The sequence below is a fragment of the Xenopus laevis genome, chromosome 5L (assembly GCF_017654675.1).
Source record: "Xenopus laevis strain J_2021 chromosome 5L, Xenopus_laevis_v10.1, whole genome shotgun sequence".
Taxonomy (NCBI): Eukaryota; Metazoa; Chordata; class Amphibia; order Anura; family Pipidae; genus Xenopus; species Xenopus laevis.
Window position 1 is genome coordinate 142116216 of NC_054379.1, and position 144179 is coordinate 142260394.

Here is a 144179-nt window from a genome sequence, read left to right on the forward strand (position 1 = left end):
CCACCTGTGTGTGAAGCCTTTGTTTGCTCAAGATAAGAACATTCCTAAAATATTTTGGACCTGTTTGCAGGTTCGATATGGATGGGATTCCAGGGAAAAATCTGGACATGTGTGATTGAAGGATATTTATTTGGACTCACTGATATCCAAGAGAATCCTGGGAACCTGCAGCATATGAACATTCTCACTGTGCAAGAACTTTTGAAAAGGTCTCTGATGGCTGTATTGTGGCCTCCCACCTACTGCCATAAAACTACAACTCCCACCATCCTCCTGTGGAGTGGAGTCACAGGCTACTACTAAATTCTCCTTCAGACCCTGTTGTTCTCCACCTACCAGTGTGCCCCCCATTTGCGCACATACCTCTGCTGCATGCCCTTTGAGCAACTCTAAGGGGGTTATTTGCTAAACTCCTGTCAGGCTTTTTGGGGCAAAACTCAAATTATTTAAAAAAAAAACTTGAATTTCTCAAGATTTATTAAAGCTCTATTCACTAAAAAGCCAGAAAATTGCCATCTCAGACCTGCCGAGGTTGTGTTTAAGTCAATGGCAGAGGTCCCTTTCCTATTTTGAAGCTTCTGATGTCTGTGCTGGAATTAGCCCAAAAATCTGACCTTTTTAGACAAAAAATCTAAATTGATGGCTTTTTGGGAAAAAGCCCAAATAAATTGAGTGATTCTGGCAAAAACTATCGTACAATTTTGATTTTCACTAAATTTTATTGAACTTTTAACCAAACCCATTAAATCAAGCTATTTTTTAAAAATAAATAAGGTCAAATCATGGATTCTAGTTTCTGGAATTCGTTCTAGTTTCTATTCTTTTTTTATTTAAAAAATCAGAAAAATTTGGATTTTGAGAATAACCCCCATATTTCAGTCCCATGTAAAAGCGAGTAGGGGCCCTTTCCAATAGTCAGGTAAAGCATTTGGGAAGGGTGACCCATAAGAGGGCCCTCTTTGGTAAAATAGAATTGATTGTAGTTTAAAGCAGTATTTGTGTAAACCTTTCTTCACTGCTGGTTCTGACGCCTGAACCAATGTATCAGAAAGCAGCTCTCTTCTGGGCAAGATTTAATTTCCCACAATGCTTTGCCTGCTTCTTCTTCTTCGGTCTGTTAATCAGCTGATTTCTGCAACAACCCCTTTATAAATAATAATAAGAATCATTTTAGCCATCATTTTATCCACTTTCCCATCTGTGCCCATTCTGGGGTCTCCAATAAAGCTGCACTGCAGGGGCCCAGGCAGAGAGACTTTATGTGGCACGAGGTGGAACTGGCAGGTAAAGGGTACCACGTGCAGGGTGACAGCTGACTTACATCTGGTTACTGAGCAACATTAATAGATTAACTGAAGAACGTAACTGGGTGTTTATTTCACAGGTGGCTGCACTCAGGAAGGCTGCGGCTTGGATTTCACTGTTGTTGACACTGGGTCACATAAAAGGAACAGTTCCCTGTATTATGCGAGGCCTGCGTCTGGTACAGGAAGAGCAGTGCAGTATGTGATAACCCCTGCTTATTATATACAGCCAGGAATAATAATAAAAAAAGTATTAACATTTTTTTAAATTGGTTTGCATTAAATATAGCAGATTGTCGCTGTATTCTGGGGCCCTCCAGCTTTTGTTGCCTTTTGCTGCACTAGAGCTCTCCTCCCACACCCCTGACAGCCAGGTGGGTTGCTGGGTAATGTAGTGCAGCAAAAGCTGGAGGGCTCTGATAGGTTGATCATTCCTGATTGGATTGGCTCCCGTATTGGATGTGAATACTGCTGGGCATTTTCTCACCACATATGAACTACAGGAAATTGCAATGCAAATGACATTTAAACTGAACTCTGTATGTTTAAAGGGGAAATCCATCCAGAAACTGCTTTTGGCATAATGAAAGAAAATGTAATTTTAAGCAACTTTAATTTTGATATGGTGAATAGTTGTAATGTCAGGGGGCTGAGCCTTAGGCCAATGGCACACTCAGTATTTTCTCTGCCAGGTGAACAAGACCTTCTCCACCTCAGTCTTTTCTCCACCTGTGTTTTATGCAAATGGATGAAATGCAGAGTGTGCCCAGCATTGGACTGGAGGGTCAGAGACCCACTGGGGCTTCATCACAGGGGCCCCCTATGGGCTCCCTACCCCAGTCTCAACTCCCTTACGTCGGCCCCCACATGCCTGTTTTCTTGCTTCGGTTTCAATCGGGGCCAGGGGGTAGTCATGGGTCTCAGGTGGGTCTGGGACATTGGGGCCCACCAAGTTTTTTCCCAATGTCCCCCTGACCCAGTCATTCTATTTAAACCTGCAGTTAAGGCACCTTCTTCTCCTAGTTCCCCTATTAATCATGGTATCATAACATTACCCAACTCCACTGGATCTACATAGGGGACAAACCAGTTTACGGCAGGGGGTCTGGCAGAATCTTCCCCCCCCCCCATGCTGACATTCAGAGAAACAGAGGTAGGAACTTATCCCTCCGAAATGCAGCTCTGGGGGCAATTTAGCCATTAGGTCCTGTCCCATATCAATACTGGGCAACTGTTGGCAATTTCCATTACCTTTAAATATGGGGGAGCTACTGTGTATAGATGTGATTCTGTAGATGTCCACAAGGGGACGCTGCACTGCTGACGTATGGAAGGCTTTGTGGGGCTGTGTGCTTCTGTACATGGGGCTGGCACACCACCCTGACATAATATATATATAATCCCTGTTTAAACCCTGTTAACAGCAAAGTAACTAGCCGGGCCCGGGTGTGCAGTCGCCCCCCCTCCAGAAGTGATGTTCTTGCCGCTACGCGGGCACATGAACCCCCGGCGAGCCCTTACAGGGGTGCGGACCCTGGTGCAATTGCACCCTTTACTCCCCTGGTAGTTCTGCCACTGCCTGTTAATAAAACATGGCATTTCTCTGTTTTGTGCCCATTTCTGGCATGCCGTTTATATTATTACACTTTGTCCCGGAGCCAATGTGCCTCTAGTTACCCCCTTGCTATAAAGGGAAATCAGATTTGAGTAAACTTGAAGCTGATGGTAAACTACATTTCCCAGCATCCCCCAAGAGTCTTCTGAAGTAAACGAATCAATCAAAAGCTGCAGAAAATTACTACACGCTAACCCCTGGGGGGTATGATTCAAGCAAGGCTGTTAGAGACACCTGATTCTTGGTACTGACAGACAGTAGAAAAGTTTACCCTTTACCTGATCATTCATAGTAACATAGTAAGTTAGGTAAAAAAAAAAAAAAGACTCACGTCCAAGGTCAACCTTGAGTCTATATATATAACCTGCCTAACTGCCAGTTGATGCAGAGGAAGACAAACAAAATCCATTTGAAGACTCTTCAATTTGCCTTAGAGGGGGAAAAATTCCTTCCTGACTCCAAGACGGTAATCGGACCATTTCCTGGATCAACTTGTACTATGAGCTATCTTCCATAACCCTGTATTCCCTTGCTTGCTAAAAAGCCATCCAAGCCCTTCTTAAAGCTATCTAATGTATCAGCCAACCCCTTCTTAAAGCTATCTAATGCATCAGCCAACCCCTTCTTATAGTTATCTAATGTATCAGCCAACCCCTTCTTAAAGCTATCTAATGTATTAGCCAACCCCTTCTTAAAGCTATCTAATGTATCAGCCAACCCCTTCTTAAAGCTATCTAATGTATCAGCCAACCCCTTCTTAAAGCTATCTAATGTATTAGCCAACCCCTTCTTAAAGCTATCTAATGTATCAGCCAACCCCTTCTTAAAGTTATCTAATGTATTAGCCAACCCCTTCTTAAAGCTATCTAATGTATTAGCCAACCCCTTCTTAAAGCTATCTAATGTATCAGCCAACCCCTTCTTAAAGTTATCTAATGTATTAGCCAACCCCTTCTTAAAGCTATCTAATGTATCAGCCAACCCCTTCTTAAAGCTATCTTATGTATTAGCCAACCCCTTCTTAAAGCTATATAATGTATCAGCCAACCCCTTCTTAAAGTTATCTAATGTATCAGCCAACCACTTCTTAAAGCTATCTAATGTATCAGCCAACCACTTCTTAAAGCTATCTAATGTATCAGCCTGTACCACTGATTCAGGGAGAGAATTGCACATCTTCACAGCTCTCACTGTAAAAAAAAACCCTTCTGAATTCTATTCTACTCCATTCTAATGGAAATGCTGCTGAACACAGCTAAGGAGCAGGCATATTTGGAGAATAATGAAGGTTCGGGGACTCACAAAGAGACCAACTGCAATATAGTATATAGTTTCAAGTTAGCCTCTCCAAACCACATGCCACCTTCCTCTCCTGCTGACAGGTGTGAGTCCTGACTCCTGAGCAAGTACAATACAATAAGATCCGGTGGGGCCCCTCCCACATAAAGCAGCAGTGATGTTATTAGGTAACTATGGCAGGGAACCTGCTCGGCTTCATCTCCCAGGGGTCAGGCTTCCCTGGTTACCAACGGTACAGCCACTTCCTGCTGTGTTCCAGAAGGCAGGTGGGACTGTCACTCAAACTAGGACACTGACACTGACACAGAGCTTACATTCAGGTGGGATTCCCCAGGGAAGAGAGAGACAGGGAGTAGCCGGCCGACACTGAGGGTTCTTTTGCTCTGTTGTACAGGGGGAGAGGCTGCACAGGACCCCAGAGGCTGCAAAGCCACAGCAAAAGCTCCAGGTATATTTATGTATATATGTCTGTATACTCAGCCTATTTATTTTTCTGTCCATATGTTGAACTGCAACTCTCAGCCAGTTACTTATTACAGCTTACCCTGAGTCAGTTATTAACTATACTGCTGGCGAGCCAAGAAGTGACATTTTTCAGTGTATTAGTTTAAATAAACCGGCATCTGTTAATAAGAGCGTTATGCAGCCTGCAGCTCCACGGCTATTGTTGAACTATAACTTTCTTTCACACAATAAGAAAAAGAAACAGTTGAGTGCAAGTGGAATATCTGGTACCTTTCATCCAATATCCAGTGAATAACTACAAAAGAAGCTTTCATCCACTTGCAAGCAAAATTATGTGTTTATTTCATGAGATCCTGGTTGGACACCAGTTCTGGGGATGTCCATTCATAGTATTGATGTCAAACCAGGATCTCGTGAAATAAACACATAATTTGGCTTGCAAGTGGGTAAAAGCTTTTTTTGTAGTTATTCACTGAACTATAACTTTCCTCGTCCTCTAACTGCAAAGGCTGCCTGGGGATACTAGGAGCTGTGATTCAGCAGCAAATTGGGCATGACCAGTCTGATCTTTATATTAATGGGCACTGGGATTTGTGCAGAGCTGAATGTTAACCCATCCAGTTCCAAACAGTAGGCTCCATCACTAATATCTTCATATTTACTTTTTCAGTAAATGTCAATCTACACTGCTGTTCAGCTAACATGAAAGCATATATGCAGTGATAAAGGATCTGTCTGTCATTATATTTAAACAATATTATGTACCGTGTGTGTGTGATTGCATATATAAATAAATGGGGCTCAGTGTGTCATTAGTGTATAAAAATAAATAAAAAAATATGTAATATAAAAAATATCGAAAATATTAGGTTATTAGAAGTCCCCTAGGACCCCCTCATGCCTTCATATAGTCATGGAACTCCTCTAAAGACTTCTAATATCCTTATATTTTACAATAGAGGCATTATATTATATTAGACATTATATTAGAATGCAGGGGCGGGAAAAGGTATTTTGGCACCCTTGGCAAGGGCTTCAATCAGTACCCCCCACCCGGTATTGCATTACCATTTTCCACCTTTCCATTCATATTGCCCACTATACCTGTGCCAGCAGCCATCGTGTTGCCCCATGTACCTGTGCCAACGGCAGTCAATGCCACAGATTGCTCCCAAGCCCCAAATCTGTACCTTTGCCAGCATAAGACAAAACATCCATCATATTGTTACCCCCAATCTGTACCTATGCCAGCAGCAGCCAAAAAAATCCATTATATTGCCCCTAATTTGTACCTGTGCCAGCAGGAGCCAAAAATCCATTATATTCCCCCAAACATCTGTGTACCTGTGCCAGCAGACACCATATTGCCCCTAATCTGAGCCTGTGTCAGCAGCAGCCAAAAAAGACACAATATTTAACCTATGCCAGCAGCAGTCAAAATCCATCATATTGCCCCAATCATCTGTTTACCTGTGCAAGCAGCAGCCAAGATATTGCCCCAAATATGTACCTCTGCCAGCATCTGCCAAGAGGGAGGGGGCAGCGTCGGACTGGCCCGGCGGGACACCGGGAAAAAACCCGGTGGGTCCCGACCCTCATGGGCCCCCGCCGGGCCAGACCCCTTTCCCGATGTTCGGCTTTTCGAAAAAAAAAAATCTTTCGGCGTCGCGCAGTAACATCTGTGCACCGAGGGGGCCGCTGTCTGCGCATGCATGCTGAGGGGGCACCGTTCACATATCCGCAGAGCGGCACCTTCAGCATTTCACAGTAGCGGGGCGGGAGGGGGCTCCTGGACAGCAGTCCCGGTGGACCCCAGGCCCCCCAGTCCGACCCTGGGAGGTGGGAAGTGCTTCTGCCCACAGTATGAATCACAGGCAAGAGGGGGTTGGAACAAAATTAAAAAAACTATTAAAGGCCAAGCAAACCAAGGTTTAAAAAAAAAGAAAAAAATTCCCCTTAAAAGTGTGCACCCCCCCATGATTGCACCCTAGACGGGCACCTACTCCCAGCCCTACCCCTAGTTCCAGCCCTGAGTGAATGGGTCCTAAGGGCACTGGTAAGTATCAGGCTCCCCTACACCTTGCACCTGACGGCACTCCCTAGTTTATGTATTTGAATGATGTACAAGGTAGGGGGAATCCAAGATGATGCTCTGTGCCACTCACTGCTTGCCCCTTGCCCAGCCCTGCAGAATGAAGTCAATGCTGTATTCATAGGAGTGCGTCTCCTTGCACAACAAGTTGCCCCTTCGGGTGCAGACCACTGGGCAGAGCAATGTTATTCTCACACTTTGCAACTGGTTTCTGTGTTTTGTGGTTTTGGAATTATTTAGTAGCTCTTCAGTCTGAAATGTCAGCATCCAGTTGCTATGGTCCAATTTAGCCTAGCAACCTGGCAGTGGTTTGAATGAGAGGCTGGAAGATGAGAGCCTGAATAGAAAGATAAGCATTACAAAGTAACAATACAATTGTAGTCTTATATAGCAATTGATTTTTACTGGATATCAGTCAAATATGGATCAGACAGGTTTAAAAAATCACAATCGGCGAGGACCTCGTTGTTCCACTAAAAAGGTCCTCTCCTAACAGGTCTCTACACAATTAAGAATACAGTATGGTGGCCAAATCAGTCTGAAAAATCTGCTCATTTGGCAAACTCGCATTTATACTCAGCTTTAAAGAGTTTAGTTATAGAATGACTAATTCTAACAGCTTTAATTTTGCCTTTATTTTTTTTAATAGTTTTTGAATTATTTGCTTTCTTCTTCTGACTCTTTCTAGCTTTCAAATGGGGTCACTGACCCCATCTACAAAACAAATGCTCTGTAAGGCTACACATTTATTGTTATTGCTACTTTTTATTACTCATCTTTCTATTCAGGCCTCTCCTATTCATATTCCAGGCTCTTATTCAAATCAAAGCATGGTTGCTAGGGTAATTTGGACCCTAGCAACCAGATTGCTGCAATTGCAAACTGGAGAGCTGCTGAATAAAAAGCTGAATAACTCAAAAACCACAAATGATAAAAAATGAAAACCAACTGCAAATTGTCTCAGAATATCACTTTCTACATTGTACTAAAAGAACAACCTCTTTAACAGTCCTTGTCTTGGAATGTTACTGCTGGTTTTATTCGGGTTTTCTCGCAGATCACAGAAACTTCCAAATAGGATAGGGACTTCTTCCATTGACTTATATACAACGCAGATTTTCAGATTCTGACTTTTTGCAGCCTCGTGGTATAATAAACCCCGAAAAGTTTGAGTATTTTTCCCCCCCCCCAAAAAAATTGGATTTTATAGTAAAAAAACTCACTCTAAACCTCAACATAACTGATCTTCTAGCTGGAGTTTTCAGGAGGTATCTAGTACAGCAATAAGATGGTGATGGGTGAATAAATTAGGCAGGCGTGAATTTGCGGCGAATCTCCACATGTCGTCAATGGTGAATAAACCCCTGCAGAAATTCACTGGCAAAAAATCGCCGGTGTCATAAAAATTTGGACAAAAGTTGCTCGCGTCAAAACCGTAGAGCGTTAATGATATTCAAAAACCCATTAACTTTAACGTTGGTGTAAAAATTTACATGAGCATCAAAATTTACACTAGTTGACGCAGGGTGAATTTTTCACCGTTTCGCAAATTGCGCGGGAATTTTCCGGCAAATCCAAACGGAAGAAATTCACCCATCATTACAATTAGCCATTAGCCAATAAAATACTCGATGTGCCATTACAACAACTGCCCTTCATGCTGACCCCCCTGCCACTGCTCCAGGCCCCCGAAGAAGGGCCGACCCCATGGCCATTGCTTAAAGGCAACATAAGGGTAGTTAACTCTATAACTGCTTTCCTGGGAAGGAAGTGGCATTAAGGAAGGAGAGGATTCCAGCCTGAAGCCAAAGTAAATGCACTTGCTGCTCAACTTCTGTAGGCTGGTCATAGACTCAGGTTACGGCTGCACACACCTAGAAACCATGTATCAAACAAAAGGCTAAATGAGCTTTAAACCGAGCAGCCATGGTATGTACTTCTTTAATAAGGGTTTATATAGTAGTTGCTTTATAGGAGCCACAGGGCAGAGAATAGGCCACTATGCACTGGGTGTACAAGGGGATCTATTGACTGATAATGAATGGATAGATTGATAGTAAACCTATAGGTGTTCACAGAATAAACAAGCACAGTAAGTAAATAGAAGGTGCAAATACATCTGATATTTTCATTGCACACAAGGCGAGGTTTCCCTGCCATACAGACATGTCATTATGTATAAAGTGTGTATATAAATATATATAAAGCAGTAATGATAAGAGTTGTGCTCTTTATCTGTTGTCATCTTGAGCTTTATTTCTCTTATCAGCTTTTTATCGACGCTGTTATATTAAAGCCTTGTGGGCATTTCCCAGATTTGGTGGTGATACAGCAGCTGATATTGTTTTACCCATTGTTGTTAAATTGTAGCTGTTATAACGTTCTGCTTACAGAGCTCTAATACACAGATGGGCTGGGAAATCAATTATATGGAGTGACATATACTGTAGCCATATTCATATTTACACCTGAGTCAAAATGGAGGGGGTTCACATCATGCAAAACAAAACTCCCAATTTCCTGAAGGTTTGGTCTGTTTGGGTGCTCAGAGGCTTCACAGCATAAGCGTGAAATAAAACAAAATGTATGCAGAACAGAAATGTATCCAAACAGAAGCACAAATGCATAACAAATGTACATCCTTACTACTGCTATTTTTCTTCTTATCCTCAATGCTATGTTATTTTTCCTTTGTTTTGTATTTTCACTTTGTTTTCTGACCCTATCTTTTACTCTGCCCCCCCCCCCCAATAACGTTGCATTGCCAAATACTTGTAAAGTTCTTTTATGCTTCAAAATAAAAATAATAAGCTACAAAAAAAAATGGTGGGCGTTCAGCTGAATGATTAGGGCTGGTGCTAAACATTCCTTGTGCCAGTTGTTTTAATTTAATATTTCTGATTTCTGTTATTTCTGACACTGATCATCGATATGAAGCCAGTTTCACTTTAGCTTTTCCTGTCACTTGCTGATCCCGAAGAACTTAAAACTAATTACCAGCCCATTGAGAAGCCCCTGATAATAAGCTGCTCAAAGGCTGCTGCTTAAAGAAGGAATAGGTCTGTTTGTTCACAGGTAGATAGGGGCACTGAACGAATTGCCCTACTTATAAAAGAGTTCATTGAAATTATCCCAGCTTTAAAATTAATGCTTTATAATAATAATTAGGAAAATTTGGATTTTTTTAAAAAGATTAAAACAATAGACAGATTGTAATTAAGTTCTGTTTATTGTGTTCATTTTTAGCAAAAGTGTTTTGAGGTGCATATTTCCCATTTAAGGGCAGAGACACGTGGTCAGATTCGGGGGGATTAGTCGCCCGGCGACAAATTTCCTCTTCTTCCGGCGACTAATCTCCCCGAACTGTGTGTCTCTGCCCTAAGTAGTACAGAGCTCTGAACTTCCAGGCCTGACTAGCTTAGGGGGCTTAGGCTAGCCGTACATGCTAATATTTGGTTGATTTGGCTGATTTGGATCACAGTGCGCAAACATCTAGGTATGTTTGCACAGGAGCAGTAATTCATAGCAACCAATCAGCAGAAAGCATTTATTGCTCACCTCTTTAATAGCAAAAAGCTTATTAGTTGCTTAAAGTTAGTGATTTTTATTATTGGGCATAATGAGATTTCAGTGCAGCCTGTGAGACATTAGCAGATTTGTGTAGCCATGCATTAGAGATAATAAAGATTAGCTAGGCACAGCGAATAACAACATAACATATCACATACTGCCTGTCTTGATGTTTTCCATATCTTTCATTTATTTGATCTTTAATTTATTTGCTTGCGTATTGCTTCCTTTACCCAACGTTTTGCTCTACACTGTACTATATAAAATAGAATATCTGTAGCTGCTGCATTTTGGCTGCATTTTATTTATTAGTTCCAACAAATGTAAATTTGATATGACAGTGACACCTCATGGCCATCTATCATATAACATTTAAAAAAATCGACATTGTCATTGCAGTGAAAAGAAGAAAATCTAAAGCCATGTTTCCCATTAAAAAATACAATTCTTTCCACTGTATGCTAATTAAAAATGGTGCACCATTCTTATTTTTTTTAAAAAAAGACAAAAGAGAGATATCAGAAAAGCCCCATGCATCTTTATATATAAGTAGGATTCTCTAAAACAGACATCTATGATGCTTTTCTGCAATCTGGAACTCTGGGAAACTGTGGGGGAAGAAAGCAACCATAAATTTAACCTGATCTTTATAAAACAGGACTTAGGGCTTTTCTTATAAAAGTGTTACACAATTTTAATTGAGAATATATTAGAAAGAGGATTATTTTTTAATGAGGAACATAATTTACATTTTATATTTTTTATGACGGGGGAAATAAATGCTTCTTCGTTTAAGAGGTGGATCACATTTAAATGTACTGTTTCTAGGTTTTAGAATGTCCTTTTCCCAGCAACTGTGCTATTGGTCTTTATTAGTTACTTTGCAAATTTTTTTTAAATGATTAACCTTCCTATTCTTCATCTGTCCAACTTTCAAATGGGGGTCACTGGCTCAGACTGCCAAAAAAACTGTTCCTCTGTTGTCTTACAATGTTAATGTTATATTACTTTTCAATTCTGTTCATTCCCTGTCCTATTCATATTCCAGTCTCTCGTTCAAACATCTGCCTGGTTACTAAGGTAAAGAAACCCTTAGCAAGCAGATAGCAGTTGAACTACCAAACTGGAGAGCTGCAGAACAAATAGCTAAACAACTGAAAAAACACAAATGAATAAATACATACAATAAAAAACCAACTGTAGATTGTCTGAGCAAGGCAATGTCTATATCATACGAAAGATTAGTTAATGCAGTTCAATTAAGACATTTAACGAAGGGACTATAAGGCAAAGTAATGGTGTCGGCAACATGAAGTAAAATTATTGTTTTGTTTTTATTTAGTCCAAGAGTTACAAATATAGGTTGAGTTTTAATCCCCATGCACAGTGTATTTCCATATATGAAAATAAAGTCAATGCTCAGCAACAGCAACTTCATTTCTTGTTTAAAAGGCAATCTGTAACAACCTATTCTGATATATCTCTTGCAGCCGTTGTTCCAGAACGTATACTATCCATTGCCATCTCTACCATTCAGCACATGTTCACTGAAGATGCCAGGATACCACTCTTCCCCTGTTCAGTATTCATCCCTTCCCTATGTCGTTGCAACTTTGCAAAGCACGGCTATACCGACCTTTAGATTTCAGCCGCGCAGAGATGGCATTGACTGGAGGCGTTTCAGTGCCATTGACATTGAAAGGATCACTCGAGAGATAGACATAAATACTCTTCAGGAGAGCATCAATTCTATTACCTTCTGCAACCTAGATGGGGAGAAGTGTCCTTATTGTCAGCAGCCAGTCGACCCTGTGCTCCTGAAGGTTCTTAAGATGGCACAAATGATCATTGAATATCTACTGTATTGCCAAGAGCACCTACGCAGCAGAGAGGTCCAGCTAGAGGAGCGCTTGGCTGAGGCAGAGGCTGAACATGAGCGCACTAAGGATGAGCTGGCCAAACAGGCTGAGGAGATGAAAAAAGTCAAAGAGGAAAGCAAGAGAAGAAAAAAGCTTATAGCTACTCAACAACTGCTATTACAGGCCGGAGCTAACAATTATCATAAGGTGAGTCTATGCACTGAATCTGATATAAGTATCTTTTTTATTTTTTTAACAAATCATATGATTTTTCCTACAACAATGATTAAGTTACAATGAGTGGGACGTCTTTAGATATCATCTAATGGTTTTTCCTCTGACCAATTAAGACAATGCGGATGTTTAAAAAAGATGTTAATCTTGCACCTCCTTATATGAGTCAGTGCTCAACACAACCTTATCTGGACCAACTTGGCAGGGGTCTAGAAGCCTATGCCATAGGGTCCCCAACCAGTGGCTTGTCGGCAAAATGTTGCTCACCAAACCCTTGGATGTTGCTCCCAGTGGCCTCAAAGCAGGTGCTTATATTTATATTAAAGGCTTGGAGGCAAGTTTTTGTTGAATAAAAAACAGATTTATGGCCAAAAAGAGCCTCTTACAGGCTGTCAATCCACATAGGGGTTACCAAATAGGCAATAATATCCTTTATTTTGCACCCCAGGAACTTTTTTCATACTTGTGTTTCTCCCCAACTCTTTTAACATTCGAATGTGGCTCATGCATGGGTAAAAAATGTTAGTAACCCCTGTCACTGGGTGAAAAAATGGCATTGTGGCTTTATCTCTCTTTGGGTTAAATGTTGTGTATGAGTTTCAAGAAAGTTTACTTTCACTTCTGTTTGTAGTGCCAGCTGTGTGATAAAGCCTTCATGAACTATTCCTACCTTCAGGGACACGTTCAGCGCAGACACCCTGAAATAACAGAAACCGGTATGTTGAAGTTACTCTGCAACACCATTTGTTAAAGGGGGTTCTAACTTATAAGCAGAGATATCTGAATGAGCTGTTGTCTGTTTATCATTTTACAGTAGATATATGGAGTAGAATACTAAGGGCCTCACTTGCCCCCAGCTGAAAAGAATAGTGGGCCATTTCGAAAAAAAAATTACTTTTTTTTTTAATGCAATAAAGTCAGTGTCAACAAAATAAATAAATAAAACACAAGTAACACTTTTTTGGGGGGCATAAACACAAGTATTTATACTGCACATTATACATTGAACTCTTCAATAAAGTTCTTATACATTCCTTTACAATGCTGTATGCCAGGTGCGATCATACCGTTCTCATAACATCACATTACCTGCAAAATGAGAGTGGCGATCTTCAGAGAATACTTACTTACCAGCGCTGCGAAATACTGTATGTTGGCGCTACATAAATGCATGTTAATAATAATAATTACTGTAGAATCCCACATTTCAATGAATGTATCGTCTAGTTAATGTTCCTAATGCATTAAGAACCGTCATCATTAGCTTGATCGCTAATCCAACCTAGAAGAAAAAAATCTGTATAAATACACGTGCCATGGTCTTTATAAGGGTAGAACTCCACAAGCCTTTTTGTACACGGGCATCGATTCAACAAAAAACGCTTGTGGAGTTCTGCCCTAAATGTGTTGGGTTTCTGGATCTTTGTTTAGAGAGACAAAAGAAGAAGCAGGTGGAGCAAATGGAAGATGGCATTGAGGAACTGAAATCGAAACTACTGAAAACTCAGGCTCTTCTTGAGGAAGAACGGGAGAGGGAGCATAAAAGAAGGCTACAGGTGCATATCATGGGTGTCAAACATAAAAGCATCTTTTAATGTATCTTCTACTGTTAGCAAACAAAACCTGGTATCCAAAATCGCCTTATAAATTCTCACCTACTACTATGCTTGGAGCTGACCTTAAGAGCCCATCTTTGGTTGGCTACATTTGTGTAACAACTTTTTTTTTGCCAAATAACTCACTTAATTACAAATCCTTCAGCAAAGTTACTACCATTGCACCCTGGAGTTGCAGTGTGAAGAGCTATGATTGTAGGTGCAGCTTTGTAGCGTCACCTTGCTGTCTAAAAAAATTGCCCCCCATAAAACAGTTAACAACTAACAATGAAACAATACATGTCACTGGCACTCATAGCTTAGTCTGAATTTATTTTTGCATGGTAAAGGCCTACTGTACTTTTTATTTATTTCTCCAAGCTTCTATGTATTACTGGCTCAGCTTACAGTTTTATCCTTGCCTTAACAGTCATTGTGAAACAGCCAGGCTACCAATCTTCTTCTAACCTTCTTCAAGGAACTTTATGTGTCTATGATCATTACAAGAAGCTAGACATGGATGGGCCTAGCAGTCCAGGGGCTATGGTATGATGGTGCTAGGGACTTGGTTAGCCAAATAGGTTACTCTCCACATCAGCAACAGTTCTCTATGTTTTCTAATAACCTGTAATGAGAGATACCATAAATCTATACCACAATAATGAATCTTCTGAAGTATTATTTTGCAGGACAATTTAAGATTATTTTGACCCTTAAGTCATCACTTTTGTGCTTACTATAGGAGGCAGAGGAAACACGGCATCGGGAAGAAAATACAAAGAGAGACGTTGAGCGATGGAAAGAGGAGGAGAGATCCAAACGCCAAGATGAGATGGATAAAATCATGCAGCAATTCCATTCTCAGCTTCAGGAGGTCACCTTGAAAAACTCCATTTATGAAAGTGTGAGTCACACCTTTGTGAAATTTCCCTTTTCCATTACTAATATAATCAATATGTTATGAACATAATGTAGTAATTGTGTGTGTTTGTGTTGCAAAATTGTGGTAAAAGCTGAGTTTCAGGGGTAAGTTATGTCCATTCTTAAATCCTTTATCATATCAATTAAAACTAGGAAATAAAATTATTTTACATATATAAATGTTAAAGGACCGATAACATTAAAAAAATTTAAGATTCATCTTCATTCACATTCTTTTTTCTTTTTTCTCAAGCGTGTGTATATATATATATATATATATATATATATATATATATATATATATATATATATATATATATATATATATATTAGGGATGCACCGAATCCACTATTTGGGATTCGCCCGAATCCCCAAATCCTTGGTGAAAGATTCGGCCGAATACCGAACCAAACCTAATTTCCATATACAAATTAGGGGCAGAAAAGGAAAATGTGAAAAATTCTTCTTTTGTGACGAAAAATCACGTGATTTCCCTACTCGCCCCGAATTTACATATGCAAATTATGAGTCGGATGCGGTTTGGCCAGGCACAAGGATTCGGCCGAATCCAAAGCCTGCTGAAAAAGGCTGAATCCTGTCCGAATCCCGAATCCTGGATTCGATGCTTCCCTAATATATATATATATATATATATGTATGTATATATATATATAAATCTTATCTTTTGGTAAAATTCCTAATTTTATTGTATTGTGTTTGGTCAGGCAACAAACTAGAGTTTCTACCAAATAGAAGCAGGAATTGTAGTGCTAACTTAGCATCATGCTTTCAGACTACATACATTGATTGGCCCATTCCTTGAAGCGGATGGTCCCTGGCAGAATTAGTTACACTTTATAGGAAAGACTCATTTATAGCAGTGCTAGCTGGAAATTGATCTTTTCACAAGGCAAGTGGTTGAGATAGGAAAGCCAAACAAAGCAACTTAATTAATAAATGTACAGTATATGCAGACTCAGCTATTACTGCAAATAAGACAGTACTATTTAAAAACAATAAATTGGATGAAAACAATAGGAAGTGAGTATGAGATGATTGAATCTTATAGAGCTCATTGTTTCATTTATTGTTCATAGATGAATAGTAATAGCATGGCAACTTCTGGTGACTTTAGAAAGCCAAAGCGACTTGTATGTTTGCCCACCTGCCATTTGCATTATTCTCGGTGTGAAAGCACTTTCTAGAGATTTGTTGCCCATGGTAACACAGATTTTACCATGGGTTACAGATCTCCTTGTTAGTCATTGTTTTTAGGTTTCACAAATGGTAGATGAGGCTGCAGATGATTCCATTGTAGTTGTACTCATAAAAACGATTCCTTCTCTTCTTTCTGGAACTTTAGAGATTTCACAACCTGGAGAGTAAGAATTCCATGATGTCCAGTCTTGTGGATGCAGAAGAGCGACTTGAGCAGAAAAGGCTGCAGGAAGAAATGAGGAACCTGAAGGAAGAGATTGATCACCAGGTGAACATTGCTTTCATTCTCTTCCATCTACTGCTCCAGCCCAGTCTGTGTTCCCATCATCCTGTTTATTGAGATCCCTGTCCTAATATTTCATTTCCTTTCAGCAATCAGGGTGGAAAAAGAAGTTGAAGGAGATCCAGAGGGAGCATGATGCTGAAAAGCAAGAGGTAAACAATGTAGGGCTTACTTACACACATTTTACTGTTTTAAGGTGGCCATACATGGGCCGATAAAAGCTGCCGACAGACCGAGTCGGCAGCTTATTGGCCCGTGTATGGGGCACCCCATACCGAAAGTTGGCCAGATCTCGATTGGATGGGACTGAAAATCCCATCGGATCACGGCCGCATCTGTTCGTTGATGCGATCCCACGATCTGACCGCCCGTTACCATTCATTAGGATCCTATCATTGGGCCCTAGGGCCCACGATCGGATCACCCCGATATTGCCCACCTCAAGGTGGGCATATTGGGGAGAGATCCGCTCGTTTGGCGACATCGCCATATGAGCGGATCACTCCGTGTATGGCCACCTTAACTTTTGGATGCAAATTTGGCTTGTTTGTTTACCCATAATGCACAACAAATGATCTTCCTTTGCGGCAAATCACATGCAATGCAAGTTCTTATTAATGTATTTTATGTGCATCTGCGATATGTCTCTGTAAAGAACTTCAGAATATGTTTGCACTATATAAATATTAATAAAATTCTATATAATAAATATTAATAAAATTATATATATCAAGAGCACTGAGGGGTGCAAAATTGCTTGCAGTTTGGCCCTTTACTGGAACTCTAAAGAACAAGCAACCAGCACTAGCATGCCTTGTGTCATTGATTAAAAGTTAGGCTTGACCATATTTGACTACAGGTTCGTATCTACCGGCCATATTATGTATTAATTACAAATATCTCGATTACTTCTCCTCTTCAGCTTCAATATGAGAATGAAAGACTGAAAGCATCAATGACAAGAGACCAACAAGCAGTAGATGAACAGGTCACTAAACAAATGCAGTCTCTCAAATCTCAAATTAAGGAGAAGAGCAAGCTGATCAAGAACTATGAACAAACTGTAAGTATCCATCACAGATACGCTCAGGCTGCTTTCTAGCCAAAGAAACTGTTAAAAAAGCATTTTTGCTGTCACCCTGCAGATTAACATTAGAAATATAATGATTCTTTTTTCAATGGCAATTGGTTTTATACATTCTTCAGGTATCTTGGTCTTCCGAAGAGTACCAGTGGTGTGCCACTATATGTCTTGACCTTCTGAGACACATGGCATGATTCATTACTCTATGAATGATCATTTTATTTCTGCTCTGTTTCACAGATTGAGGATCTATCAAGAAGCAGAGAAGGTGAGAAGGTTTTGTGATGCTTTAGATCAGTGGTCCCCAACCAGTAGCTTGTGAGCAACATGTTGCTCACCAACCTCCTGGATGTTGCTCCCAGTGGGAGCAGCTGCTTATTTTTGAATTCCTGGCTTGAAGGCAAATTTCGGTTGCATAAAAAACAGGTGTATTGTCAAACAGAGCCTCCTGTAGGCTGGCAGTCCACAGCCCCTATTTGTCACCGCAAAGAGAATTTTTCGTTGCTCCCAAACTCTTTTTACATCTGAATGTTGCTCAAGGGTAAAATAGGTTGGGGATCCCTGCTCTAGAGTATAGAATATAGTGGAGCATTGTGATGGTGCAAATGATTATCTGTTTAGTCTCATTGTTCACTGTAAGCTAATGGTCCCCAACCAGTGCAACCATCTGCCAAACAACATCTAAACTGCACCGTGTCTTTATACTTTTGTTACAAATCCATTTTAAAGTAACTGTTTTTTCATGTATCTTTCTAATACAGTTCCACAAGTGGCGCAAGTGGTTTTACCTGTTGCAGCAACAAAAGATGAAACATCTGAAGATGGTATGTTTCAAATGGTTCTCTAAAGCTGGCCACAGACGCAAAGATCCGATCTTACCAATCAACGTACAATTGGACTTCCCCATCTCCCGACCTGCCACTAACCATTCTGATCAAATAAAGTAGAAAAGAATAGACCAGCCGACGTTCTGGCCCCTGACAGCAATCGTACAAAGTTAAGTCCGACAAAAGCTAGTGACAGTCTCCCACTGAAAATCGTACGATCGGCAATACACGCAGAGATATTACCCACAGCCGACAGAAATCTTTGAACCTGTCCGATTGACCAAACTACTGATCTCCGCCGGACGACAAATGTCGGGACTCTCCACACTCGATTCGCACAATCAGATCTTTGCGTCTATGGCCAGCTTTAATAAATCCTTTGGTTTTTACTACATGAGTGACAAAGCTGCTTGTTAATTTCACAATTACTGTTCCCCCGTCATTTGTAAGATTATTCTGGTGGGTTTCCTGCTGAACTAAAGGCATGGTCTTTTCACTTGCATGTTTGTCTGAATAATTATCTGAATAGGGAAACTTGTATTTTAAACAACAGTCTTTCCCTTTCCTGATCTGTGTTCTACAGAGCTTGACTACTCTCATAGCCAAAATCTGAAGTACCTGGAGGATTTGCGAAGGAACCCAGACTTCATCAAACAGTTTCGCCCTGTGTTGGAGCAGACTTTGATTGAGAAGCTTGAGAGCCTTGGAGTCAAAAAGGTGAGGAGCGCAAGGTGTTCATAGGGACAAGAATCCCTAAAATTATTAGCAAATAGATTCTTCCCCAATTCATTTCTTTTGGTGTCAAAAGTCATAATAAGTGATAGGCGAATAAATTTGCCAGGCGCAAATTCACGACGAACTTCCGAATTTCGCCACCGGCGAATAAATTTGCAAAACTGCAGCAAAAATTTGAACATTATTCGGACACCCATTGACTTGAACGCCGGCGTCAAAGTTGACATGAGGGTCAGAATTGACGCCCATCATTGTCATAATAATAACAGTGTGTGTTTTATTCTGAATGTGGGAGGAACCCCATTCCTGAAGTGTACAGAGCTAAGCCTCTATTTACCATAGCATTTTAAGATTAAACAAACTTGAAAAAAAAACCATAAGGTCAATACCAGCACAACAGGTGAACATAAATGTTGCTCAAAATACAGATAACCTTGGTAACTATATTGATAAATAAGTCTTTGAGGTGACAACAATAATGCTTGGGGCTTCAGCAGAAAGAATCAACGAAATGTAACTCACATATCACACTCACCACAGTATAGTAGGACATGTTGATCAGCTTTGTCCAATGGTTTCAACACTTTAAATAAGGGCACAATTGTTTTAACATTACCAGCAACAAGTAGTGACCTCTGGTTGGAGAGATGGGTTGGACAGATCAGGATAGTAGCTAAAAAATCTAACTGTATCCCTGTTCATTCATAAATCATAAAGTATGTAGTGTACCCAATTTTACACAGGGCAATGTAGAGCAGAAATGATTCACCCATTGACTGAGTGCACTCAGTCTTTTGGTCGGGAACCTCAGTTTATAATGCTTGTAGTGACCAAGCAAATAGCTAATGCATTATCATTAAAATTTGTTTAATTTTTTGCATGTTACACTTTTTTTGCCCTTTTTCCCCTTCCGAACCTATCCGCTGCCCCCTTGACCCATACTTGGGCTGAGAATGCAAAGTAACGCAGCATTGCTGATGACCTTCATATCTGGCTCTAATGGGCCGGTTTATGAAAGTTCATATTTTGTCGTTTGCAAACAAACAAATTTTTCATTTAGTTACTTAATCCACTATTATGCCATACTTTATCAAGTGTAAAAAACATAAAATCTACGAATACAACAGTATGGCACGTAAGGGCAGAGACACACTGGCAGATTCGGGGAGATTAGTCACCCAGTGACAAATCTCCTCTTCTTTGGGGCGACTAATCTAACACCCTGCATCCCCTGCCTTCCCGCCAGCTAGAATGAAAATCGCCAGCGTGAAGGCAATCAGAATGCTTTGTTTTCCAAAGCCCCCCGAAGTTTTCTCGTGAGGCAACTTTGAGCGACTTTGGAAAACGAAGCGTTCTGAGGGCCATCCCACTGATTTTCATTCTAGATGGCGGGAAGACAGGGGAGGCAGTTCGGGGAGATTAGTCGCCCCGAAGAAGAGGAGATTTGTCGCCGGGTGACTAATCTTCCCAAATTGCTGCGTGTGTCTCTGTCATAAAAGATGTCAAAGTCATGTAGAAGTCAATGGAAGTTCCTTTTCTTTTGTTGCAAAAATCAGCCTTTCATTCGTGATTTTAGAGGTTTTCAGAGATAAAAACGTTCATTGTTGTACACATTTTGGGCTTGTTCACAAAAAAATTGGGGTTTATGAATTTTTTTGACAGCTACTTTCGTTCATACTCTTTTCAATCAGATCTGTTAATAACTTTCATGGCATTTGTGATAAAGAAATAGAGGTGGGTTAAAAAAGCTCAGGGGATATATTGATCGTTGCACAGATACATCTTTCTTAACTGCAGCATAAGCCCTTGTGTTTTTTGAGACATTTCTGTTAAGTGTACCTTTTTGCTTTAGGGCTCCAAGGGAATAAATTCATCTACACACAAGAATTTGATAGCACTCCTGCAGACCCAACTTGAGCAGAAAATCCGCAAACATCCAGAAATCCAAAAAATAAGAGCCAAGATGGTTAAAAAATTAACACAGAAAGTGAAGCAATGGCAGAAGAATGAGGAGACTCATCAATACAAGTTTTCCCCTTTATCAAGTATGAAGAACTCTTTTTGGGTATTAAGGGGCTGGATAATAAAAACAAAGAAGGGAATTTTCATTTATCTATTGTGATTTTCATCACAGTTACATTTTTTTGAAAAAAAATTGACCTTCATAATTTTTTTCTCATTATTTTTTTTTTAAATAAAATTCATAAAATGCATAAAAAATAAAAAAGCTTGCCATTGGTTAGCTTTTTATTTCTTATGTTTTTTATGACTTTTATTAAAAAAAGAATTGAGAGAAAAACCATCATGGAAAATAGTTAGTTTTTTTTCTTTTAAAGGGGAACTATTGCGAAATTGTAGATGTAATATAAGCTTCAGCATACTAAAATAAGAAGTTTTTTTTAAATATAATCAATTAAAAATGATGTACCCTCAATAATCAAGTTTATCTTCACTATCCCTCTCTCGGCATCTGTTTCTCTTCATTCTGTCTTCATGCAGCAGTTGGGTGTCATTGACAGTTAGATCCAATATATCTTATAGTTGGGCTCCTTTTGCCTAGAAGATGTGTTAGAGCTCCTGCAAGAAGACAGAATGAAGAGAAACAGATGCTGAGAAAGGAATAGTGAAGATAAACTTGATTATTTCAGAAACAATGCAGAATACTGTATTTAATTGATTCTATTTAGAAAGTTTCTTATTTCAGTATGATGAAGATTATATATGAAGTTTATATTATATTTTCGTTTTCGTTATAGTTCCCCTTTAAACACATTTTGCTTTTAAAAATAAATTACAGCATAATTGTAATGAAGTGTAAAAAAATGGACAATTGCAAAAATCATGTGAGAAAGAAGGCAGAGGAAAATAAAAATTGTAACAATAATTCTATCCAAGTTTATATACCATTTCAAATAGAAGGCATGCGTTTAACTCATAACAAATACTAAGATGTTTGCTTTTATACAGGTGACCAGTAAATGCTACCTGCTGATTGGTTGCTATAGGTAGCTAGACCTTGCATCTTGTAATGAAATGTAGTAAGGTGTAACAGGTTTAACTTTCTAAATACGTGTCAGCAGAGATGCTCATGACTCTAGCCAAGAGTGTTTCTCAATAGCATTAGCGCTGCAAATGCTTAATCTCCATGTTGCAAGAATTGCAGAGGCCAGTAATGGCAATGACTGATAAATGCCTATATCCACCCAAATCACTACATATAATCAAGATGAAGGATGTTCCATGGGCCTAGACCATAATTGGCTCCAAAGCAAATCATATAAACCTAAAAAAAAGGGGTTCCCAATATTGGTTCAAATGAAATAAAATACATATGTTCATTCATATTTTAATAAAAAAACACACCAAAAACACAGATTTGTAAATAAAACCTCAATTTTAGAAGAACAGTGAAACGTAATGTATTCAGGGTACATGGACATCACTGCACATCCATGCACATTTACCATTGTATTGTCATCTAACTGCTCCAGATCTTGGCCCTTGATATTAGGTTCTCTAGTGGGCCTTAGAATCCAGTTTGGCACTGCAGCCAAATTCTCTGTGGTTCTCTTGCCTATAGGACAAGGAGTAACACTTATTTGTAAATATTATTATAAGGGTTCTCCAGCAATGTTACTAAGGGTCTGAGGGTTGGGTTAGTCTGCCAATCTTTCATTGTGCCAGTTTCTGAATGGAAATCCCACAGTAGGTGTAGGAGACTGATCAGATCAAATGAAGAATAATTTAGTATAGAACCAAGACTACTCTGTACCAAGGAGTTCCAATGGATGCTCACAAGATATTCTCTTTTCTATTCTACAGGTCAGAAAGCAAGTAATAAGCGCACTGCTCCTCCATCTGATGAAGGGACATCACACGCTAGAAGCAGAAATGTGCTAATGGTTGGTGCTCAGCAGAGTGCTAACCAGGCACCAGTTCCATTTCCAAGGAGCAAAGCAACAGGCCGACAGAATGCAGCTGCAGGGACTAATGTTGTGGTAACTGCAAGGTGAGATATTATTTACTGAATTTGAGTTCTGTCACTTTGTTGCTTGATATCCAACTCTCAAAGCTTCCCATTGCCTTTATCTTTGTTTATCTAGAGAACATCTTATATATAGAAGGAAATGGATGTCATTTAAGTCACAGGCAAAGTAGCAACTGTTACTGGCAAGTTTCACCTATTATTCCACTCATTCTGTATATAAGTACAGCTTTCCATTGATGGCTGAAATATAACATCCTTGTCAGCAGATATGGAGCCTGCCGGCTGTGATGTAACTGAAAATAAAAGGGATGCTGATAAATGCTGCTGTTAACTTTACTATGTGGCTACCCATGCAAAGCACAAACAAACACCCAATTCCTAGTTCATCCATGCTCCTGTAGTTTTAGAGCCTAAGTCTAATACAGGATACTTGTTCTCTGAATGGCAACGGTTTTCTTAGGTCCTCTGGACAACTCATCATTCCTTCTCTCTTCACTTACTTCCTCTTGTCTTGTCTTCTCTTCTTTTTTATCACTTATCAATGCACCAATCTCCATAATAATTGGTGATTATCATGCCTTCTCTCTTCTCTTCTTTTCTCTTGTCTTCTTTTCTTTTTTATCCTTCATCAATGCACCAACCTCCATAATAATTGATGATTAGACCTCATCTATCATTCCTTCTCTATCAGTTCTTGACCTTCCTCCTTACCTTAACCCTAGCCGTACCCTAACTCTAGGACTGCTGAAAATGGGTTATGCTTAGGGTGAAGAGGGAGAAGGCTGAGAAACAATACATTATGGAGGATGGATGAGGGCTGAGCATAGAGACTGAAGAGTGGATTGCTGAAGATGTATTGGAGGAGAAGAAAGAAAGGATAATAAGATTCACAGATTGTCAAATTGTTGTCATGACTATGAACAGTCTGATATGCTTATGGAAGTATTTTATAAGGAGAAATCCCTAAATAGGACACCATATATCATGAACCAGAGATGTCTGTAATCTCCTGTCTACATTTTACATATATGAATACTAACTGCTTCAAACTACTTCAACTGCACTAACCAAGTAATGGGGTAATAGTGGACAGATTAAGGTAATAGAGGGAATGTAGTTCCTCTAATTTTTAAGTTTAACACACAAATTAAAATGTGTGCTACCTTTTTAAATACATGTACATACAGATAGATTGACAAGAGCAACTACTGGATAGTATGTGTTCATTCTAAATTTCCTGTTAATTTCACAAGTTATATATGTACTGTACACATATTTTGTACATGTATACAACTGGGCAACACAGAGGGAGCACTGGTTGCAGGTCTGCATGTTTGATAAAATCTGAAAGAGTAAAAGTGTCATTTTTATTTTTCCCAAATGTGCCTTTCTTTTAGAAAAAAAGAGCACAAATGCTTGACCAGGGTGGTCCAAGACATTAATAATGATATTTGGATAGTTTGAAGCATTAGGTGCATGTGTGTTTTTGGTGAAATATGTATCTAACTCACTGCGATATAACTTTGATTGACTCGTTTAAATCATCAATGAATTTATGGCTGTACCCAGACTAACCAACGTTATCGCTTGCAACAACTCCAGTGAGCCATAGAACATTATTAGACATGGTGCCAAATTGTGTTCTTTTGACTTACAGGGAAATCTCCTCAAAATGCTCATGTGCATAAAAGTCCTCGTGTGCATGTGTGTTTTTGGTGAAATATGTATCCAAGTCACTGTGATATAACTTGGTTGACTCGCCGTACTCATTAAGGCATTTATTTATATAGTTGCATCCAGACAGACCAACATTATAGCATAAGACAACTACTCTAGTAAGCTGGATATGTGACATAGACTTGCAGGGAAATCTCACCCAAAATGCCTTACAGGTTATCTTTCCCATTTCTAGCCAACCCTTATATGGAAATCAATAGACCAAAGTACCAAAGATAATATATTTTATGTCATGCAGTTGTATGCTGCAGAATGCAATTAGAAACAAATGGAGCACAAGATATTACACAAATATATGCAGGAATGGGAAGGCCATCTTCCATACACTCCATTTTATCCAAATAATCCACATTTTTGAAAATGATTTCCCTTTTGTCTGTAATAATAAAACAGTAACTTGTACTTGATCCAAACTAAGATATAATTAATCCTTATTGGAAGCAAAACCAGCATACTGTGCTTATTTAATGTTTAAATGATTTTCTAGTAGACTTAAGGTATGAAGATCCAAATTACAGAAAGATCTGTTATCCAGAAAACCCCAGGCCCCCAGCAGTCTGGATAACAGGTCACATACCTGTTATAGCTCCAATAAGGCTAATATATTAGAATAATTGTTTCCCCTATAAAGGATCATCATTTTATAGAATGCTCTATAAAGAATTTTAAGGCAAAGGTAATTAAAATTCATAAACACGTTGGGGCAGATTTATTAAAGGTCAAGTTGTATTTAACCTGAAAAATATGAGTATTCTCTGGTATTTTTCATTCAAAACTCGAATTTTCAGTTTTTTATAAAAAAAAAATAATAATAATTTTTTGAGATTTGTTACATCCTGAAGCTGGAAATAGCTTGAATCGGAAAATATTCCAGCTAAAACCTGCCGATGTTATGTAGTAGTCAATGGCAGAGGTCACTTGAACCATCTGAAGATGTTAATAGGCTTCATGATGTTCAATCGATTAGAGCGATTTGAGTTTTTTTATTTAAGAAAATAAAACATCACACAGAATGTTACTAAAAGAATATTCTCTAATGCCGCTGCTGTCTTCTGTAATATAGTGTTGTCTATATTTCACTGACAGGGCAGCACAAGTAGCACAAATTACTTCATTTAACCTATAATTTTGCTTATGTCTGCCTTTTCCCAGCAGGACTCCTCCTTTTACTTCAGAAGAAGACTCCATGATGGGCCATGGTTCATTTCACACCCCGTCACACAAACCCTCCAAGGAAACACAGCAGAGTTCCAGACCTAAGAGGCAGACAGAATCAGACAGTGATGAGTGGTCTGATTCAGACTTATCCCCTGGCAAACCAAGCCCTCGATCTGTGAAATTTTCCACGGGGATGACTAACCAAGGTAGAAGTTGGCAATGATGCTGCAGTTTTGTTGTGTGCAATTTGAACTGCATCTTCAAACCAGTTCTGCTAGAAAGATATTTATTCAATAGACTGTAGCAGTGCCATGGGCCATAATGATCTTAGAAGCTATAAGCTACAAAAAGAATAATTGGGGTTTTAAACATGCCTCACTTAGCGAAGTTCAAAGCATTAAAATTGACAAATAATTGAGCGTCCAACTTATGGCAGTTTCTCTAGAACTTTATCCAAACTTTTGCCCTTCTAACTGCTCCTGTATGTGTTCCACCCACTTTGATTACAAGCTCTATAGACATGTATAAAACTATACAGGTATGGGATCTCCTTTCCAGAAACCCGTTATCAAGAAAACTCCAAATTACTAGAAGGCTGTCTCTCATAGACTCCATTTTAATCAAATAATTCAAATTTTAAAAAAGGATTTCCTTTTTCTCTGTAAAAAAGAAACAATATCTTGTACTTGAACCAAACTTACATGCAAAATAATACTGTTGGGTTTATTTAATGTTTAAATTAATTTTCAGAAGACTTGCATAGAAATCTAAATTACAGAAATATCCCCTATTTGGAAAACCCCAGGTCCCAAGCATTCTGGATAATAGGCCCCATACCTGTATAAACAAACATACATGTTACATGTAGACCCCAAAATAAAAAAAATAAAAAAGAAGTTGACCTTAGAAAGCCATATATTTTTGTAAAGTACATTTGACAACTGATTAATTTAAATTTTAAAAAAAGTAAATATCTCTCTACTCCAAACTACCAAAACGTTTTATTAAATTTATGAAATTTTCCCCACTGCATCTTATTTCTTACATGCCCTTATATAAAAATAATAAATATAAATGCCAGGGGTCTTTAAGGGGCAGATTTATCAAGGTTTGAATTTCGAGGGTTAAAAAACCCTCGAATTTGACCCTGAAAGTAAAATCCTTCGAATTTGAATATCGAATTTGAAGGATTTTAGCGAAAAAGCTTCGATCGAACGATTCGAAAGATTTTAAGCGATTGATCAAAGGATTTTTATTCAACCAAAAAAAACTTTAGAAAAGTGCTGGGGAAGGTCCCCATAGGATAACATTGGACTTCGGTAGCTTTAATCTGGCGAAGTATGAAGTAGAAGTTTTTTTTAAAGAGACAGTACTTTGATTATCGAATGGTCGAACAATTTTTACATTGAATCATTCGATTCGATCGAATTCGATCTAATTTGACCAATTCGATGGTCGAAGTACCCAAAAAATACTTCGAAATTCAAATATTTTTTTATTTGAACTATTCACTCGAGCTTAGTAAATCTGCCCCTGAACACTGTGATACCCATTATACCTAGGGTTACAATCCTCTGTGGTGTTTAAAGAACCAAACTAAAAATATTGCACAATTTTAGGGCCAAAACAAGTAATCAAGAAGATTAACATAATCAAGAAATACATTCATAAACATAATCAAGAAATACATTCATTGAACAAGTCATTGAAAATCCAATAAATCAGAACACTAAAATAATTGCACATTGAAATCAGAGTTCATAAGCCCCATTCTACAAGTCTCACTGTGCAGTGAATGCTTTGTTGGCATAAGCAACCAAATATCCACACAGAACTGAAAATGCAATAAAATAGCTAAAAATGCTATAAAATCACAGAAATAAAATAAAAAAATAATGATGCAGAGCAGGTAGCATTGATACTAATCACACAGAGCAGTAAAGCACATAAAAAGTAGTTCTTCCTATCATGTTAGGTTGTTTGTTACATGTTACCTCTTTAATTCCCCAACTGGTGGGATTCCCCAACAGTCTATCATTTTGCATATTATGCCTTATGTATTAGTATGTCTTATTTATTATTTCACTTTAATTCATGTATAGGCTCCAAGGTCCATTCATTGGCACAAAGCTTAGAGAGGCAGCAGACCAGACCGAGGGGAAAGCCAGTGGGAGGGGTGGATATCATGAAATCTCCACCCATCAAATCACCAAATAAATCCAAAGCAGCAGAGAAAATGCAGGTAATTTGTTTTTTTTTCAGATCCTAATCCAGAAATGAGGGCTTTATGGTACAACATGCACTAACAACATGGCGTCCTTCACAGGTATCGGACGAGAGTGAATCTGAGTTCTCCTCTTTGGAAGAAATCACGGAGCACTTAAGTACCAATGAGGGAAAACCCCAACCTGCTGTGCGCCTGAGTGCAGAGTCCATGGGATCCCAAGGCACCAGCATTTGGAGCTTAAGCAGCATGAAGGGTGGAGGATGGTGACATGTAAGGAGTCTTGTACAGCAAGTTTATAGCGAAATGCCAAAATACATTAACACATACCCTAAGAAAGTGAAGACCTTCTGCTGGACCCAGAAAACTCCCTACCACAAGGATCTCACACTATTTGAAGACTTGTATCCTATGCTTCTGGGTTTACACTGGTATTTTTGCCTTGTGGGGTTTTTTTGTTTCTTTGTTTGTATTTTTTACTCTTACTTTCTAAATTTCACATGTCATTTTGCAACAGTTTTTTTATATAAAGAGTCTTGTCACCCAGTGTGACCCAGTATGTATGCAGCAATATACCCTCATTTTCAATACTAGTGCAGTAAATAGGGCTGAACTTACTTATCACCTATTGTTTTAATTGAGATATGAGGTAGGGAGGGAACTGTTTATACAGAACTCATTAGGGTGCTACTAAATTGTCACAGGTCTCTGTGCCCTGTCCTTCCTTTCTGAGCACAGAAACATGTGGTTCTGCCATGAACCAATTATCTGTTAGTGTTTTATAAGAGAAACATAAAGTAAAAGAATAGATAGACTTAATTTTCAACAGTCTTATTTATTGTGCTCATATTGACCAGGGGTATATAAGTGTATACTGTCCCTCGGAATCATGTGATCAGCACCAATGTCAAGGCTCTTTCACTAAAACCTGAATAATTAATACCAATAAGCAAAACATTTATTTCTCATTCCATAGTCCATTATTTCATTTTCATTATACTTATATTCTTATATTCTTTAATTCTTTATTTCATGTGTATTTCATCCATTGATTCTTAACATGAGATGCAATGCTCAGAATAGCAAATGCAGAAAATTGAGATTATGAGTGAGGATTATGGGAATGTTACTTGTTTACAGACAGCGGGAGGGCCATATATATATATATATATATATATATATATATATATATATATATATATATATATATATATATATATATATGAAAAATGATCCCCATTTATTAATCTGTACAGGTATAGGACCTGTTAGCGAGAATGCTCGGGCCCTGGGGTTTCCCGGATTATGAATCTTTGGACCTATTGGATCTTCATACCTCAAGTCTACTAAAAAAAATCATATAAGCATTAATTAAACCCAATAGGCTGGTTTTGCTTCCAATAAAGATTAAGTACTGTCTATATTAGTTTGGATCAAGTACAAGGTACTGTTTTATTATTACAGACAAAAAGGAAATTATTTTTAGAAATTTGGATAAAATGGAGTCTATGGGAGGTGGCCTTCCAGTAATTAAGAGCTTTCTGGATAATGGGCTTCCAGATAACAGATACCATACCTGTGTCAGCCAATCAGACAGTTGTCTCTTATAACCTATGCTGTGGGTTACTACACTAATCCCATTTTGACACTTAAAACATTTTTATGATTTGGCTCATTCTTCCAGAAAATTTGCTCCTGGTTATTCAGGTTAGTCTTCAGTATTTTGCAAAACTGTTGACTTCGTTGGCCTATAACTACTGGGAAGTGTTGTACAGGGACTGGAAACAAGAGCGGCCAGTTGGACTGCTGTAAAATATCATAGACTGGAGTTTCATACTGGGTATGTGTTGGGCTATTGGGTCTGTGTGTACTTTTGAGTCTCAGTCCAGACATAGGGGGTTATTTATCAAGCTCCAAATATCTGAACCTCGAATAATTCGTAGTTTTTGGAGCAAAGTAAAAAAAGAAGAATTATTCGATATTTATTAAAGTCCGTTGGTCTAAAAACTCCAAACCCTCCGGCATCTAAAAGCTCTCGAGGTTCTGTATAAGTCAATGGGGAAGGTCCCAGTGTCTCCGCTGATGTCCGTACCGATATCTGATGATTTCGGGGATTAGGAGCAAAAAACTCCGAAAACTCCGAAAAAATCTTAGTTTTCGAGGAAAGCTCTGAAGTTTCCGTAGTTTTGCCCGACACTATTTTTTCGGGCTTTTTTCTTTATAAATAAGGTCCATTCAGGAATTCGAAGTTGCTCGAAGTTGGATATTAGAAATATAGAGATAAATTCAAAACTTGATAAATAACCCCCATAGTATACTGATTGCTCAAGAACAAGCACCTGAATCCTTCAATGGTTCAATCAAAGCACTGATCTCAATCCAGCTGCAAATCTGTTGTCCTTTTTGAGGTGCAGAAGCTTCATGTGAATGGCTTGGATGATTTTTTGGACAGACATAATATCAAAGGCTATTGTGATACTAAGCTCTATAGTTAGTATAGGTATGGGTATATAGAATTTAATGAAAAGTAGGGAGGGGTGTGTGTATGGATGCTGGGGTTTCATTTGGAGGGGTTGAACTTGATGGACTTTGTCTTTTTTCAACCCAATTTAACTATATGTAACTATGTAACTATGTGAGTAACCTAAACACTATGGAGCAAATCTATCTGGAATCTATCTGGAAATATAGGCAAAGGTGGTACATACTTATCCAAAATTGCTGCTACTAAATTATTAAAGCCTATAGGGAATGTAAGATGCTTCATTATCGCAAAAATGTTCTCAAAGACACTTGAGCCCATTAGCAACTCTGTTTGCTCCATTTTTGACTGATTAAGACCTTGACTGATTAAGATTTGCAATGCAATTAAAGCCTAACGTAGAATGTTACATTGCAACAGGCAAATTTTTATTCACAAAGTTTTGCTCTTTGCAAATTTTATTACACTTTTCCCCTAAAGATTCTTTTTCTAGCAAATCATTAAAAATATTTATTTTGAGTCTCAGTGCTTTAAAACAAACAAACAAACAAACAAACATATCACAAAACACAATGGCAAGTCATGATTTTTTTTATCCAGTTAAATGAGAATATCGGTCAAGGGATTAAGGGTTTGAATAATTTTGCAACGCATGGTATACCTGTATATGTGATTATTCATTTATCAGTGTTTCTATGGAAAAAAAGAGCTTATATATTCTAAATTATTTGTTTTAATAAATACAGTATATATTTTAATTTTGTTTCTGCTTCATTATTTATGAGTACAGTGTAGTCTGGGGGACATTTTGTGTCCTCTCACTTTTATCCGTTTTAATTTGAATATGGGGAATACAGAGCTACAGAATTAGGCACTGGGCATGATCACCAGTTGCTTTACAAAAATGGAGCTTGGGCAATAAAAATTAAAGATCTATTGTAATGTGCACTCAAATATTGGGACATATTTATTATGCTGTGTAAAACATCATACATCCCCAGGTTTCACTGTGTAAAAAACAACATAACATTTTTACGCATTTTTAGGCAAAAAATAAAATAATAGCAGCAAATCTGAAGTTCGTATGGTATAAAATGTAATACACCTTCAATAATTCGCCATTTATTTTACACAGTTTTTTCAGTGAATTTTGTTCTACACTGCATAATAATTATCTACACTGAATAAATATGCCCATAATGTATATACATATTTACATTGTGGCTTTTTTTGATATTTTTTTAAAGGTAACAAACCCCTAAAAATGAATATGGTTAAATATAGCATGTTTTACATACTGAACTTATTGCACGAGGCTAAAGTTTCAGCTTGTCAATAGCAGCAATGATCCAGGACTTCAAACTTGTCACAGGGGGTCACCATCTTGGAAAGTGTCTGTGACACTCACATGCTCAGTGGGCTCTGAGCAGCTGTTGAGAAGCTAAGTTTAGGGGTCGTAGTAAATTATCAAGCAGAAAAAGAGATTGGGCTGTAATATAAACTGATGCTACAGGGCTGATTATTAAATTCTGATGCTAATTGCACTGGTTTCTGTGCTGCCATGTAGTAATTATCTGTATTAATTACTAATCAGCCTTATATTGTGACATTTCTATTCTAAGGGGCACATTTACTTAGGGTCGAATAGTGAGGGTTAATTAACCCTCGATATTCAACTGTCGAAGTAAAATCCTTCGACTGCGAAGTCGAAGCATTTACCGCATTTACTTTGTTCGTACGATTGAAGGAAAAATCGTTCGATCAAACGATTAAATCCTTCGATCGAACTATTAAATCCTTCGATCGAACGATTGAATCCTTTGAATCGAAGATTCTAAGGATTTTAATCCATCGATCGAACGATTTTCCTTCGATCGAACGATTTTCCTTCGATCAAAAGGAAAATCGTTGCCCCCCCTCCTCCCCCCTGGCCTACCTGTCCCCCTGGGCAACTGCCCCTAACTTGTTACTCATCTCTCTGCGCAGGTCCTGTCCACGGAGTTCACAGTCGCCATCTTCTCCCATGCGCGTCTTCTGGCGCATGCCCAATAGGAACAGGTACTGGTACGGATCTACTGCGCATGCGCCGAATGTCACGAAAAAACTTCGTGACATTCGGCGCATGCGCAGTAGATCCGTACCGGTGTCTACTTTTTATCCTCAGTCTTAAAGTACTTGTGGCAATCTTCACCTCACACTGGATTAAAAACCTGGACTGGATGCAGAGTGCAGTGAGAAGGGTAAACATAGCAGCCCTTTAACCATACGGCAGGGTTCCATAGTGTGATGCACCCACTATCTCTCCCTACCTTTCAGGTATAAATGAAGCACAAGGTAAATGATGGTTTGGGAAAGGGTGGGAATGCCTATCTGCCTCCCACAACAAGTAACTTGTCATGAATACAGAGCTGCCAAACACAGGTAGCATTGTATTCATGAGCAAATTAAGGCATTTGCACTACTTTTCGGAGCACAAAGATCTGTGGCAATTCGGCCGAATCCGAATCCTTCTGAAAAAGGACGAATCCTGGCCGAATCCTGAAGCAAATCCTGGATTCGGTGCATCCCTAGTTTTTTTACACTTCATATACTCCACAGGTTTTAACAGCCTTATTGTATTTAGGTGAATATATATTTTTTACTTTATAATAATGTGTTGATAATCTTCTGAGGATCTAATAACACTATTGTAATTTCTGGTGTGACTGAATCTTTTCTGCATTGAAAATCCTTGTTATCTTTGGTTTCTAAACGTAAGTCATCATCACTGCTCCAAATGGAAGCAATCTAGAGCCACAGGGTTTGGGATAATTAACAAAGACCCAAAGAACAAGCTCAAGAGCACTGAGTGTAAGAATGTGCCCCCTACTACTAGTCAGACAGCCCCTTTCCCCAGGTCTGGTTCCACTGTGCACCTCGCACTTATTTGAACTCCTGTGTAGACTTCTACTTCCATGAATACAATGAACACAGGCAGTGCTGTATTTACGGGACTAGCTGAAGGTCTCTGTGCTCCAGACAATGTGGAAGGAAGGGTGCAAAGTGCAAAAAAATTATGAATTGTGTCCATTGTTCCAAGTAGTAAATGAGCCTATTGTGTGAATATAAAATCCCTCTGAACACTACAAAAAAATCTCTGACATTAGCCGCGCTTACATCTGCACGGTGGCTTGTGCTACAGAAAAGAGGTGCTATATCTGACAGATGGATTGTGTCTCTGTGTGTCTGACATAAACAAGCCATCCGAGAGCTGATACAAACAGCATCATGGCTGATATTCATGTAGTGTTCATCTCAGATACTCTCTACAAGCCCCTGCCTTTGTTAGCAAATCTTCTTCCCACAGAGGTAAGCAGGGCAAATTCATTAACCGTACAAAGACATGAACCTGAACAGGGCACTGCCGTAATTATAATTATAAACACTGACTTGTTGTGCAGGGAATTCATATGGAGTTTAAACAGTGTTACAATACTTCAAAGAATCCTGTTAAAGAATAGAAAACATGTCAAGCATTAGAGGTGTAAATGTGGTGGGGGGGGGGCAGAAGTTGTGGCTACTCCAGGTATAGGACCTGTTAATCAGAATGCTGGGGGTTTCCGGATAGGGGGTCTTTCGTAATTTGGGTCATAATACCTTAAGTCTATTAAAAAGTCATTCAAACAAATTAGCCCAATGGGCTAGTTTTATCTTATCTCATTCGGGATGATGGGATGAAGTACAAGGAACTGATTTATAATTACAGAGGAAAATAAAATGATTTTAAAAAATCTGAATTATTTGAATAAAACGGGTTCTATGGGATATGGCCTTTCTGTAATTCGGAGCTTTCTGGATAATGGGTTTCCGGATAACGTATTCCATACATGTATTTGAAAAATCAGACTTTCTTAAAGTGGACCTGTCACCCAGACACAAACATCTGTATAATAAAATACCTTTTCAAATTAAACATGAAATCCAATTTCTATTTTTTATTAAAACATTTGTAGCTGTTTTAAGCTCATTTAAAAATCTCAGCTGTCAATCAAATATTGTCTGCCCCTCCTCTATGCCCTGTGCATAGAGGCGGGGCAGACAATTATTTTCACTTTCCATTCAGCACTTCCTAGATGTCACTGCTCTCCTCACATTCCCCCAGTTCTCTTCACCATTTAATTGTGTAGCCAGGGCATGGGGATGGACATCAGGTCCCCCATTCTGGTGCACAAACAAGATTCTGAGATGACACAAGACTTGTCTTAATAACAGTGTCCACAAAATGGCTCCTGCCTGCTTGCTATAATTATGAATTCCCAGACTGAAGGAAACAAGATTCAAATAATTTATATAGTGTAATTAAAGTTCATTTTGCTTGACTAATGTGACACAATAGGATTTTGAATATTTTTTTTGGGTGACGGGTCCCCTTTAAAGCCATATATATTAGGAAGACTGGAGGGAATGGAGTTCTCCCAATGGCGAAGCCAAAAGGAGTAATATAGAGGTCAACTTAAAGTATAGTTAAAAGCTATTGTGTAGCATTGACTAGAAAGAACTCTAGGTCATCTCTGCTTAATAAAGTTAAAAAGAGTGTGAAGGTAGGGCTAGCACAATTCCACAGTTAGAATTCTGAGCAGGAAAGGTTGGGTTGGTTTTGAGGGTCTTTCTATTGCAAGAAGCCACTTTCTACCTGCCATAGCCCTTTTATTAAAACCCTAACTGCCATTGCATGTTGAGAAACATACTTGCCGACTAAGTGCCTGCCATCCAGTTTAATTGTATGATATTCCAGCAGTCTAGACCCTGGATACCAGACACCAGAATCAATTGACATGAAATGATACAAGCTATTACTATAACAAAAGGCAAATGGTGGCAGATTAATATAGGTAGAATTATACCTTTTAATGTGCCAGAATCTGCCTGAAATTACAAGCGTCTGAAGCTCCCAGGGTTCTTCTTTGTGTTGGTCTTTTTATATCCTGAAGGGAAATTCTGTTCATTTTGAATTCTTGCAATTTAAACCCCATGCTGATCCAACAAATTGCATTATTCAATTTACACAATTCCTTCTCTTTATTTGCACTTGATGATGATGAAAGCACCATCAAGACTTCAAAACATTATTTCTCACATGAACTCTTTAATTACAATTATAATTATACAGAATAGCATGTCGCTTTATTGGTAACAGGCAGCAGGGACTGCTATTTGAGAAAGTAGCAGATATATAGAATGTAGCATGTCTTCACAGAGAGAAGGAACTAAATATTGACTTGTTATAGTGACTTAGAACTAAGGAGCTACTTTGTTCTATAGAGCAGGAGATCCCTGTAGAGCTGTCAGTTGGGTAGGGTAGAGAGGCCCATTATTATAGGGGTCCCTGGAGCATCAATACTTTCCATCAACAATAGCGATGGGCAAATCTGTCCATTTCGATTCACCAAAAAAAACGCAAAACTCCAGAAAAATTCCAGATACAGTGAAAAATTTGTGAAACACATTGAAGTCAATGTGCGTCCTAATAATTTTGATCCGTGCGACAATTTTTTTTGTTGCATCGAATTTTTCCACATCAAATTTTTGTAGCAGTTTAGCAAAAACATTTGCAGGTGGCAAAGTGCGGAAATTCACCGCGAATCCATGCCGTACAGGTATAGGATCCACTATCTGGAAACCCATTATTCAGAAAGCTCTGAATTACAGGAAGGTCACCTCCCACAGACTCCATTTTAATCAAATAATTCAAAATTTTAAAACATATTTCCTTTTTCACTGTAATAACAAAGCAGTACCTTGTATTGATCCCAACTATGATATAATTAATTTTTGGTGGGAAATTAATCCTATTGGGTTTATAAAGTTTAAATGATTTTTAACAGCCTTAAAGTATAGTGATACAAAAACCTCTTATCCAGAAAGCCCCAGGTCCCAAGCATTCTGGATAAGAGGTCACATACCTATACTACATTGGCAAGGGCCACATCTTGACCCCAACTTTAAGAATGTGCAGGTTGCAGGACCTGGGTACAGTAAAACCTTCCCGTGTATTGGGCAAAACATAAGTCGGCCATTTAATTAAGGCAACTCCCTTAAAACTGAAATAAAGCCCCAGTTATTCTCAGAAAACATATTCAGGGCTTTCTTGTGTCTGATATACACAGGTATCTTTCATATACAGGAATATGCAATAGTGATGTGCGGATGTAGAAAAACTCAACCTGCACTCCACCCCAACCTGCCCTACAAGAACCCTAACTCACCATGTGCTCCTATTTATATACCTGTGCCTGCCCCACAGTGACATCATGGAAAGGGCGGGGCACACCGGGTCGCTAGTATATAAAAAGGAGCGCATCTGGTGGAAGTGGGGCACTTGGAGGTCACAAACTTTGTGTGGAAGTCAACCCAAACCCGTGGGCTTCAGGTCAGCCCACACATCACTGATATGTAATACTGTAAAACTTTCATTTTGCCAATAACTTCTAAAAGTGGCAATGCTTTTTCCTTGATATAATTGCCACTGACACAAAACACAAAAAGCACCACAACTCTCAGGGTTGGACTGGTGGGTGCCACCATGGGCCCCGCTGGACCCCCCCCCCTACGGGCTATGTCACCTGCCCTACCTGGCCTGGAGGAGAGCTGGTGAGGATCCGGTCTAGCCCAGTCCGACCCTGACAACTCCCCATTAAGAAAGTTTTTACACAGAGCCATTTATCAAAATTTAGAATTTGCAAATATTAATTTTTTCAAGAATTTTTGTGACTTTTGTGAATTTTTTTACAATTGGCTAAGGACAGCTCCCAATGGCTTCTACATGCCCTCAACAGCTTTTAGATGGTGAAGTTTTTTGCGTTTTTTACACTTTTTGTGGTTTAGAGTAATTAGTTTAAGAGAAGATCCGCGCCTTCTCTTACCTCCTGGCACATCCGTCTTTGAGTCCCACGGTGCATGCGCGTTCTGTTGTTCTGGGCTTCCGATGTCCGCACAACACTCGCATTTTTTCGCGGAGCGGCATGACGTCAGCAGGCACCGCAAAATTCTAAAATTTGCGCCAAATCCCCTTTTTAAGCCCTGCTCTTCCTGGTAAGAGTGCCCAAGCTGGCTTCTGTTACAGATCCTGCAGAAAGCGTATATTACTTGATTGATTCCTGGTTTTTGACTTATGTCCGTTTGACCTTGATTCCTGCTGCCTACCCTGACCTTCTTACCTGTTCTTGTGACTATGAATTTCCTAATCCTTGTTGTTACCTCGTTTCGGAATTCTTAATACCAAACGCACATTCCCTGTTGGTTTCGCAGCAGAAAGCTCAAATCCCCAAAAGGGCATTGTGAAACACCAGAATCCATAGAGGTTCCTTTGTGCATCCATGTGTACCAGCTGCCTACAAGGTTCCTGATTGACGAGTACATTACAACACAATTCTTAGCGCTAATCAGGGGTGTTGCGCCAATGAGGCGAGTTGAGAAGGCCAGGATCGCCCCTGGCACTAATGAGTTTGGGAAACGAGAAAAATACCAAACTCAAATTTGTGGGTTTACAAGCACAAAAAACATTTTAAAAACCAGATAAAGTGAATTGAAAAAAAATGCTTACCTTTTGCTTAAGACAACTCCCATTGACTTCTACGTGAACTAAGCAGCTTTTAGATGCTTTTAAATTTGAGGTTTTCATGTTTTTTTGTGCATAATAAATCTTTAAAAACCTTAGCGAAAAACTTGAATTCAATTTGATCGTTGAGAAATCCACCCATCAATGTAATACCCTCTCTTCATTGTTGTTGTATATGTATCATCCACCAGGTGGCAAAAGACGACCAATAATGAATTCCTCTGAATTCTAGTCTGCCATTTAGCAAACATCTTCAGCTATTTCTTTTTTTATTTCATATTAAGTAGCAAAAGGGTCTCATCACATTGTGATGCAGGACATGATTTATCAAAGGTCAAGGTGAATTTTCAAATGAAAAAAATTAGAATTTTGAGCTATTTTTTGTGTACTTCGACTAGGGAATAGTCCAAATTCGATTCAAAATTCGAATATCGAAATTTATCATGTACTGTCTCTTTAAAAATTTGACTTCGACCATTCTCCATCTAAAACCTGTCTAATTGCTGTTTTAGCCTATGGGGGACCTCCTAGAACCCATTTGGAGTCAATTGGTGGACATTGAAAAATCAAAGTTTTTTCAGGGAAAAACTTTGAATCGAATTTGATGGAATACGCTAGACTTCAGGCAAATACGGACCTATTCGATCGAAAATGGACCTATTCGACCCAAAAAAACTTTGACTTAATTTTGGTTGGTCTTTGAATTCGAATTTTGCAGTATTTTCAATTCAAAATTCAACCCTTGATAAATATGTCCCTTTATAATAGTATAGGGTTAGGCCACATCAACATTTGATTATCTTTATATTTGGTTATCGCAGGCAACCTCAAGCTACACATAAAGTGTTAAGCTAAACAGTCCTATGTGCATAGAGTGCTTTCGTGAAAAGTAAATTAAAATTGCAAGAACAATATATGTGCCACAATGGAATAAAAGCAAAGTATGGTGACTACAGGGCGCATTTAGAGGGTTATTTACTAAAATCCGAATTTATCTCATAATTTATTGAAAAACAAAAAACAACAAAACTTCCAATGCCTGATTTTAGCTTATTTATAAATAAAAAAACTCAATTTAATCGGATCACGGAAAAACGCGATAAATCTCAAATTTTTTTGGGCTTTTTTACAGAATTGCTCAAATTTTTTGTGTCTTTTTTCCCTGAATCTCTCCAAATTTTTTTTTGCTTGAAAACCCAGAGCTAACACCACCAAGAACATGGTAGTAATTCCAGGCTTCCCACAGTGTTCCCTTTCCCTTTCTGTTCCTCCCAGCCTTCCTCCTGGCTGTCACCTTCTGCCTTATTACTTTGCCTTTTCTTCTCCTCTGTAAATTTCCTTTCTTCCTCTTCTCTCTCTCTATCCTTCTCAACTCCTGCTAGGTCCCCCCAAGCTCTTCCCATCTGACAGGAGGCAATCCAGGAATTAGAGGCTAAGACCTGGGTGCAACCAATGGGAGCAGAGTGAATTGTGGGTAAAAAAAGTTTGCTTTTTGCATCTTGCCCAAATTTGCAAAATGAGCCCTAAAGTCCAAATCTTGTTGTCATTGTATTTTTTGGCCATTATCTGCCCAGTATAATCAATTATACTCTACATTCTCTGCTTCCAGCTATTTTTTTCATATTGGGGAGTCTCCATTATAAGGAATTTAAGACCTAAAGGAATTATATGCCTTTAGTTTAAGCAAATACTATCCACAGTTGTTCAGTATGTATAAAGAGCAAAACAAATATCTCCTTTTGATCAGGGTGGAGACAGAGAACACTGAAAATATAATTTTCAATCATGAGTACCTGATGCAAATAGGCAAGTCTGAACTAATCAGTTCACAAAACATGACTCAGGTATAAAATATAAAAGCTCTATCGCTTGGCAGATATGGAGCACATAACAGGATTGGGTAGCTGGTGCGAAAATAGAGATAACACAGCACTTATCTAATGGCCGGTGTGACTAAGTCAACACTTCCAAAGCTGCTTAGATAAAGCCAAGTAAGGAACGCTAGGTTTCTGTTGGCCAAATATCAGCTTCTCCAAAGTCAAACGTTAAAATGCCCTTCCCAATGAGCTGGCAGTTTTACAGGTCCTAACAGTCGGCAAACCATGGGGAACATGTCACCTTAATGCAGGAGTGATCAACAAAATCAGGATATAGAATCAAATGCTAGAAGAACAGACAACAAAATGTATAAGAGAAGATGCCTAAAACTACATCATTTTTGTGACGATTCATCTACAAATACAGAAAAACATCTCTGTGTATTCCTACTGGGGTAAAATGTCGTTGGTGAACTTTGGACCATTAAATAGGTTTCTGTGTGCTGATATAGGGAATGATGGGGAAAGGTCAGCATTGAGGACCTCAATATAAAATAGGAATCTTATTCTTACTGTTTTGCGAGCCCGGCTGGAGGCATGAATTAGAATTCCATTTTAGAAAATACAAGAAGGAGTTGTGCTGTGGAAAACCCAGTGACTTTGCACTACCATCAGACAGTTAATGAGGAGGAGGAGTGGGTTCCTGTGGGAAGTTAATGCCATCTTAAATTAAATATAGGCTGTATAACAAAATAAACCATTTACATGAATCGGCTATTGTTCTTCCAACATATTTATTACAGAATAAACAAAATGTAAACACAGTGGAATATAACAGAAAATAATTAGCCAATAACAAAAAATATCCCTTTTCTACAAAAATATCCTAATGCGTAACCTCAAAGGTATTCAAATTCTAAAAAATGTTGTGTTTCTGGCTTTTACTTGTTGAAATCATATTATTGGGTATTATGGCAATGCATACAAATGTGTGTATATATATATGTATATATGTATATATATATATATATATATATATATATATATATATATATATATATATATATATATATATATATATATATATATATATATATATATATATATATAAAAGATATTATGCACTGGTAGTGAGTAATAATCTAGACTAGAAAAGGTGGTAAATAACATTTGTCTATGGTGGGAACTTCGAACATAGCATTTGTGGTTGATGTTACAATGTAGATCGAATTCTGTTACTTGGTAATTAAATGTATAGTTTCCCGATAAGAATTCATGTTCTTTATATTCCATTTCCATGACAATGTTCAGCATCACACCTTTTTAAACAATTCTGGATTTCGAGCTGTTGCTGAACTACTAATCCAAGGGGCTGTTACTGAAACATACCAATAACAAAAAAAATAAAACAAAAAGTGGTTTAAAAGTTCAAATACATCTATTAGGACAATATAGGTGAAGGCCTAATGCGTTTCGTGCCTATCGGGGGACTAACTCATAGGCTGCCACAATAGGCATGAAACGCATTAGGCCTTCATCTGTATTTTCCTTATAAATGTATTTGAACTTTTAAACCAACTCTGGTTTACTTTTTTGAAAATGTTTATGTAATTGGTTTGTATACAGTATATGCACCCATAGACTGGGGTGAACTGTGAGTATTCATTTCTTAACTATACTTACGCATGCTTTACTACTGCTCTTATACTTATTATATTATAATAGTAAGTAGTAACTGGCTATCTGCACCTTTTTTGTTAGCTGTTACTGAAACACCTAGCTGCATGGCTACTGTATAAAGGTGCTTTTATACTTGGCTAAGCATTTTATGCAAACGCTTAGCCAAGTATAAAATTCTGAATCAAAGAAACAAGCCACTTGAGTTAATGACAGAATGTTTTATGGACACTTAGGGGCATACAGTATTTATTATGCTGTGTAAATCGAAATTCGCCAAAAGACCTGTGTAAAAAGCTGTTTAAAATATTGCATGGTGTGTGTAATGTTACACCATGCGAATGCCAGATTTGCTGGCGTTATTTAACATTGCTTCTGGGGGAAGCCACAATTGCGCACTGTTTTTTTAAGCCGTTTTTATGCCGTTTTTTACACAGTGAAGCTTGGCGATGTGAGGTGTATTATCCCACTGTTTTTTACACAGCATAATAAATATGCCCCTTAATGTGACCAGCTGATTTGATTGGGTAATGCCTAGTGATGTAAAACAATGGCATAACTTTACAGGTCGTTCCAGCAGGAAACTATGGAATTAATTCACATAAAGAGACTACAATAGAGCTTTGTAAATAGGCCGTTTTATTGACACCGTTCTTTACACCTTTCTGGCATTAAATATTTTAGACACCGATGTTATTATGAAAGCTAGAGAGCCACATGAACTAAGATTTTTGTTGAGTGTTATCAAGTTTGCAAATGCTTGGACTTTTCCCCTATTCATCCCTATGGGATCACCTACAAGTGTTTCGAATCAACAAACTACTTTCTCTTAAAGGGGTTGCTCATCTTTAAATTAGCTTTTAGTATGATGCAGAGAGTGATATTCTGAGACCATTTGCAATTGGTTTTCATTTTTTATTATTTGTGGTTTTTGAGCTATTTAACTTTTTTATTCAACAGCTCTCCAGTTTGCAATAACAGCAATGTGTTTGCTAGGATCCAACCACCCTTTGATTTGAAATAGAGACTGGAATATAAATAGGAGGGGGTCTGAATAAAAAGATGAGTAATAAAAAGTAGCAGAAACAATACATTTGTAACCTTACAGAGCATGGCATTTTAAATGGGGTCAGTGACCCTCGTTTGCAAGCTGGAAAGAGTCAGAAAAAAAGGCAAATAATCCAAAAACTATAAAAAAATTAATAATGAAGACCAATTGAAAAGTTGCTTAGAATTGGCCATTCTATAACAGATTAAGGGGCAGATTTATCAAGGGTCGAATTTCGAAGTGATAAATACTTCAAAATTCGACCCTCTAATTGAAAAAGTCGAAGTAATTTTCACCGAATTTGGAAGTAAAATCGTTCGATTGAACGATCGAAGTAAAAGAACGATTTTAGCGTATGATCGAACTATTTTACTTTGATGTGTAAAGACTTAGAAAACAGCTCTAGAAGGTCCCCATAGTCTAACATCGCACTTAAATTTAATTTGGCAAAGTATTGAAGTCGAAGTTTTTTTTAAAGAGACAGTACTTAGATTATCGAATGGTCGAATATTCAAACTAATTTACTTTGAATCGAATTCGAAGTCGTAGTATGCTATTCAATTGTCGAAGTATCCAAAAAATTACTTGTAATTTCAAATTTTTTAACCTCGAAAATTCTCTCTAATTCACTTTGACCCGTGATAAATCTGCCCCTAAAAGTTAATTTAAAGGTGAACCACCCCTTTAAATGAAAGTGTAAGAAAAGTATAGAAACATTCTTTATCATCTTATTTGCATTCACCTACCATGGATTTTCTTTTTTATTCTTAATAGACAACTGCAACAGGGTCCCTAGGGATTATTATGGTACAGGTATGGGACCTATTATCCAGAATGCTCGGGACCTGGGGCATTCCAGATAATGGATATTTCTGTAATTTGGAACGTCATACCTTAAATTTACTAGAAAATCATGTAAACATTAAATAACCCCAATAGGCTGGTTTTGCTTCCAGTAAGGATTAATTAATTATATTTTAGTTGGAATCAAGTACAAGGCATTATTATTTTATTAACATGTATCTATAGAGTGCCAATATATTGTGCTGCGCTGTTTACTGTTTTATTATCACAGAGAAAAGGAAATCATTTAGAAAATTTTTGATTATTTGTATAAAATGGTGACATCATTTCCCTAATTCGGAGCATTCTGGATAATGGGTTTCCAGATAACAGATCCCATACCTGTATTACACACTTACCATTGCCATTGCACTGTAGCATCTCCTGTTTGTATGTATAAGATGAAACAACTAGGCAATTAATGTTCTGCATAAACACACAAAACCATGTAAAGGATTATTGTAATGTTCCCTTTAAGTGGTTCTCAAAAAGACAAAGCTTTACATTCCAGCTGTACAGGATAGCTTTATTAAATGGTTTTGTGGGATTAAAGAGCCGCGGCACTGCATTATTTTAGGAGAGCAATCACTTTGACATTATTTATTCTTATGCAGAGAGGTACAGGCAGGTTTTAAATGAAATCCATCTTTATTTACAGAAGAAGAGCAGAATTGCAAATTGAATAGATGTAATATTCCATAGACCCTTAAACCGCTGTACCTCAGTGATTGTTGGCGACAATAAAACTCGGGAAAGGCCTGCGTTCAGCCTTCAAAATGCAATAGAAATGTTTTCTCAATGCTTCTATCTTTCTTTAGTGTGCGGCATTATAGAACTCTGGTGTAAAAACCCAAGATTTATGTATTTTATAACTTTGTCGAAATATCGGTGAGCCGTTTGCAGATACAGCGCCAGAAAAGGAATTCGCTCGGACGTGAAATGCATAATCCCTATGAATAGCAATTGCTTCACTCAATACACTTTGAAAGACTCTTGAAAGCTCTTAAAATTCCCTTTCCTTCTCACAAAATGGTATTGCAACATTTCCATGTTTATAGGGCCGACCAGCTGCGAAGGAAGTTTTCCGATGGCGTACTTAGAACTTTTTATGGACTTGGAAATCTCTCACAAGAAAGAAAAGTTTCCAGGAATAAAGATGTTGTAACGGAGGAGATAGTAAAATCTCATATCATGTAATAACCTTAGTATTTGATTCTAACCGCAGAGCATCATGCCAGGATACTACATGGATCAAAGGAACACATCCTGAGGTCAGAGCATTGTTGGCACTCAGGGTTCTTTACTATAGACAGCCAGATGCTCATATCTCAGTAGAAACCCTATAAGGTGTTGGGTATTGTTCTATATACAAGATTAGTTTTAACAAATTACAGTTGATAACAAAATAACTGGAAATGGATAAACAAGGTTCAACGTATCTATGCGTGGGGGTCTATATATATATATATATATATATATATATATATATATATATATATATATATATATACACTGATATAAGTACAATTTTGGATCATTGCAATGGTCTCTAGGAACCAGCAACAATTACCTAGTATATATAGACTAATGGTTGCTTTGGCTTACTGCACTACTTTGTAGGTAACATCTAAGAGGCCATTTTAGAAAGGTCCTGTCCATGTGTAACTAATCCTTATCATAGAAATACATCAGCAGTTTCATCTCCAAGGGCCTGCCCAAAGAGGAGGCACTGCTCAAGAAAAATGTTCCCAGCCCAAAACACAGACAGAACCTTGTATCGGCCTGGAAACCAATAGAGCAGCAGCACAGGGTTCGGTTGTAGTCCCTTGGTTACATTTTCAGAAATGTTTGGCTATTATATCTTTAAAAAGCAACTTTAACTATAAACATAACTATAAGCTAAACTATAAGTGTATAGATACAAACAGGTTTATGTAAAAATCATTTTAAAATATACTATAAAACAAAAAAAAAAAAGGATTTGGCTTAATAAACAGTGCTTAGCCATGAGATGCAGGTTAACAAACTTACTCATTAGCTGTACCATGTTGCTGATTAGCAATAAATTATCTTGATGGGTTGCACTGATTAATACAGCCATCCCCTTATAATAAACAGTACAACTGTATATAACTGTAGGTAGATGCCAGGTACTTAAGCGGCTACACATAATCATATTTTGAAGGGTAGCTCTTCCCATCCTCGCTGCGTCTGGATTCGTTGTAAATGGATTTTTTACTCTTATCCTCGTAGGCGGATGTCTTGTAGCCTGGGGTTTTTGTGGAAACATGGTAGGAAACTGCCTTGAAGCTGTAGAAAACAGATAATGATCAGTGATATGGGTTCATATCCTAACTCATTACAGTACTGTACTTTTGCGTGATTGTATACTATGTTATAAAGGCAATTAATATACAGTATTTGCAGTATAGATATTGTCTCTGTAAGAATGAGTCTTGATGGACTGGACAGTTTGCCTCTTAGTGCCTATGGAGAGGTTGAGTCTTCCATAAATTTCTTAGGTACATCACTGTTAAGTAAGTGTAGAGTAAATAGTAATAACTAAAATATTGAATGAAGTGGCCGCCCTCTGGATTCCCTAGTTTAATATTTAATAAATATGCCCTGTGTAACACGCTATTCGTTGGTTCTCCAACAACCTGCTTCAGTATGTGAGATGTGCTTCATGCATCTTACTTGCTTTCTTCTGGCATGAGTCCACGGCATGCTATGCACATCATAACACCTCCAATCAACGTCAAGCCTCCAGCGACCCATCCAACAAAAAGGGCTGCCCCAAAAGTATATCTAGATATCGGAAACAAATATGATTATTATCATAACAGCCCAAGGCCAATGCAGCTTTTTAGAAGTGTAGACCCCTAGTATCCCAGTATCCTGCTGCATTCTTGCTGACCACAGAACATGCAATGGGATGCTATCAATCACCTGAGCATGGGGACCAGGTTATGGACTTGCTCAGCAAAATACAGTACAGTTGGGTTTTATGCAGCCAGTGTGTGCCTGTAAGTCAGAAATTCAAATATAAGCACATGATTTGAGGCTACTGTGAGCAACATATAAGGTGCTGGTGAGCAACATTCTGCTTCTGAGCCACTGGCTGGGCATCATTGCCTTATAGCATTAAAGGGCAGGGCCGGAACTAGGGGTAGGCAGAGTAGGCACGTGCCTAGGGCGCAAAGCTGGGGGGCGCCAGGCACGTACCTGCTCTGACGCCTACCCCATTGTCCGGTCCCGTCTCTCCCCGACTGGCATGCATATATTTTTGGAATTGCGCTTCTGCGCATCTGCGCACAAAGTTTCGCGCATGCACACTCAGCCGGCGCCGTACCCGGCCAGGTTGCCTAGGGCGCCTGGCTGTGTTGGCCCGGCTCTGATAAAGGGATTTGATTAGTACCCAACCATCTTCCTACTGTGAACAAGATTAGTAAGACACCACAGAAAATGTTATAACCCTTATACAGAAGGAGTGGCTTGAGTAAGGCCAAGTTGTGTAGGAGATTACTAATATACTCCTGTATATAAAGATACCAGCTGAGGCTTCTGGTTTGTTGGAGGAAGATGTATGACACATGCATACATATACAGGTATGGGGAAAGCTTTGAATTATGGGAAAGCTGTGTCCTTTAGACTCCATTTTAATCAAATAATCCACATTTTTTAAAACTTTTTCTTTGTAATAATAAACCAATACCTTGTACATGATCCAAACTAAGATATAATTAACCTTTATTGGAGGCAAAACCATCATATTGGATTTATTTAATGTTTATAGGTTTTTTAGCAAGACTTGAGATATGGAGATCCAAATAATGGACAGACCCCCTTATCCAGAAAAGGGTCCCAAGCATTCTAGATAACTGGTCCCATACCTGTACTGAATCTCATTATATATTCTGTGCACTATACAAAATGAGGACTACCTTGTTTGTAGAGTCTGCAATCCGCCCATTCCTCCCATTCCACTGATAGCACCACCTGTGTACATATTAGCTGTAGTCATCCAGAAGTTTGTAATCAACATGTTGGCAAAGACAGATACTCCGATTATTGAACAGAGTCCTGAATAAAACAGATATGCATTAGAAAACATTCATGTGTCAGATGAGGTGACAACCTAACAAGCTATATGTCCAAGGGAATCCTTCTAGTAGGTATATTTGTTTACATGTTCAGGGAAATATGTTTGAAAAGAAACCATAAAGCCAACAGCATATTTGAAGTTACTTACATTATCATTGGGAACAATTTACAAATATATTGAGATATACAAATAAAATTTCATTCCTGAACCAGCAAGTGTATTTTTCTAAATTGTAAAATTGGCGTGTAGGCGCCATCTCAGGTCATTTTGCCTGGTCATGGGCTTTCAGAAAGAGCCAGCACTTTAGGATGGAACTGCTTTCTGGCAGGCTGTTGTTTCTCCTACTCAATGTAACTGAATGTGTTGCAGTGGGACGTGGATTTTACTATTGAGTGCTGTTCTAAGATCTACCAGACAGGTGTTATCTTGTGTTAGGGAGCTGATATCTTGTTACCCTTCCCACTGTTCTGTTGTTAGGCTGCTGGAGGGGAAAGGGAGGAGGATGATCACTCAAACTTGCAGTACAGCAGTAAAGAGTGACTGAAGTTTATCAGAGCACAAGTCACATGACTTGGGACAGCTGGGAAACTGACAAAATGTCTAGCCCCATGTCAGATTTCAAAATTGAATATAAAAAAAATCTGTTTGCTCTTTTGAGAAACGGATTTCAGTGCAGAATTCTTCTGAAGCAGCACTATTAACTGATGTGTTTTGAAGAAAAAAAAAATTCCCATGACAGTATCCCTGTATATTTCTGTTTGGTAAGATTCTTTAATATGCCACTTAATATGATATAAACTATTCATTCTGGGGTATAGGTTTGCTTTAAGTGTAGTTTATGGCACTAGAAGTATTTTTCTGCATGACCAAGCATTATATTAAAAGACAAGGGTTTGCAGGATAATTAAGAGACCTAAACCAAGTTATCTTCTGCGCTGATAAGATGAAAATACAAAAGGGCTAAATGAATTGAAGTCATTGGGCCTTTTATTCTTGTTTTTTTTTTCACTCCAAATGCACTGGAGTCAATGATGGGGTTTTTTTTGCATTTTTTCCCATTGAAAAAAATGCATGACATTTTTGCAACTTGCAAAAAATGTGAATTTCACCATAAATCTATATCAGGTGAAACCATATTTATGGGTGTCCTCACCCGAAAACAAAGCAGGGAGACCTTTGGCAATTCACCTACACTTCATGATAGGGAGCAAAGTGCAAAAACATGGCAGATTTTCACTTTGCACTTTGCCTTCCAGGCAGGCCCGGACTGGCAATCTGTGGGTTCTGGCAAATGCCAGAGGAGCTGCTGTATGGTTCCATAGAAAGTTACCATATAGTGGGCTGGTAGGGGGCTGTTTGGGCTGGTAGGGGCTGTTTTGGCATCTGTGTACTTGGAATGGCAGGGCCTATTTTGACTCCCAGTCCAGGCCTGCTTCCAGGCCATTAATTACTACTGTTGTTATGTACAAAACAAAATAGAGTTGAGTGGCATTAATGAGATACTTCATTGAAAACTATCAAAATATTTGCAACTATGCCACTTCTGGCCACTACAAATTTATATTCCTTCTGATCTACTAGCTAACAGGGTTAAAGGCCTTGTGATGACAACAGAAGTAGAGAAACCATGACTTACATTGATCATAGAATTCAGAAATAATTTAGAATACATGCCAGTGAATATCTAAGCTTGGGGCTGATATTATTTCTTAAAGAGCATATACATGATAAATGGATGATTGGTAGAACAGGTAAGAGAAAGTATAAAAAAAGTACAAAAAACAATACTATAAATAAACTATATAAGGTAAATGTGTAAAAACATCTTTCGGGATACTTTAAAATCATATAATATGGTAAACTAACCTGCACTAACTATAGCTACTGTTAGAATCTTAAATCGAATATAGTATTGACAATCAACCTGGTCATTAAACCTAATTAGCCTTGTGTGATATCCCTGTCAGTCTCTGACCTTCAATATGAATATTTTGCAGCAAATATCTTTTATATAAAGTAACACAGGATCAAACTCATATACAGTAGTAAGCAGCATTTGTTTCATATACAGTACTCAATGAATAATTAGATTAAGCAATTGCTCTATAGCCAATGAGAGCAGTGTTTTTATTCAGTTCTGCCATACTAATCCACTTCCTAAACTGCTATATGTGCAAGGTAGGTACCAAAAATCAATGACTTTTTTAATGATTAAAATGTATCTTATTCTCTGTATTTTTAATTTAGTCTTTTAACTTTTACATGTGCCTTGGTGAAAGTGACAGATGATAAGACCAGTCTAGGGGGCTTATTTACTAACATTCAGATTTCTCAGATCTCTCAGATTTTTTTAACATTTCTCCAAAGACTCATTTATTCATTGTAAAAACCTTGAAAAACTCTAATACAAAATTTCTCCAACTTCTCTTCAACCTTTTTTTCAACCATTTAGACTTTTAGAGATTAATTATCTAATAAACTCAACTTTTCAGAGGTTTTCGAGATATTTTTTTTCGGGATCGTTCAGCATTTTTTTTGGTTCCCTACTTTTTATATTAGAATCTTTTAATAAATGTCATGGCATTCGTGGAGAAATAGCATTAGAGGGGTTATTTACTAAAATCCGAATCTATCTAATTGTTTCAATAAAAAAAAGCTTGACCAAACTCCTATCCCCAATTTTGCCTTATTTATTAATAAAATAACTAATTTTAATCGGATCAGTAAAAAACTATAAAATTGAGTAAAAACCCAAATTGCTCGATTTTTTTGTGTTTTTGAATGAAAACCTCAAATTCATCGGATTATTTGGCTAAACCAAGCACAGACCATGATATCTTCCAGTTGGGATAGGGACATTGAATAAGGCTGGAACTTCACGGTGCGTCTTCATCAGATCCGACGCGATGAGAGGGAGCGGATACGGTGCGGATACGGTGAATATAAGGTAAGTAAAAGAAATGTTGGACCTTGTCGCTGCGTGCATCACAACTGTCGGATGCGAACGCTGCACATTGCGTCTTCATCCGACAGTCGTGTCAGATGACTCTTCCTCTCATCTGATGAAGACACACCATGTAGTTCAGCCCTTATACATGACCTTGACAGGTCTGAGATGGTGGATTTTCAAATTCAGGCTTTTTGTAGCATTGGGGTATAATACATCTCAAACAATATGAGGCTTTTCTTTCCCACTAAAAATTCAAGTTTTTGCCACAAAAAGCCCAATCAGATAAATTCGAGGTTTAATAAATAACCCCCTAATTGCGGTTTCAAAAAGGTCTAATACCACTGAAATTCTACCTTTAATAAATGTATACATACAGTATATAATATTTGTTTGTTACCTAAAAACACCACACTGGAAACACATGATTATTCACTTTTTAAAAAATGGTATTAGTGAATAAAGAAGTGTATTTCATGTTACTAATGTAACTGTATCTTCCTTTTTTTCACTAAAACAGCAGTTCTGACATGCTGTATGGTAGTGTTTTTTATTTTTAACAAGTAGGATAGATAATATTGCTACATAACATCATGATTGCAGCTGTGGTTTCTTATTGGGCAAATCTTTTTAATGTTGTTAAGGAGTAACAGAAGAACCACTCACCTGCCAGAATGAACATGATACCAGATGTCAAGGTAATGTTGGCCTTGGCAGAATCCTCCATGTTACCGATGCGAATACACTTCAGGGAAAAAATGGCCACAAGTAAGCCAATGGCTCCCAACACTATGCCCACAATCATCAGGGCTCTGACTGCCTGGAACATAGCTGCAAAGGCACAGTAAAAACCAATCTATTAGCCTCATTGTAACATTTATATCATCACCACCAGGTTTATTTAGACTTTTCCTAAGACAGATGTGAAAAGATGAATAACTCTCACAATCAGCATAAGGCAGTGGCTCCAAAACTATGAGTCTTTGTTCCTTAGGAGGGCTCAGAGACTTGGTTGAGGGGGGCCAAGCCTGAAGGGCAGTTAGGGAGACATGAATAGAAGGCATTTTTCTATTATAGATACTCCTGGCAGCCTATCTTGAAGGTCAGTTAGAGTAAGAATGTGGGTAGACAAATTCAATGTTCTAGATCTGCTTAGAGATGTGGCTGAATGGCTGACATTTACACTTGTTTGTAACCTTATGGGCTATGGGACTTTGGTCAAATGTTGGGCATCAAATGTGAGGCTTGAATGGAATAAATCTGAAACCACTGCTGAAAGGACTTAGAGACATACAAATTATTCTACTGACATACAATGGAAAAATGGCAACAATAAAATGGTGTTTATCATCTTGAGTTGTTTCCATTGACAATAGGCAGGTAGGGCAGTTAAAAAGGACTGTGGTGATCGATCTGCCCTGTAGGCCACCAGCCCTATGTAAACTACCAAGCAGTTCTCATAATTATATAATAGATTTTTTTTAATTAATGGTCTCAGTTCTGCTTGAGGGGCTTTCCATTGTTGTTAAAGGGCAGCAATTTGTGCCAACTCCCAATGGGTCATACACAAACCATGGGGCAGAGTTTTATACTGCAGAAAACATTATCAAACTGGAATGCCTCCCCCCATGAACACAGTGCTGCCTGCATTGAGCAGTGCTGTATTCATGAAAGACAAGCTGGGCAAAGCATAGAGGCATGACCTATCCCACACAATAGCCACTGTAACATCCAGTTAGGGAGTGCCAGAGCTTACTTGTGCAACTGAGTCCTGTCTTTACTGTTTGCCTATGGCTGCCAATAACTCTGCATCTTCCTCGGGAATTCCTGATGAAGTGTTCTGTAACTGAGCAATAAGGGGAGAAATTTTGTACCCCTTAGGGCTCTAGCATTTGTGGCTGGGTGATTTGTAAAAAAAAAACCCTTCACTGTTATAGTGGCAAAAGATTTATCCTTTTGTCATCTGATGTACAGCTGTATTATCTTGCATAACTGAGTAATTTTGAGCAAATTTTGTTGTGAAAACTTGTCGGTGGCAAAATACTATACTATTGTATACTATAATACCATATAATACTAAATAACAGCAGAACTAACAAAAACACTAATTCCCCTCTTTCTATATTCTCATATACAGGTATGAAATCTGTTATCGGGAAACCCGTTATCCAGAAAGTTCCAAATTTCGAGAAGGCCATCTCCCACAGACGCCAATTTTATCAAATTATTCCAATATTTTAAAATTATTTCCTTTTTCTCTGTAATAATAAAGCAGTAGCTTGTAATTGATCCCAACTGAAATACAATTTATGCTTATAGGAGGCCGAATTATTCTATTTGGTTCAATTAATGTTTTACAGATTTTTTAGCAGACTAAGGGGGTTATTTATCAAGGTCGAGTTTTAGAGCTTTGGGAGATTTTTTTATACCTCGAATGAACTCACAACTCAAATGTTGAAAAAAACTTGATAGTAAAAAACTCAAATCAGTGGATTCTGGTTGAAATGCCGAATACTCAAGTTAATCAAATTTTTCGCTGAAAAAAACTTGAATCTCTCAAATTAATCGAGTTTTCAAATGAAACCTATATAAAAAAAAATGAACATCATCTTCAAATGGTTCAAGGGACATCTGCCATTGACTTCTATATGTCCTCAACATATTTTAGCTGGAGTATTTTTAGATTTGAGCTATTTCCAGCTTCGGGGTATGATAAATCCCAAAAAACATCTTTTTTAATTAAAAACCCCCAAAAATGCTTTACGTGAAATTTGAGTTTTGACTGAAAACTACTCTTGAAAATATCAAAATTTTCGGGAAAACACAACTCGACCTTTGATAAATCTGCCCCTAAATGTATGGAGATCCAAACTATGGAATGACCCCTTATTCGGAAAATCTCAGGTCCTGAACAATCTGGATAACAGATCCCATACCAATACTATGTAAGTGCTATATTATGGAACTGAAAGAAATTGTGCAGAAATGGAAACCATTAAAGAGTCCCATCCTGCAGTGCCGTATTGCGTTTGCTTTCAAACTAAAACACTACTGTGGCCTCATGTACTTCCTTCTTGGAGGGAAAATAATCTTTTCTCATTTGAACTCTATTATTGATAAGCAGGGTGTGGTTTGAACAGAAGTCATGGGTAAATAGAAGGGAACAACTGATAAGGTGCCCAACTCCTGCTTTTCTGATAAGGAAAACAATACCACAGTTTCGCTAATAATGTGGAAATTCTTTTTTACTCTTTAACCTTGCATGATCATAATCCATATCCCTTGGTATTTTTTTATTACTACTACTACTAAGCATTCATTATTTAAATCCCCCAATTTTAATTGGTTTATAGATGATGATTTCTCAATGGTCAGATTGAAAGGGAAGGAAATAATTTGTTGCCTTGGAATCTTATTGATAAGCGTGCAAGCTCTAAATACCTCTGAAAATGCTTTACCACCTATTAGTTTGCTCTTTTTGATTATTTTTTATGGTTCAAAAAAAAATAATTCATGCAGTATAAAATCTTTATACACAATTTTAGCATTACAATGAAAGGAGATTTTAGTCCAGTAGCCAGTTACAGAAACGTCTTGGTATTCAACTTCAAAATACATTTAGCTTTGCTTGACATTTTTCTAGGTACTTAAAAAAATGAAATAACTGATAAGAGAGATATGAAAAGAGTTTGCCCACTTCCCAACAAGAGCTCAATGTTGACTGTTCTTTCACACCTTTCTTTGCAAATGCAGAGGAAAAAAAATGAAATGTTAAATAAGGCTAAAAGCAAAGTTTTGGCTAAATATTCCATCAATAAAGATACCAATATATAAGTAATTGATTCTGCTGTGTTTGATTCAGTTCCGTATCAGTAAAAAACTGTCAGGTTAATTGTTTTAATCAACAATAGACAACAACTGAAAGGCACCAAATCAGTATTATTAAGAGAAACACATGCTTTATACATATAAACTCTTTGATTAAACATCTGAACATGTAGCTGAAGTTATAGAATTGTAAATGCTACCTTGCCCTTTACAATGCAACCCTAAAGCTGCTCAAGGTTCTTTTGATAAATGGTGAAAACATGAAGCACTATGAAAAATAAGAAAGAAATAACCTGGTAACCCAAGGATAGTGTAGTAGGGTCGACACTCGGTGAATCCGGAACTCTGTTGGACACAACTCTTCCAGAGTCCCTGGTACTGGAACACAGCAGTAACTGGATTATCGTATAAATCTTGCGTGCTCCATGGATCCAAAGCAGTTGCTGCTATAATCCCAGCAAAGCCCAGGGCTGATACAAGAAAGCCCATGGTTTGACACATTGTTACCGACATGGTGGCGAGTTGTGTAGTGTCCAAGCACAATTTCCTTCCTTCTTTTGACTTACAGGAGTACCAGTCACAAGGACAGCTATCACCGCCTCTCTCTTTTCTAGCTTTGTTTGCTTAATATGTTTTCATAAGATTGCTTGGTTTCGACCTCTTTGTGGGCTGTACATAGTCAGTTTCATATGATATGATATTTATACAAAATGAAACTTAGGAAGGGGGATGGATTTAATGATGTCATGGTCACCCACAATGCGATGACATCAAACTCTTTGCTTATATTTTTTGTTAACCAATGACCTTTTCTGCAATTCCTGTGTACAACATTCTACTTCCTATTACAAAAAACCCAACTGACATACAGAATTAGCCTATAAAGAAAATAAACTTTGTGTTTTAGATTAAAGAGTAATTGTCTAAAGGTGAGACTGAGTCAAACTTATTGGAGTGTTTGTGAAGCCAAACCAACCAAAATCAGTGGATCTTGCTACTTAGTTTTATTTTAATACATATTCTGGATTCTCCAAGGAACACAATTAATTAGAATGCCTGATAGACCCTACACTACACTATCCTTGGGTTACCAGGTTATTTCTTTATTCATTTTCGTAATGCTTGATGTTTTCATCATTCATCAAAAGAACCTTGAGCAGCTTTAGGGTTGCATTGTTAAATAAATGTGGAACTTAATTTTATAAAAAAAAAATACAGTTTCTAAATACAATGAATTAAAGATTCTGTACAATTTCTTTGGCTAGAGAATAATAATATGATTATTACAGAAATTGAACAGAAATTTTACCTAATAATACAAGTTTTATGGCAGTTTTTTTTTTTTTTTTTGCTTCAGTGTTACATGAAGTTAATATTAGCATAGGAGGGAAAAGCGAGGGGCAAATACAGCTTTACAGCAAGTTCCTATTTTGAAATGGTGCCTTGGTAGCACATTGATATTACTTCTCTGTAGGAAATGCAACACAGTGTTTGTTTAATAGAGAGAACAAAAAGGCATGAAGAAAAAGCCTTTGTTATGCCTGAATTGCAATATTATTGACACCACAAAGAAGCAGCATTTCCCAATACCTAGCTCGGCTGAAAATTATCAGAAAAAGATTTTGAGATTCTACAAGCAATTTTTATTATCAAGTAGAGCAGCTCTACTTTAATTCTCTTTAATTGGCATGCAATAATTTGTCCTTGTAAAGAAGGTCATAAGTTATATTTATAGAATGCAAAAGTGTGAACTATTCTCAAGTGTCTATTCCAACAATATTTGTTATCCACTTCTACACTTTCTACACCAAAGTAATTATTTCTACATCAACACAGCTATTCATAAGTGTGCAAACTGCACGTTTTAGCAAAGCGGTTATCAGAAAGTTCCAAATAGCCAAGATTGTTCCCTAACCAACACTTTACTGGGAAAGTTACAAAATAAAATTTATCACAATTTCCAATTTTCTTATTAATGAGCCTTTGACTTTCGTACAACTATTTTTTGAATGGTGTGAACTTTGTTCTCCATGTGGATCTAACAGTAGAATAAAGTGACACAAGTGATTTTATAACCAGTTACAAGGATGCTGAGATCTTAGCCTCTGCTTATTGACTTTGTATGAATTTAAGTTTAAAAGAATATGGAGTTTAAGTAATAAAAGGCACTAAGTCTGCCCAGGAGCAGGAACTCATAGCAACCAATCAGCAGGAAGTATTTCCTGGTCACCTATTCAAAAGCAAACCTCTTATTGGTTGCCATGAGTTAATGTTCCTGGGCAAACTTAGTGCATTTTATTACATATGGGGGTATTTGCCTTAAAATGAACTTGTTTTGTTTTGTTGTTTTTGAATAAAATTGCTTTGTTCTGTAATTTTAAATAACTGGGGCCCTACTTTCCATTACAACAAGGGAGTGATTTGAAAGAGACTGGAATATAGATAAAATAATACAGAATAATAATAACAATTAATGCCAAGCGAAACTTAGTTAATAGGTGTTTTTTCTCTAAACATTGTCCTCTTTACAGACTCATATCACAATAAGCAAATTGTAAATGGCTTTTTTTGTACTTTTTTGTACACTTCCCAGTAAGGTGTTGGTTAGGGGACAACCCAGAATATTTGAAGCTTGAGAATAATTTCTGATGACAACTTGAAAATGTTTTGCCAATAAATTTTGCCGCAAAACTGCATCAGGTGCTCATGCCTAATATCAATACATATGTTGCTTCTATATTTTTGAATCTGCTTACTCAACATTGCTTAAATTGGTAAGTGTATAGCATTTTAAATGTCAGGTTAGAGAGAGGCAACATAGATTAAAAAACTGTGAAACAGGACAAATTACAGTGACTAACAAAAGTTTTTTTTATCTTCGTTCTAAGGGCAATTGTATTGTATTTGTGCATTTACAGTTCAACTAGCATTCATTTAAAAACTCGAAAAAAAAACTAGTTGAAAACACTGGACCACAGGGGCCAAATTTGCTTGGACTGAGGTTTTTTTTTTTTTTTTTAAATTTAGCACATTTTTTTCGTACAATATATTTTCTTTTCAAATTCCTTCTAAAAATCACAATTTAACACATTTTTCCACACAATTAGTGATGGGCGCATTTGGGGCGATTCGCCGACAAATTTGCAAATTTCCAGCGAAATTCGTGAAATGGCGTAAAATTCACGAAACGGCGACAGCGTCTCGGTTTTGACGCCGGCGTCCATTTTTTGGACTCTGGCGCACATTTGCTGGCAGAAAAAAAATATAATGGATGCCGGCAAATTTTCGCTGGTGAATTTTCACTGCGGTTTCACTAATTTATTCACGGGCGGCGAATTGCGGGAATTCGGCGCAAATTTGCGCCTTGCGAATAAATTCGCCAATCACTACCCACAATCATTTTTCTTTTCAAATGGGTTTTTCTTCTAAAATCATAATATATAAAAGAAATAAAGCATATCACCAGCAAACTGGCCAGTTTTTATATTTTGTGGTTTTTAAAAGAGAAAAAAGGTTTTGAAAAAAATGTGCTTGAATTAAAAAGCACCTCTGTATGGAAAAGCACACCTGAACACCAGCAGTTGACTTTTCAGTTCATTTATTGCAGCTAAAAATAGCACAAGCTTTCGGGGAGTGCAGGACCGCCATCAGGGGGGAACAAGTGTCCCGGGCCCGGGCATGAAGGGGGGCCCAACAGTGTTGCACTTTTGAAAGAGCCTGGCCCCCTTTGAGAGTGACGAAGCTTTGCGGCAATTTTTGAAGTCCCGAACAGCCGAAATGCGGAAGTGCCGAACAGCCGAAGTTCCGAAGCAGCAAAAAGATCAGATGCCACGAAAACAGCCAGAACCCCTGAAGCGGCGAAAAGACCCGAAGTCACGAAAACAGCCAAAATTGAAGTCCTGAAGCGATGAAAAGACCAAAGTCACGAAAGGAGGCAAAGTTGAAGTCCTGAAGCCATCAGTTCAATTCTACTGAACACCAATTTGTGTTTTTTTTTAATCCCCTGGCCACCAATGTATTATTTTAATATTCTATAGGCCCCTGCCTCCAATGTTTTTTTTAAAAAAAATTTGGGGCCCCAATTTTTTTTAACTTGTAAGGGGGGCCCTGACACCAATGTTTTTTGAAAAATATTCTTTGGGGCCCCATTTTTTTCTTCTTAATTGTAAGGGGAACCCTGGCACCAATGCTTTTTTTAAAAAAAATTTTATGGGGGCCCGGGTGCCAATGGTTTTTTTTTCAACTTATATGGGAGCCCTGATCATCAATAGATTTTTATAACGTGTGTGTGGGGGGGTTACTTTTTTAGCGCTGATGCTGTGTGGTCTTTTAACTGTGATCTGGGGTGGGGCTTGGGCGCCAGTGTGGGTGGGCCCCGAATTTATTTTTGTATGGGGCCCTGTGATTTCTAATTGAGAGTGCACTGCACTGCACCTGAGGAAGGGGGCACTCCAAAAAGCTTGTGTTATTTTTTGCTGCAATAAAAGGACAGAAAAGGCAACTGCCCGTGTTCAGGTGTGCTGCTTCCATACAAAGTTGCTGGATAGGATTGGGCTTGGGAGCAGCCAAGTAAGTGAATGCATCCCGGTGATTCAAGTAAGTGGTGTGCGGAAGAGATTCTGTTTCTTGATTTAAAAAAACATAATCCTTAAATAACACAATCACATTTTTTAAAAAATCAATTGACCCAAACTCCTACCTCAAATATTAATAATGCAGCATGTAGTTGTCTAAGTCAGGGGTACCCAACCAGCGGGCCGCGGACAGTCCTGAACTGGGCTGCGGAACAATGAATGCGGTGCGCCGAATTTGACGTCGGCGCACCCAAGTTGGACACCGACCACTCCGACCCCCTCGACAACCTCCCTGACCCCCTCCCCAACCCCTCCCGACCCCCCCCGACCCCCTCCAACCCCTCCCGACCCCCCTCCCCATGCCCTCCCTTCTGCTCTTTTTTGGTCCCCAGGCCAAAAAAGCTGGGGGACCCCTAATCTAAGTGATCAGTATAATTTCCCCCCTAACCTTTGCAAAAAAAATGCTAAAATATATACTGTACATTTTTTTCAAGATCTAGTGGCAAAAATTCCAACTTTCAGGTTTTATTTGTTAGACTATCTACTCCAGTTTATGAACCGTGTGTGCACTTTTAACAACGCTACAGTATGTAAGGTTTATTGCTCATGGACTAATAAAACACTGGTGTTTCTTTGAAATTAAACAAGTCTGAGGCCAATGATGATTATTTTTTATATATGATGTACTTTGCTCAAATAAGCCACAACAGTGCCATAGTGGGGCATTATTGTGAGTTTACACTGCCACCAGCCGTTTGAAGTAAAACATTATGAAGCTTTAAAAAGATTTATTCACTGTGTTTTCTGCTTGTTAAAACAACTTAACTTTTATCTCAGGGAACAAGCTCTAACTATCGCCAACAACAAGTAAAGCAGCAATGCATATGAAATAAAACGTTTTTTTTTTTTTTAAATTAACTGGAGACATGCATTCAATTTTCTTTCCTTTGACTTTAGGACTGTCATCTTAAATTGAGCAATGTACTTTGTTAACCCTTTAACAATATGAAAATAGTTTTGCGTATGAATGAAATCTGCCATATTGTTAAGACTGAAATCTGCCATATTATTAAGACTGGTTAGTCGAACAGAGGTATGCTAATGCTTGCATTATTGTCTATGGCAAAACTTTGCTCAGAATAAGGAAGAAATATATTATATTTTGGGCGGTGGAGTGATCATAATATGTATAACATTGACCATCTTATGTTTGAGAAACAGAGTTAAATCAGAAATTGCTAGTTGGATAGCCCAAATAAATATTCCAATGTGTTAACTTGTAAGGGGACTAATGAAGATGAATATCACATTTCATTATTAAATTTCTTTTCTTGTCCCTCTCCCAACTTATTACCCTTCAAGAACAGTTTCAAAAATCCCACCTAAGGATAGAAGATTTTATCCTTTATAGAAAGATCAAAGTCTGCAATTAGTGAAATATGGGGGCAAAGTTGATCTGTTGGAGTTGAGGCCCAAGATCATCTTCTTGTGTCCCTGTTATCAAACGTGTTTGTATATTTGTGGGTTCAAGAATATGTACTTCTGTAAACAGAATAGAGTTAACCTGTTTCTTGACCAGTCACCAAATAAGCCTCATCTTATTGCTCTTTGAAATCAGATATGACAATACTGTATGTTGTTTGGAAAATCTCAAGTTCTGTCTTTTGGGGAAAATGCAAGGGGGGAAAGTTAAGCAGATGAGAGAACTGTATAGCTAGTAGGAAGATGACATGCAGGGCCGCCATTAGAAATCACTGGGCCCCGTACAACAATATTTTCGTGGCCCCGCCCACCCTGATGCCAAGCCCTGCCCCAGACCCTGCCCACTCCACATCACAGTTAAAAGATCACACAAGTTATAAAAAGCTATTGATGGTCAGGGCCCCCTTATAAGTTTAAAAGAAAAAACAATGGCGCCAGTGCCCCCCATAAAAGTTTTTTTTTTTAAAAAAAAAAATTGGTGCCAGGGCCCCCCCTTACAAGTTAAAAAAAATCGGGAACCCAAAAAAAAAATTTTTAAAAAAACATTGGTGGCAAGGGCCTATAGAATATTAAAATAATAAAAAAAAAACACAAATTGGTGTTCAGTAGAATTGAACTCATGGCTTCAGGACTTCAACTTCGCCTCCTTTCGTGACTTTGGGTCATTTTGCCGCTTCAGGACTTCAATTTCGGCTGTTTTTGTGACTTCTGGTCTTTTCGCCGCTTCGCCTTCAGCTGTTTTCGTGACTTTGGGTCTTTTCGCCGCTTCGGGACTTTGGCTTAGGCTGTTTTCGTGACTTCGGTTCTTTTCGCCGCTTCGGACTTCGGCTGATCGCATTTTCGGCTGTTCGGAATCAAAAATGGCCGCAAATCTTCGGCGCTCGGAAGGAGGGGCCAGTCTCTTTCAAAAGTGCAGCACTGCCGGGCCCCCCTTCATGCCCAGGCCCGGGACACTTGTCCCTCTTGTCTCGGCCTGATGGTGGCCCTGATGACATGTATAGGTTGACTAGATGTAGAAACAACATCCTTCTGTTCTGGTTATTGTAATGACCTGTATCTTATGAATGGACTTCTAGCAGCAGGAAATTGGTAGTTACCCCCCAAAACAACAGGTTCTTGAGGGAATGATTTTTCACGGAAATATTGGCTTAGCAGGGAAAATAAGCTAGGTCTGGAACCTATTATCCAGAATGTTTGGACCTGGGGTTTTCATCATAATGGATCTTTCTATAATTTGCATCTTCATACCTTAAATCTGCTAGAAAATCTTCTAAACATTAAATGAACCAAGTAGGATAGTTTTGTTTCCAGTAAGGGTTTATTATATCTTATTTTGGATGAAGTACAACATACCGTTTTATTATTACAGATAAAAAGGAAATGATTCTTAAAAATTTCGATAAAATGGAGTCTATGGGAGACGGCCTTTCCGTAATTCTGAGCTTTCTGGATAAAGGTTTTTCGGATAACTGATCCCATACCTATATCTGTTTTTTACAGTAGTGAACACAATTTTTGTATTACTGCAGACTGACATGTAGGTAAATGTTTTCAATCAATGGATTTAATATGTTAGCTATATGGTATCTATAGTGGATCATGGTGTTCTTTTAAGAGGGCATTCTACTTTAGAGAGATTTCACAGCGTTAGTCAAGGGGTAGGAGGGTGGGTACAAGCGGAAAGGTAATGAAGATATATAGGGTATATCTATTAAACGTAGACATAATAATGTGTATCTGTAGTGCACAATGCTAAAGCAAACTCATGAAAATTAGTAACTAATATATTAGACTCATGCTAGCCGAGATACGCCTCTCCAATTACCTTAATTTTTCACGGCTGAGAATGAATAAATACATTTGAATCACTGCAGGTAGAGATAACTGCATGCGCTTTAGACTTAATGAATTTAATGAAACTGGACCAACTTCTTCCATGTATCATAGAAAGCAAATTGGTTTTCATACCACTGGATTCATGAAAACACTCCAATAAAAGCCCCACATAATTAAAATATCAGCTGCTCTTTATAACAAACCAAGTTAACTGAAACAGGGACACAGGTAGAAGGGTCTGGGGTGGTGATGCAAGAAGGCTGTTGGGGCGGTATAAGAATTGGAGATTTGCCCATTTCTGCCCTCCTAAGTTGTTGATCTACAACACACAGCATCCACAACAACACATGACATTCTAAGATTTGTAGTTCCTGGAGTTCTACAGGTCACATATACCTGATGTAGAGTATATATAGGAATGGGAACTGATATCTGCCTGCTTCCCAGGTAAGGGTTTTTTCCACAATTTGGAGCACCATATGTTAAGGCAGAGGTCCCCATCCTTTTTTACCCGTGAGCAACATTCAAATGTAAAATGAGTTGGGGAGCAACACAAGCATCCTGGGGGTGCCAAATAAGGGCTGTGATTGGCTATTTGATAGCCCATTTATGGACTGACAGCCTACAGGAGGCTCTAATTGACAGTACAATTGGATTTTGTGCAACTAAAACTTGCCTCTAAGCCAGGAATTCAAAAATAAGCACCTGCTTTGAAGCCACTGGGAGCAACATCCAAGGGGTTGGTGAGCAACATGTTGCTCGTGAGCCACTGGTTGGGGATCACTATCTTAAGGCTACCAAAAACATTTAAACATGTTTGACACCAACATGGATTTATGCTAACATTAAGCACAGGGTACTGTTTTATTACAAAACAAAAAGTAAATCAGTAGTGATGGGTGACTCTGTTTTGCTCTGCCAAAAATTGACAAAACTGCAAAAAATTCACCAAACACGTAAGTCAATGGGTGTTTTTTTCGCACAACAATTTTTAAACAACATTTTTTTACTATCCTTTAGGGGCAGATTTACTAAGCTCGAGTGAATAGTTTGAATGCAAAAAAATTTAATTTTTGGGTACTTCGACCATCGAATTGGTCAAATTCTATCAAATTCGATCGAATCGAATGATTCGAACGATTCGAAGTAAAAAACGTTCGACCATTCGACCATTCGATAATCGAAGGACTGTCTCTTTAAAAAATCCTTCAACTCAATATTTCACCAAATAAAAGCTACCAAGTTGAATGTTAGCCTATGGGGACACTTTTTATGATCGAATAAAAATCATTCGATCGATTGCTTTAAATCATTCGATATTCGAATTCGAAGGATTTTATTTCGAAGGTCGATTTGAGGGTTTTTTAACCCTCGAAATTCGACCCTTCATAAATCTGCCCCTTAGTGTCTATGGGCATTTCTTTGTTAATTGAATCTGATATGAATCACAAGTTTTATAATTCAATTTCTGTTATTTTGAAGTGTATTATGCTATATATAATTTCTACAAATGCATATTCAAATTTAATTGAGAAAAAGTCAATAAAAACAAATTTAAAAAAAAAAGAGAAATGGTATTGTCTTGTATTGGAGATTTCTGGATTTCCAAGTAATATAATCTAACACCCGTTTTGTGTACTGCCCCCATACCATGTTATGGTAATAACCACAGGAGCTGCTTATCTCCTCCCCAAAATAATTTTTTCTTTGTTTCATATTGTTTGCAAAATAGCGAATGTCAATATAAATTGATGGTATTACAGCAGAACACTTCTCTCACCTGGAAGTCCAAGGATGGTAAAATATGAACGACACTCAGTGAATCCGGAGGTTTGCTTGACACAGGTCTGCCACAAGCCCTGGTAATTAAAGACGGCTGTAACTGGATTATTGTAGAGGTCTTGGGTACTCCATTGATTCATGCCAGTTGCTGCAATTATCCCAGCCACCCCTACAAGGGAGACGAAGAATCCCAAAGACTGGCACATTGTTACAGCCATGATTGCGTTCACTCACAACTTTCTTAAGGCAGCTTATAAATCAAGGACCCGTGTGTGTATAATTGCTCTGGAATCGAGAATGCGTCGTGAATGAGAAATATCACACGCTTATACCAGGGTTCCGCCCAAGGCCTAATCAGATACCGGCAGATAAGTGCAGCTCTCTGTACCAGGAGGCTTTTGTTCCATTAAGCCCTATATGTTTACCATGCAAATGGTCTCCAAACCACACCTTGTAGGGCTCATGACTAACAGATGTTGTGGGCTGGGGTTGACACTCAGAAAAGGTAACTGAAGTGGTAGGCACTATGGATCTTTAACCCGAAATGACCAAGGTCAACCACAGAATGAAATAAGCTACATTTTCTAAATGCTGTTACCATTCTTTTTCCATAGGGAATATATTCATATGGCTGCCTCTCCTTCCTTTCTCTTATTCTTTATGGCACAGATTCCACATATCATTAAGACATTAAGGGGCCCATTTACTTAGCTCGAGTGAAGGAATAGAGGAAAAATAGTTCGAATTTCGAATGGTTTTTTTGGCTACTTCGACCATCGAATGGGCTTCTTCGAACTTCGACTACGACCTTCAAATCGAATGATTCGAACTAAAAATCATTTGACTATTCGACTATTCGATAGCCGAAGTACTGTCTCTTTAAAAAATTCTTCGACCCCCTAGTTCGCCACCTAAAACCTACCGAGGCCAATGTTAGCCTATGGGGAAGGTCCCCATAGGCTTCCTAACAACTTTCTGATCAAAGAAATATCCTTCGATCGATGGATTAAAATCCTTAGAATCGTTCAATTCGAAGGATTTAATCGACAAATAGCGGAATAGCGGTAAATCCTTTGACTTCAATATTCGAAGGATTTTACTTTGACGGTCGAATATGAGGGTTAATTAACCCTCGATATTCGACCCTAGGTAAATGTGCCCCTAAGAGCATCCAGACAACATTGGTCCTAACCCAGATCCAAACCTAGACACCCCCCCCCAAACCAAACAACTGGATAAACTGTATTTAACTGCAAAATGTCTCAGCAAGTAGAGGTGCATTGGATTGCTAAATGGATGTTTCATTTAGGATAAAAGTATTCTTTTAACTGAAACCCATGGTAGCAATATTTCTGTATTTCTAAATCTATGTATAATAAATATTTGGTATAATCAGATCACTGCCAGTTAAAACCAAATGAAGCTACACACAGCACTGGTGTGATTTAGAGAAAAAAGCGGAAACATTTTTTTGGATTATTATTCAGTATATTAGGGACAGTGTGAATCTCAAGGAGTCAGTGTATTCATGAGCTCCATAGTCAAGCAAAAAGTTTTAGCATTAGACATATATTTACAATATAATTAAACCAGTTTATTCCAGTTGATTTGCCCCAGAGTTTGTTTGCCATAGACTTTGGTTTTTATTTAGTGACTTTAGTGGGCTCCATCAAAATGGCAGAAACGAATTTCCCCAGGAGCACATAAAAAACGCCCATCCTGCCAACAACTACTGAACCAATGCATTCAAACACCATTACCGACAATAACTGGCAGATGGTATCAACACATTCCAAATTTTAAGTAAGTGGAGAGATGATCAGATCTAGTTCTAATTTTGTTGTTGAATGTTGTCCTCCAAGACAGGGAAACCCACCTTCAGACCTAACTTTTGACTGACGCCCCAGAAATGGAAAATCCTACGACAAAACCATTTTAAGTGTTTTTAACTTTTTTTTTTTGTAACTAATGTTATTAAAGGGACTTTATCTTTAGAAGAGACTTTTTTATAGTTTACAATAGATTGCATAGATGAAAACAGAATTTATACACAATGTAATAGTTTTTTTAACCTAACATAAAGGGGGTTATTCATCAAAGGTCGAATTTTAGAGCTATGTGAGCTTTTTTAAACCTTGAATGAACTCACAACTCGAATGGTTTCTTATTTAAGAAAAAACAAGAAGGAGTTCGAGCTTGAGTTCCAAAACAAGAAAACTGGAATTGATCATGTTTTCGTTGAAAAAAAATGCAAATCGCATGAAATCCCCTGTCATTGACTCCTACATGACCTCGACAGGTTTTAGATGGTATATTTTTTTGTATTCAAGCTATTTCCAGGATCGAGGTATAATCAATCTAGAAAAATTTGAGAAAAAAATATACAAAAAATTCGAGTTTTTTTTAATAACCTCGAAAACTCGACTTTTTCATGGAAAACACAACTCAATCCTTTATAAATCTGCCCTAAAGTGATCTCCCCTCTCAGAAAGCAATCCTAATGCAATCAGTATAATGCAGAATGGATCACCAACTTAGTACCAATTTTGGTTGTTAAATAAAATATGTTGCCAACAGCAACAAGGGCCTGAGCAAGGCCCTCAGGCTCGACTTTAGTGATTTAATTCACTATTGTTTTTCCACAATAAAAAAGATTAACTAAAATGTAAAAAAATGGGCAGGGAATTATTTGACACAGTTTTGAGCAAGTTTTCATATCTGGACTAACAAAGTGAATTCAAGTGAATTATTCACCTGTTTTGAGCATTTGTGATCATTTTACATATGTTTTTAATATTACATATTGAAATTAGTGATGAACGAATTTATTCGACAGGCATGGATTTGCTGTGAATTTCCGCACTTCGCCGCCTTCGAATGTTTTTGCGAAACTGCTGCGAGAATTTGCTGTGGAAAAATTCTGCGACAAAAAGAAATGGTCGCGCGTCAAAATTGTCAAGCGCAGAAAAATTATTGAGATGCCCATTGACTTTAATGCATTTGGACAAAAGAGTCGCGCGTATAAAAATTGTCGCTCGCGTCAGAATTGTCTACCACATCTACATTATTTTGATGCCCATTGACTTCAATGCATTTCGCAATTTTTTCGCAAAGTTTCGCCCATCACTAATTGAAATATTTAAAACATTTAGGCTCAAGCTCTAGCATATGTTGGCGGACATCACTGTGCTTCTAATTCCACAAGCAATTTTACTATTTGTTACATTTTATCACATTGGGATATTAGGCCAAACATGTCAATGTCCTATGGCTTAAATAATAGAAGTTTGCCATCTGTAGAATTTGATAAGACAAATAATTTTCTAATAATCACATGACTATATGCAGATCTTTCTATTTGGAGCAGTTGAATTCAAATGCTTTCTCCCTCTCACTCTCTACTCTCATTTTGGCATTGTTGCATGTGACTGTGTTCAGGGAAACCAGTGATAGGGCTATCTGTAATTATATAGAAACTTGTTTTATTCTCCTTTTCAGTCCATTGTATCCATAGTGAGAACAGGTTCAACATCAGACAGAATGAGTCACAGTTCTCACCGCTGAGGTGACAGGAAAAGGTTGGGTGTTATAATAAACCATTACAAGAAGCTGAAACACGAGTCCATCAAGATTATCACTGGGAGAAATAAAGGCACAGGAAGTTGAGCAATGCATAAATAGTGCCATGTTTGTTTTTCATACCATGCCATTATATGGCAATTAACATTACTTTTGAAGCAAAGTAATAAGGATATTTTCAGATTCTAACCATTGTTTGTAGTGGCCAACGGAGAGACTTTTCCTACAGAGGCAACTTTGGGTGATTTCGAGGTATGTTGGTTTAACAGCGATTACAGTTATTTTCAATTGAGATTTGACACAGTCTGCATAAATAATCATGGACGACAAATCTCCCCGTCATCCATCACCCTTAATGGTTCTATTGTATAAGAAACATAAAATATACAATTACCAACAATTCAGCTTAGAGAAGGGAAGAATATCCTGCACCCAAACAATGAAGCCAGAGATACTGTTTACACCAACACATGCAGGGTTATACATCAAAGGTCAAATTTTTGAGTTTTTTAGACCTCGAATGAACTCACAACTTGAATGGTTTCTATTTTATGAAAAACTTTGAATGGAAAAAAAATAAATCAGCGAGTTCGCGGTTAACAACCTGAAAACTCAAATTGATTGAGTTTTCGGCAAAAGAAAGCTCGAATCAAATCAAATTGATCGACCCTCCAAAAAAAACTCGAACATCATGAAGGCTATTAACATCTTCAAATGGCTCGAGGGACCTCTGTCATTGACTTCTACATGACCACGAGTGGTTTTAGATGGTGTATATTCAGATTCAAGCTATTTTCAGGGTCAAGGTATAATAAATCTCGAAAATAATTGAGTTTTTTTTACCCAAAAAATCGATTTTTGACTAAAAAATAACTTCAAAAACAGGGAAAACACAACTCAAACCTTAATAAATCTGCCCCCATATGGAGAAGGTATACTGTACAAGCTTGTATTGTATTATAAATAAAGATGCCAGACCAGTAATTGAGTGGATAAAATGCTTGAAACTTTTATTTGCCTCTAACAAATGGCAATAATCACTGTAAAATTGTATATTTCCTTATAATGAAAATATTTATTAGCTTATAACATGCCTAGCTAGCCTTAACTATTCAATGCTGTCTAATTTATTGAATGATAGCTACATGAACTGAATTTATTTTTACACAATATTTAATTGATTTTTTTTTAACTGGCTGTAAAAATTGCATATTCAAATTCAGTTTTCCAAACTCGATTTTCAAGATTTATTAAGAAATGCTAGCAAGTTCATATATCTCTATGGGGTTATTTTCTCTGAAAAAAGACACTTGCGAGGGGATATGATTACACTTTACAAGTACATTAGAGGACATTATAGACAAATAGCAGGGGACCTTTTTACCCATAAAGAGGATCTGGACTGTACCAGAGGCCACCCCTTCAGACTAGAAGAAAAGAACATTCATTTGAAGCAACATAGGTGGTTCTATAAGTATGGAGGGGTGTGTGTATGGATGCTGGGTTTTCATTTGGAGGGGTTGAACTTGATGGACATTGGTCTTTTTTCAACCCGATTTAACTATGTAACTATATATGGCAGTTGCATTGGCCCCAGGTCAATGTTAGTAGGATTTTCAAATTTCAAGCTTATTTCCTGGGATGTAAAGGTAAACTCATCCTTGAAACATCTCAAAGTTAGAAGGATGGGGTTGATTTCGTTTTCTGCCTTGTGGCATCAGTGATGTACGTGTAGATGTGTTTAGAGGGAGCACCATGGATTCCTTTCCATGGGACAAATAATTATTGGCCAACGCAGGCGACAAATGTCCCATGTTTCCTTCCCACTGGCTAAAATGCAAATCACCAGTGAGAAAACATACACAGTGCAGCCACTTTACAAAGGTTTTTCGCAAGGACACTTTGAGCAACTTCACACTGTGGATTTGCATTTTAGTCAGCGGGAAGTAAGCAAGGGACATTTTGTTGCCGTGGTAGCTATGATTTATTGTAGCAAGGGTCAGACTAAGACGTCCGGGGTCCACCAGGACTGTGACTTTAAGGGCCTTCTGTGAAAATTGCACCCGGCTTCCAACAGTCTGAATAAGGGTCACAGAAACAAGGCCCACAAATAATATGATAAGAGTGCTGGGTAGAAAAGGAATTGTCCAGTTTCAATCACGCACCCACGCATACAGTCACCCACTGGTAGTCTCGGTGAAACAGCGTCCAGATACTCAAACAGACTGACGACATTGCCGGAAACAAGGAATTATCTACATATAGTCACATGCACACACTGCTTGTCTCAGTAGGAAGTTGCAGGCACGCAAATAGGCTGTTGATAAAGCCACAAAGCTAAATGATCCAAGTTTCACAAAGATACACACTAGTAGTCTCACTAAAGAAGTAGGAAGGGTCACATATGGACTTCCAATAAATCCAAGCAGCCTGGAAGTTTGTCTCTTTGATAGTGTTAGTGCCAGTGGCAGACTTTAATGATATTTAGTAGAGCCACAAAATCCAATGCCGTAAGCAAATATTTGATTTTCTAAAGACATTAAGGATATTTCTAAAAATGCAGATCATCCGATCACTTCTATATATTAACTTATCTTTACAGCTAGCAGTTAAAGACAAGTTCATTTTAGACATTATATGACTTATGTATTTACCAAGCATTAGCAGATGTAGGGTTTAAACTTCCATAATAATCTGACATCTCGAACATACTGTATACACAGGAACTCCTATATCAGTGCAGCAATTACATTCTGCCTCTGTTTGCTCACTCACAATAGAGAGCTGGTCAATGTTTTATGGGGATATTTATCACTGTCTGGCCAAAGCAAAGAACCATGTTCATTTAAGAAGCAAATGCGGTGGTGTTAGCAATGATGCTGTCCCTGAATATACATTATGTAGGGAATTTCCATTTAAATTTGACTGTAAAAATAGTGCTAAAAACAAACTAGGAATGATGGTAGTGAAAGGAAATATGTTTTTGTTTATTTGTTGCCAGTAGTAATTAAGGTAATGCCTGTAATGACTTCTCTTGTATAATTAAAATCTCTAAATCCACAATCACTTAAGTAAAGCAGCTAAACAAGATGGTGTATTCCCTCGATGCTTCACCAGCGCTCGGTGTGCTGTAATTATTGAGTTGTATTTCACTGCTGTAGTCAAATAAGGAGGCAGAGAAAGGAAAATAGAGAACATACAGTACTTCTCATTAATATAACTAATATTAAACTACAGGGGGCAACGGAATTATTCTGAAAGGGTCTTGGCTGTCTGGAAAAACTTCCAGGCGATATATAGTAATTAGTTATTGTTAGGGATACTATGGAGGATGAGACCTTTAGGTGAGGGCTGGTATCATGCAAACAGTAGACTGAAGGGTTGATGAAGGATCTGAGTGATGAGTTCAAAGACCCAAGTTCTGGCAGGATATGGATAATAAACCAGGGATAGGGAGAAGAGTAGGTGTGGAGACCACAATGGAGCAGGACAAGAGCAGACTGTCTAGAACTCCCTGGTTTTGAACTAGGGACCTGCTGTATTCCTGCCACTGCTCTTCCCGATTGAGCCACAGGAGGCAGCGCGGCAACTGCCTTACCCTGACATAATCTCTACTGTGACACTGCCTCCAAGTCCATCTGCCCTGAGTCACACCCCCCTATCGAGCTGTCTGCAATAGCTTGTTAAAAGGCTATTTAATTTAAAGGGGTTGTTCACCTTTGAGATAACTTTCAGTATGATGTAGAGAATGATATTCTGAAGCAATTTGCATTGTTTTTTTTTTATTATTATTTGTGGTTTTTGAGTTATTTAGCTTTTTATTCAGCAGCCCTTCAATTTGCATCTTAAGCAATCTGGTAACTAGGGCGCAAATTACCCTAGCAACCATGCATTGATTTGAAAAAGAGACTGGAATATGAATAGGAGAGGCCTGAATAGAAGGATCAGTAATAAAAAGTAACAAAAACAATACATTTGTAGAATTACAGAGCATTTCTTTTTAGAAGGGAGTCAGCAATGCCCATTTGAAAGCTGCAATAAGTCAGAAGAAAAAGGCTATATATAAAAATAACTATAAAACTATAAAAATAAATAATGAAAACCAATTGAAAAGTTGCTTAGAATTGGCCATTCCATAACATAATAAAAGTTACCTTAAAGGTGAACCACCCCTTTAAGCCCTCTTCCCCGTTTCCCCTATTGCTGGATCATTGGCCATCCTGCCTTATACTAGCATTGTGTTATTTGTGTTCCTGATCTTGATTTTCTCAGATTCCTGTGATCTGTTAATGGCCCGTTCCAGATTCTGTTCCTGATCGGTTGACCCTGTTACTATCCCATCCCTGTGCCCTTTGGTTCTGACTCCCTGGTTTGACCTCAGCATATTTTTTGACTCCGCAAGTCCTCTGCCTTGCGGAGTCAAGAACAAAGGGAGGACAAATAACATGAACAGGTCAGGGTGTGGGACTAGAGCAGGAAACAACAACAAGACAGAAACAAAACAAGGTGGAGACAGGAGCCAGAGCAAGGAGAGCCAGGGACATGCCACCATGCTCCAGAAGCAGAAGCCAATGCTCAGGCACCAGAAGTTAGGAGGACTTGATTTATACAGGGCAGGGTCAACCCCGATTGGCTGACCATATGATGTAATGCAACTAGGGAATTAGGTGAAAGCGACATAATTACTCACTGGCTGCTGTTCTGGTCCAGTGGTTAGGGTCGAGCAACCAGGAGGTCTTGGGTTTGAGTCTCAGTGGAGCCTTTCAGTTATTCCCCTTTCCAACAATATTTGCAGCTTCTTTATGTCACTTTTCCACTATGTTTACAAATAGGAAGCATTGTACATTACTACATTATATAGTATACATCCTGGTACAGCATCATTCTTTCTCTGATATCATCATTGATGGGTACAAATATATGTGGCTTGAAATGCAGTCTGCAGGATATTAAAAGGAAAGAAAATTATTAAGTCGGCAATGGGAAATCATCTTTAGAACTAGGGCCAGACATAGGGTTAGGTAGAAGAGGAACAAATCTAGCGTGCATAGGTGGGGGCACTAGGCACCTACCCCTTCTGTCTGCTTTCCCATAGTTTGGTGAGGGAAATTGAGGTCCTACAGGATTTTCACACTGGTAGTTTTCATCATTCTCTCACTCATTGCTTCACCGCAAAAGAAAGGGGGTTTGAGGCATGATTGAGAGCTTCTTGCCTTGGGTGCCCCCTTTACTTGGCCCCATCACTGTTTAGAATGCTCCTATTTTCTCATTGTTATAGGTTGCCCTTCATACCGTAAGTCCTTGATCTCCTTAACCAGTTCACTATTATCTGACAGCCTTTCGGCACTGGCAACAGACTAATAGGCAGTTACTAGTCGTGTGTCTAGAATTGTCAATAGTAAGTCAGCAATGCTCATAGTGCCCATACAGTCGACCTTCATGTCTTGGTGAGTAAAATTTAAGTAGTTTTACTTTTACCAAGCCAAAAATTACACATTGTTATCAAGCACCATTATAAACACTCTTTTTTGATATTAGTGTCCTTAAAAATTCTTCCCACTTAAGCTTCCTCCTTGGCATTAATAAACCCCAAATCATTGGCAGGAGCTGGGCCTTTAAACGGCACACACACACAAGGAAATGCACATAATCTCCTTCACTTTCCTCACCATGATTACTCCTTGAATCTTCAGCATGCAGGCTCTGAAACATAAATTACATGCACTATTTTTGGCTTAATGATCTTGTGACTTGCTTTAATCTACAGACGCACAAGCATATTTTAAATAACAGAGCGATAGAAAGAGAGGAAAGGAGGTTTAAATGATGGATCTGGACTGGAATACCTAACTTTTAATTGAAAAATAATTATATCCACTTAATCACTTCAAATGAGGGTTGTAATTTGTGCTCGGAACATAATAGAGGAATACAGGGAGAGCAGCTTCAGCAATAATGAGAAGCCAGCACTGCATCATTTGCTAATAGCAGAACTACTGCTTTAGTCTATTGTCTTTCAGATTAATTCCAAGGAGGCCTATTAGTGGGGGAAATTGGTTTTCCCATTAAGATCTTGTGCTGGTGAATGAGTGACGGATGAGAGTCGCTCTCCCCATAATACCATCACTTTGTCAATTTGTTTCCAATTGTTTTATTGGGTAATTGCTCCCGCCAGAAGCTTCTGGTCAATTTAATCCTAAATGTGATCCTTTGCCGAATTTAATAAGCTCAATAATATCACCTGAGGATTTGCTACATTGTTCTTCACACCCATGAACTAAAGTGTTTCCATGACTGTAAGGGGGTTATTTATTAAAGTCCAAATGCATAATAAATATAAAAAATTGTTATACCCCGAGGGTGGAAAAAGTCAGATTCCGAAAATATCATACCTACCAAGTTTGTATATAAGTCAATGGGAGAGGTCCCTATCCTATTTGGAATTTTCTGTGGTCTGCGCTGGAATTAGCCCGAAAAGCCAACTATTTCGGACTTTTTAGGCAAAAATCCAAAAACTTCAGGCATTTTGGGAAAAAGCCCAAAAAAATCGTGCAATTTGGGAAAAAACTCAGAAAAAATTGTGCAATACAGATTTTTAATAGTTTTTTTTCCTTTATGTACCCGATCCATTTAAATCGTGCTTTTTTTTAATAATAAATAAGGTCCAATCGTGGATTCTAGTTTGATCTTTTTTTATTCAAATTTTATTAAAAAATTCAGATTTTGATGAATATGCCCCTAAGTGTCACACACACTTGCATGAAATATTATTAATATTAATAATATTATTTTTTTTTTTCTGGTTGTTTTATAGTAATAACAAAGATCGGCTGAATGGAGACTTTCATCACAATAACTTGTATTTCTGTATCATTTTTGTTTATTGCACTTATTTGGCAAGGTGGCCAAAACAGTCTATTTTAGCTTGATTTTTACCCAATTTGACCACAAGTGTGCTGGGCCAAATCATGATTGTGTAATCAGATCATAATGGAGGCCTGATGATTTGTTTCTTTAACTTGCCAAAAAGATATCTGGCCATATTTTAATCCTAACACGCATGGGTTTACCCATGTTTGTGTAGTTTGAGGCTGAAATAATTTGCTCCAGGTGCAGGTCCAGGTCATGGGCCAGACTTTCATCAGGGCCCTCCCCAATACTGAAATCATAGTCCATACCCTCCCCCTCCAGCTATATGTGACCATGCCTCTCCCGTTCATAGGACACTAGGATGGCATTGGCATGGGTTTTAAAACCTGTTTTAAACTTTGGAGTGGACATGGGTTGGGAAGGGATGAATTAGGTTTGAGTGCAGGTTGGGAATTTACTGACCCACTAATCACTAGAATTAACTAAATATGTCTCTTTCTATGAAATGCAGTATATTTTCCTTTAATGTGTGTGAGTAACATCCAGTTTTCCTTTAGAGCTACAGTATATAGTGGAGTGATGGAGTAATATCTATAGTAAGTATACGTACAAGTCTTTCCTGTGTGTGCATAGATGTATATGGATCAGAAGTTAATTGCAGAGCAGGCATCAGCTGGGTTGGTTTGAAAGAGCACCAATGACCTACTGAGGCTATGGCTGTTGGGGTTTTTAAGAAAAAATATGGAACTCATCCAGGAACTGGAAAACGCAGTTATATAGAATAAAATCACATTTCCAATTACAAATAGAAGTTGGTGACAATTACTGATGGGCGAAAAAAAAACCGCTTGCCACGAATTTGCACGCGAATTTCCGGGTTTCGCCGCCGGCGAATAAATTAGTGAATCTCCCAGGAAAATTCCAATTTTCCCGATTTTGTAGTGAAAACCTTTGAATTTCCAGATTTTGCGGGAAATTCGCAAATTTTTTGGCAAAGCGAAACAGGAGAAATTCGCCCATCACTAGTGACAATTACTGGGAAACTTCAAAATTAAAATATGTAAAACAAACACGGGAGTCCTGTTCCAACCACAATAGATGAACTTTCTATATACAACTAGCAGTCTAAAAAAGTTAATCAAAAAATAGGAGTCATCATTGATGGCTGAAGTAACGCCACTTGTACACTGAAAGATGGGCAGAAATGTTTTTTTTCTTGTAGACACAGAAATAGCTGAAAATACCTAAAGATAACATTGCCATTTATTTATACTGAGCATAATTCAGCAGGAGACATTCAGGATACAGGCACTTTTTAATTAGAAAGTTAACGTACATACTCATAATCTGTAATGATATTCTTATGGTTCTGGTGCTAATGCTGTTATAAAGCCTCCAGGACACGTACATCGTGTGTTGATCTGACTGACCTTGATCGGGATTAACCCCTTCAAGGATTTTCATCAATACAGTTTCAAGGAAATCCGACAGTATGTTGATTGATATTCAATAATTTGATAATCCACACAAAGGCAGGTTTTAATAAATGTGAAAAAGTGTAATAGACTAATTATGTGCCAGCAGCATGCTACCCGGGCCGATGTACTCTAGCTAGAGCGGCGCTATTCCATGGAATTCTGGATGGTAATATGGTTGATTTGGGAAGATGTTGAAGACTGAGAATGGTTTGAGAATGTGTGCAGAGATTATGTACTGCAGGATCCTCAATGAGAGGGCGGGGCTAGACTTTTGGGGATGCAGTTAGGATCTCTTTCTTTTATGTGTTCTATAGCTCACATAATGAAATGGTGGAAAACCTGCTTGATATACACAACTAAATACTTTACAAGGAATATAGCCATGTGAGTAAATATAATTAATAAGAATAGAAGGTTTGAAAAAGTAACTGCATTCTTCCAAAAGTTATCAATGGAAGTAGTTAACCAGTACAGGTGCTTTCATTATAAAGTCACATTCTATAACATGTGTATATGTCAGGAGAATAAAAGCGACTGATATAAGTACAGTGGCATAAAGGTAAGTCAACCCCAAAATTAGAATTAGCCTAAGAAAACATTTTTCGAAGCAGCTTTCCAATATACATTTATTAAAAAGGGTCAGTGCTTTTGAAGTTATTTGTAAAAACAAATTACTATAAAAAGCCGCATTTGCTTAACTCTTGGTTGTTACTTTTTAAAATAATGTTGCAAAAGTCATAGGGGCAAATTCACTAACCTGCGGATATTCGCCAGCACCGGGTTCGCTCACATCGCAACACTTCGCCAGGCGTAGATTCGCCAGGAAAACGCTAATTCACTAAAATCCGAAGTTGTGTCCAAGGCGCCAAACTCTGGTGAAGTTGCACTAGCGTTACTGCGCCAAGCGAAGCGAAGTTGCGCTAGTGTTGGCTAATTTGCATACGGCGGGAAGTTAAAGTTGAATGGACGTATATGTTGCAGCAAATACATTACACTACACAAGACCAGGAAATCTTAATAAAATAGAATTGTTATATTACCCTACACATGTGCCCAGTGTATAGTTTATGTGCCATATGGTAGGAAATGTACAGGGGAGCCCGGGTACCCAAAAAAATTTTAACTGACTTTTGCAGTCTATCAGTCTAAAAAAGTAAAAGACGCCAGCGTTTTTTGTAGAAAAATTGTAATGAAAGTATAATGCAAAGTTGCATTGAATTGTCTTCTTCATTTATTAGGCAAAAAAATATTTTTTGGGTTTACACTAATTAGTGATGCAGCTTGCAAATATTATTTTAACTGGATTTTAAAGGGATACTCCGGCCGCTGCAGTATGCATGCACTAAAAACTTCCCCTGTATGAGAAATGCATTGTGCCAGGGCTATGCTGAAATACTGTATATAAAGACTGTCATAAGGCCTCCCTCTTTTATGTACAAGCTTACTGGTATTGAATCCCACATCCACAAAACTGTTGGCAAAAAGCTCCAAATTACAGGAAGGTTAATTTAGTATCTAAATGATATTTAAAATGTGTAATGGAATAATCATTACCAGAGTGAAAAAGAAAAGATCTGGTACAGTAGAACTAAATCCTTTTTCAAATCTTTTTACATTCTTTCTTTCTGTCTTTTTTCACATGCAAAAAATCATGAAAATACAGTCTATGCAGAAAGGGACCTTTCCATTATTAGAACATCTATTCTGGCATGGAAACATCATTTTTACTCACATTCATGCTTAGAAATAGTTGTTAATTTTAGCATTTCTGTGTGGCCCAGGGAGCCATAAGGAGTGCGTTTGTACCATTCCATGCAGCAGCAGATGGCGCTCCTGTGTCATATATTCTTTCCATGGAGATTGTTATGAAGCAGAGGACATAGCCTGATGTCTTTACTATATATATACATATATATATATATATATATATATATATATATATATATATATATATATATATATATATATATATATATATATATATATATATATATACTTTTTTAAACATTAATTATAATAATTTGTTCTTCTATAGAATCACAAGTAAACAATGAATTAAGTAGTAGAGTGACCTAATTGGAACGCCTTCATGCTGTTATAACACCCAGCTGTATCCCTTCCAACTGCTCCAAATTGTTATGTCAGGAGAGAAAATCTTCATGTGCTATAATGAAAAGTTTATTAAAAAGGTTTTAGATCAGCTTGACAATAATGTTTCTCAAAATATTTCAAAAAGTAGAAATTTCCGTGCCATAACTAAAATATGTGTGTGCATGTAGGAGAAATAAAGCTAAACAAACCTAAAGTAAATGTAGGGTTTTCTTGGCAGGTATATTATGGGCCTGGCCAGTAAAAAAGATACAAAATATTGGAAGGCTGGACCCTAAACGTATTTGCCGCCTAGTTTTTTTGAGGGACTTGTTAAGCAGATGTAGAGGTACAGCTGGAAGGACTTAAAGGCAAGTTTAAATAACCCCGCACACACAGACACAAATGCCTACACTACTAACAGTACAGTCAAGATACTCATCACACCCAGAAATGGTAATCCAGTACCTGACCCAAACAAAGACCTTAACCCACACCCGACCCTTCACGCAACCTTCGCTCTGCTTCTAATCTTCACATCGCTTCCCCTCTCATCACTTCTGCCCATTCTCGTCTACAAGACTTCTCTCGGGCTTCTGCTTTTCTCAAGCTGTCAGACTTTCTCCTTCTTTCCAAACTTTCAAATGCTCCTTAAAGACCCACCTGTTTAAAGAAGCTTTTTCAATGTACCTTAATTAATCAATCATTGCTGTAAAATCAAAAATCACAAAATTGTTTCTAAAATCCTAATGTCTCAATTGTACCCTAACCATTACTTTGTAAACTCTAATTTGTAGGGCCCTCTAATCCTATTGTACTCTGTAACCCTTGTTTGTTATCCTCCATTTATTCCCTTTTTGTTATAACTAAGGTAATGTACTGTGTATCTTGTCGGAGCTATTTAAATAAATGATGATTATGATGACCCTAACCTGCAAAATGTTGCTATTGTAGGACCCACACACAACCTATATCCATATCTTCTCGATCCTTATGCTAATTCTGTGTGCGTTAAAAGACAAGGAATATTTGGGAGCAGTGGGGGAGTATAATTCTTTAGTCTAATCCACACTCAACCCTAACAATGATTGGCCAAATTTCAACCAGAACCCACCCAACAGGTTTGGTTCAACCTGTCACAACAGGTTTTGGTTCAACCTGCACATCACTAAATCTATAATGGATCCAAAGACATACATGGGAATCTTGGCATGTGTCTCACCCTGACCATTCCACCTCTGTCCAGCCTCTCTGCTCTGCCGCTATGAACCATATTGGAGGGCTTCAGGGGAAGATTCTAAGGATTTTTATTGGAGGAGATAGGTTTAGTAATTCCTGCAATAGGGAAACAATATGGGGCAAATTTAGTAAAGGGCGGAGTGACTGATGCTGTCAAAAAATCGCCCGCGTCACGTCATTTCGGTACTTCGCCGATTTACTAACGGCCGTAGGCGTAACTTCACTAGCAAAGGAGATAGACAGTAGCGAAACTTCGCACTCTAACGCCAGGTCAATTTTCGCTCTGGCAAACTGATGTAACTGCGCAAATTCGCTAAGATGCGGATTTTACTGAATGCTATCTTTTCCGCCAGACTTGCCTTCGCCAGCTCAGACCAGGCCAAGTGCAATGGAGTGTATAGGACTTCCTCGATTTTTTTTTTCAGGGTGATAGGGTGCAAAAGTCCGTAAAAAATTTTTTGGGTACCCGAGTCCCCCCTACATTTCCTAATATATGGAACATAAACTATACACTGGGCTCATGTGTAGGACAATATAACAGCTTTATTTTTTTTATCAAGGTTCCCTGGACTTGTGTAATGTAATGTATTTGCTGCAACAAATATACGTCCATTCAACATTATCATTTCCCGCCGTATGCAAATTAGCCAACACTAGCGTATCTTTGCTTATTAAATTTCCCCTATATGTGCCATAGGCTCAATATCTAAAGTTCTGGCTCCCCTGTATACCAGAGCCCAACAAGATCCCAGCTAAGAACCAGTTGGTTATATTACTGAAGTGCTTAAGACAAGACAACTGAGCAAGGCAAAGAAAACAGGAGCGGTTTTAGTAACTGGAACAGAAACCAATAAAACTTTAGAAGTGCATAAAAATGAAACAGAAAGAATTTACAATCTAATAACTATTTAGTAAAAATCCTGCACGTCCATAGTTTCTAGCACTTGAATACAACAGATATGACAATTGCTACAAAAAAAAAACTAACTCCTCACATGCTAATAGCTTGTACTAATTACTCTGATGTATAGACTGTGGTCGTGTCATTAGACTAATTTTAAATATTAGGGAGGAATGCTACATAAGAGAAATTGCTCCTCCAGCAAGACAAGGCCCTGTTATACGATTATCTTATCTAAAGGTATTGTCAGGTTACTGCGCTCACTCTATCAACATCTAATAGGAATCTCGGGATTATCTAATCCCAGCACCAATTGTTCCTTATTGAAGGCTAAGTTTCTTTATCCTCCTATGGAAGATAGCAAGATCCCAGGCAGCCAGTCTATTAACCTCGGGCAACCTTTGCAGCACAAAATCACACCATGACCTCTTAGTGTTCACCCTGACCTCACAAATTGAGAATCATGGGATATAAAATAGACTGGCTTCTAAAAAGACAATCTAGTGCATTTTAGTAAGAGAATGTAACAAACAGAAGCTACAAATCAAGGAAATAATATTATTATTGTGTGGAAATGCATCAGAAAGACTGGCTTTAGGGTAAGATAGAGAGCACATTATCCTCTTGATTATTTCAGATCCAGGGACATTAATACATAAGAAGCAGACCCTGTGATGGCTGGGGGTACCAAGAGGTATAGGAGGCTCAATGGGGCACTGACTACTAAGCAGTTTCTATACATGTTTAAGAAAAAGTTACATTTTCCAAAGTTTAGGGGATGGGGTTAAAATGATTTGCGGTGTAGCCCAACAACATTTAGTTAATGACTCCCCTTTTCCACTGTTATCCCTCCATGGCTCACCCTTCTCCAAAGAACAAGGCCTTCCCTGTTTTAGATTGCACATCTCCATTCTGGATTTATTAGTGTAGAGACCCTGAGGGTTAAGTGTTTGCTCAGGGAGTTCTCCCTATATTCGGACACCTAACTGGTCCTTTTCATTTACCCAGGCAGCTATTGTCCTTTTTTCTGGGTCTATTGTAATTGGATTTAGGTCATTGCTTGCCCAGTAGATGGCAGTGTTAAATGGCAGTATAAAAGGATATAGCACCATGTGGTCCGGGGACCTCACTTCACTGGGAGTTGGATACAGGTCCAGGGCTTCAGTTGTGTTAACTTATAGGTAAGGTTAGTTAGTAATAGCTAGTTATGCTACAGTCACTCTAGGAGTGAAAGGTAGGCTTAGGGATGTTATTGAGCAGCCTTTCGCTCCAACAACGGGAAGTGGGCTTTAGGACCCAGTGGTATGCTAGCCACCAGTACAGGGATTTTCAGTGGGTGAGTTGAGGACCAGGTAGGGTGCCAAGATACAAGACCCCAAACTGAGGATCACAGAGAACAGTGCACTACTATCAGGGAGGAGTTTGCCCACAGGAGTGTGGTAACTTGTACTTCTGCCTATCTTACCTCTGGGAAGGATTTGTCATAATTGTATATGAATTACCTCAACAAGTGACTGTCAATCTTGTTTTATTGAATTGTTCACAGTTAATAAACCAGTTATTTGCAGCAAGAAACCACTTTGTCATTTGGATCCTTTAAATGCTAAGAGGAACACACCGGGAGTTGCTGGGAGTTGCTCGGATAGAAGGGGGTCGGTGGTAGCCCTGTTCACACACTATAATTTACACTACTAAAGCACACCCAAGGGTGCTCTACATTAGTCTGAGCCATGTCTTCTGACCTGGGATCAGAGGAGTAACAAATAAATAAACAGACCCTGGCTGACCTGAACACCCTGTGAAGCTGAGTGAATCCCACTGGATAGTTTGCTTTTCATAAGTGTACTTATTAAATTGGGTGATGTGGTCAGCCTTGTGTAGAGCATTCCTGATTGATGTGCATTTCCAAAATAAGTTCTTAAAATAGATTACCTTTCTGAAGCTTGGGAGGAAAGAGTAAGTGGAGGCTTGAGCTTATTTTTCTGGTGGACTTGTTCCTTGGTAATTTACATAGGGATTTCTGGTGCAAACTATCTGTTTGCTGGCACATTTTAATCCCTTATTTTCTAATACATTGGATGGAAAAATGGTCCCAGGTAGCCTTGGGTAGTATAGTAGGTATTTATATATGTTGATTTAAATGCATGTTTGAGTGTAACATTCATTCTCTGTTTGTTTGACTTTATACAGAAGGAAATGGAACATTGGGCTCTGGTGGGACCACAGAGCTCCTATATCTTTAAAAAATGCACAGCCAATCTGTTTTGATCATGCAAAGTCCAACTTTCATGCAGCCTTGGGTTTAATGGGGAACTACAGAGAGTGCTTAAGTATCTTATATATTTTTTTTCACAAATTGGAATAAGGAACGACAACTTTATTTACTGTAGAAAGAATGTTCTGAAACTGATGATTGGAACGATCCTGTTCCTGTGCTTTCTTTGTGTTGCTGGGCACCACAGCTCTGCCTGCCAAGTGCAATGAGTCAGAAGCAGCACCAATGTTCTTTTATAAGTAGACTTAGTTGGAAATATCTCCAAAATCTACACATTTTTTGGGGGGGAGGCACAAGGGGAGCAAGTGCTCAGTGTCAGTGGGGATCAAGCAAGTCATGCAGACCCAAGCTACAACAGCCTGTATGTTGCATGATGTTTGCATGATTACTGATTGTGGTCTGAGGTGGAGTTAAATGGTTCCATGGGGCGGTTAGGCAGGCTTCCGGCACAAGTAGTATTGCCTTGGGTGATACATTACTTGGCTCAGCACTGCCCCCAATTGTTTACCAGATTTCTATTCTGTAGTCACAGCATTGTTACTGGTCGAGCTTCATTAGTAACATAAAGTCTACTCCTTATTGTCCCAGGCCAGAAGCAGAGAGGCCATAACCAGCTTCTGTTTGACAAGTGTGGTCTAAGTGTCCTATCCTTTAATGCAGTGGTATCTAGCCAGTGGCTCAGGAAGAACATGTTGCTCACCAAACCCTTAGATGTTGCTCCCAGTGGCCTCAAATGCTTTTTTTTAAATTCAACTTGAATTCAAGTAGAGCCTCCTAGAGGTTGCCAGTCCAAATAGGGTCTACCAAATAGGCAATCACTGCCCTTATTTTGCATCCCCGTGGACTTTTTTGTGTGCTTGTGTTGCTCCCCAACTCCTTTTACCTTTGAATGTGGTTCATGGGTGAAAAAGGTTGCGTACCCTTGTTTTAAGGGGTAAAAACAATGGGGGTAATGTCCTAGATATAAGTGCTAGATCACTAAGGGGGCCCTCAGTTGGGCCCATAGGCACCTCACTCCAGATTAAATAAGTCTTGCCATAAGTCATTCTTTGACTTGTGCATAAATTGCTGCTGCAGGATACAAAGGAAACAGAATTTACAACAAGACACATTTAGTTTTCCCCCATTTGGTTTCAAATGATTTGCCTTTGTTTTACTGTATTTCTTCTTTCCAACTTACCATTAAAAAGGCTATCTAGTTGGTAACTGACTCCAGCAACTAAAAACTGTTTCTATATAAGACTAAAATCTTACTGGTATTTTTTTTGTTCTTATTAATTGTACTTTTTACTGCTTGTCTGTAGCCTATTTATCTTCGATTCTGACTTACCAGAGTGACCCTAGTGGCCACATAGCCATCTGAATTCCAAACTGGAGATCTGCAGAACACAAACTCAAATAATTGAAATGTTAATGTCTTGTAAACCACATACTGTATAATGCATAACATTTAATATATATATATATATATATATATATATATATATATATATATATATATATATACACACACACACACACACACACACACACACACCACACACACACACACACACAAACAGGTGCGTAGGGTGCATTGCATGTGTGTCATCTCTCTTTAGCCAAATGATATCCAAGTGAGCCCCTGTTCATATTCGTTCCATATTGTGCATAAAGTCATGATACAATTCTAAGAAACCTATCCTACTGTACATTGTCAGTTGAAGCTATTATGCTATAGAACCTTACCTGAGCACACTCAGTGAATGCTGGATTCTGTTTTTGTTATTGCACTTAAACTTGTGTCATGTTCAATGATCTTACGGGTTAAGCAGACAAGGAGATGTCTAAAATATCAGGGATATGGGGACAAGGATGAAAATAGGGGGCACCAATAGGCAGATGTAAACATCCTTCACACCAGCATACACTGAATATAAGGGTTGATTCTTCAAGAGATGAGTCTTGCTTTGCTTTTACACAAAAGATTTGCTAATTTCACCTTCCCTAGAGACCTCCACCTTCACATGTGTAGGGCAAAAGCAACACCTACTTTTCAGTGGCATCACAAAGAATGCTTTATGTTCTGAATATGCGGGGCAATCCTTTGTACCTTCTTGTTTTATCCCTTCTCTTCATTGCATTCTCTCTCTCTCTTGTATTATTTTACTCTGATTATATGACAAAGAATTGTTGTTATGAAAAGATTCCAAGCAAAATAACCTTGGTTCAGAACAACAGCTCAGCCTTCTGTCATATTTTCCATTGTTGACCTGCAAGATAAAAGAGGAAGACACCGAGTACTGAAAGAGAAAAGGGAGGTAAGATTAATTTACGCTTGTTTCCAACATCTTTTTCGGAATATTTGTTGCATGCCGAGCGAGAGGTATTATTTTTGAAGGCTGTGGATATAATTGGAACGCGTTTCCTATTTGTAGGGAAACAGGAATTTGAAATAAACACTCAACCGCCTCATAGGCTCTCAAATGTGACCTTGATTAAATCAGACAGCGATTAAGATTATTTATGCTGTATGCAGAGGTTGGGAGATATTTAGATTTTTTTTTTTTTGATCCGTTATCCAGAAAGCATATCCAGAAAGCTCTGAAATTACAGGAAGGCCATTGCTCATAGAATCCATTTTTATAAAAAAAAAATGTTCTTTCCCTATTCTCTAAAACAATACCTTGTATTTCATCCTAACAACATACATATATCATATAATTAATCCTCATTGGGTTTATTTAGTAAGCATTGAATTGAAAATTCGAATTTGAATTTTTTTTATGGTCAAAACTGTCAAATTTGGCTAGGGAATTATCCAAATTCGATTCAAGTTTTTAAAAAATTCTAATTTGATTTTTGAGATTTATCATACTCTAGCCCTTTAAGAATTCAAATTTGACTATTCGCCACCTAAAACCTGCTGAATTACTGTTTAACTCAATGGGAGAGGTCCAGAGATCAATTTGGGAGATGTTTGCAGCCTTCCTGACATTCAAGTTTTTTTCGGAGAAAAAACTCGAATCAAGTTTGATTGAATTCGATTCAAATTTGATTTGAATGTGTCCGGGTATTAATAATTCAATTTTATTAATAGATTTTTCCAGGTCAAATTTTGGATTCAATCGAATTTCAGGGAGTTTGAAATTCAACACTTGATAAATGTCAAGTAGGCTGGTGGTGCAAATGACAGAAAGACCCCTTATCCGGAAAACCCCAAGTCCCAAGCATTTAGATAACAGGTCCCATACATGTAAGAGCCAGAGTGCTGCTGACTAACAGAATTTCTTTTTATGAGAAGGTAAGTAGAGACCTCGATTCTGGGATGGCAGTGGATGTGATTTACTTAGACTTTGCTAAAGCATTTGATACAGTGCCACACAAAAGGTTACTGGTTAAATTAAGGAATGTTGGCCTGGAACATAGTATTTGTACCTGGATAGTGAACTGGCTAAAAGATAGACTACAAAGAGTGGTGGTAAATGGAACATTTTCTAATTGGACCAGTGTTGTTAGTGGAGTACCGCAGGGCTCTGTACTAGGTCCCTTGCGTTTCAACTTGTTTATTAATGACCTGGAGGTGGGCATTGAAAGTACTGTTTCTATTTTTGCAGATGATACTAAATTGTGCAGAACTATAGGTTCCATGCAGGATGCTGCCACTTTGCAGAGTGATTTGTCTAAACTGGAAAACTGGGCAGCAAACTGCAAAATGAGGTTCAATGTTGATAAATGCAGGTTATGCACTTTGGCAAAAATAATATAAATGCAAGTTATACACTAAATGGCAGTGGGTTGGGAGTTTCCTTAAATGAGAAGGATCTAGGGGTCTTTGTAGATAACTCGTTGTCTAATTCTGGGCAGTGTCATTCTGTGGCTACTAAAGCAAATAAAGTTCTGTCTTGCATAAAAAAGGTCATTAACTCAAGGGATGAAAACATAATTATGCCTCTTTATAGGTCCCTGGTAAGGCCTCATCTGGAGTATGCAGTGCAGTTTTGGACTCCAGTCCTTAAGAGGGATATAAATGAGCTGGAGAGAGTGCAGAGACTAAGTGCAACTAAATTGGTTAGAGGGATGGAAGACATAAATTATGAGGGGAGACTGTCAAGGTTGGGGTTGTTTTCTCTGGAAAAAAGGCGCTTGCGAGGGGACATGATTACACATTAGAAGTACATTAGGGGACATTACAGACAAATAGCAGGGGACCTTTTTACCCATAAAGTGGATCACCGTACCAGAGGCCACCCCTTTAGACTAGAAGAAAAGAACTTTCATCTGAAGCAACGTAGAGGGTTCTTCACAGTCAGGACAGTGAGGTTGTGGAATGCACTGCCGGGTGATGTTGTGATGGCTGATTCAGTTAATGCCTTTAAGAATGGCTTGGATGATTTTTTGGACAGACATATTATCAAAGGCTATTATGATACTAAGCTCTATAGTTAGTATAGGAATGGGTATATAGAATTTAATTAAAAGTAGGGAGGGGTGTGTGTATGGATGCTGGGTTTTCATTTGGAGGGGCTGAACGTGATGGACTTTGTCTTTTTTCAACCCAATTTAACTATGTAACTATGTAACTATGAGTAGACAACCATGACAACATTCTCTCTTGTTCTAGCATTGTTATTAAAGGTATGGGACCTGTTTTCCAGAATGCTCAGGACCTGTATTCTGTATAGTAGATCTTGCTATAATTTGGATCTACATACATTAAGTCTATTAGAAAATCATGTAAAAATTAAATAAACCCAATAAGCTTAATTTCTATCAAGTACAAGCTACTGTTTTATTATTACAGAGAAAAAGGAAATATTTTTTAAAAAAATTGGATTATTTTGATAAAATGGAGTCTATGGGAGATGACCTTCCAATAGTTCAGAGCTTTCTGGATAACGGGTTTCTGGATAATGGATCCCATACCTGCACTTCACAAGCACTTTTATGGATTTTTTTCTGTAGTGGGAAGTAACATAGGAGTGAGCTGTGCTCTTTAGGAGGAGGCATTCTTCCTTTGATTTAAGGATATTATGAGACGCTGTGTTCTCAGTTGCTGAAAGAAGAGAAATGGGCATGTGCTAGGCTCATGGTGCTTCACTTGAGAGGTCCAGAGGCTGACCTAGGCCTCATTACTGGATTAAGCTGGGGGAGCATGGCCCTAAAAATGAGGATTAAGCAAGTGATAGTTTAGGCTGTGTTTTAGTATACCCCAGATGAGTAAGGGCTCCAATTTAGTAAAGTAATGGGTTTAGTACTCCCCTTCCTAAAATAGGGGCCACAGTGAAAAGAGGGGCCACTTTCTTACTTCTCTTACTTCTCTTTCCTGGATGACATTCACTGTGGGCACCATGGCACCTCCACATTCTTTCATACATTATGATCTTCCTCCCATCTCCTCCTTTTAGAGCATGTAGAGCAGGGATCTCCAACCTTTTTTTACCTGTGAGCAACATTCAGATGTTAAAAGAGTTGGGAAGCAACACAAGCATGAAAAAGTCTCTGAGGTGACAAATAAGGGCTATGATTGGCTATTTGGTAGCCCCCTATGTGGACTGTCAGCCTACGGGAGGCTCTGTTTGGCAATACACCTGGTTTTTATGCAACCAAAACTTGTCAACAAGCCTGGAATTTAAAAATAAGCACCTGCTTTGAGGCCACTGGGTGCAACATCCAAGGGGTTGGTGAGCAACATGTTGCTCACAAGCTACTGGTTGTGGACCGCTGATGTAGAGCATGTTTATGGACAACATGGAGCACAGCAAGATCAAAAGACCCTGGTACTGAAACATATCATATTCTTGGCTGTATTGCTGCTCTCCCAACTATGAAGTTCCATGAATGCAGTTTATACTGATTATCTTGCGTTCCTCAAGTATACAAAGGAAAACTTCTCTTCTCTACCATACTTTACTGATCTTATTGAAACCAGATGGGTTATTTACATGTGCCCAATATGCTAGTTTATAAGAACTATAGGGTGCAAGATAATACCACTTATTTCTTATTTGGCTCAGCACTTGGTTTTGAGCATAGCTCCATTCTCCACTTTGTGCTGGATGGAAAATCTGGTGCATTCTTGTATGATTCATGTATGTACCCAATTATTCTACAATGCTGTGGAACATGTTAGTGTTTTATAAATGCATGTTATCATTAATAATAATAATAATACTTGCAGAAAGTAAGACTTTTTCAGGACTAATTCGCCATCACTAACGGATACCACTTCAGTTTCAATCTCACATTTCATGGTTATATAACAATTTGTTCGCTGCAATGTGTGTGGGGTCAATTCACAATATAAGATCACATGGACATAGTGATGGGCGAATTTATTCGGCAGGCATGGATTCACAAATTTCCGCATTTCGCCGTCCGTGAAGACTTTTCGCTTCTTAAAATTTTCACGCGTGTAAAAATTGTCATGCATCAAAATTATTTGGACACCCATTGATATTAATGCATTTGGACAAAATAGTCGCGTGTATAAAAATTGTCCATTGCCCATTGACAAATTTGTTGCCGTTTCGGGAATTTTTCCGCAGTTTTGCGAATTTTTCTGTGAAGGGAAACGGGACAGATTCACCCATCACTACATGGACATGTATCTATACTATATCTGAGCTGATTAGTACTATGCACTACAGCACTGGTATTAAATAGGGATGAGAAAAAAATCCAAATTTTAGCAGTAGCACTGGGCAAGGCACACACTTCTAGACTTCAGGGAGGGTTTTTGTTAGCTCTCCTACCATCTTCTCCATCTACCTCTGGGTCTATTCAGAGGCTTCCACATCCTTCCCTTCTGGCTGTGCAATGGCAACGTCACTCAGGACTTTCTGGTCCTGCAACTTCTTCTGGCCTCCCTGTTTACCCTCCCCCCCATTTCTTTGAGATTCCAGTTCATATCTTTCTTTGTATTGTAATAGTTATGTATTTTTTATTACCTACTACTTTTGCCTTTTAGTAGGATCAGTGTATGTCATAGAATGTTGGTGGGCAGCGATCCTTTTGAGGAGTTGTTTAATGCAAACTATTTTGCATGCCCATTGCTAGGTGCAATGTCCGTCATTCAGAAAGAATCTAAAGCTTAAACATTGCAGACTGAACTTTTAGTAAGGAACTGATGCAGGGTTTTGGGGGGAAAAAACCTTGTTAGCACTGGGACATTTTTCAATGTCCATGTAAAGTAGAGGGCAGCTTTCCCAGGGGCACACATACCTGCTAGTGATGGGCGAATTTATTCGCCAGGCGCGAATTCGCGCGTTTCACCGCGAGCGAATAAATTCGCGAAACGCCCGCGAAAATTTGCGGCAAAAACGAGACGCCGGTGCCGTTTCGCAAATTTTGAGCCGTTTCGCGAATTTCGCCCGAAATTCGCAAATTTTTCGGCGAAGCGAAACGGCGCAAATTCGCCCATCACTAATACCTGCATTTGTGCCAAGGGGAAATGACCAACAGTAAAAAACAAGGGGCATCCATGCACTCAAAGATTCCACAAGGGACTCAAAACATTAGTACGGGTATGGGATCCATTATCCAGAAACCCGTTATCCAGAAAGTTCCAAATTACAGGAAAGCCATCTCCCAGAAACTGTATTTTAATCAATACTTCTTTCAACAATTTCCTTCTGTAAACAGTAAAAAAAAACGTCGAATTTGGAAGGGTTTTTTTGGGTACATCGAGCATCGAATAGGCTACTTCGACTACGACTTTGACTTCGATTCGAACGATTCGAACTAAAAATCGAACTAAAAATCGAACGAAAAATCGTTCCATCATTCCATAGTCGAAGTACTGTCTCGTTAAAAATAACTTTGACTACCTACTTTGCCACTTTAAACCTACCGAGCACCAATGTTAGCCTATGGGGACCTTCCCCATAAGTTTCGCAAGCAATTTCTGATCGAAGGAAAATCGTTCGATCAATGGATTAAAATTCTTCGATCGATCGATCTAAGTATTTGCGGTAAATCCTTCGACTTCGATATTCGAAGTCGAAGTATTTTACTTCGATGGTCAAATATCGAGGGTTAATTAACTAATTATTCGACCCTTAGTAAATGTGCCCCTCAGTCTAGTGGGCATTGGCATTTGGGTAAGCTACAGTAATAATTACTTCCTCTACTTCCAATTACTTCCCCATGTATAAAAATATTGTATAGCTGTGCTACGGTTTGTGTAAAACTGGCTGCTTAACAATTTCATCCTGTTTAAATTACATGGAACTTCTGGTGCCCATTAATCTCTAATAGGGGTATGCAAACTGCTTGGGATTATTGAAGCAGAAACATTTTGGTTCATCAATAAAGAGATGTGAGCTTTATTAAAATTCCTCCCAAAAGGTAGGGCTGAAGGTTTTAAAATGCTTGTTTTCTATTACTTTTTTATTATAGTAAGTGAAACTTTAAATGGACTGTTTCACTGGCAGGACATCATTCCAAGTAGAATCAGCATAACATAGTAACAGTTTTCATTGAAACATCAAAAGAAAACCTCATTTATTTTGCACAAGAGTAATGGTGGCACAATAATGTAACCTACTCCTAACAACCCCAATTGCTTTAGGTTCCTGATTTTGTCCCTTAATTTCTCTGCTCCACTGCTCTGCTGTATGTATATTCTTTCAATGCCCCAGACATTATATTTTCCATGATTTACTATACTATAATGTCAAATGATAGCGGATCGAATAAGTATATATCGGACAATATCCAAAATCCCTGTTTTTTTCTGAATTTTAAAGCATATAACAATGTTTTGTAAAATGCTAGTAAAATACTTTTTAACAAGAAATGGGCCACCAGCAACTACATTTTAAAATATCAGTTGGTAGAAATGTCTGTTAATAGGGAAATCCAGTTCATTTTCCCACTGGTGACACACGCTAAGATTCCGGGGAGATTAGTCGCCTAGCCACAAATCTCCTGTTCTTCGGGCCGAAAAGCCTTCCCGCCGGCTAGAATGTAAATCGCCAACGGGTTGGCATTTGGAATGCTTCATTTTCCGAAGTTGTTCGAAGTTGCCTCACTTCAGAAAACAAAGCACTCTGGGTGCCACCCCGTCGGCGATCTACATTCTAGCCGGTAGGAAGGCTTTTCGAGGGAGATTAGTCACCCGAAGTTGAGGAGATTTGTTGCTGGGCGACTAATCTCCCGGAATCTTAGCGTGTCACCAGACTCCCAGGTCAGGTTAGCCTAGCTCTGGACCACTGAACTGGACCACTGAACATGACAATTTGCTATATAATTTTTGTTCTTTTTTCTGAAATTCAAATCAGCAAATTAGGGTTTAGATTGTGTTCAGTATTCGGCAAAGATTTGGTATTTGAATGCATGTTTATGGATTTGGTTATAAGAAAACATGAGTTTATTCATGATTCATCCTTTCTAAGATTTTCTAGAGCAGCAGATACATTTTCACCCCACAACTCAGTTCAGTTAGTGCTATTTAAAATGAGATTTCAGGCATATTTAAAAGAACAAACAGGCTCTGTCACCGCATTTCAGCTTTACTGGCCACTCTTACCCCCTGCCATTTCTCCAAGCCCTTCAAAACCAACCCCACACTTTGGACTTGGAGGCAGATGTATCAACATATAAAATTAGAGCTCACTACAAAAAACTCATACATTTTATAAAACATTCCTAAGGGATTTTTGGAAGTGTGTTTATTAAATGGGTGAAATATTTCACCATTTGATAAATTTGCTTCTAAAAATCCCATAGGCAACAGGTTTTTGTCCTCTATTAAAATGGGGTATAGATTCATGAGGTGAGAGGGTAACTCTGTGCTTTTAAAAAATACAGGTATCGGATGCGTTATCCGGAAACCCATTATCCAGAACGCTCCAAATTACAGAAAGGCCTTCTCCTATAGGCTCCCTTTTTCCAAATAATCCAGATTTTTAAAAAGGATTTCCTTTTTCTCTGTAGTAATAAAACATAGCTTGTACTTGATCCCAACTAAGATATAATTGATCCTATTTGGAAGCAACACCAGCCTAATAGGTTTATTTAGGGGCAGATTTACTAAGGGTCAAAGTGAATTAGAGGGAATTTTTGAAGTTAAAAAATTCGAAATTCAAAGTAATTTTTTGGATACTTCGACCATCGAATAGGATACTATGACACTGAATTTACTTCGACTTCGATTTGAAGTAAAAATCGTTTGAATATTCGACCATTAAATAATCCAAGTACTGTCTCTTTAAAAAAACTTCGACTTCAATACTTCCCCAAATTAAACCTGCCGAAGTGCTATGTTAGCCTATGGGGATCTTTTTATCGATCGCTGAAATCCTTTCAATCGTTTGATTTGATCTAAAGATTTTTATTCGGTCGTAGGATTGCCAAATTTGCTGAAAAAACTTCAAATTTGATAATCGAATTCGTAGTTTTTTAATTCGATGGTCGAATTTCGAAGTTTTTTGTACTTCGCAATTCAACCCTTGATAAATCTGCCCCTTAATGTTTAAATGATTTTCTAGTATTATAAGGATCCAAATTACAGAAAGATCCATTATTCAGAAAGCCCCAGGTCCCAAGCATTCTGGATAACAGGCCCCATACCTGTACTGGTAAGTCCACCTCTAGAATTTGCAGTGCAAGTTTGGTCTCCATTTTTCAAAACTGACATAAATTAACAAATGGGAAAGTCCAGAGAAGAGCTATTTAGTCCATAAAGGCTATGGGACATCACTGTTATGAAGAGCCTGGAGCCTGGAACCCTAAAGTTATGCCACGGAAAAGATGTAAAGGACATCCACTGAGATTAGAAAAATACATTTCATTTTAAGGTGAGAAAAGGGTTCTTTTTCAGTGATTAATGTGCAGCTGTAAAACATATTGCTTAGTTGTGTATTGACACAAAGGGATGGATTCCTATTTAAAAAGTGTAAAAATACAAGTACTGCTTGTACAGTAGATAGTGCAGTGTTAATCCAGAGACTAGTATGACTGATGCTTTGGAATAAGATAGGAAAGAGGTTTTTTTTCGGTTTCCTCTGAATTTACAGTTTCCTTTTTACATTTTAAGATGTGAAATATGTGAGACCTGCAAGTTGTATTTAAAGACTTGATCGTGCGTGTTATATATTTGTGACACAAATGAATTTATATCAGCTGTAATACAGTAAATCAGTGTATGTAGATTTGTAAATATATGCTGGTGTTTTATTGGTTGTTATTTAAGGCGCAGGAGGGCCATTTCCTTATAAATAAATGGTTGTGAAAATGTAGACATAAGCCCTCCAGCTCTAGAAATTCTTCATAATGGCATGGTATGTTAATATTTAGCTTTTAGGGTTTATTTTATAACAGCTGAGGCAGGCGTGAGGACTTGGATATTTTACACTTGCATTTATTGCAATTTCAATAAAACTAAAGAAATGAAAGGCGAACTTGATGTTACCAAGGAAAGAATGGAGAGTCATTTCCAGAAAGTATTAATTCCATTTGCTTATGTATTTATATCTCCATGATATCTCCATCAATGGTAAGCAGCTTCTGGTAGTGCTATCTCCCCCGAGACCCATATTCACTTGTAAATTCACAGTGAATGAAAACCCTTCCAGAGTAATCAAGGAAAATCCTCTTGACTGTTGACGCCTACATTCTAAAAGGTCCCTTCTCCTACTAATCTGTTTGTAGAACATTGTCACCTTATACCTCTTCTGCAGTGCGTGGTGAATCTATACTATAATAGGGTTCTCTCCAAGTTTTTTTGTCATGTCTTACAATTGCAGTCTCCATTGATCTGGCTCTTTCTATGCTTTGTGCTTCAAAAGTGAAAAATGAAAAAAAAAATGCTTGCAGAAATTTGCCCTGCAATAATACAGTTTACCATTATCCATATTGTTGGAAGGTTTTTTTTTTCATTGAAAGAAAAAGGTTTCCTCAATGTCAGGCTAGAAAAGAAAGAGCACAAAACAATCATTTTGCCTGCTACATTATAAATCTGTAGTCTTGCACAGCCAGGTGACGTGGACATCTAATTTCTCGGTTGATTTTTTTAGGATTTCACCCCTAATTAGATAATATTGTAACAGTGGCTTTCTGATTATTTGGGTTGGGTTCAACTGCAAATTGTAGACTAATATTTGGCAATGCCCATCTTGCGTGTGACAAGGTTATAAATATATTTAGTATATATATATATATATATATATATATATATATATATATATATATATATATATATATATATATAGTAGTATAGGAGTCCCAACCAGTTTGCCTCACATCCTGTAACTTGATCTAATACACCTGTGTGAGTTTGGTAGACGTAGAGGTGGTGATGTCATTGATTGGGCTTCACAGTCTTTCAATTCTATTACTCATTTTAAATTATACGTTGATTAAGTAACACATCTTGATAAAGGTTGTAGAGCACAACCGAAACGTCAATGTAATACCGATGTAACGCTTTTGTATCCTAATAAATCTTCTGGAGAAAAGAAGATTCGGTGTGCGTGCTATTCTCTGTTCCTGTGCATTGTTCAACTACAGCACAGCACCCGATACTAATCGATTACCAGACAGCGTGTGCGGACATTGTATATATTTATATAAAATTGTTATAACAGTGACCTTCCAATAGATCCAGTTGAATCCATAAAATCAGATTATTCATCTTTGACTCCTTTGGGCCTTCTTAGAAGGAGCTGACCACAGTCTCTGCAAGCCATTAGGGACCATTTAACAACATAGCCGCACAATGCATGCTAAAACGTAAGCAAATTTATCTATGGGATTCTGTCATGATTTTTATGGTATAGTATCAAAGCTCAAGTCATATGACTGTGGGCACCTGGGAAACTGACAACATGTCTAGCCCCATGTCAAATTTTAAAATTAATCATAAACAATCTGTTTGCTCTTTTGAAAAACAGATTTCAATGCAGGATTCTGCTGGAGGAGCTATTAACTTATTAACTTTTTGTAAAAATGAAATGTTTTTCCATGACCGATTCCCTTTAAAGTTATAAACACTTCCATGTAGTGCCATTGTGTCCATCAGGCCTTTTCTTTCTAAATCATGCACAAGTGGGGCTATTGACACCAGGGGGAACCTAGACCTAACAGTAATTCTAGGGTTCCCAAAGTGGGTTGCAGATCGATTCTATCCCAACTCTGCTAACATGAACATATACAATTGTGTAAAAGATGCATAGGGGCAATTGCAAAGGATTCAACACCCTGAGTAGTCACAATTAGGCAGTATTTATGGGAAATGTTTTAAACCCCTGACAATTTGGACTGCAATTGAACTTTGCACATTGTTCTTGTGGTCCTAAATTAATCCTTTTGTCTTGATTTGGTCATACTTGGCAAGTTGCTTATATATCACTGACCTGACTATCTGACAGATTGCTTAATGGAAGTTCATGGAATTGTACCCCATGTATTTCCAGCCCAACCCATGACCTTACATATATACATGCACTGATCATGTCATCAACGGTCATCAACATCAGACTGGGGGGTCCCCCCCACAACCCCCCCTCGGCCAGGGGTCCCAAGCAGCAACACTCAGGCCCTCCTCCTCAGTCAAAAGCCATTCAGCCCACCGGCCCAACTGCAACCCCCTCCACCCCTAATTAGTGCATACCTTATTTCTATTCTTGGGCTGGAGGTCAGGGGCAGCTCAAAAGATTTCAGGAGGGAATCGGGTCTGGGATGGTGGGGCCCACAAGGTGTTTTTCCCGGTGTTCCGGGACCCTGCCGGTCATTTATTGGCTCAGATTTTCATCTGACCAATCAATCAGCTTTTAAAGTGGTTATACCAAATAATGATCAACCGATCGAATTGCTTTAAGGGTATACATACAGACAATGAATCAGTTTGCCAAAAATTCTGTAGGAAAAATCTGCATGAGGAATCTTTTGGCAAAGATGATGTCATTAATGTAAGAAATTATTGCTTTGTGTGAAAATGTGACCTTTGAGTGAATATAATATAGCTTTTGTGAATCCGGATAGTACTTAACGACCCCAAGAAAGATGGTCACTTGTATAGTTGGCACAAGAGCACAGTATTTGTAATAAAACGTCTTACTGAGGGCAGGTAGTTTATAACCTCTTCTGTATACAACTTTTTCTCAAGTGAATGATATATACTAAACGGAGCCAGTTTTGTGTGGACTCAATTTCCTTTGATTACACCAGAAGTGCTGTATTGAAGCTTCAGTTTTTACTGTGTGAAAAGATTCACATTTCCCATTATTTGCTACTGAATACATCACCAATCTATTTCTTTTTAATATTCTGATATGACAGCATTGGCTGCTTCCATGACATGAATAGAAACAGTTTCCAGTGCTGAAGAGCCTTTGATTTCCGATAGTGTGTACTTTACCTTCTCATGTTGCTTTTGTAGCACAACTGTATTTGGAAATAGTTATATGGCTACAGGCTTATATTTAGTATTGCACAAAAGGGGGAAAAAAGAACACAGCACTTCCTTCTGGACAAAAATGGAGGTGGGATGTATAACAGGAGTATCAGTTGCTTTCTGGTGCAAAATAGAATCCCACCTCCATTTTTGTACCAGAAAGCAACTAATACTCCTGTAGTAAATCCCAACTCCATTTTTGTCTAGAAGGAAGTGCTATGGTTTTTTTCTTCTCCCTTTTGTGCAATACTATTTGCAATAGATTGGATATGTCATATAATTTTCCTTTCAGTAGGATTGATTTATAATAGGCAGGGTATCCAATTTAGAAGGATGTTTGCAAACTGTACTCTGTAGAGTACATTTGGCATGCACCAGGTACCCCTATATTTAATACTTGGCCTAAATGATGTTAAGTACAGAGGTTGCAGGGTGTATAAGGAAGGGGCCAATATTCTGCCCACATCTCACCCCACCACTATTCATCTCAATCTGACGCAAGTCTTTGTACTCCATTTTAGGAACTAACAGGGTTACATAATAAAAGGCACTAAGTTTGCCCAGGAGCAGTAACTCATAGCTAATCAGCAGGTTGCATCTACTGGTCACTTTTTAAAAAAAAAAAAAAAAAAAAAATCTCATTCGTTTCTATGGATTCTATGCAATTCCTGCCAGGAGCTTTGTGCCCTTTTTTTTTATTGCCAGGATTATAAGAGCACTAAGGCGCAATGGCTATATTTTGCAATCTAGTTCAAAGTTCAGAGTGCAGCACTGGGATGAGCAAGTTTCCAGGCACCTAAGACAAAGCCCTACTCCAGAACCCCTCCTGCTCATCTCCCTTCTCCCCACCCAAGTGTCTGTGTTAGTGATGGGCGAATTTATTCGCCAGGCGCGAATTCGCGGCGAATTTGCGCGATTCGCCGCCAGCGAATAAATTCGCGAAACTGCCGCGAAAATTCGCGGAAAAAAAACGGGCGCCGGCGTCGGAAAAACGGGCGCCGGCGTCAAAAACGGGCGTCGGCGTCAAAAACGAGACGCCGGCGCCGTTTCGCGAATTTTTCGCCGTTTCGCGAATTTCGCGCGAAATTCGCAAATTTTTCGGCGAAGCGAAACGGCGCAAATTCGCCCATCACTAGTCTGTGTAATTAGTGCACCGAATTCCCAGGGGTAAAACTATAGGAAGGCATGTAATAGAGGTATGGCCCCAGTGCCCCCCATTCACCCACCATTTCACCCTAAGCACGTTCCTCTTCTGCCTACCCCTAGTTCCAGCCCTACTACCAGAGAACCTCCTGCACCTTGTGGCCCATGGTGTTCCCTTTCCTACATGTCTAACTGGAGTTCAAGCTAGGGGGCATTCCATGGGTGCCCATATGTCGTACACTAGGGAGTCCTGTCAATGTAGCCTAGCAAGGGTCAACTGTGCAACAGGATGCAGACTGTAAATTAGGCCTTTCAAGTCACTCTGCTCTGAGAAATTTCTTGCATGGATTTTGCAATTTTGTTCCTCTAAACCAGACCACAGAAAAGTCATGAAGACAAGGCACAGAAAGACATAAAACTTGAAAGAGAATGAAGACTGAAATATGTGTAAACTCATTACGTGAGCTAGAGCTGGAGAGGACTAATTTATAGGAAGAGCACACTTCCCGTTTAATAGCACTGTAATCTCTGAGCAATAATTTAGGGAGGAAATATACGAGCCTACCAATTATGGCATCCTATTCCATGAAAGATTTTAAAACCTCAAACACCCCTTTTTAACATAACCCCATCTAACAAGATATATATTCCTTGCATGAGAAATGTTTAATGTCCAATCCATCTCTCATTATTACATTCGCAAAGATTAAACTTGTCCCGGGCAGCGCATAATGCTTTGTTGATGAGGGCTTAGCGCCAGGCTTGTTTGTGGCTGAATTGTGCTAAACAATGCATGTTTAAAATGGAATATGGACAATCATTGAAACTTAACCATGTGATCTTTATCTGGGCGATTCAAGGCTGAGATTTCATTTGAGGCCGATTATACCCTGGGCCCTTGGGAACAGAAACGCTGTTGGGGAAACTGTTATGTTTTGGTAGCCGAGGATGAGTAGAGTATAACTTTTATAAGCAGGCTCTCATGCAGCCATTACACAACGATAAGCTTTTACTTTCAATTTCAAGCTGTACAGAAAGTCCTGTGTATGCACAGTACAAGTCCTGTGCACAGTGACACCCGCAGGCCATTTGTATAAACACCACATATTCCCCCTATAGTAGGAAAGCATTTGGGCAAATGTAATAAACAACAAAAATGCATCTTAAAGCAATAATACACATTATTCACATCACATATTCCTGGGTCCATGCAGGTAGTTTTCTGATTCTCTCAGTACGCCTTATAGGTTCACTTTCTTCAGGCCTATTGCAGTTGACATCAGGAGTAGGAAAATGTCCTTCATCAAATGGAGCTTCTCCAAAGTCATATCTAACAGGAGCAAGACGACTTGCATTCCATATGTGTACATCAGACAGTTCATATGTGTATGGTCCTCGTTGGCATCTTACTTCCAGTTGGGTAGTAAATTTAGATTGTCCTTGTTTCAGTATTCCTGGTTTCTTAATTCTGACTAAAGATCCAGGCTGAAAGTGCACTCTTGCATCACGTTTTCTGTCAGTATAAGCCTTGCATTTGGCTTGTTGATGTTTTACAATGTCAGCAGTAGATGATTTTGTAGGCACAGTATTTTGTGGAAGTTCGATGTCTGCAACATTTAACTTAGTGCGCATCTGTCTGCCATGTAATAATTCAGCTGGAGATGATTGGGTTATTGCATGGCACGTTGCTCTGTAGTTATGTAGGAACTCTGTTGTAAATACTTTCCAAGATTTCCCAGTAATGTTTGCTGTCTGTAGTGCTTCTTTCAGACTTCTGTTGAATCGCTCAATTTCTCCATTTGCTTGTGGGTAATACACTGAAGATTTCCTATGCACAATATTCCTCTCTCTCAGAAAGGATTCAAACTCCTATGAGACAAACTGTGGTCCGTTGTCTGATATTAACTCCTTTGGATTACCTTCTCTGCTGAAGACTGTATACAGAAATGTTATTACTGTAGCTGATGTTATATGAGAAACAAATGCAATTTCAGGCCATTTACTGTAATAGTCTATCAAGGTTATAGCAAATCTACAGTCTATAGGATCATCTGTATAAGGACCGACAATATCAATAGCAAGTTTTTCCCATGCTGAATCAGGGAATGGTACTGGTTTTACATCTGGTCTCAACTTAAATTTGTGTGCAAAGTTCTTTGCACAGCCCAGTGAAGTGTTGCTTTGTGGTAAAATTTTAGACAATGTATGTGAGGCAGGCACTGGTGCTGTAGTAATGAGACCATCAACTAATTGTAGGTTTAATGCAGCAAATAGATCCCTTCCAAGTATAGCAGTAACCTTATTCACAATTTTAAAAGTCACATTTTGCAGTATTTGATTCAAATTGTATAGTCACTGGCAAGCAACCAAGCACAGGGATTGGATCCTTTAAGTAACTGACCAGTCTCAGGGAAGGTGCAACAAGCTGATCTTTTGCAAAGTATTTCAAGAAAATATCCTTTGGTAGTATAGAAACAGCTGAAACTGTATCAAGCATCAGGTTAATGGAGTGTCCCTTGTCAGCAAAAGCAGTACTGGATAGAAATATAGTACAGTAGAATACATATCCGGAAACCCATTATTCAGAAAAGCTCCAAATTACGGAAAGGGCGACTCCAATAGAATCCATTTTATCCAAATAATAAACATTTTTAAAAGCCGTTTTTTCTGTGTAACAATAAAACAGTATCTTGTACTTGTATTGGACTTAAGGTATAACTATCCAAATTATGGAAAGATCTGTTGTCCGGAAAACCCCAGGTCCCGAGAATTTTGCATAGCAGATCCCATACCTGTATCTGATTTTGGAAAAAAATGCTCCAGCCAATCAACTTCAACTCTTCAAGTTCTTATAGGAACCCTATTAACACGTATACTGAGGAGAGGGCTTGAGTGGAAATAAATTATTAAGTCACCCACACATGGCAACCAGCATTGTCCTGAGATCTCCTGAGAAAAAAACTGAATAATTTCTTAAAGAATCTGGAATTACCCCAACCACTACACATATATAATTCTTACCTGTGTTCCATTATATTTCATTTGTCTTAAATTAGCAACAAAAACTGGTGGACAACACTATTCCCAGTATCAAGCCAATGTCTGTATTTGCCAGCTAGTATGTAAAAATCCGAAGAGAACCAAGGAAAGGTAAATGGGTTTGCTGCGCGGCAGTGAGATGTTTGATCTCAAGAGAGGCACAGTTAAAGTGTTTAACACTCATCCTTTCAATGCATCCAATGTGGCCTTTTATAAAAAGGAGTTTGTTTGAATCCTGCCACTAGACCAATCATTTTAATTTGCCAGCTAATTAATTTTCCGGACCCATGTTAGCAGTGAGATGAATTGATATAAATGAGGCTCCCTTTTCAACGCGCCTTGCACCTTTAATCTGAGATATGCCCTTTTGCTCAAAAGACGCCACCTAGATGCCTCGCTCTCTCTTTGTTGTGGGTATCTGAAATTGAGAACAAAATAATGAATTTAATGGGCGAATAAAAGGTTTTGAAAGTTTTCCGCACACATATAAAAAAGGGGGAAAATGAGAAGCCATTTTAACATGCTACCTTTAATCTAGTCCATTCTATTGCTAATAAGTGTAAATTATCATGGCCTATCGTCTCGGCCCTTTAGACTGCCTAATGCCTGGTCTCTTTCATATCACCTTTAATCTGCCGGTACCTGCCGCTCCTTGCTATTTAGAGGTTGGGCATAATAGCAGGAAGAACTTTTATTTATCCTATTTGCAGACAAACCAGGATTAGCATGACATTATATGCTAAATTGTAATTATGGCCATTTTTTTTATGTAAATGGGTTGAAGGAACCAGCCTCTTACCCTGCTTTTTATAGTTACGCCATCTGCATGAGAAAGAAATCATGTTCACACTGATATTTTCTTCCTCTGCTTCTTCATTGCAGATAACCAGATACACAGATGTTATTTGGATAAAGAGATTCACCGGGATATGTTCACAGAAAACTGTTGGCCCTATCACATTCATCTAAGAGCTTCCTCCTGGTACAGAGGAGGAATGATATTTCATTTTGAATTTAGTGTCACATTCATATTGATTAAATATAACAAATATAAGCATCATGCTCGAGTCGGAATTATGCTGGTTAGTGCATAGATGCAAGGGGACAAATTCTAATCAGAACCTGGATTTGTTTTTCTAGCACAGAAGTTACTAAAGCTCTGGATCGTAATCCAACCTTGAACCTAAGTGGGCCAGTTTTAATTAGAAACCCATGATAAGAAAAGAAATATTGCCAGGACTGCATGTTATGGTATAGACTGCCCAGACAAGTGCTTAGGGCTCATTTATCAGCACTGCACAAATTTGCACCTGGGCAATCCCCATGGCAACCAATCACATTTTTGTTTTCATTAGTCTTTCTGCAGCTGGCTGAAAAAAAGCCATTGCCTGCTATAGGCTACTGACCAGATGCTGATCAATGACTCCTACTTTCACCAACATGGTGCACTAGGGAGTATTTATGTTAACTTTTAGCATGTTAAAGAATCAATCCTGTAGTCATGAGTAGTGGGGCAGGTAAAGAGCCAATTGGAGCTATTCTGCCCTAGGGCAACATAGATGATCTGTGAGGTTACAATTTTATTGTTATTGCTATTCATCTTCCAGTCTCTCATTCAAACCGTTGCCTGGCTGATGGGCAAACTGAACCAATGAAAAGAGATAGCTGCCAAAATCCCAAAATATAGAGTCACTGAATATAAAACTAAATAGTGCAAAAAATTCAAGACCAGTTGCAAATTGTCTCAGAATATCACTGTCTGTATCATAATACGTTTCACAGGGAAATTAATAAAATAAGATGCTAGAGAGACCTTGGGGGGAATTTACTAAAGGGCGAAGTGGCTAACGCTGGCGAAAATTCACCAGTGTGACGTCATTTCGGCACTTTGCTGATTTACTAATGGTAGCTGGCGTAAATTCGCTGGCATAATTTCACCAAGGAGATAGACTCTGGCGCAACTTTGAACTAAAACTTTGCACCTAAACTATACTGTGGGCACATGTGTAGGGCATTATAGCAACTTTATATAATTTTATTAAGGTTCCCTGGCCTTGTGTAGTGTAATGTATTTGCTGCAGCATATACGGCCATTATGCTTTAAATGCACACCGTATGCTAATTAGCCAACGCTAGCGTAACTTCGAACTGCTGAGCGTAATTTCGCAAGTCGCAAGTGAAAAATCTGCCGAGACAAAAAAAAAATTGTGAATTAATTTGCTTGCGGTGAAACATGGAAATTTGACGCAAATTCGTGTCTGGTGATTTTATTCGCCCATCATTAGCACCAATAGCTCCTGACTCTGGACCAAAGGCAGGAAGGACTGAGTACCGCTGAGTGCAATAATACAGATGTTCCAAGAACACAAGAAAATTTAAAGAAAATGGTTTTAGGAGCAACTGACTGCAGAGAAAAGCGCAAAATTTGAACTGTAATTGCAAATGTAAATGACCCTACTGGCTTAGCAGACAAGGCTAAAACTGCAGGTTAAGACACTATGGGGCAAATTCACTAAGCGCCGAAGCGCCTAACGCTAGCGTCAATTCGCTAGCGTTGGGCATTTTCGTTACTTCGCAAATTCACTAACAAACGCTGGCGTAAATTCGCTAGTGTTACTTCTCACCCTTATGCCTGGCGAATTTTCGCTATGGACGTAACTACGCAAATTCACTAACGCGCGCATTGTACTGAACTCTACCTTTTACGCTAGACTTCCTTCGGCACCTCAGACCAGGCGAAGCGCAATAGAGTAGATAGGGATTGCTTCAAAAAAAGTTCAAATTTTTTCTAAGTCCCAAAAAACGCTGGCGTTTTTTTCTATAATATGGGTGACAGGCTGAAAAAGATCGAAAACATTTTTGGGGCTCCCCTCCTTCCCCCCTACATTTCCTAACTCATGGCAACTTAACTATACAGTGGGCACATGTGTAGGGCAAAATAAAAATTTTATTTGATGTTTTGAAGGTTTCCCAGGCATTTGTAGTGATTCTACGTATTTCTCCATTGAAATTTGAATTTGGCGCCGTATGCAAATTAACCATTGCAAATTAAACTTCGCTTCGCTTAGCGAATCAACGCTAGCGCAACTTCACAACCTTACGCTACCCCTGTGCGCAACTTCCGATTTTAATGAATTTGCGGAGCGCTGGCGAAACTACGCCTGGCGAAGTGTGGTGAAGTGCGGCGAAGTTACGCCTGGCGCAACTACGAATCTTAGTGAATTTGCCCCTATAACTTCAAGGCTTAAGAGGGGGGAAGTGTTATAAAATTTTAAAAAACGACATTCTATCTGACATATTCAAACAGTTAATTAAATAATGGCTTGGGATTGTTTACCAACACTGGGAAATTGGCACCTAGGCAGTAACATAAGTCTTTGTTTTCATTCTCCCTGCAGCTGGTTGCATAAAAATAATTACAGAAATTGTTCAGAGTTGGTAAAGGAGCCTGGCAGTCCCTTTTGAGTCCACTCCTCCCCTGCTGATCAAATACAGACTATATTTTCTACATATTTATCATTCTCCATTTCACTGATCTTGCGAGCAGGATGATCTGAAGGTTGGCTAACTGGCAATTCAGTCTAAATTATATATCCCCATGGGATGACATTGTTTAAAATGAGCTGGCAGTTAGGCCTAAGAAACCATAGTTGCTGGACACTAACACTGTCGGAGCATGAATTACAAAATAAAGTGCATAATAAATGGGGATCTGTACCTGTTAATTGTATATCACCAGAGATGAAAGATACTTTGTAGTTCCATATAAAATATGATAAAGGCAAAGCACTTGAAATATCTGAAATGCTAATATTTTCCTCTCGCTTTGCTTTCATTAGCCTCGGAGAGCACTAACCTTAGTACCACTACACCTTGGCAAATGAAAAAAAACAATTACCCAGGAAGAATTAGTCGCACTGTTAGTTTCTATTCAGGATATTTTCATTACTTTGCTATGCTCTGCCTTGATTCATAGGAATGTGTGTTAAGATCAAGGACACTTTCCCACTATCTTAACTCATCTTGTGTTGGAGCAGTTTATTTGTAGATGAATAAAGACAAAAACAATTTCAATACAATAAATTCATAATGATGTCAGCCTTCTAGTGCAGCTTTTATTCAGATGAATGTCGATTGTGAGCAAGAGCGTTTATTCCACGGGTTTTCATATACAAACCCAAGGTCAATGGAAACATGGCAGTTTCCACCTGTTTTTGGCACTCTGTATCCCACTTTGCATTCGGCATGTTAGGCTTCCAATGTGCCAAGCAAACAGCCATGGATAATGTAGCATTGGTTGTTTTATAAAATACACTGTATAAAAAAACAGAATTATGTGATCAAAGCATTAGATATGAGTAAAATTACCAGCCTAATATATATCAGCAGTGGACATATTCAGGAATAAGATCCTAAGTGATCTAAGATTTACATTCTGGGTAGCAATTTCCATACCTACCCATCGCCATGTCATTCTGCACAGCTATTTTAATCAGTGAAATCTTCTCAATAAATCCCATTGCTTTTTTTTCCCACAGTAGCTGAAATCACTTGACACAGCTCCCAGACGGTTCTGCAGCTTTGTAAATGAGCCCGAGGGAATGCAAACAGTTTAGGGAGACAAATACTTGCCATTGCAAAGAATCAGTTTGAAGATGGTGTTTGAACGTTACAACGATATATTTACTCTTCAACCGCATCTCTTCAAACTACAAATACTCCCAACAATGTGTATTCCAAACACAGCAGTCTCAATGCAAGACGCTAAATACGTTCATTAGTATCCATGTTCAGAATTAATTTGTTCATTTGTATAGTGAATGGTGTTTCGAAACAAAAGAACAGAGAAACAGAGGATAATGCTGAACATTTCAGGGAAGGCTAAAAGACACCTTTGTATCAATACCTTTAGCTGTACTGTATATGAATTGTAATACGACATGTATTTGGACTGGTCCTTGAGCCATTCATCAATTATGTGAGCAGTAATTGAGGAATTTATCAGATGCCTCATCTCCAAAAGAAGAACTTTGATTACTTTCCTGTGATGTTACATAAAGAAAATCTAAAAATGAAAAAAAAAATGCAAATAGAAAACTATATATAAAAAATATTTCTACCCCATCTGATCAACTTCAGAAATATTGATCACTTAAACTGATGAACTATGCTGTTTGGTAATGCCAAACAATCTATTTACACGATCATATGACCACTGGGGGCATATTTCCTTTATTTTAACAGGAGAAGCAAACCCTAAAGTTAAAAAAACCCTATCCCCACCCTACATAGACCCCTTTCCCTCCCCCCCAGCCTAGCTGCTAGGCTGGGGGGGAGGGAGGGTCTATGTAGGGTAGGGTTTTTTTAACTTTAGGGTTTGCTTCTCCTTTAAACCCTGTCATGGGAAAATATTTTTTTTTCAATATTCAAGAAGAACCCTTCATTGAAATCCTTTTTTCAAAACAGCAAAAATATATTTTATATTTCATTTTGAAATCTGACTTGGGGCTATCATGTTGTCAGTTTCCCAGGTGCCCCCAGGCATGTGCTCTGATAAACTTTGGTCACTGCTGCACTGCAAGTAGGATCGATAACACCCCCCACCTTCCTTCCCCCCCCCAGCAGATTATCAACAGAACAATGGGAATGTAACCGAATAACAGCTCCCTGACACTTGCATTGCTAAAAATAGTACTCAGTAGTAAAAAGTCCAGCTGGCCCAAGTCATGGCTCCAGCTCTTTCTGAAAGCACAGGATCAGGCAAAATAACCTGAGATGGCTGCCTATACACCAATATAACTTCTAAAACAATACATTTATTGGTTCACAAATACAATTGTTAATGTTAGAATGCATTATTTGATATGCACATAGTGTAATTCATGACAGATTCCCTTTACTCTGGATATTCCCAAACCAGATTTATCAGTATTTATTATATGTAGAGTGTGTTTGCTACTTTGTTTCCTAAGTCAGACCAAAGCCTCTTAATTGGGTGGTTTTACAACAATGAATGATGCCCGATAACCCTGTGACCCAAACCCCGAATGTACATTCATGTTGGGGTCTAAGGTAAGACCATCAAGTATCAGGGTTAAGGTCCATTGTGGCTTTACAAGAACTTAGCAACCACTCTCCTGTCTGTTTCACAGTGCATTTTTTAAACATTAATATTGTAATGCAAAGATGTCAGTTTTACCATGCAAAACCCTTGTTTCTCATTTCACCATGCTGATAACCCAAGGGCAACAATAAACGGTAAACCCTTTAAACAAAAAGAGATTTGAAAAATTAGCTCATCTTCTCTGCTGATCCAGAGATCAGCTCAATGTGCAGAAAATGACTGAAATGTTTTTAGAAAGATCGAAATCTTTCAGTATAAACATTCAGACCCTTTTTATTTTTTAACAACCACCTCTCTTGTTCGTGTAAAATAAGACTTTGTTCAAAGTGGTTGGAGAAACTGTTGCAGGATTGAAGGGGAAAGTAAATGCTTTTTGAAACTTTACACGAATATTAAGCAGATGAGGGTCTTCCACCTTTCTGTACTGGCATGTAATGGGCACAGCAGTTTACAGGCGGCTTGGACATCTTAGTTTGGACCTAAATAGGAACCAAAGGGGAGAAGTGTATTTTCTTTTTGGAATAACACCCCATTAACATGTAATGGAGTTAAGAATGCTGTTCAACAAATGGATGTTATTAATCAAGAGAACCTAAAAATATATCGCCACCCATAAGGTGTTGAACACTAAGGGGCCCATTTACTTAGCTCGAGTGAAGGAATAGAAGAAAAAAAACTTTGAATTTCTAATGTTTTTTTGGCTACTTCGACCTTCGACTACGTTCGACTATTCGACCATTCGATAGTCGAAGTACTGTCTCTTTAAGAAAAAACTTCGACCCCCTAGTTCGCCACCTAAAACCTACCTAAGTCAATGTTAGCCTATGGGGAAGGTCCCCATAGGCTTTCTAAGCTTTTTTGGGCCGAACAAAAATCGTTCAATCGATGGATTAAAATCCTTCGAATCGAACGATTCGAAGGATCTAATCGTTCGATCGAACGATTTTTCGTTCGATCGTTCGGTCGAACGAATATCGCCAAATCCTTCGACTTCAATATTCGAAGTCGAAGGATTTAACTTCGACAGTCGAATATCGGCGGTTAATTAACCCTCGTTATTCGACCTTAAGTAAATCTGCCCCTAATTGCCATTAATCTTAACACAAAACATAATCATCAGTGGCATAACTATTATTATTATTATTATTATTATTAACATGTATTTATATAGCGCCAACATATTGCGTAGCACTGTATAACTAGATGTTACTGGGCCCCACTAAATGAAGGGCCCCCAACATATCTGGAGGTTGTCCTGTTTTACCAGTATAAATTGAAATTGCTCATTAATTAGGCCCTCATGCGGCCCCTATACCTCTGGGGTACCCTTCAGCTGCAGGGTCTGCTTCATCTGCAGTTACGCCTCTATTAGCCATGAAGCAACACCATGGCCCCAGATTATGTTGGAGACCCGTCTTCTTTGTCAGCTATATTCAATTTAGGCAGATATTTAGGCAGTATTTGAAATAATTTGCATATTCCTCTTTTGAATGGAATGTTGAGTTGTAAGTATGTAAATCTATTTCTTGGAGGAAGGTGTGGGAGTTTCTATCCCTTCTCAATATTGCGAATAAGTAGCCCTTGATGGAAATAGGGGTTTATCTCTTGTTTATGAGGTCTTTCAGTGTCAGCTGTTGTATTACATTATACACAATTGGTCTATGCATATTTTTTTAAACTTTATCTACAATGATTATGCACAATAAAGATTTAATGAATGTCTCTGTTTAAACAGGTAAACAAATGGCCTGGCCAGACTACATTGGTCTGTGTTTTGGTTGCGTTCATGCTCAGTGTTTTGCTAAGTAGGTATATCTTATTTATAATGTTATTGCCGATGTAATCAGCAGGCACCAAGATGCTGTTTTCAGTGACCAGTCCAAGGTCATCAAAAAACAAAATATAATAAAGTGGAGCCAGGAGCTCTTGACTAAATGAGAAATGTTTTCTAATGAGAGATTAGGAATGTAAGTATCAAAAGCGTTTACCAAAATCCTTAATTCTAAAAACATCATCTACAGTAACCAGTCTAGTGTTCAGCATATACTCCAGAAACAAAGGGTGTTTTCCTTCACTTGTACATTTACAAGAATAATGGCAGAGGGGTCTCTGGAAGCTAATGAAGGAGCTGTAATAACAGCAATGAAGGTAGGATTTCTATTAATGTGTAAAGCAACTAAATTCTCAGATACAATTAGTCTGTGTATGCTTTTAGAAAGAATTTATCACTCTGCAATAACTGCAGGCAAATCAGCTTTATTCTTTTATTTTATCATTCTCTGTGAGTTTTCATTAGAAAAATGATGTTTTATATTTTATAGGGTGGACAAAGGACTTTTTAATGAATCTGATAATTGTTAATGGCAACTTGTGTTGCTTTGCTTTAACCACTAAACTTTGTGACAATCTTCGTGTGTATGTATTACTGTCTACCCTAGAATATTGCTTGTATCTGAGGTCATAATTTATTCTGTAACCCTTGTTTGTTATAAATGAAAGTAAAGTGCTGAATGTAAAGTGCTTGCTGGCACCATATAATGATGATGATGATGATGGTGGTCATCATTATAACAGTTGTAGGCCAAATCAAATTTTTCCTTTTCTCTGTAAAAATAAAATAGGACCTTGTACTTGATCCAAACTAATTCATATTGGAAACGAAAACCAGCCTTTTGGGTTAAATGATTGTCTAGTAGACATAAGGTATGATGATCCAAATTAGACAAAGATCCCTTGTGAAGAAAACCCCAGCTCCCAAGCATTCTGGATAGCACTTTGTGTCTCATTCCCTACCCCTTTAGATTGTAAGCTCTTTTGCACAGGGCCTTCCTCACCTTTTCTACAGGTACTGGTCATTATGTATGTAACCCTGTATGTTCTATGTATGTACTTCATGTGATTTCTAACACTGAGTTAACCAATACAATTAAATATACAGTCCTGAACTGTAATGAACAATTGCAATAATCTGTTAATGAACTGTAAACTTTCCTTGCCTTGTAGGAGTTTTGCTGCTAAGGATGGGTATATTGATATTTGGGCCTAGGCACAAAGTGTTTAGTAAAATCTAGTTCTTAAGTTTTGATTGAATCACACTCCCCCCAAATTATTTACTCTCTCATGCTACGTCTGTACTGGCACACAAACCACAATGATGACATTAAGGGGCAAATTTATCAAAACTCAAAGTGAAAATTTGAATTTAAAAAATTCGAATTCCGAGCTAATTTTTGTGTACTTCGACTAGGGAATAGTCCAAATTTGATTTGAATTTGAAAAAAAATGTGAAAATTCAAAATTTATCATGTACCGTCACTTCGTCACAAATTCGACTTCAACCATTCGCCATCTAAAACCTGCCGAATTTCTGTTTTAGCCTATGGGGGACCTCCTAGGAAGTATTTGATTGGTCAATTGGTGGACTTTGAAAAATGTAAGGGTTTTTTTGGAAAAACTTCGAATTCTTTGATTCGTACGATTTGAATTCGATTGAAAATGGACCTATTCAACTGAAAACTGACCTATTTGGCCAAAAAAACCCTTTGTTTAAATTTCGGTCTTTTTGAATTCGAATTTCGAAGTTTTTCAAATTCTAAATTCGACCCTTGATAAATCTGCCCCTAAATGATATAATAAAGTGAAGCTGATTGATGCTTTAATATATATGGGTATAGAATCTGTTATATGGAAATCCAGAAAGCTCAGAATTACAGCATGGCCTTCTGCCACAGAATCCATTTTAATCAAATAATCCACATTTTAAAAATGTATTTCCTGTTTCTCTGTAATAATAATAAAACAGTACCTTGTACTTGATCCCGACTAAGATATAATTAATCCTTATTGGAAGCAAAACCAGCCTATTGGGTTTAATTAAAGCTAAAATGATTTTTTTTAGTAGGCTTAAAGTAGGGAGATCCAAATTATGGAAAGACCCCTTATCCAGAAGAACCCCAGGTCCTGAGAATTCTGGATAACAGGTCCTATACCGGTATGTTAGAACTAGCAATCAGTTTGTTCTGCCATTTGTTCCTTAACCACATCAGTATTTGTGGAAAATAATCTTTGAATAATAATGAAATCATTGTCTTCTGCTGGTGATAAGAATATACAATTCTTAGAGGGTATTATTGTATTTAATTTAATTCCCAGTATAATCCATAGCACTAGATGCAAATTAAAAAATATATGTGCTTTATTTGTGTTCCTATGAACCCAAAGCAACAATATCCTTAAATTCAAATCTCCTTGGGTCATGCCCTTTCAGAAATACATTCCCCTTGAAGTTGTTACATTCTCTTGGCTCTTAGGGGTACTTAGGGTCATGTTTACTAACATTGGAGATAAATATCTGGAGAGATTTCTAACATGGCCCTTAGCCTTGAATTAAAAAGAAAACCATCACGTGCAAATTTCATAAAATGTGTCTCTTGCAAGGGACATCCTTCCTGTATCACTCATAATTCAACACAAAACTGACCGTGAACTATCAATTTAAAAATACTTAAGAACTCATTTATCCCCGCACGCTTCCAACAGTTTTATCTTTGCTGGACACAAAGAATTTTAGGGTTAATCCCGGGTTAATTTAAATGTAGGCTGTAATTTGAGTAAACAAACTGAATTGGTGATCCCTGAAGAACCAAGGTCCTAAGTACTTTCAATTATTCATAAAGACTGTGAGATCTCACTCCAAAAGGTTCAATAGGTCACTGCAATATGAATATTCCACGGCTCTATTCTTTAGAGGTCAGAAATTGGACTTTTCATACTTCACTGGTTTCCATTCAGTCTCTTTGATTTGCCATTAATATTGATTTTCTATTATATTTTTTTATCTCACTTATAGAAACATTTGTGCTCTTTGTATATTTTTCTATTTTGTTGTCTAGCGGATATTTTATTTTTCAAGGACAATCGGAGATATTTCAGGGAAAGTTGCAATAGTGGAAGCTGATGTCCTAGTCAGAGAAATAAATACATTAGAGGCATAACTTTATAAGTGAAGTTATCTGTGGAAATAACATACTTACATAAATGTACTGGGTGGACTACAGGACTACGTAGTGCCAATATTGCCCCATACCTGCCAGCCTAAAGGTGATACATTCCCTACAGATGAACAAACTCTTTTGTTTTGCAAAGTTCAGAAAAGGCTGAACTCTGAGAAAATTATGAATATAATACTGTATATAAAAATGTCCATTGTCAAGTATATGTTTTGAAACACAAATTATATTGTTGTAAATCACTTTGAATGGATTTTTGGCAGGAGAGCTTTTATTCTCAAATGAATCAGCTATAATGATTACAAAATAGAAAAACCGTTGAAGGTGAAAACCCAGAAAGGGGCTATTGCAATAGATAAAACGGTACATAGGAAAAAGATTCTTGACACAACGGGGCACATTTACTTAGGGTCGAATATCGAGGGTTAATTAACCGTCGGTATTCGACCGACGAAGTAAAATCCTTCGACTTCGAATATCGAAGTCGAAGGATTTAACACATTTCCTTCGTTCGTACAATCGAAGGAAAAATCTTTGATCGAACGATTAAATCCTTAGAATATTGAAGTCGAAGGATTTAGCGATATCTGTTCGATCAAACAAAAAATCGTTCGATCGAATGAATAGATCCTTCGAATCGTTCGATTTGAAGGATTTTAATCCATCGATCGAACGATTTTCCTTCGATCAAAAAAAGCTAAGAAAGCCTATGGGGACCTTCCCCATAGGCTAAAATTGATGCTCGGTAGGTTTTAGGTGGCGAAGAAGGTGGTCAAAGTTTTTTTTTAAAGAGACAGTACTTCGACTATCGAATGGTCGAATAGTTGAACGATTTTTAGTTCAAAGTCGAAGTCGTAGTCGAAGTAGCCCATTCGATGGTCGAAGTAGCCAAAAAAATACTTTGAAAATCGAAGTATTTTTTATTCTATTCCTTCACTCGAGCTAAGTAAATGTGCAACCAACTTCTTTGTTGAAATCAAAACAGAGCAAAATCATAATCAGAGGAGATGTATACATGTTAATAGATCTCTGGAGATGTCTTCTGGCATATGTCCTATTGTTTTCAACCCTTAATAAAACACAAACCATAAAAGAAGACGGATACAGGTCACATCTATGGGCGTTATGGGTGAATTTGTCCCGTTTCGCTTTCGCAGAAAATTTGTGAATTTCCCACGAATTTCGGGAAACAGCGAAAAATTTGCGAAACTCATTGTCAGGTCAATGGGTGTCAAAATTATTTTGACACACGTTTAATTTTTATACGCACGCCTATTTTGTCCAAATGCACTAAAGTCAAATAACAACAATTTTTATGCGCTCAACTAGTCTGACACGCGACCAATTTATTTTTGGCGTGGCGGATTTAATGCCTGCAAAACTGAGTTTTTTTATTTGATTGTATATAGAAAGATTCTTATTTCAGTATGATGTTGCTTATATTAGATTTTCATTTTTGTACTACAAGTCACCCACAGCCAGTCAATATAACCCAAAAACATGGTCTGGATACCCAATATCTAGAATGCCTCAAATGTTCATCACAACCTGTTCACAAGCTTTAACAACTGGAAATAGCACTAACAAAAACAGAGCCTGTGTTACAGGTTTCTACAGACGTTTTCAGCTATATAAATGTTTCTGTTCCCTGCACAGAAAAAGTCATCATAACCATAACAACTGCTAAAGCAATGCTTTGTCTTGCAAATATAAAACAAATTATTGTGACCCCCATTAAGCAATTCAGCTAGCAGAAGAGCCTCAGTTTGAGATACATTATGATTCTCAACCTTTTATCTCTGCAGAATTTCACAGGGATTATAGTGTCAATAAAGTGAAAATAACACTTGAACAAAGAAGCAAATTATACCTTCCTTTAGCTACAACACAAATGAAAAACAGATGAATGTATGTGTCTTTCTAAATGTAGATACCCATATGCTCTATAATGATCGTCTCCATTTCCATCATACTCATAATCTCTAGAACTGGGCTCTCATTGGATGCAAAAAAAAAGATTTGATTTCTGTTTTCTTATGTACTTGGGTACCATAACTTGAAACAGCAGATTCAACAGCTTCGGGGTGGGGGGGTCCAAGAGTATACGGGATCCAGTGTGGGTCTATAAACGTGTGTAAAACAAGGAATAAGGGGCAGTGGCATGCTGTAAAGATTTAACTGTGAAACCTATTGACTTCAAGGGGTAAATTTACTAAGCAGCGAACATTCGCCAGCGACAGCTTCGCAGCCATTGCAACACTTTGCTCAGACAACGCTAATTTACTTAACCGCGTAGTTGCATCCAGAGCGCTGAAAGCTGGCAAATTTTCACTAGTGTTACTTCGGCAATCAAATCGAAGATGCCCTAGCGTTCAATTATGCCTAGTGCAACTTTGTTTAGCTCAGGCTAATTTGCATACATTACATTACACAAGTACACAAATATAGTTGTTATAATGCCCTACACATGAGCCCATAGTATAGTTTGTGTTCCATATGTTGGGGGGAATACAGTTACCCAAAAAAAAAAAATGCAGGACTTTTGCAGGCTATCACTCTGAAAAAAAGAAGAGACGCCAGCGTTTTTTGGGACTTAGAAACTTTTTCCACTAAAAATATGATACACTCCAATGCACTTCGTCTGGTTTGAACTGGCGAAGGCAAGTCTGGCACAAGAGGTAACGTTCAGTAAAATCTGCATCTTAATGAATTTGCGGAGTAACGTCCATTCGCCAGATAGAGTGTGAATGTCTGTTTCACTAGCGAAGTTACGCCTGCGCCCGTTAGTAAATCGGCAAAGTGCCTAAAAGCAGTAACGCCAGCGTTAGTCACTTCGCCCTTTAGCAAATCTGCCCCCAAGATTGAGTTTGCTTTAAGGAATGATCTAGTTGTAAGGTAGAGGAACCATGTACTGTTGTTTGAACAATCAAACAGCGACACAAGTTCCCTGTGGTGTCAGCACACAAAGTGGTCACTGGACTACCTGGAAACAAGAACTTCAGCACTAACCTCATGGAGCAGTTTTTTGCCAAAACTGGTGCAGTATGGCCAGCCCTCGTGGCAGATAATACTCCTGTGTCATCTTTAAAATCCTTCTTTACATTCAACTAATTTGAATTAGTGATAAATACTCCATACCTAGTATGTCGTACACAGACTGCTCTAAGGGATTTAACGGCAATGCAAATGCTCTGAAGGCTAGATTTTCATATCAGACTGTGTCATCTTGATATACATGGCAGTAAAATCCCAGAATGAATAAACGTATTTAGATGAAGACTGGAAAGAACCATAAGTTGCCTAGAGTCATTGCAGCGTTTAGAAAATCTGTCCCTATCTCTGCATTTAGTGGAGCTACTGGAATCAGAGCCCGTGAATATACGGCTGGCTTCCATTTATCTCCATAAAACTTGAACTTTAGAATATGCATTTGGTTGTAAATTGCATTGCAATAAACTTTTATTTATAAAGTACTGGGAAAAATGTGTACACATCTACAACATTTTTTTCATAGATTTGCAAAATATTTCACTTAATAGATTTTTTTCTAGCTAAGAAAGACATTAAAGTGGAAGCCACTCTTGATGAAAAAGGCAGTTTAGATTATGATACAATTAATGCAGATTTTAGGCAAGAAGATTATGAAAGTATGTATTTTTGCTTTGAATTAAGTAGCACTCTCAGTGGACAATGAGTAGGACACGCACACACATATATATATATATATATATATATATATATATATATATATATATATCTATATATACTGTAAAAGTCTATTCTTTAAAATAAGCTCCAATATAAATAATATGTTGGTAGTTCTCAAGGTCCTTCTCTACATGGTAACAAAGTAAGACACATATCCATTAAGTTCAACCAATTATGTCTATATAAAACCTGCCTAACTGATAGTTGATCCAGAGGAAGGCAGAACATTTATCTGAAGCCTCTCCAATTTGCCTCAGAGGGGGAAACATTTCTTTCTGGCTCTGGCAATGGGACCAGTCCCTGCATAAAAAAGAAACTCTGTATTTTCTTGCTTGCAAAAAGACCCATAACCCTATCTTGAAGCAATCTAACATAATAGCCAGTATGTATGATTCAGGGAGAGAATTGATATCCTTGTGTCAGCTGGAAGGACTGGTAAATAAAGCATTAGAGAATATATTATATGGACTCCTTATATATTTATACACAGTTATCATACCCCCTTAAAGGGGAACTAAACCCTAAAAAATAATATGGCCCAAAATGTTATATTTTATAAACTGCGCTTATTGCACCAGCCTAAAGTGTCAGCTTGTCAATAGAAGCAATGATCCAGGACTTCAAACTTGTCACAGGGGGTCACCATCTTGGAAAGTGTCTGTGACACTCACATGCTCAGTGGGCTCTGAGCAGCTGTTGAGAAGCTAAGCTTAGGGGTAGTAGCAAATTATCCAGCAGAAAATGAGGTTGTCATGTATTATAAGCTGATGCTACAGGGCTGATTATTAAATTCTGATGCTTATTGCACTCTTTTCTGTGCTGCCCTGTAGTATTAATAACTAATCAGCCTTATATTGTGACATTTCTATTCTATGTGTACTCTATATTGTAAGTGGGTCCCTAAGCTCAGTAAGTGACAGACAACTGCTAAAGGGCTGTGGTTGCCTTGGGCTGGTACAGAAGCACAAAACATAATATACAACATTTCTAGCATACTTCTTTAGTTAAGCTTTAGTTCTCCTTTAATGCAGAAAGGAAGAAAATCATGTGGGACCAGTACAGCAGCAAAGGTCATTGTCAATTAACAACATAACTGCATTTGATAAGGACACAGCATCTGCTTACTGGAACTGGATAGAAGGTTTTGCAAAGGATAGGCAAATTATGTTGTCCATTCTGATGGATTAATGTATATTTTATCTAGTAGTGTTTGTTGCATAATTTTGTGGTCCACAATGGTGAGGTGAACTAACAAGGGTTTTATGATACAGGTATGGGACCTGTTATCAAAAATGCTCGGAACCTGGTATTTTTAAGATAACAGATCATTCTGTAATTTGGATCTTCATATCTTAAGTCTACGAGAAAATCATGTCAACATTAAATAAACCCAATAGGCTGGTTTTGCCTCCAATAAGGATTCATTATATCTTAGTTTGGTATGGTACTGTTTTATTAATACTGAAAAAAAAAATAATTATTTGGATAAAATGGAGTCTATGGGAGATGGCCTTTCTGTATTTCTGAGCTTTCTGTATAACAGCTTCCATACCTATATAAATGACCTGAAATGGCTTCCTACACGACAACATTACAACTTGGGAAAAAAAACACTTTTATTGGTTCAAGAATAACATTTTTAATGGTAAAGTGAATTATTTGCAACAGTGTTATTTAGTAATAAAAACCATACCATAAAAAGCATGACAGTGAGCCCAGAAGCTAAATGAAGGCAGTTTCTCTAAAATAAGGGTACTGTTTATTTGCTACAAATTAGTAAATGTCTCAGGAAATGTAAAATATTCAGAATGACAATAACCAAGCAGAACATTGTGCAGTTTAACTGAATGATTTGTATAGTATTCTATTTATTTATACAACACAGCTTAGTGAACCTGGGACTCAGGATGAATTCTCAGCCAAAGGTGCCTTGAGAATGAAGATGACAAAGGGAAGAATTTGGCACTGATAGCCATGTGCCTTTGAGTTGCTCTTTCTTTCTCCCTGAGGGATTTTGTTCCCGACAAAACTGCTGCAAGGTTCCAAGCACCTTTGATGTTTCCAGGAGAGGGAAGATACCTTTATTCTTTATAGACAAACTGGCATTGTGCTGTACATTGGCACACGGCACCTTTCCCGACTCCCTGCCTGCCCAATCCATTCAGGCTCAGTTATTGTAAGAATTCAACTAAAACACAGATCTTTTATTTTAATGTCAAGTAAAAAGGTGACAATTACATTTCACTCCGCACAGTGCAGGGTGAGTATGTATCTAACAATTGTGACATTTTAGAGGATATTTTTAGGAACCTAGCATTTTTCTCATGCATATGATATTTAAAGGCAAAGGGGCAGATTTACTAAAGGGCGAATTGTTGCCAGCGACTGCCTTGCACACATCGCACTACTTCGCAAGGTGCAAATTCGCTACTACTATGCTAATTCACTAATATGCGAAGTTGCACAATGATGGGTGCCAAATGCTGGCTTCGCTAGCGTCACTACAGCAGTGCGAGCATTTCATAGCGAAGATGCAATTTAAAGTTGTATGGACGTCTTTATTATAAATGTTGGTGCAAATGCTTGAAGTTACCACTTTTTCTTACAAATGTCCAGGGAACCTTAATAAAGACAAGAGAGTTAATTTAATGCTCTACACATGAGCCCACTGTAAAATCTATGTTATGAAATGTCTGGAAAAAAACGTTTCCCCAAAAAAAGTTTAAGTCAGGACTTTTGCAGGCAATTCCGCTTCAGAAAAGGAAAAGTCGCCAGCGTTTTTGGAACTTTAATGCATTTTTGCTTTCCGAAGTTGCCTGACATTGCCTCGCGAGGAATCTTCGGGGCGACTTTGCAAAAATGAAGCACTCCGAGTGCCATCCCGCTGGCGATTTAAATTCTAGCCGTTGGGAAGTCAGTCCGGGGAGATTGGTCGTCCGAAGAAGAGGTGATTTGTCGATCGGCAACTAATCTTTCCGAATCTCCACGTGTGTCTCTGCTCTTAAATTTCAATTTTCTATTTAGGAGTACCCAATGACATGTACTAGTAGAAAAGTATTTTTATGTAAATGTTTTTTACAATACGTGCAATATTTATTTTTGCAATATATTTTTATAGAGACCTACATTGTTCAGGGGTATCGGCAGCAAAAAACACTTTTTTTAAATTTTTTAAGAAAAAAAATTCATTTTTTTTCAAGCTAACACAATTTTTTACCCCAAGTTACACATCCAAATGAAATTATTATACAGCTTTATCATTATAATTGTACAGGGTGTACCAAGTGGCAAAGTTTAGTTGCTTTTCTTTTACACAACTTTATAAATATGCCTCTATCATATTTTTGTCCACAAGACTACTTTAAATACCTCCTTAATAAGACAGTTGGTTCAGGTGTTGAAATTATTTTGAGTGTATCCTGGCACTTCATCTCTTGCATGTTGCCATGGTTAATTGTCTTAAACTCAATTAACAGCCTAATCTCACCTTGACAGTTGCAGTTCTTTAACCCTGGTTGCAAAAAAAAAAAAAAAGATGAATAAGGTTAAAGGACCTTTCCAAGGTAAGATAAATTGTGGATAATGTAAAAAAAAAAAGATGCAAACATTTTTGGGAAGCACCAAATCCCTTATTTTGGGATTTGGCAGAATCCTGAATCCTTTGTGAAAGATGTTGAATACCGAACCAAATTGGAACCATAATTTACATTTGCAGATTAGGGCAAGGAAGTGTGCTGTAAAAAGTTTTCTTACTTCCTTGTTTGTATGATGAAAAGTCACATGATTATTAGGATTTGGTTCAGCCAGGCCCCTGAAGTCTGCTGAAAAAAGCCCAATCCTAGCCAAAACCTAAACCAAATAGGTAAGCACATTCCCTCTCACCCAGGAACAGACTGAAGAGAGGGGACCAGACTAGGGGTAGGAGGCATAGTGTAATGATCTGTTGGTGTGGAGACCTTGGAGACAGCTGTTATATGGTTACTTCTATGTAACAGTGGGAACCCCTGCCAACCATGGACCCTTTTGGGGCCCCGGAACTTTCTGCAGCGGGGTGGGCAAGGCACCTGCACACTTCTAGGGCAGATGCAGTACAGATAAGGAGGAAGCAGAGATGTAAACAGGCCAAGGTCAGGTCAGGCAGCAATAAAAAGAGTCCGTAGCCAGGCAGAGAGTCAAAAACCATCAGTATAGCAAAACAAAACACGGCTTGAGCAGGATCTGAGAGCCAGAAGCCAGCTTGAGGGGGAAGAGGGAGAGAGAGGAGTTTAAGGGCTAGGGAACCAATCAGGGACAACCAAGTATTATAGACAAGGAGAAGGACCAATTATAGGGCAAAATCTATTTTGTTTGTAAACAATGTGCATTATGTGCATGCTTGTGACATCACCACGCCCTACACAATGTGAAGACACACAGTACAACGTCATGCATGAGCGCAATGGAGAAGCCGAAGGGACCCGCCAGCCAGTGTACCTAAAGGTAAGAAAATACGCCTGACCGCCAGGATTCCTTACATTGATAACATAAGGTGCCTGCCTTGCGCCCCCCCCAGCTTTTCGACCTAGGCACATGCCTACTCTGCCTACTCCTAGTTCCAGCCCTGATCTGATTGATGTGGTTGCTATGGGTTACTAGGCCTGGGAAACTTTTCACATTTTGTGTCATTACCCTGATTTACTGTTGAAAAACCTTACATGTGACATTCCTTGTTTAAGTTCGTAGAGGCTACCCTAACTGAACAAAAGTGTCCATTTTCAATCATTCTATGCCTGCTGGACAACCAACTAGGCCTTTTTGAATCAGGAAACATATTATATAACATATGACCATAGATAACATGCTGAAAGGAAAAAAAGGGATTAAATGGTTTTATATGTGCCTTAGAAAGCCAATATTATATCCTTCAGGTTAATCAGAATGTAAACCTCATTTAATAAAGTGAAAGTTGCTTCCTGACCATTTTGAACAGTGTTAAGAAACCGCAGATTTGTGTGGAATTCTTCCATTTGTGGTTCTTATTCACTAACAATGTTGCTTCACCTTGAAGAGAATTCTTTGTGCAAAAGAAAAGGATTCAAAGCCAACACGGCCCTCATATCTTTATTCAAAACCCCGACTAAGCTTTACTATTTGTATTGTGAGGGCTTCTTTGTCATTATTCCAGAATGTATTTACTGGGCATGAATAGCTGTTGTGTACTTCACTGATCTGTCCTTTATTACACTTAGTAGAAGGTATTTTAATATTACATTTCTCCCATATACAGAAATAAATTGTGTGGTTATTGAACGATATATAAGAGCATACTCAACTCATTTAGTCCCAATCTGTGTAAAGTTGGAGAAGGGGATAGATGCATGTATCCTCTCACAGCTGTCAGTATGGTCTTTTAAAGCCTGTTTTAAGGCAAGATTCCTACAGTATGTCTTTCTACCATGTCCTGATACCATAATAATAATATTGTTCATCATGAAACCAAGTTTTAGGTAAAAAACTATAGGGGTCATTTTCAACTGCCCCTGCAGAAATTCCAAGGGGCACATTTACTAAAGAGGAAATTGTGTTTTTCTGAAGAATTTTTGCTAAAAAGGTCAAGCAACACACTTTGATAGTAAATTACATTGTCACTGGAGAACTTTCGCTGCATTTCGCCAGGTGAATTCTCGCTCAAGTGAACGATCATAAATCCAACAATTATGTCAAAGTGTGAACATTTCAATTCGCTACCCTTGTCAACGCTGGCAAATCGATACAATTAAGATACATCCTCAACAGTATTAAGTCAGTGACATCATATCCTGTATTCCAAAAAAGTCAGAAGCGAAAGCCAAAACGCTGGCATTTTTTTCATATTTAGGGGCAGAATTAGCAACGGTCGAAGTGAAAATTTGAATTAAGAAAAATCGAATTTCATAGCTATGGGGGACCGCCTAGAACCTATTTTGAGTCAATTGGTGGACTTTGAATGCACTGTTACTTCCACCCATATGATTATAATATGATCGAAAATGGACCTTTTCGACCCAAAACTTACCAATTCGGCCAAACGCTGACGAAAGTACGCCAACTATCACATGACATAATTGTGCATTTTGATGAATACGAGTATTTGTCACATAATAACATCTGACATAGTTGCGTGAGGTCTGGCGGAGACTTCTGAAGTGAAATTTTCACACATACTGTAAGTAAATGTGCCCCCAAGGCATCAAAAATGAAATAAAAAGGTAATAAAAAATGTAATAAATGTAAAATGTAAATTCTACATTAGGCTTTTATTGCATTGCAAATCGTTATTACACCTTGCCAACCTTTAACAGCTGCTTGAAGGTGGGGGAAACTTTTGGAGCAAATGTAAACATTTTCCTTAAGAAGTTTTATGACAAACACTGTACACAGGCGCAAATGATAAAATTCCTAATTGCTATCCTACTGTCGTATGAAGGGCAAAATTGTTCACTTTGCAACATTTATTCACACTGCGAACGAATTGCAAATGAATTCGCGTCAGCGACCAGTTTTACATTCCCCAATTATTTTTAAAACCACAAATGCCACGAAAGTTATAAAAAGATCCTATGATAAAAATTAAGAACAGGAAAAAAATATGAAGACTTAAAAATCTGAGGTTTTTTTGACGATTACTAGGTAACATCCAAAATCTGAATGGCCTATAAAAAAAAGTCCAATTGGATCAGACCTCTATAGGACCTTGACTACTTTTGCCTGGCAATGTTTGTATTCGGCTTGGTTTTTACACTTTCTCTTGGTTTTTACACTTAATAAATGTCACATTTTTAGAGTTCTAGAGCAATTGAAAAAACACATTTTTAAAGAAAAATTATGATTCATGAAGACATATATATATATATATATATATATATATATATATATATATATATATATATATAACAAAATCGTAGATGATACCCGCACTCCTTCACATGTAGTTTTTGCCGGGTGCTTGGTCAAGTTTAGGTATATAAAATTGTAGAAAGGACCAGCACTCCGTTTTCCAAAAAATTCAATGGTTTATTCAAAACTCACAGTGTCTCCAACGTTTCGACCCTCTTTGGGGTCTTTGTCAAGGAAACGTTGGAGACACTGTGTGTTTTGAATAAACCATTGAATTTTTTTGGAAAACGGAGTGCTGGTCCTTTCTACAATTTTATATATATATATATATATATATATATATATATATATATATATATATATATATATATATATATATATATATATACATACATATATATATATATATATATATATATATATATATATACATACATATATATATAATATATATATATATATATATATATATATATATATATATATATATATATATATATATATATATATATATATATACAAATGTTAGTAAATCGGCCCCTTAGTGTTCATTCATGTTTTGTCGCTTACACTCACTTAAAGTGTTTGCCATGTATTTTAAAAAAATGCCCTGCTGTGCTCATTCTGTACAGTACATGTCATAATAAGCAAAGCCAAGCTCCCCTCAGTCATCCAGCATTTACATGCCCCAACTAATATGGCTGCTCTTTCTTAGACAACTTTGCACAGTATAATTAACCTCACATATAGTCCTCACAGTTATAAGTGCTCAGTGTTGTTAAGTAGCCCATTAATAGTCCCTGCTGCTGTTATAATACCAGATTGATTCTGACAGGGCTGATCCTATCAAATGTGCGGCCCAATTGGGACCATGTTGGCGGGGCCCCTAGACAAAGTGTTGCTGGCTACTGACACACCAAGTATTTAGGAAAATAAGGGCATACAGGCACAAAATAGAAAGGAAAGGGGCAGACAAGGTAAGAGATTGAGAGGGATGAAATAGGGACACATAATAGGGGCACACAGGGTAAGAGAGAGAGGGAGGAAATAGGAGAGTGGACTGTGCCAATTTGTTTGGGGCAGGCTGGGCCGATTCAGCTTGGGAGCAGGCTTGGTTGGATTGGGGGCAGGCAGGGCCTATCAAGGTTGGAGGAAAGCTGGGCCTATGAGAGTTGGGGGCAGGTTAGACCTATGGAGTTGGGGGATAGGCTGGCTTAACAGAGTTGGGGGTGGGCTGGACCTATGGATTTGGGGATGGGCTGGACTTTCAAAGTTGGGGGCAGGCCAGGCAGCATCATGTGCTGAGGGAAATATAATCTGTGCTGCCCTGTGGTGCGGGGCCCCCAGAGGTGTGGGGCCCTATTGGGCCCAATTGGTCCAATAGGCCTAAGGCCGGCCCTGGATTCTGAGTTGCAACCCTTTGGTTAATAATTGTAGTACCATGATGCCTGGTCTCCTAGATGTATGGCAACATCCCAGAACGCGAGTTAGGGACTTTTGGCTTTTTAGTTACCTTATACCTCCACATATAAAGAGAACTGTACAACATATGTAATATTCCACTGCCTCATTGTTCTTTCCTTATAGTTTTCCCTAGAACAGAGATCAACCAACTTTTTTTTACCAGTGAGCCACATTCCAATGTAAAAAGAGTTGGGTCCCTGGGGATGCCAAATACAGTAAGGGCTGTGATTTGTTATTTGATAACTTCTATGGGACTGGCAGCCTACAGGAGACTCTGTTTGGCAGTACACCTGGTTTTATGCAACCAAAACTTGCCTCCAATCCTGGAAATCAAAAGGAATATAGGATATTTTTGAAAATATAAATATAGTATGATAGAGCCTATTATTTTGCATCTGTTGTTTAATGATATAATATTAATGGAGGATCCAGAGAACAAACCTTTTTTCCTATCTGTATGTACATTCAATGAATATATTTTCACATTTTCATTACCAATGAAGTATTATTATATTATAGTATACCTGGAGTATTTCATCAACTAGATTATGTCTGGGTCATATAATTATGTGCATGACTGCATACACAAGAGAAAGGCTTCATATCGACAAAGGCACAGCAGCACTGTTGATGGTGATACCACAATTGTGACGTCATCCCTCTTGTGCACTTAAAGGAATAAGACATAAAATATCCTTATGCTCATGAGCTAGAATAGTCAGTAGAAATGAGCAAATGTATTTGCCTGATACAGATTTGTGCCGAAATTTCAATTTCTGGTGAAAATTTTCATTATTCTGCACAGGAATTGCTTTTTGTTTTGCTGGTAAAAAGTAGTTTTTTTTTTGGTGTGGGAGAAAAAAGCAAGAAAAAACACAACAATAAACATCCAATGCATTTGGCACAAGAAAAAACATTGAGAAAAAAACATTGGCTTTAATGCATGTGGTGCAAGAAAAAATGCCCATTGTGTTTGTCACTAGACAAATCTTTACATCTGGCAAAATTTTGCCATGTTACAAATGTTCACCCAATAGCATGGTGGACTTTCCCACCTGTGATTGGCCTGAAGCAGTGGCAGCCATAAGGATTATTTGGGTGAGATCTAAGAAAAACTCCTGAAATTATTAGTGATGGGCGAATTTGCGCCGTTCCGTTTCGCAGAAAAATTCGCGAATTTCGCGCAAAATTCGCGAAACGACGAAAAATTTGCGAAACGGCGCCGCGTCCGTTTTTTCTGAAAATGTTTTTTTGACGCCGGCGAATTTTTGCCGCAAATTTTCGCGGGCGTTTCGCAAATTTATTCGCTGGCGGCGAATCGCGCGAATTCGCCGCGAATTTGCGCCTGGCGAATAAATTCGCCCATCACTAGAAATTATAACTTGAAGTTCAGTTAACACTTTGTCTTAGAAAGTCTGAATTACAGATATACTGTATATATACAAATGTTTTACAACATCTGTAAACTTTTTATGAAACAAGGGCCTCTGTGCCATTTAGCCTATGAGTAAGTGTCCCACCAGGCACGAAATGCGTTAGGCTTATTATAATGCCTTCAAAAAGATAATTGTACTTTTATACAAAAGAGAGCTTTGTTTAATGTTAGATTTTTGAATTTTTATATCAAGTAACCAGGACCTTCATCAATGTCCTCTATGTACCATAACCTTATCAAATTGGTATTTATACATTTTTTGGGCAGACCAAACACTCCATTAATATATAGAGAGATTTAGCATATAGCTGTGCCTAGATACAAGATAGTGGATCTTGACGTGTCTTGTGAGACAGGCGCCATGGTACTGAGTGCAAATATCGAATTGATGCCATAAATCAAAATTCACTTTTCCATACAACCACAGAACTGTCTAAAACTTTCTCAGGTACTGGTATAGGATCTATTATCTGGAACCTTGGGACCTAAGTTTTTCAGGATAAGGAATCTTTCTGTCATTTGTCATTTCATAGACCCAATAGAAATTCCTGCAGCTTTACAACCATCAAGTACAATGTCCTGTTTTCTTATTACAGGTATGGGATCTGTTATCCAGAATGCTCGGGACCTGGGGGTTTCCGGATAACGGATCTTTCTGTAATTTGGGTCTTCATGCCTTAAGTCTACTAGAAATTAATTTAAATATTAAATAAACCCAATAGGCTGGTTCTGCTTCCAATAAGGATTGATTATATCTTTGTTGGGATCAAGTACAAGCTACTGTTTTATTACTACAGAGAAAAGGGAAATCATTTTTAAAAATTTGGATTATTTGGATAAAATGGAGTCTATGGGAGCCATTCCGTAATTCGGAGCTTTCTGGATATCGGGTTTCCGGATAAGGGATCCTATACCTGTACTACAGAGAAAAAAGAAAATCATTTTAAACAAATAGAATTATTTGCTCAAAGACTCTCAAAATAGATATCATCCTCCTCATGTCAAATAAACCGACGCGCTCAGCAACTGGCAGCAGTTTAGTCCTTATTCTCCTTTGTGGGACCTTGACTTTCTCTTTTCTTTTTATTTGGTAACGTGTGACTCACAGTCATCAATGCATTGGCTGAAGAGGTGAGAAATAATTTCGAGCAAGGTTAGACAGAGCTGAAAAAAAGAATATACCTAGATTAAAGAGCTGAACTGAAGGCATATATATGCCTAAATGAATATAAATTAGATGATAAATTCTCGGTAAAATAACATTTCTCCTTTCTTTGTTATTTTTATTCTATTTTATAGATCATTGGGTTTTTGTATCTGTCATTCTCTCCTATCAGGATATATGAAATCAGTCAGCATGGATATATCATTCTCTTACTATCTCGAATGATATTAAAACCATGCAGCATTTTTTTTATCCTATTTAAGCAAAAAGCCTCCCCCTCCTCCATTTGCTTATCAGTTTATCCACCATTACATTTTTAAATGAAATTGTAGGATTTCTTCTCCTCTCTTTCTCTCACTCAGACACCTCCCTCCCCCAATCCAAATTCTGAGATGTGGAACAGAAGTGAGGAACGCCTTTCCTTGGATGAAAATAGTGACTTAGATTCAATTACAGATACACAGAACTTGTATTTGCATATACTGCCCTCCATTAAAAATACCCATTGAAACCCCAAATTAAAACCAAGAATATATTTTAGTGCTTAACTTGCTTTGATTATTTATTTTATTATTTTGTATAATTTTTCTGTGTATCTCATATATTAACTATACACTCATACGTGTAAATTTGTGTTAATCCAAAATTATTCTCCCATAATTAATATTTATAGTATACATGCAATATATAGGGGAAATATCTGTGAGGTCTAAAATTTTAACACTATTTCAACAACGCACACCCCTATTCTGATCAGCTCAACTGTTAAAAAACGCCATGGAAGTCAAGAAAATAATAACCATCTGATGCAGTAACAGAAAAAGGATTATAATTACAGGTATGGGATTCGTTATCCAGAAACACGTTATCCAGAAAACTCCAAATTACAGAAAGGCAGTCTCCCATGGACTCCATTATAATGAAATAATTCAAATGTTTAAAACTTATTTCCTTTTCCTTGTAGTAATGAAACAGTAGCTTGTATTTGATCCCAACTAGGATATAATTAATCCTTATTGGAAGCCAAAAATCCTATTGGGTTTAATGTTTAAATGATTTTTATTAGACTTAAGGTATGGATATCCAAATTACAGAAAGATCGCCTATCTGGAAAAGCCCAGGAGAAGTCCAGCATTCTGGATAACAGGTCCCATACCTATACTCTAAACAAATAGCATATTAATAGATGAATGTTAAAAAAAAAGCCATAAATGGAAAATATTGCAAAATGATGAATGAAAATTCATATTTTGTAATTTACTGACATACAGAATAAGATAAGACACATGGCCATCAAGTTCAACAATTTGTCAAAATGTAACCTGTGCAACTGATTTTAGCCAGAGGAATGTGAGAAAAAATCTATCCCCAATATTTCTTAAAGGGGAAAAAGGCCTTCCTGACTCTAAAGCCGGCCATACATGGAGAGATCCATTCGTTTGTTGTCAAATGAGCAGATCTTTCCCCGATATGCCCACATTGAAGTGGGCAATATCTGGCTGATCCGATCATGGGCCCTAGGGCCCAACAATCGGATCATAATCCTACCAATACAGGCGGGATCGCTTCTATGAACAGATGCGGCCACGATCTGACGGGATTTTTAACCCTGCCCGATCGACATCTGCCCGACTTTCGGCCAGATATCAATTGGGGAAGCCCGTCGGAAGGACCCATGCACGGGCCGATAAGCTGCCAGCAGCTGGCCACAGACCAATCCCAGGATCAACTCTGTACTAATGGTTAATTTCAGTAACCATGTATTTTCTCACTTACTAATCTAATGCATCTGCAGTGCAATCACTTCAGGAAAAAGAAACTCACAACATTCACAGTTTGCCATATAAAAACATTTTCTTATCTTAAGATGGATCCTCCAATTTTTATTAAGATATTTTCAATTTTACAACTTCAAGGGCACGAAGGTGAGAAAGAAAGGATAACGTTGCAGTGATATGTTGTTCCCAGTTGTAATTGATCCAGGGACTAGTCCAATTGCCATTTTAGAGTCAGGAAGGAATTTTCAACCCCTCTGAGGCAAATTGGAGAGGCTTCAGATGGGGTTTTTCGCCTTCCTCTGGATAAACTGGCAGGCAGGTTAAAAAAACATAAAAAGGTTGAACTTGATGGACGTGTTCAACCTAACTTACTATGTAATTATGTGATGTCACAAAAAACATTGTAAAAGAGAATATACATCATCAACCATTTGAGAAAGAAATACTCAGGCTATTCCATCATTTGATGGGGAAAGTCAACTGCAAGCGTAGTAAAAGAATAGTTCAGGAAGAGTAACCTCCTAACTCCCAGATGTTGAGATATGCTGCAAGAAGGATATTCTGGAATCAAAAAGTCTGCTATCATTAAAGGAACAGTAACGCCAAAAACGGAAATTGTTTTAAAGTAATAAAAATATAATGCAGTGTTGCCCTGCAATGGTAAAACTGCTGTGTTTGATTCAGAAACACTACTATTGTTTATATAAATAAGCTACTGTGTAGCTATAGGGGCAGCCATTCAAAGGAGAAAAGGCTCAGGTTACACAGCAGATACGATCTGTAGAACATAATGCTATCTGTTATCCATTACTAATCCTGTGCCATACAGCCGTTTTTCAATTTCCGCCATAGCTACTCAGCAGCTTGTTTATATGAACTATAGTAGTGTTGCTGAAGCAAACAGATCAGTTTTACCAGTGCAGGGCAACACTACATGATATTTTCATTACTTTAAAACACTTTCATTTTTTGGTGTTACTGTTCCTTTAACTTGTTGTGTCCTCTTGCAGGATCTACTATAGATAGAGCATTCGAGAACTTATTTTATGGTCCTGTTGTGTGTTTATATACAGTTTATATACAGTAATCATATCCTACCAAGGGCTTTATTCCCCAGTGTAAACAACTTTATCTTGACCAGCGTATCTTTCATATGTCTCTTTAACTTTTAGTGTCTTATAGAGTGGCCAATTCTAAGCAACTTTTCAATTGGCTTTATTATTTGTTTTTTTTATAGTTTTTGAATTATTTTCCTTCTTCTGACTCTTTCCAGCTTTCAACTGGGGATCACTGACCCCATCTAAAAACAAATGCTCTGCAAGGCTACAAATATTTTGTTATTGTCACTTTTTATTACTAACATTTCTGTACAGGCCCACTCCTATTCTTATTCCAGTCTCCTATTTAATGCATGGTTGCTAGGGTAATTTCAACCAGAAATTGCAAACTGGAGAGCTGCTGAATAAAAAAGCTAAATAACTCAAAAACCACAAATAATAAAAAATGAAAACCAATTGCAAATGATCTCAGAATATCACTCTCTATGTCATACTGAAAGTTAATTTAAAGGTGAACAACCCCTTTAAGAATGAACCTCTATGGCAGTGGTTGTCAGACTTTTGCAGGTAAAACCTCTCTTGGAGTTTCAAACATTGGTCAGTTTCCCCTTTAGCTCACAACCAGGTTAAAGATATATGGAAAAACACCAATTTTACAACTCAACATCTAAAAAGTCTTAACTTTAAATTTCACCCAATATGAATTTTGAGCTGGCTTTTAGGTGTATCTAGAAGAGCAAATAAACATTCTGCCCAATCTTTCTCTGACTGGCATTCAGATAGAGCCCCCCCTGCTACTGCTCTAAGCCCCCCCAGAAAGGACAGCCTTACAATTTGAGAAACTGTTTTAGCTCTTTCTCCGACTGAGTACAAAGAGCACTGCCAAAGCATTTGTTTAGAAGACAAATATTTATGGGGCTGATTCACAAAAATTTTGATTCATACTTTTTTCACGAATTGTAAAAAATGGTATGTTTTTATTTCTCTAAAACTGAAGATTTATCAAGTGTAAAAACCACCAAAAGACTCTTATCCAAAACTTTGCTAAGTAAAAGCAGTTGAAGTCCTATAGAAGTCAATGGAAGATGCGCTGATCCTACTAGACCTCTCCTTTATCCAGTCAGACTAGTGGTTTTCGGATTTTTTTCTCTTGTGATAGTCCCAAAAACTCAAATTTTTAGAGATTTTAGAGGTTTCGAAAAGCTCTACCACTAAAATTCACTGCACTAAAAGGCCTCCCTGTGTCAGAATTATAGCTTAAAAAGAGAACGTTGTGCTCACTAGTGATGGGCGAATAAATTCGCCAGGCACGAATTCACTGCGAATTCCCGTGTTTCGCCACTGGCGAATAAATTAGCGAAATTCGCCATTGAAAATTCGCCTGCAGCAATTTCCGTTTTTTTCGTGAAAATGTTTGAAATGCTCGTTTTTTTTCATGAAAAAGTTGGCATTGCTTGATTTTGCGTGAAAATGGCAGAATTTCACGTTTTTTCGCAAATTCTTCGCCATTTCGCGAATTTTGCGGGAGAGATTCGCCCATCACTAGTGCTCACCAAATTTTAAACCAATATATGGGGGTGCAATGAGGCTCTGACCACAAAATTCATACAGACAAAGACAAGTTCCTCTGCACTTAACCCATTATCAATATATTAGAGACATTAAGAATTTTGTGCCCTCTCAGGAATTGTTTGCCCATATATTGCAATATATTCAAGTTGGCTTACTATGTATATTTTTGTTCATTATTTGAGTTCCTATTTACAGATAAAAAAATACAAGACTGCAAAAAAGATTTGCATTATGAATGCTTTAATAATAATACTTTAAAAATCTTTAATGTTATTATTCTCCTAATTACCCATAAGAGTACCAATTGCTTTGTTTCAATAGAAGCTCTGACCCGGTACAGTTCTTTTCCACACAATTTTCCGCAAAGTCTTTCGGCTCTGACCTGCTTCTATTACTAAATTAGCTGTACAAATGGTCTCAAGCCTTATCTGTTCAGTAGCACTAAAATAATGAAAAAACAATTAGGCGCCTTTTCCCTTTTCTCTCTGATCTTTATCGGAGGAGCCCCAAACCGATAAGAAGAACACAAGCTGATTGGCCTGCTATCTAAATGAACCATACCATAGAGGCACACATTAACCTCTCTCTCATTACAGGTTTTTTTTTTGTGTAGCAAAGGGATAATAAGAGGGTTAGAATACTAACAATTGTGATAGATGAAGAAACCAATCAAAAAGCATATTCATTTAGTAATATCTACTGCTCCAGATAGGATTCGAACCCATGAAAAGGCAAATATCTAAATTTTACGGAGTGTGATATAATTTGCGGTGTTTGGCAATGACTGTACCTATGTCAGTTTATATAAACGAACAAAAGCCAATGTAAATGAAATGTGTATAAAACAGGTAGATATATAAAAGGCTCATTTATGACCGCAAAACCATGTGCATTGTGCACCGTAGTAACTTTGGAAGCAGTTACAGGGTTTCCTAGCATCTACAACATGGGTGGCTATATGCATGCCCCTTCTTGCCAGTGCTTGCTGTGGACACACATGAGCCTTATACCCAGGCCCAGACTGGGTGGATTCCGGCAAATGCCAGAGAGGCTGCTGTAAGATGCCATAAACAGTTATTATTATTATTATTATTAACATGTATTATTAGAGGCCAACATATTGTGCATCACTGTAAAATAATCGTGTTTATACAATGAAATCACATGAATTACATACATAGAACATACAGGGGCAGATTTATCAAAGGTCAAGGTGAATTTTCGAATGAAAAATTGTGTACTTCGACTAGGGAATAGTCTAATTCGATTTGAATTTGAAAAAAATTCGAAAATTTGAATATCAAAATTTATCATGTACTGTCTCTTTAGAAATTTGAATTGAATTTGAGCGAACAATACGAATTCAGTCAAATACGAACCTATTTGACTAAAAAAACTTTGACTTAATTATGGTTGGTCTTTTTTTTCAATTCAATATAAATATGCCCCACAGAGTTACATACACCTGTACAACAACCTGTACCAGCACAAAAGGTGAGTGTGCCTCTGTGCAAAAAAGCTTACAATCTAAAGGGAAGGGAATAAGACGCAATGTGTGAGAGTGGGCAAGATCAGAATTAAGTGAGTGAGAGATGTAGTGCTGTATGTGGTATTGTATTGGGTAGTTAAGCAGAGTGAGGGTAGACTTCTCTAAATACAGTGTGTTTTAATAGATCTTTTGAAAGCAGAAAAGTTGGGAGAAAGCCGGACAGACCGTGGAAGAGAATTCCAGAGGAGGGGTGCAGCCCTTGCAAAGTCTTGAATGCGAGCATGTGAGGAGGTAATGAGAAAAGAGTTGAGGAGCAGGTCAGTAGAGGAGCGTAGTAAGCGGTTGGGTGAGTATTTAGAGATGAGTTCAGAGATGGAGGATGGGACAGAGTTATGAAGTGCTTTGAATGTCAGGGTCATTAGTTTGAATTTTATTCTGAAAGGTAGCGGAAGCCAGTGCAGGGATTGTCAGAGGGGCATGGCAGAAGAGGAGCAGTTGCTGAGGTTTATGAGTCGGCAGTGTTCATTATGGACTGGAGACTTGACAGTCTCTGGTGTGGAAGGCCAAGTAATAGACAGTTACAGTAGTCTAGATGTGACAGGATGAGAGAGTGAATTTTGGTCACTATTTATTGGGCTTGTGGGTGCTGCTTGGACCTCTTTGTACTTGAAATCCCAGGGCCTTCTGCTACTCCTGGCAAGTATATCACATAGGGGAGCATCGCACTGAAGATTAACCTATTCATGACAATCCAGTAGATAATATGGTAATTAATTAATACACTCCTAGCCAAATTCATTTTCATTTATGAAAACATTTACAACTATTATTGTCATTTAATGCTACTCTGCTCCACTCCACATAGGTGGCAGACAACGTTTTAATTAAAATCTGCCAATGAACACTCCCTTCCTACTGCCTGTATGTTCATAGCTCAGCCAATCCCCTGCAAATGCTACAGGTAAGCTGCTGCCTACCAATTAACTTTATTACTGGCACTGCGGGCTTCCCTTCAAATCCTCCTTGGTCCTTCTGATATCACTGTGTGAGTAAAAGGTGATTAAGGGTTAGTCCACAAGAGGAGATTCAGGGAGATTTTGTCGCCTGGCGACTAATCGCCTCGTCTTCTCCCCGAACTGCCTCAGTGTGTTTCCCATAGGCTACAATGAAAAGTCGCCTGCGCTAAAGCACAAGCGGCAATGCGTTTTCAATAGCCGCCCAAAGTTGCCTCACGGAGGAAACTTTGGGCGACTATTTAAAACGCATCGCCACGTGTGCTTTAGCGCAGGCGACTTTTCATTGTAGCCTATGGGAAAACACGCTGAGGCAGTTCGGGTAGATTGTCACTCAGAAGACAAGGCGATTAGTCGACAGGAAACAAAAGCTCCCCGAATCTCCTCATGTGGACTAACCTACTGAGGCTTGACTTGTTGAGGGAAGTATTACAAACTTTTTGTGTTGTTCGGAATCAAATTTACAAACAATTTGTTGGAACTAGTTGAAAAAGTCAAGGCGGGGCAACTGCCTTCTCTTACCCCTTTCTGTGGACACCTATGGACATGAAGGTCCTTTGGGATCCTTGAGCTTCACCATGCAATAGATTGAAGGGGGCATTTGTCCATTATTTCAGGTTATTGCAAGTTCCTCTGCAATAGGCATCATATTTTTTGTAGTTTCTGTATTATTTCACTGTCTCAGAGAATATTATGTTGTCATCAAATTTATAGGGTCAATGATCCAGGCAACCAGAAGCTAGATTAGCTGCAAGGTTAGATTGCTATTTTTATTCATTTTTCATTCTGACAATGTAACAAATACCTGGTTGGTGGGTCAGTAACCTCACTAAACCCTGTTAAACTCCTGGAAACCCTAGCAGCTGTAAGGTTTGCTGCCCATTTTGTTATCTAGTTGTCTATAATATGATTAAAGGTAGATCTGATCCAGAGGTTCCCAAACTGTGGGCTACCTGCTCCTGGAGAGGTATTTCAGAAGGCCAGTTAAGGAGAAATTTGGTTCTTCTACACCTGGAAGCTCAGCCTGAAAGCCAGTTGGGGTGACATTTGGGGATGAACTATTATTTCTAGCCTTAGTGACAATTACGTCACTTCTGGGTTCAGAGTGAGCGGAGACACAAGAAGAGGGAACGCCGGCTACCTGATCTCTTGCGGACTGAACTCCAAAAACCACTTAGCCATTGGGACTGGGAAGTGATTATTTTAAAGCACAGTGTAAGTGTATTACTTTTATGATTTTATAAACAATAAAAGTGTTTTACGCTATGGGCGATGCACCTCTGTTTTAACCCATTGATAGATTGCTGCTAAGGATCCATGTGGGAAGCAAGTTAATTTATTGATGCGCATCTGAAAAAGTGTAATCTTGTGAGTAGGAAATTTGGCTGCACGAGCTGATGCTGTCTGTTTTGAGCAAATAGGATACTGCATGATTGGATCCCTCACATTTCAAACCCTCCCTGGTCTCTGTAAGGGTTTAAAGGGTAACTTAACCCAAACGTTTTTAAGACACACACAATTGATTAGTCACAACGGGTGATTTGATGGTTTTATAACAAACTACACTATATGCACTTTATATTTTGTTGTTTACTCCCCCGCTGAACCAGCAGGAGGTGAAAAAATGAATGTTTAGCAATCTAATCATTTTTTGTTTGTGAACAGAAGCTGAGGAGGTGTATCTCTCAAAAATTATTTGTGATACACAGCAAATCTCATGAATAACAGGGGCTGTGTTTAATGTGGCTGGAAAAGTCAGTACATTTATGGAATAAATGAGTTATCACCTGTGGATATATATATGTGTGTGTGTGTGTTCATTGGAAGGTAAAGGTTTTGTCCACCTTCACTTAGAGAAGTCAACTTGGCTTTGGGTTGATCAGGCATTGGGCTGGGTCTGTTCAGAGTTGATAGAGACCTTTTCCCTTTCCAGAATGTTGGGAATGAAGTCTTTAAAAAGGGAGACAAGCACTATAAATTGTTGCCTTTTTGGTCACCACTTGCTGGAGGGGATTGATGGTGCTGGAGAGCCTAAGGTAGGAGGCCTCAGTTAGTGTAAGATTGTAAACTCTTTTGTGCAGGGCCCTCTATATATACTGTATCAGTTATTGGTTGTTTTTGTATGTAATCTTGTATGTTCAATGTACATACCCATTTATTGTAAAGTGCTGTGGAATATGTTGGCACTTTTTAAATATGTGCAATCAATAATTATAATGCTAATAAGGTTTATTCTTGTTATCTCTCACTCTAGGAGTGAGAGTCAGGCTTGGGCTATATAGTAGGGCAGCCTGAGAGCAGAAGGTTTCCTGGAGGTCACCTGGCACAGTAAACACTAAAGCGGATAGGCTTATGGATAGAGAGATCCCAAGAGGAGCACCACTGTGAGGGCCTTGTACTCTGGGGACTGGACGTGATGCTGTCAGTTTATTAATAAGTTGAGGCTGCAGGCTGGAGAGGTTGGACAGGCCTGGTGATATTCCATTTTGCTGTGCAGCACAAACATATTTCCACTGCTGCGCTCTCTTCCCACAAAGGGATAAATCTTCATGCAGTTATTGTTTTCTTTATTTTAGCTTTGGAGACATCTGAGCCCAAAAGGAATTTTGAGGGCCTTGAGTAAAAGTACACCATCAAATCCATTAAGAGGCATATAGGATTGTTTGCGAGACAAATGATTTCCCATGATTCCTGTGTCCTCACTCTGCATGCCTTATAATGCCATATATAAAGGGGCGAAGAGGAGCAGGGGAAAAGCTGAACAAAGCCCCAAGGAGACTCCCTTCATATAGTGTATTACACGGCGCCTTGAGAAAAGCACAGGCAATGTAGGAATCCCAACTTCTCTTGGCATGTGCTTCCTGCAGATAAGTAACAAATCTAAATGTGCAGTGGAAATGTTAATTACTGCGGTAATACCATTACACCTCAAGTGAGCACAGCCTATCGCTTCGCACGGTGACAGTCGGGGGAGAAGGTGGGGGACACTGCAAAACAAGAAAATACTAATCTCTGCTTGTTTATTACAAAACTTCAATTGTCTCCCAGTCTGTCTGCTCTGAATAAAAAAGACTCATCTCCTGCTCTAGTAATATAAGGAACAGCAGATCGATCTCCTGTGCCCTTCACAGGAATTAGGCGCTATCTGTTCTTGGTGGGTCATGTCTACTAAGCAGTGTGCAGTCCTTGCAGCAAGTGTTTCAATTACAGTACTTAGCAGCAGAGTTAGGGTGAAAATGGGATGTCCAGCCTGTATCTGCCTCTTGTTTTCCAAGAACTACATCTTCCAATGGATGGCAGTGAGGGATGAACCAATGAGCAAAACCTTTTTCTTCTGGGTACAAGACACGGAAAAAAGAAAAGAAGGAGATAAAGAAGGAGGAATACACAGTTTCCATTCTCATTTGTCCATATAAATAGAAAAATAAATAATGGAATGGCAGAAATTGATAAAACGCAGTGGAATAAAAAATGCTTATACACATGAATAGGGATATGTAGTTATACAAAGAAGCACACTAGAAGCAAATTAAAATGGGGAACCCCCTGTGCTATATGTATTATTGCCAACATAGATGGGGAGCATGTTTGATGAAGGGCCATGCCTCCTTGAGGTTTTGGTTTGGCAGTGCTATGATAATGTACACGAGTCACCCCTGTGTTAAATTGCTTCATTCTGCCATTATTTTTTGTATTATTTCAGAGTTGTGTTCTGGCCATTCCCCTAGGTGTCATAGAGCTTCCACCTGAGAGGGGATCAACTGTGCCAGAGAGTTGATGTTTTAGGGCTCTAGAATAAACCAACAGTAAATTTTATTTAAGTGATAACTGTGACCCAGAAAAAGTACATTTCTCAGCAGCATCTGTGGAATATTTGCAACTATTTTATCAAGTATAGTGGCTGCCTTCAATGCGATTAGTTAATAGGATTTTGCTCAGCAGGGACTGAGATGAGAAATGTATAAACTAATGTATCAATTTAGAACAGTTTTCAGAGTCGGCGAAAGACACAAAGAGAAAAGTGTCAGGAAATATGAGAAAGTAAACAGCAGGAGAAATAAAGTGAAGTACAGGATAAGAAGTGAAAAGAGAGAGACTTAAGGTGGCCATACACGGAGAGATCTGCTCATTTGGCAATGTCGCCAAACGAGCGGATCTCTCCCCAATATGCCCACCTTGAGGTGGGCAATATCGGGCTGATCCGATCATGGGCCCTAGGGATCCTAACGAATAGTAACGGGAGGTCGGATCGCGGGACCGCATCAACGAACAGATGCAGCCGCGATCCAACGGGATTTTTAGTCCCATCCGATCGAGATCTGCCCAACTTTCAGCCAGATCTTGATCGGAGAAGCCCCTTTGGGGGCCCCATACACGGGCCAATAAGCTGCCGACTCGGCTTTTATCGGCCTGTGTATGGCCACCTTTACAGAGGTAGTGGAGCACTGGAAAAAAATAATGTGTGAAGACAGTGGAGAAGAGGGACAGCAAGAAAGGAAAAGAGAGGACAAGAATATATACAACAAATGAGTGAGTGAGACAGGGTTGTAGAGAAAAGGTAATTTGGAAAAAGGAATAAGAGGGAGAGAATGTGAGTCATGATAATTTTAAGAATTCACAGGGTAATGAAAAATCAGGAGTCTGTCTGCTTGAGAAATCGTATGAGAAGGAAGTAGGAAAAATACCATAGAGAAGGGAAATGGAGAGAAGCAGAAATGGAGAATGCAGAGAGAGATAAAACACATTAGTGAATGTAATAAAAGGTACAAAGAGCAAAACAATTCGCACAAATAAGGATGAAAAGTCTAATTTCACAATGCAATACTCTTCCTTAAACTGTTATTACATTGCGAATTTTAACTGCGCATTGCTCACTTTGAAGAAGTGCTTGAAGGTGTCGTAAACTTTTGGAGCAAACATAACAACTTTTTCAGTAAGAAGTTTTATAACATTCACAGCTCACTGGCAGAAAATTCGCAAACCTTCTTCCACTGTCGGAAGTGGTCGGTAAACAATTTCCGGTTCTCAAAAGCTATATTCAATTCGCACAGAGGCAGATTTGTTCACACAGAGGCATAACTTTTCGCATTGCAAATATTTTTCCCGTTACCGACTTTTATTACATTCCCCTAATAATCTGTCCCACTTATGCTCACCCAGTACATGTGTCAGTAATGGCCTTATAAATAAAGTACCATTAATAAAAATGATTCCCTGGTGGATAAGAAAATGGGTAGAACAGATGCTGAGCAAAACGGGCAACCCATGGACTTTGCAGTAGAACGTGAGAGAACATTGGTTGAAGAATTTCCGCTGGGGCCTATTTATTCCATGTAACTAATTATATACTGTTTCCACATAAGCCTGCAAGTACAAATTTCTCCATAGTACAAACTACTTTTTAGTTCTTGGGCCATGCTGGTTCTCTCCCTGTGCAGAGCCGGGTCCTCCCATCTTCCTTCTATATTCTTTTCAGCTCTTTTGTTATTCTCCCCTGGAGATCCCTCTATCTTTCTTCCTACCTGCCTCTCAGGACTCATCTATCATAATCCTCCCATCTTCCTGCACTGTTTCACTCTCTAGCCCCCTGCAGCTGCTCATCTATCTCTCCCTCTCTCACACCTTTATCTCAGTAATATAACCCTGCTCCCTTCTGCCAGTAATCCCTCAAGCATGGGCTCTTGGCCACCTATACAGGGTGCACTAGAATATGTGATACAGTAGTATATGCCTATACTCTGAACTACTCTACTGTACTAGTCAGTCAACCAGTCTGCCCAGAAAATACCCACTATACCCCATCTATAAATAAAAATATCATTTCACTTTCTCTTATTGACTTGCAAGTCTATTTAACCATTTCTAGTCTCTTTCATTTGGGGTGCTGAATTGTATTAAAGGAGAAGGAAAGGTTAAAACTAAGTAAGCCTTATCAGAAAGGTCCACCTAAATATACCAGTAAACCCTAAAAGTAATGCTGCTCTGAGTCCCCTGTCAAAAGAAACACTGCATTTCTTTCCTTCTATTGTGTACACATGGGCTTCTGTATCAGACTTCCTGCCTTCAGCTTAAACCTCATTGCCCTGGGCAAGAGCATGCTCAGTTTGCTCCTCTCCCCCCACCCCTCCCTTCTCTACTGTAATCTGAGCCCAGAGCAGGGAGAGACTCAGGCAGGAAGTGATGTCATACCATGTTAATACTGCAGCTCCTATCCTAAAGAAACAGAGAGTTTCTAGAGTTTTTTACTCAGATATGGTAAAACATTCTACAGAATAAATATAGCATTCTAGCTTGCACTATTGCAGCTAATTTATTGGCAATAAAATGCCTCTATAGCTTTCCTTCTCCTTTAAACCCATACCCAAAATAAATGTTTTTTTCTTAATATTTTCAGCATGACACTATGTACTGTGATAATACTGATTTTGTGTTGCTTGTATGTAGCAGGTCTATGTGCCCAAATACCAATGAGCTAAGGGCATATTTGTTCTCCTTTTCTTGTACTGAGGAGTCATGAGTATTCCTTGCTATACCCTTCATTTTCGTTGGCTTAGTCAATGAGTGTTTTTCCTTTGCACTCAATGATTTTTTTACAATTTCCCATTCCCTTGACATTCATTTATATATCCCCAGCCATTTTCTATGCGTTTGTTTGCTTATTTCTTGCAATTTCTTTGATTTCATTGGTTTATGTTCAGCCATTTCCATGATATTCAGTGTTTTTCCCTTCTATTCACTTCATATCTGTAAACTTATTTCCAACCATTTCCATCATGTGCTGCTATTCCCTTCATATTCATTTGTCCATTTTTTTTTATAATCTATTCATGCCCATTGACTTATTCTCTGCCATTCCCTTCCTATTATTGGCTTAATCCCTGCAATCCCTTTCACATTATTGGTTTATTCCTTGCTATTCCTTTCTTATTTTTTCCCTTCTGTCTTGTCATTCACTTATTGTTATTGACTAGCATTTTTCATCCATTCAGTCGGTTGCCTTCCAGTAATGAGCTGCACATTTTACCCATTGGTGATAGCTCCCGCACACCTGTCTATGCTTAACAAAGGGGCTTGCCCCGAAACGTTGCACTTCCGGTAATAAAATTTTGCAAGGTTTTCACCTGCATTCACATCTTGTGTGCCAGTGTGGCTTTTCTCTGCACATTTTACCCTACATGTATCCACCCTTCTTATTACCCACCCAATGTCACTGCCTCTTGTCAGTATGTCCTTCATCCACAGTTCACTGTTTCTTTCCCCATCGTTGTATTCTGATTTGTGTCTGTTCTAGTCTCATCTCAATGGAATTGCCCTTTAGCTTCTCCAAAGTAACATTCCTTGATTTTGTTTTGATTCTGTCTTGCTTCTTGTCTTCATTCACTCACCCCTCCATTCACTCCTCAACCCTTCATTCACTTCATTCATCCTTTCCTAGATCATTTGTTCACAACTGATCTCTCGCTATTGCCTTCACGCATCTAAAGCTCGAACAGTAACGTCTGGAGGATAATATGGTGTAAATTAGAACTCATCTCGCATGTTTCTCACTTTAAAAAATGGTTGAAGCTTCAAAACTCAGCAGAGCCACACAATGCAAAAATCACTTTCCCAACACCAATAGAACTGTCTGTGATATGTGTGCTATAGACCCATGTATGTGGGTGAGGATTGGGTGAGGTTGCGTGTCACATAGAGGTTTACGTGTGAGTAGACTTTGGATTTAAAGGGATAGTTAATAGATGGGGGGGAGATAGATCAGACAGATAGATTACAGATAGATAGATTGATGATAGATAGATAGATAGATAGATAGATAGATAGATAGATAGATAGATAGATAATAGATAGATAGATAGATAGATAGATAGATAGATAGATAGATAGATAGATAATAGATAGATAGATAGATAGATAGATAGATAGATAGATAGATGATAGATAGATAGATAGATAGATAGATAGATAGATAGATAGATAGATAGATAGATAGATAATAGATAGATAATAGATAGATAGATAGATAATAGATAGATGATAGATAGATAGATAGATAGATAGATAGATAGATAGATAGATAGATAGATAGATAGATAGATAATAGATAGATAGATAGATAGATAAATAGATAATATATAGATAGATAGATAGATAGATAGATAGATAGATAGATAATAGATAGCTGATAAAAAGATAATGATAGATAGATAGATAGATAGATAGATAGATAGATAGATAGATAGATAGATAGATAGATAGATAGATAGATAATAGATAGATAGATAGATAGATAGATAGATAGATAGATAGATAGATGATAGATAGATAGATAGATAGATAGATAGATAGATAGATAGATAATAGATAGATAATAGATAGATAGATAGATAGATAGATAGATAGATAGATAGATAGATAGATAATAGATAGATGATAAAAAGATAATGATAGATAGATAGATAGATAGATAGATAGATAGATAGATAATAGATAGATAGATAGATAGATAGATAGATAGATAGATAGATAATAGATAGATAGATAGATAGATAATAGATAGATAATAGATAGATAATAGATAGATAGATAGATAGATAGATAGATAGATAGATAGATAGATAGATAGATAGATAGATAGGTAGATAGATAATAGATAGATGATAAAAAGATAATGATAGATAGATAGATAGATAGATAGATAGATAGATAGATAGATAGATAGATAGATAGATAGATAGATAGATAATAAATAGATAATAGATAGATAGATAGATAGATAGATAGATAATAGATAGATAGATAGATAGATAGATAATAGATAGATAGATAGATAGATAGATAGATAGATAGATAGATAGATAGATAGATAGATAGATAGATAATAGATAGATAGATAGATAGATAGATAGATAGATAGATGATAGATAGATCGATAGATAAACTATTAAGCACAAAATAGTTTAAAAAGTTGCCCTTAGTAACACGTCCATTAATACCTTCCAGGGAAAGAACAGAACATAAGTTTTATTTTGGGGCCCCATAAGCAAATCCTACAGACGTCAGTACCGTTTCCACTCTCTTTGGCGAAGTGATGTAACACAGTCACAAATCCTGCTTTAATGCTCCCTGTAAATGTCCTGGTAGATAGATAGATAGATAGATAGATAGATAGATAGATAGATAGATAGATAGATAATAGATAGATGATAAAAAGATAATGATAGATAGATAGATAGATAGATAGATAGATAGATAGATAGATAGATAATAGATAGATAGATAGATAGATAGATAGATAGATAGATAGATAATAGATAGATAGATAGATAGATAATAGATAGATAATAGATAGATAATAGATAGATAGATAGATAGATAGATAGATAGATAGATAGATAGATAGATAGATAGATAGATAGATAGGTAGATAGATAATAGATAGATGATAAAAAGATAATGATAGATAGATAGATAGATAGATAGATAGATAGATAGATAGATAGATAGATAGATAGATAGATAATAAATAGATAATAGATAGATAGATAGATAGATAGATAGATAATAGATAGATAGATAGATAGATAGATAATAGATAGATAGATAGATAGATAGATAGATAGATAGATAGATAGATAGATAGATAGATAATAGATAGATAGATAGATAGATAGATAGATAGATAGATGATAGATAGATCGATAGATAAACTATTAAGCACAAAATAGTTTAAAAAGTTGCCCTTAGTAACACGTCCATTAATACCTTCCAGGGAAAGAACAGAACATAAGTTTTATTTTGGGGCCCCATAAGCAAATCCTACAGACGTCAGTACCGTTTCCACTCTCTTTGGCGAAGTGATGTAACACAGTCACAAATCCTGCTTTAATGCTCCCTGTAAATGTCCTGGTTTCCTATTAAATACAGACAGTCGCCGCTAAACTGCTCTGACACGATCCTCTTCTTTCATGCAGGGAAATTCTCCTTCTCAGTTCAAGCTTCTCTCCATCACTCATTCGCCTGAGCAGAGAAAAGAACATTCCTATAATATTCAAGAAGAAAACATTGGGAATATTATATTGATCAATCAAATGTAACCGGATGGGATTGTAAACTGACATATGCGTTCCATCTTTTCCGTGCGATGCGATTCAATATTTTCTGAGGGTTTTTCACAAAGATAAGGATAAAAGAATAAAAGACAAAAAGCTGAATTAATATCTTCTATTGTAAAGAATAATGCACGTTTTTGGTTATAGCTTTAAAGAAATTTTTATTTTGTTTACTCAAGTTGG

General features: G+C 38.1%; 2 protein-coding genes across 5 annotated transcripts; one reads left to right on the forward strand and one right to left on the reverse strand.

Annotated features, from left to right (window-relative positions):
• The first annotated feature begins 4472 nt into the window (after positions 1 to 4472).
• Positions 4473 to 29358, forward strand: dzip1l.L (DAZ interacting zinc finger protein 1-like L homeolog). Of its 2 annotated transcripts, none has more exons than XM_018263974.2 (16): positions 4473 to 4666; positions 11836 to 12411; positions 13070 to 13154; positions 13870 to 13994; positions 14776 to 14937; positions 16319 to 16441; positions 16546 to 16608; positions 17379 to 17519; positions 17781 to 17808; positions 18302 to 18364; positions 18951 to 19084; positions 20955 to 21147; positions 22925 to 23111; positions 25980 to 26191; positions 28088 to 28227; positions 28312 to 29358. In XM_018263974.2, exons 2-16 carry the CDS (start codon positions 11899 to 11901, stop codon positions 28477 to 28479), a joined length of 2337 nt encoding a protein of 778 aa, XP_018119463.1. In that variant the 5' UTR covers positions 4473 to 4666; positions 11836 to 11898; the 3' UTR covers positions 28480 to 29358. The 2 variants fall into 2 exon arrangements, with proteins under 2 accessions (XP_018119463.1, XP_041419443.1); XM_041563509.1 differs by having other exon boundaries at positions 25983 to 26191.
• A 14820-nt stretch (positions 29359 to 44178) lies between these two features.
• cldn18.L (claudin 18 L homeolog) lies at positions 44179 to 64535 on the reverse strand. 3 transcript variants are annotated; one of them, NM_001089974.1, is given in 6 exon segments: positions 44303 to 45158; positions 45185 to 45983; positions 46371 to 46481; positions 47619 to 47757; positions 51393 to 51557; positions 54848 to 55150. In NM_001089974.1, coding segments are annotated over 5 exon segments (783 nt in total). In that variant the 5' UTR covers positions 55068 to 55150; the 3' UTR covers positions 44303 to 45158; positions 45185 to 45835.
• Positions 64536 to 144179: the final 79644 nt, after the last annotated feature.

What these genes read in the sequence shown, in the direction of transcription:
- cldn18.L (XM_041562121.1), bottom strand. Translation starts at nt 64,446, where the DNA reads ATGGCTGTAACAATGTGCCAGTCTTTGGGATTCTTCGTCTCCCTTGTA. An exon ending in TACCATCCTTGGACTTCCAG is followed by an intron (nt 51,558 to 64,226) that starts GTGAGAGAAGTG and finishes GTGCCTTTGCAG; the next exon opens with CTATGTTCCAGGCAGTCAGA. An exon ending in CTCATGCCAGAAGAAAGCAA is followed by an intron (nt 45,984 to 46,370) that starts GTAAGATGCATG and finishes TGTTTTCTACAG; the next exon opens with CTTCAAGGCAGTTTCCTACC.
- dzip1l.L (XM_018263974.2), top strand. Translation starts at nt 11,899, where the DNA reads ATGCCAGGATACCACTCTTCCCCTGTTCAGTATTCATCCCTTCCCTAT. An exon ending in GAGCTAACAATTATCATAAG is followed by an intron (nt 12,412 to 13,069) that starts GTGAGTCTATGC and finishes TTCTGTTTGTAG; the next exon opens with TGCCAGCTGTGTGATAAAGC. An exon ending in AGATGAAACATCTGAAGATG is followed by an intron (nt 18,365 to 18,950) that starts GTATGTTTCAAA and finishes TGTGTTCTACAG; the next exon opens with AGCTTGACTACTCTCATAGC.